Here is a 131,880-nt window from a genome sequence, read left to right on the forward strand (position 1 = left end):
GGAAGGCAGGAGAGCGTGGAAGGAGGCTGAGCCAGGCTTAGTGACAGATGGTTTTGCTTGGGGGACTGGGCATGAGAGAGAGAGGACTGACCTGCCCAGCTGAGAGATGACAGTGCCACCCACCAGGAGGAGAAGGGGCAGGGGCAAGTGACCCATTCTGGTTCCACACAGTTGGCATTCTGCTGGATGCTTGCGTTGCTGTGAGGAGAGTGGTTCCCAGGAGCGTCTGACAGAGCAGAAAATTCTCAGAGGTCGGAGATGATGGCTGCCAGCTCCTGCTCTGTGTGTGGGAGGGCGGTGCATTAATTACAGTGGGGGTGAAAAGGGAACAGGATGGTCACACATTTTCGTTTTTAAGAGAGCTTTTATTTGTCTTCAAGCTAAAACAAAAGGTAACTCATAGTCATTGAAAAACAGGAAATAGATGATGAAAAATATTACAAATATATTTCGTAATCCACCATTTATAATCCATATGTTTCATATTCAGAAAATTGAGATGATATGGCTCATACTTTTTCTTAATGGATTACAAATGATTTTCTAACATCCTTTTACTAACTGCACAGCATACCACTACAGGGATGGGTAAGTTTATCCAACCAATTCTGACCGTGGGAGTATCCCAATTGTTTCTAGGTTGCTAACAATCTTTCAAAGCAGCGATTTGCAACCTTTTCTATCTCATGGCACACAAAAACTAATTACTAAAACTCTACAGCACACCCAAAATTATAGGTTTTTCTGCCAGTCTTACAAAAAAAAAGGTAGAGTTTTGATTCATTCACACTGCGTGGACGTTGTGTTGCCGTGGTGATTTATCTGACAATCTAAGGGAACAGAGGCCAGTGCCCCTCAATAGTCAGGTACTGCATGTTTTAAAAATTCCTGTGGCATGCGGGTTGAAAACCGCTGTCTTAAACAGCCTTGCGCTTTCCTAGGACAAAGCTCTTGAAGTGAGGTTGCCAATGAATACCGAACTCTCTGACGTTCTTGCAAGCACCTGGTTCTATCATTAAAAAGAAAAAAAAAAAAATAGCGCCCTCCACTTCCCTATTGTACGCGCAGATTTTGCGTGTTTTCTCCTGGGGGTTGCATTTCCTTTGGTTGCTTTCGAGAGCTGGTCAGGGGACATTTGAGATTGATGCTCTAGGCATCGCCCGCCCCCCCGCCACGCCCGCCCGCAACGTAGGGGGCGCAGGCTGACTCAGCGGCGATCCAGGCGCCTCCCCTGTACCCGGTCTGTGAGGGCCGCCGGGAGAGCCGTTTTTCGGCAATTTATCCTACTCTACGGACCCAAGACCTTGACCCAGACACGTCAAGGATCCGGCACCGGCTCTAAAGTGCCTTCTGCAGGGGCAGAGGGTGGGCGATTGACGCGCAGACAGGCCGCTACCAGGAGAATGCGACTGCGATCTTCCCACCCTAAAGTCTAACACAGGTTGCAGCCAACCCACTTCCCTGTTTTATTTCTCCATAGCAGGTACTTCTTTTTCTTTTAATTAAAATTTTACTTTTCAACTACAGTTTACATTCAATGAGCCCGTACTACTTCTAACAGACCATCAACTCAGTATTTGTATCTCTTGCTTCCTGCCCATCCCTAGTAACACAAGCTCCACATCACTGGCGCAGTGAGCTTTGTTGATTTTGGTCCCTGAGGTGGCAGGTGTGGAGAACTGCAAGGTGGGCAGACCTAGAGGTGCGGAGTCCGAAGCGGTACAGGACTGTGAGTAAAGGTGGAGAGCAGAGATTTGGAGCTTGGAGAAGCCTAGGTGCGAGAAAGACGTGGAGGATGCGGGGAACAGGGCAGAGCACTGAAAATGTCGAGGGTGGGAAAGGGTGCGGAAGAACGCGGGGAAGAAACAGACTCGGGGATAGAACTCGCGGACGAGGCAGAGAATAAGGAAACCGGGAGCGGGCGGGAGGCCCAGCGGTAGGGCCCTGCGGGATGTGGACATCCACTGCCTGGAGCCAGGGGACGCTACGAGCAGCTGCTTTAGAGCGACGAGGCGGCGGAGGAGGGGAGGGTGGTCTGAACAGCGCAGAGTTCCCTAGAGAGGAATAGCGTCTTTACCCCGCAAACTCCGAGGCCGAGGACGCGCAGCTAGAAGACTGCGGGCTCTGCCTGGCGAAAGAGAGCGAATGGAGGAAGGGGTCCCACGGGGCTGGGGAGGGCCGCGGTGAACGAAGTCCCGGGGCCCGAGCGGGAGGAGAGGCAAGGCGTCCGGGCGACATGCAGGCGCTTCGCGTCTGAGGCCCCCCCATGCTGCCACCAGCCAAGTGTCCAGGAAAGCAGTACTGAGGCCCCTCAGCTTCCCGCGCCAGGTCAGTTCTGGTGCCCACAAAGGTGAACACAAGGTGGGCAGAGAATGACAAGTGTCCAGTGGCTGTGCGAAGGACGACCACTGCACCGATGGACGAGGTCCAGACCAAGGGGCCAAGGCTGGACCGGACCCATGGGCGAGGGAGGGACCCATGTGAAATAGATGCTTTCCTTTCCGGAATATTTTTGTTTGTTTGACGTTTTACTTTGACATAATTTCACACCTACAGAAAAATTTCAAGAAGTGTTCAATGCATTCCCATGTATTCTTCACCCCCAAATGTTAGGAATGATGCCAGCCACAGCAGCAATATTGATAATAGTTAGATTTAGAAATTTCCAAAAGAAAAATAAATTATGTAGGCAACCATATGTAAAATTAGCTTACATATTTTTACTATAAGAAATAACTTTCCCTTCTTCCCCATTTACTTATTTACATCATGCCAACTCATGGATTCTAATTTTATTCAAGGTTATAGACCATTATCACTTATTTTGAATCTCAAATTGGCCCAGGTTGGGGCGGGGTCATTTGAAGGTTTCAATGAGTTGCAAAAGAAATTGCCTTCTGCGCCCGGGTTCCCAATTAAGATCCCCATTCACTAGTGTGGGAGCAACAGTTCAAGAGCCCTGGACAAGACGCAGGTACTGAGGCTCCGCCCAGGAAGCTGCCATCCTATCCTGGGCTTTCTCCACCTCTTTTGCGAGCTCTAGCCCCACCTCCTAGCGCCGATTGGTTGAGCTGCCAGCTCCGCACCGCGCAGCAAAGACCCGGAGAAGCGGATTTCGTTCCTCCAAATGGGCTCTGCTGCGTAAGAAAATCGGTAGCTCGCTTAGGCGTTCCCAGAGGCCGGTTCCCTAGAGGGGTGGCGCGCGCTCCCGGCCACTTGTGCGACGGCGCGCGCGGGCGCGGGGCTCGCTCCGGAGTGTCATGTGGGGGCGGGGATCCGAAGCTCTGGTTGCGGTGGCCTGAGGGGCCTGGGCCGCAAGGTCGACGCCTGTGGCTGCAGTGGCCGAGGCCAAAGGACCTGCCGCAGCTCGGTCGCCGGGGAGGGAGGGCCCCGATGCCGTCGCCTTCTGGCCGGTGCCCGGTGAGGACGGGTCCCAGCGGGTCGGGGAGGGTTCCAGTTACCATGATATGGACGCGACTCTCCTGGCGGTTCCAACGGTTGCTGATGCTGGGAGTAGGGGGGTTCCCAGGCTCTGGGTTGTGGCACTGAGGCCGCCTCCTTGTCCTTCACTCGAGATTCGCCGCCTTTCTCCTCAGCCCTCCTTCCCGCACCCACCCCACCCTGGGACTGAGCCCTGGCACCCAAAATGAGGGAGCCCCACATTCGCCCGTCTTCCCCGGCGGTGACCACTCCACCACATACTGCCTCCACCCTGGCACCCATCTTTGCGGCTCTGGAGGTACCGGTGACCTTGCACTTTTTGCTGTTCTTACATTCCTCATTCCACTTCTGACTATGTAGATTGTCCCCTATGGCTTTCAAACTTTTTTTCAACTTACACTGAGAAATATATTTCACGTGCAAACCCCCTGTGTCTGTACATACAGATTAATGAAAGATAACTTTAAAGGGAGATATTACCCTAACTTCACATTCATATTCTATTCTAGTCTAGCTTAACCTAGCATATTCTATTCTATTCTATTCTATTCTATTCTATTCTATTCTATTCTATTCTATTCTATTCTTTCCATTTCAAAAGACTGTTGCTAAACCATGAAATTGATTTCGGGACCTAATATGTGTGACCTTAGTTTCAAACGCTTGCTCTAACCATCAGTTTTTCACTTCCTTTACTCCTTGCCTTTGGTGGGTGCTGAGCTGCGTAATCAAAGAATAATGTGTAACCTTCAGAAGGGTATATTTTTATTATTTTGACATTTCTGTGTTTCAAGGCCAAGGCCATTTCCAGGACTTGATTTGAATTTTCGGGTTTGATTGAGTCAGGTTTCTCGTGCTTCTCTTCCAAAATCCCATAGTCAGACTGGAGGAAGAGGAACTGTGAGGCCCAAGCTAGATTGTGGAGGGGTGTGTGTGTGTGTGTGTGTGTGTGTGTGTGTGTGTGTGTGTGTTTATGTTTATGTTTATGTGTGTGCGTAGCTTTTATAACAGAGATGGAGATGATTTTTATTGGAGAGAGAAATGATTAAAGTTGAATTTTAGGAAGATTAACCTGTCAGCACTGCACTTGCGTAGGAAGAATTGGAAAGACCGAGCTAGTGGGGAAGGCCATTAAGGACAAGGTGGGGATCGTTGAAGTGCTGAGGTGATGTGCAGTGGAAGGCATGGAAGATGGCCAGATCGGTTGTAAAGAGAATGAGATTTGAGGACACATTAGGCCTGGTGAGGGAGAAGTTAAAAATAGCTAAGATTCTGATGGGGGATTTGGGGGTTAGGGGAGGGGAGTACCCTTGGCTGCAATTTCTCTTTCTATAATGCATCTCAGGGGACATTCACAATGTTGGTTGTCAGGACTTTGGGGGTGCTTCTAGCACCTAGCAGGTAGAGACTGTGAGTGCTGCTCAACGTCCTTCATTGCACAGGACATCCACCACGACAAAGAATTATCTGGCGCAAAGTGCCAGTGGTACTGAGTTTAAGAAGGCCTGCTTTAGAATAGCAGCTCTAAATCTCGATCACTGCCACTTTCAAGCTCCCCCAAGAATAATGCCTGTGTACACACGCAGACTGGTGCATATATAGAAGGGTCCACAGACTGGCCAGTGTGCATCTTTAACCCGCATAGCTCCTTAGTGACGGACGGTGGGGGGACAGGAATTGGACTCATCCAGGAGCTTAAATTTTTTTTTAAATTTCTTTTCTTTTTTATGTATTGATTTTAGAAAGGGAGGAAATGAGAGAGAAAAAAAACATCAGTTTGTTGTTCCACTTACTTATGCATTCATTCGTTGACCTGGGATTAAACCCACCATCTTGGTGTATTGGGAGGGTGCTCTAACCAACTGAGCTGCCTGGCTGGGGCTCATCCTGGAGCTTTTTGGAACATCATGACCTTCTCTCCTCCCCTCATTCTTCAGGCCCACTATTTGGGCCTGGACAAAGAATTCCCTGTTCTTGTGTGGTGATGTACAATTCATAGAAGAATTTCACATACAATATCTCATTTGCCACTTTTCCTGTTTCACAGGTGAAACCAGCTCAGAGAAGTGATGGGATTTGCCCCAGGTCTCCCACCTAGAAAGCCAGAGCTAAGGACCTAGGTCTTGGCACCTGACGATGGGGGTTGTCCCTCTCTTGTGTGAAGGTAATTCTGTTGATCCACCGTCAGTTGCTGAGCCAGGCTCTGCCTTCCAAGGTCTTACTGATTAGGGCTTGGACCCAGGGGTGTCACCTGTATGTTGGGTTTACACTGATCCCTTTGTCACCACCAGAGGACAGCATTATCAGAGCAGGCTATCTGAATACTTCCCTCAGATTGCTCTGTACCATGGTTTTGGGGGAGGGGAGAGAGGGTTGAGAGAGTGACCAACCAAAACTGTGAAGCTCTTGAACTTTCCATTTACATCTACCTGACTTAAAAGCACTCCAGATGCTCAAGAAATCTGTAAAAATTAAGTAAAAATTAAATGCTAAGAAATAAGCACATTAGGGCCCAAGAATTTACCTCAAAACAATGACCATCCAAAGTAAAAAAATTTTAATCCACCTAGAATAAATATATGTATAACAAGAACAGTTTCATATGATAATACTCACTTTTATTACATGCAATGAAGATTGGTATAGCCGAAGTAATTTTTTAAATTGTGACTGGAACCCAAAGGTGATAGAACCAATGACCAGGACAATTTGAAAAGCAGAGCCTTAGACCAAAACAAAGGAAGTAAAACTCATGATTTCATACAGATATAAAATGAACGTGTGTGAAAGCTTTTACTCATTCATGAACCAAAAAACCAGTAAGATCTTACTATCAGTTGGCAAGAGAACCCAAGGAAGATTTTAGAAGACTAGATCAAGAATTTAGAAATGAATGTACAGATGGAAGCAAAACTGGTTTCTTCCCTGGTGGGAAGAATCATCTGTATGTCTATCTTTATTTACATGGATAGAGAGAATTTATTGTCTTTAGACTAAGTTATTTTGCATTGTTATCAGTTCTTCTCTTTCTCTATAATGTAGAGTTTTAAAAATAGCTCAAAGCTATGGAAAGGCTAGATTCATATAACCTGGAAGGGTATGTTCTAGACAATGTGTAGTTTTCCATTGAAGAACAGATTTTCCCTACAGTCTCATAATCTAAATGAAAAGTATTTTATATCATGAAATAAGGCTGGTCTTGTTAGTTTTGGCCTGATTATTTGCCTAGGTGCAACAATTGTGTTCATTCACCTTATAGGCTTTCTTGAGTTTGTTTTGCTGGAAGTCTTCGTAAGGAATCTCAGATTGAATTTTTAAAAGTCTGGTGTTTGTTCTCCTGAGGCATAGAAGCCATGCCCAGGAAGCTCTCTCCACCATATTTTACCTGCACTACTTATAAATTTGCTCAAGTTCCTCTCTTCTTGCTGTGCCCACAACGCTCCAAAGTATCTGAAACTTGTTAAATTGTTAAAAGATCATTTTTAAAAAGATGAAATCATGACTCTCCCATTGCTATAAAATAAACAGATGTTAATGATTTTATTTAACACATTAATGAGGGAACCTGTACAGTGTGACAAATTTAAATGATATAATATATGTAAAACATTTTGTGTAGTTCCTGGCACAAAGAAAACCTCAGATACTTCTTAAGTTGGTCACTTAGCTGCAGACCACCTATTTCTCAAGGGCATTTATTCCACTGTGTCTCAAAGCACAGTTCATGGCTCACTAGTACCAAAGCCTCATGGGGTACTTGTTAAAAACCCAGATTCTTGAATCCCTCTCCAGAATTTTAGGGGTGAAATTCAGGTACCTGCATTTTTATCAGGTACCCTGGGTAATTCTTATGGAGATCAGAATCAAACATACAAATACTTAAAATAAAAACTTAATGAAAACTATACTTAACTTCATTATATGGATGTTCTCTCTATATTCTATTTCATTTTTTAAATTTTTTATTCATAGTTTTTGCAAATTAGATTAAAATTTTTTTTTAGATTTTATTTATTTTTTAAAAGGGGAAGGGAAGGGAAAAGAGAGGGAGAAAAACATCAGTGTGTGCTTGCCTCTTGTGTGCCCCCTACTGGGGACCTGGGCCGCCACCCAGGCATGTACCCTGACTGAGAATCAAACCAGCAACATTTGGATTTGCAGGCTGGCACTCAATCCACTGAGCTACACCAGCCAGGGCCTATTCATTTTTTAACCACTGGTCTTAGGCAGGGTTCCTCAACCTTGGTACTATTGACATTTTAGACCAGATTCTTCTTGGAAGTACGTGGGGTGAGAGGCTGCCCTGGGTACTGTGGGATAAGCAGAAGTAACCTTCCTGGCCCTTACCCACTAGTAGGGCAGTGGTGTGCCCTGCCCCCCCAGTTGTTACAACCAAGGATGTCTCCAGATATTTGCCAAATGTTGCCTGGGGAGCAAATCACCCTGACTGAGAACCACCAGTCTTAACCCACTATACCTATGGCTGGAACTCTTTTAACTTATTTTAAGAGTTTAGGCCCTGAAGGCATACCCAGGAGGTTTGAATGCTCACTCTGGTCTGTCCTTTGCTGACCTGGCCGTTGGTCTCAGGAACCTAAAATCAAGCCTTATGTGCCTACTCTGTAATATCAAAGAACGGTAGAACTCTTAAAAAGATTTCATCCATTTATTTATTTTTAGAGGGAGGGAAGGGAGGGAGAAAGAGAGGGAGAGAAACACTGACATGTGAGAGACCCAGCCCAATACCCAGGTATATGCCCTGACTGGGAATCAAATCAGTGGCCAGCACTCCATCCACTGAGCCACACCAGCTGGGGGAAAGAACAGTAGAATTGAATTGATGAGGCTGTTTGGATGATAATATGAAATAATGCATTGAAAGTCCTTAGCTTAGTGCAGCACATAGCTGCCGTCTGATAAATATTAAATGTTGTGATCATAGTCCTTTAGACTCTTGAAGGATGTATCTGTCAGGATCCAACTAGGAAAACGGAAACTCCTGTAGGATTTCAACAGGGAATTTCATTGCTCTTCCTGGTGGTAGAAGAGCTGAGAAGCCAAACAAGAATGGCGAGCATCCCTGGAGATTAACAGTTGTTAGATGCTGCCACCACAACCAGGCCAGGGATCCAGGGCAGTGGGAGGGCAACCCTGCAAAGCTGGAGCAGACAGCACTGGTGGGGCCATGCCAGGCAGGTGACTGTGGAGACACCCTCCTTGCTCTGCCCTCCAGTCTCCCACAGTACCTCCTGTTGGGCAGATCAGTTGGAAGCCACTATGACAAACCACAAAATAGTTGGTCCGTAGTGATGCATCAGTGCAGCCGACAGCTTACTCTGAAGGTCTGACCTAAGCTCCACGCATGTTTCCTCTGCAACTGGCATTTCTCACTTTAATCCCTGCACCACTGCCCCCCCTGCCCTCACTTAGAAAGTCTCTGAATCACCTATTTTCTCTGTCAAGTTTCATTGTGTCTATAATTTTGAAACTTGGGCTTTCAAAAACCTATTATTTTTAGTTAATTTTAGACTTTTTAAAAATTGCAAAAATAGCACACAAAGAATTCCCATACACCCATCACCCAGTCTCCCTGAATGTCAACATGTTACCTGCCATTGTGCGGTGATCAAATCCAGGAAAACCCCACCAGTGCGATATTACCCTAAACTATTGACCTTACTCAGATTTTACCAGCTTTGCACCTGGCACCCACTTTCTGTTCTGGGCTCCCACATTGCATTTAATTGTCCTGTCTCTTCGGTCTCCTGCAGTCTGGAACAGGTACTTGGCCTCTCCTTGCCCTCAATGACTTTGACAGTTTTGAAGTGTTCTGGCCAGTTGTCTCGTAGACTGTCCTTCCATGTGGCTTCTCTGACTAGAATGGGGGTGCGTGTTTGGGGCAGGAGTATCACAGAGATGCTATGGTATCCTTCTCAGTGCCTTTATCAAGGACGTCATTGAGTTAATTTGTCTTTTTACTGGTGAGGTTGACCTTGCTTACTTAAGGGGATGTCTGGGGGATTTCTTCACTGTCAAATTACTATCTTTCCCTATGTAGTTAATAAATATCTTGTGGGAAATATCTTTGAGGCTATGCAAATCCCAGAACAGGGATTTTAATATACTTGAGTTTTACTCACTTCTCGGTTCTATTGTTTATACTGTTTATTTTCTTGTATGATAGTATGTCGTATAGGAACGTTCCCTGCTTTTTCTGTGAGTTACAGAGTTAAAAAGAAATTACCAAGCAAGAAGATACAGCTTATCTTTAAAGCATTTAATATTTCCCCACTGTAAAAAGAGTTTATGCACATTGTAAACCATTTTGAAAAAAAAAGTTTAAGGAAAAAATAAATTACTATTACTACTTTTAACATTTTGAGATATTTCTTCCTCATTACTTACGGTTTATTTTAAGTCATGAATACATAAAATAAAATTAGTCAGTAAATGAAAAATATGACCAGAATCAAGAAGATTTAGAAGAAAAGGGAATTGGTAATGTCAGTGTCTCAGTGATACTGTGGTCTTTTTTTTTTTTAACTTAGTTTAGAAAAAAATAGACTTTGCTGAATTTGTTAATTGGATTATACTTCTTAACTAATAAGTTTTGTAGATCCAAGCATTTTCAGAGTTCTTAAATTATTTTTGTGACACGTTCAAACTCTGAAATTCTTGTTTCAGAATCGTTCTGTGCATTTAATTTTTACCAAGGATGCGGTAGATTCATTTTTATGGGGCAACATCACCATCTTGTGGCCTTCTAAAGTATTGCTGCTGAGGATTTAGATTTTTGTTGTCATAACTGTTAATGGGCCTATGTTAGATAATGCTGTAGGACTCCACCTCGTCCGTAGGCGGGGGCTCACCACTTTAACATGCAGTAAAATAGCAAACAACATGTTGAACACAATGTGTGTACAACAGGAAATAAGGAGTTGTTAAAGGTACAAATACAAGAATATAAATAGCTGTGCTTTGGAGTGGCAGGGTTATGGGTGAATTACTAGTGTTTTGTTCTTAACATTTAAAAAATGTGTTCTGCATAGTTTTTACCATATAACATTAGCACCTTACAAAATATCTCAATACACAGTTCAGACTACCCCCCTCCTTTGATGAGGAAATCCAGCCCAGGAGTGAGAAGCCTGTTTATAGTGTAGAAAACTGGTTTTTATCCCAGTGACCCTGGGAACCTGAGTCATAACTATAAGGATGTATTTATTTATTTATTTATTTATTTAAGAGAGGAGAAGGGAGAAAGAAGGAAAGAAACAATGTCCGGTTGCTCCTTGTACGCCCCCGACTGAGGATCTGGCCTGCAACCCAGGCATGTGCCCTGACTGGGATCGAACCGTGACCCTTTGATTTGCAGGCTGGCACTCAATCCACTGAGCCACACCAGCTGGAGCTCTATAAGGATTTTTTAAATGGCATTATTGAGATATGATTTATATACCATACAATCCCCCATCTAAGGTGTATATTCCAATGCCTTTAGTGTACTCACGGAGCTGTACAACCATCACCACAACTAACTTTACATTTTCATTATCCCCAAAAGAACCCCGGAGCCCCTTGGCATCACTCCCTGATCTCCCCCACCCCCACAGTTCTATGCAACCACGAATCTGCTTTCTGTCTATGTGGATTTGCCTTTTTTGGCTGTTTCATATGAATGAATCACACAATATGTGATCTCTGTGTCTGGCTTTTTACTACACATCCTGTTTTCAAGGTTCATCCACATTGTAACATGTGTCAGAACTTCATTCCTGTATTCCTAAATAAATGCCGTTGTCCACATAGACCATGTGCAGGCGTGAACAAGGGTTTCAGGGGAGAACGTGGTTATGAACCGATTCTGCATGGAGGCCAAAGAGGAGAGTATCTGCGGATGACCAGGGTGAGAAGGAAGGGTGTGGGCTGTTCTTGCAAAATTACCCCGTTAAGGGAAGAAGGGGTTTTTCTTAGGTTGTGTTTTAGTATACAGGAGACCTAAAAACCTTGATGGTCCAAATGCAAAGAACCAGGAGAGGCACAGAGGTTTGGGGACCAGAGCAGGGCATGAAGGGTAGAGACAGGGCTCCCCTGGGGGGAGGGGAGGCGTGCCAAGGGAAATGGATGAGGCACTTTACTTTCCAAGTCGGGATAAAATGTGTATGCCTTCTTTATCCAGAAAGTGAGGAGTTATAAGAGCTTATGAAGGTGTCTGTCCCAAATGGACAAATTGTGAAACGTGAAATTATAAAATTCCGAATCGTGGAGGGACACCTGTAGTTAATCAGATGTTGGGTGACTGGGGCATTACTGCCTGTGGTTTGTTACAGACTGTTTCTCTGTGTGGTGAAATAGACACAGAAGTTTACAACGCAAGTCATGTTCGAGCACACAGTTCAGTGGCATTAAGCACATTCACAATGTTGTGCCACCATCACCACCATCCATCTTGTCCTTGTCCCAAACTTTACCCTGTACCCATCACACAACTCCCAGTCCCCTCCCCTGCCCATCGACCACCATTCAACTTTCTGTCTCTGAGTCCGATCACTCCAGCCAAACCATATAAGTGGAATCATACAGTATTTATCTTTCTGTGACTAGTTATTTCATGTTATAGGCTTCATTATTATTATTATTATTATTATTATTATTATTATTATTATTATTTTATAGAGAGAGGGGAAGGGAAGGAGAAAGAGGGAAAGAAACACAGATGTGAGAGAGAAACATCTTGTATGCGCCCAGACAGGGGACCGAACCTGCAACCTAGGCATGTGTCCTGATCAGAAATCCGACTGCCGACCTTTCGCTCTGAGGGCCGATGCCCTGACCAACTGAGCCACACAAGTCGGGCCTCACATTACATACTTTTTAATACATAACTCTCATTTGCTCTCCTTTATACTTAATGGTTTTGTTTAAGTGTATTATACTTAATATACTAAGTATTTTGCTTCTTAATATACTTAACACTTTCACAGGCCTTTAAATACAGTCATCTGAGGGATTGAATATTTGTGTAGCATGCCACCTGGATTTCAAAAGCACTTTGATGTTGAATATTGCAGAACCATTAGTGTGATTCCATTCATCAAAAAGCCAAAACCCACAAGGTTCAGTCACTTGCCAAGAACTGTGTAATAAATGTAAATGATCCTTGATCTTAGCGGCTTAAGTGACAGAAGTTTATTACTGATCAGGGTTTTGTGGGGTGGCTGGGCTTTCTCAGGCACCTTCATGTGGCTACATCCACTGGAGGGTCTGCAGGGCCGGACAGTGCAAGATGGGCTTCCTCCACGCCTGCGGTGCTTCTGTCACCGCATGTGGCTTTTCACGCAGCTTCCTTCCCTGCCAGTCTCAGGGCCATGTCCCAGCAGGAAAGGACTACAAACCCCCACGGTATTTCTGCAACACTCAACAAGTCCTACAGCGAGTGACTAATCTGGGCAGGAGGCCAGTCCCGGTTCGAGACCGCAGTGTAAAGGGACCTGCATACTTTACAGAATTTGTGGTCGTTAAACAGTCTCCACTTTAAGGCCCATCAATGGTTGAGAATGGGAACTGTGAATCAAATCCAAACTCTAGACCATGGAGGTACCCAGACCTTTCCCGGTAGTGGTCAGCCACAGTTCAAGGTCTTTTGTTATACAAGGTCTTCTCCAGTACATGGGTCTCGAATTTAAACAGCAATTTCAGTTGAGAGGATTGCAGTATCTCCTGACTTGGGTGCGTACAGTTTCAGGGGAATTTGGGGTCCTTGCCACGCTCCCCCGTGTTGGTCATGGCTGGTCCTGTCGACCCCAGCCAAGCTGGAGGAGGCAGGGCTTCAGCATCCGATATCTGGGGCCCAGGCGGTTGGTGTGTGTAGGGGTGTGGTAAGGGGGAGTCCCTGCAACCTCCAGTCCTGTCCGGCTGCGTGGCAGGGATGGACTGCCTGGTCCGGCGGGTATGTGTGTGCTGGCTGGAGAGGGACCTTACAGCTTTTGGGTGGCCTGAGGGGTCTGAAAGGCCTTCCGTAGAGGGGAAGGCCAGCTTCTCTATGCTTTTTCACCCCGTCGCGGTGGAGGCCACAGGGAATGAAGGAGCATGGGCAGCTCTCTGGGGCACAAGAAGGAGGCAGCATAGGGGGCCACCATTTTCTTTCATCCAGGGACCCCAGAGAGCCTGGGAACCATAAGGTCAGATTGCTGGTGGAGGGACATGCACTGGGGCCAATCAACATGGGAAGCTGGGTGGCCTGTAGGTGGGGCCTCAACTGTAACCCTTTCCTGCCAGAGGGAATCTGCCTGAGGAGGTGTAAGAGGGGTCTGCTTCTGCCAGCATTGTCCCCAGAGTCCCCACCCGCCTCCTGAAGCTGTGGTGGGAAAGGCAGGGTGGAGGACAGCTCGAGGACAAGGGATTAGCTTGTCCTGGAGCTGGACCGGGGTGAGGGGGGCATGACACAGGAGGTCAGGCGGGGACTCCCAACCAGATGTCCCAGTACCTGGAGGATTTATTTCCCTGGCTCACGCCCCACTCAGGACTGGGCTTCACTGCTGTTGGGGGCTGGGTGAGCATGGAATGCAGGGACTTCTGGGGGTGCTGCAGGATATGTGGAGACCCTGGGGCCCAGAGCTTGGGCTGACCAGGCCTTGGAGAGCTAAATGTGGGCACCAGCCCAGGGAACTTCTAAGTGGGTATGGGGAACCAGGAGGAATTGGAACTGCAGAACTTGGGGTATAAGTGACAGGTCACAAAGGAGAAAACAAAATACGAGGGCAGGCAAGCTGTCTTGATTCTGGGCTATTAGTGAAAGATGGGAAAGACCCCACAACCCACCCAGCATCCACTCCCCTGAGAGGACGGAAAGACCATTCCACACTGATGCCCCGGGGCCAAGTCTCGGGTACACCGTGGCCCCCATAGTTCATTCTTCCTGCTTCTCCAGGCCAGGGAAGCCTAGATGACCACAGATTCTTGAACAACTTCACAGCCCTGTCCCCACCCAGCTGAGGCAGTGCCAGCACCAGCTGAAGCACAAGGTCCTTGCATTCATGGCGCCCCGGCACCTCCTGAGCTCCGGGTGGCCCCAGGCCTCCTGCCTGGGGTTGGGACAGGATCTAGTTGTGAGTCCAGGGAGTCCCACCTCCCAGGGCCAGGAACTCTGGTCTGCAGAGTGTCAGGGTGAAGAGGTTCTGGGAATTCTGGGAGGGTCAATGACCTGAGCCCACGGCCCCACTGTCTGCCTCGGATGCCTGGTGCTCAGGAACACCAGGGACTGTTACCCTGGACAAGGTACAGCAGGTGTCGTGTGGGGTTGGGCTCTGGATCTTCCTCAACTAGACTCCCAGCTCTGCTGCTTCATGGCTGTGTTAGCTGCCCTGGCCTGGCTCAGGGTCCTCATCTGCAAACTGGGTCAGTGACAATGGTAAACTTTTATAACACAAAGTGGGCTGAAAGGTTCAGTGGAAAAACCTGTGAAACACTCGGCCCCATCCTCTAGTCACTCAGATATCAGTATCTTAATCCCCCCAGCAGTGCCACCCTCCCCGCCCCACCAAGAGCCCTGTGCTTGGCACATGCTACACAGGGGAAAGTGGCGTTTGGATGGGGAGGTGACATTCTCGCTGCTGCCCAGAGAGGAACTGGCCAAGCAGAAGCAGCCGCCCAGGCTTCTCCAGCTGTGTCCAGGTCCTTGCCCATCCTGGTGCCCCATCTGCCCAGTCTGCACCCGGGGTCTGTTCTCCTGAGCCCCAGGCTTCACTGATGGGGGTTGTATCCTCTCTTAGGACAGAGTCCCTGGACTGCCAGCTCCCTTGCCAGGGAGGAGGAGTAGAAGTCCATCCACTGGGGCCTGAGTGCAGCCTGGGGGACAGGCTGTTGGTCCCAAGATGCCTCTGCCTGAGCCCAGCGAGCAGGAGAGTGAGCGTGTGAAGGCCGGTCAGGAGCTGTCCCCTGAGCCCCCTGGGACCGGCACTGATGTTATTCCTACAGCCCCTGTGAAGCTCCAGGAATTCTCTGATCTGGTTCTGCTAATCGCCTCCACTGAGAACGGGGGTGGGATGGGCTCCCTGCCCAAAGGAGCGCACTGCGTCACATCCCTGGAGATGTCTGGCCCCGACACCATGGCCAGGACCCTCCAGGTCCTGCCAGCAGAGGAGCAGGGAGGGCCAGTCCAGCCAAGCGCCCGGGCCTTCGAGCAGAAATACAACAAGCCAGACACAGGTGAGTTCCAGGCCTGCTACCCCTGGCCCTGCATGCTCAGACTCGGGGCCCCATGAACTTCCCCCTCCCTTTTCAGTGCAGTGACTTGGGATGCCCTCTCTGCTTGCCTCTAATTACAAACCTGCCCCAGGCCGGTGTGATGATCCTCATCCCTGTCCACCACCTCCCCCATCCCTCTGGTCCACATCCCTGGCTTCATGTTTGCTTTGTGTTAGCTAACCCAGCCCTCTCCTTGGTCTCAGCAGACCCCAAGCCCCTGGAGTTCCTGAGGACCCCATTCGGGGGCCGCCTCCTGGTGCTCGAGTCCTTCCTGTACAAGCAGGAGAAGGCTGTGGGGGACAAAGTGTACTGGAAGTGCCGGGAGCACACTGAGCTGGGCTGCCGGGGCCGAGCCATCACCCGAGGTTCCCGGGCCACAGTGATGCGGGGCCACTGCCACTCCCCTGACGAAGAGGGCCTGGAGGCCCGGCGCCGGAAACAGAAGCTGCGCGGTCCAGTCCTGCCAGAAGGCTCCGGGGGTCCTGAGGTCCTCCAAGGCCAGGTGGAGGAGCCACCCAAGGGAGTGGGCCCACCATGGCTGTGCCCCAAGGAGCCAGAGCCTGCCCCTGGGCTGGTGCCAAGCATGCCTGCTCCAGAGAGGAGTGAAGGGCTGCAAGCCCTGTCGATGCTGAGCTTGCCCTTCAAGAAACGCCGAGCAATAAGGATTGGTGAGTGCATTTTGGCTGCGTGCACCCCAGCCGGGGATCAAGCCCATGTCCTAGGCATGTGCTCTGACCAGCCATCAAACCAGCAACCTTTTGGTTACAGGATGACGCTCCAGCTAGCTGAGCCTTGCTGGCCAGGGCTCTTCTAGGATTTTCTGATGCAGTAGGGTCTGGTGTGGGGCCCAGAAACATGAGTTTTAATAGGCTCCATGTAATCTGGCAACCCATGCAGTTTGGGACGGTTGGCCTGGTGGGAGAATTTTGAGCTGTGAGTTCCAGACTGAAGTTCCTATTCCACCTTATGTAGCTGGATAGCCTCAGAGCATTTGCTGAATCACTGCAGTTTTGGGAGCTTTGTCCTAAGAAGGGTGATAGCCTAAGCGTCAGGGAGATTAGATGGTTGGCGTGTGGGAAGTGCTTGGCACCAGCCCAGCGTGTGGTGGTTGCACTGAGTAACTCGTAGATGGAATGTTCATGCAGTTGTTATTACTCGGAACTGGGAGGTGGGCCTGGTCCCAAAGGCAGGTGCCTCCTGACCTGGAAAGGATTTCAGCACTCAAGGATTAAAGGATTAAAGGCAGCTGTCCTGCTGGGTACCTGGGGCAGGATGAGGGAGAAGGATTGGCTTTATCTTCCTACCATTTGTATTTATAAGATGTGCAAGTATCACTCAAAAATTAGATAAAAATTTCAAACAAACCCTAAGAAAAAGTATGGCCTGAAGTGACTGAGCACATAGGCTGTTTTCCTTCCGGGTGTATGACCTTGGACGTGGCCTCCTCTCTGACCACCAGGAGAGGAACTGCAACCCCCACTTGGGTTGCTGGGTTGGGGGACTCAGTGAGGTGCATTTGGACCAAGCCCGCCTGGCCACCCATTCCACTAGCCGCACTGCCCGCTTCCTCCCCTCCCGCCAGTGTGACTGCCAGTTCCTCCTGCAGGCCAGCACCCGCTCTTGGAGTTCCTGAGGACCTGTTATGGGGGCAGCTTCCTGGTGCACAAGTCCTTCCTATACAAGCGCGAGAAGGCTGTGGGGGACAAGGTGTACTGGACGTGCCGGGACCACACGCTGCACGGCTGCCGCAGCCGGGCCATCACCCAGGGCCAGCGAGTGACTGTGATGCGTAACCACTGCCACCCACCAGACATGGAGGCCCTACAGGCCCGGCGGCAGCAGGAGAGGACCATGAAGATGCCGCAGGCCAGGCCAGGTGGCCCTGGGGGCCAAGTGGACAAGCTGCTTCAAGGCGCGGACGGCCTGCTCCACTGCAGGGCACCCGGCACCACGACTCTCACCAGGCCCCGTCCCAGAAAGCCCACAAAGCCCCAGGCCCTGCAGGGATCCCCTACCGAGGACCAGGACAAGGGCCTGGGTGAGTCCTTACCCACTGACCAGAACTGGGGCCTCCTCAAGTCTTACTTCCTGAGGGCCTGGGAGGCAAAAGCTGGGGGGGGGGGGTCAGGCCTGGCCCCGCCTTTTCTGATCACCTACCCCATTTTTCCTAAGGAGGCCCTGAGTTCCTGAGGACCCCTCTGGGGGGCAGCTTCCTGGTGCACGAGTCCTTCCTCTACAGGCGGGAGAAGGCCGCCGGCGAGAAGGTGTACTGGACGTGCCGAGACCAGGCCCGCATGGGCTGCCGCAGCCGGGCCATCACCCAGGGCCAGCGAGTGACTGTGATGCGTAACCACTGCCACCCCCCTGACCTGGTGGGCCTGGATATCCTGAGGCAGCGGGAGAAACGCCCTGGTGCGGCCCAGCGGGGAGTTTCAGGTAATTCATACGACGCAGGCCTGGGAAAAGGCAAGAGGTTCAGTCAGCTAGCCTCTCCCTCCTGACCCTCCGTGCGTCCTAGCAAGCGCCCTCCCTCCCCTTGCTAGGAGCACTCTGGAAGGAGTGACAGCCCTCTCCCTGCTCTTCCCTTTCCTCACCTCCACTCTTTGACCACCACCTCGCTGCATTTCCTGACCAGACCCCACCAGGCTCTGGACGGCTGGGGGTGGTCCCGCTGACTCAGGTGGCAGTCCTCACCCTCCTACTCAGACCAGCCGAGCTGCCCTGAAATCTCTACATGACCAACCCAGGCTCCCTTTTCCTTCTTCCTTTTTCTCCTTAAGAGCTTGTAGGATTTATAAAGGAAGCCGATTGCACACGGCCAGTTCATTTTCACAGTGTGAGTGGGCAATGCAGAGCCTAGTAACAAGCACATCCTGTGGACCTCGTGGTTAAAGACAGAAGGTGATATTTTCATGTAGTTAATCAACTACTTCTCTCTTCCAGCTGTTCTCCATAAATGTCTGTCGTCAGCCCTCAGGGAGCACTGATGAGAGTACACAGCCCCTCTCTTTCCAGCCTTGCCCGCGCGGTCAGCCCCACAAGGCAAGGTGCTTGAGCTCTCACGGTCACAGTGATGTCAGTGTCCCTGTCCTCATCTAGCTAAGAGCAACTTGGGCCCAGTTCTTTATTCACGTCAGAGAGACACCTGCCTCTCCTTCCGGGGTTACCAGTTGTATGATTTTCTGAGTCACCTGTGTCACCTTTGGAGTCTTTTTGGCCCTAAAGTTCTCTGAAGCTTGCAATCTCTGACTATATTTCTTCCTGACTCCCTTTCCCCACCCCCACGCCACCCCCGTTTCCTTGTAACTTCTGTGTCCATGGAGACAGAGCCACAAGGCACACGGCAGCCCTGCCCTGTCCTCACCCCCAATTCCCACCCCAAATAACCACTCTGGGCTCTTTCCCTTGTTTCTTAGAATATCTGTTGCCCTATTTCTTAAAATATGCTTCTCCCACTGTGACTGCTTTTTCAACCTCTTGTCGACTTCCAATGAAAGAAAGTATTGGTTTTAAAAAGAGAGAAAATACGGCTTCCACTGTTACCTACTGCCCGCATCCTTTCAACAAAGTTACTGCAGTTTTGGGGTTTTGCTTATATAAACCTGTTCACACTGAGCTGGGAATGCCCCGCTGTTGTTTCCTCTTCATGCAGGGCTCTGTTTTCCGGGCAGTCCAGCAGTCACTTTATTCGTCGGCCCAGCGTTCTGCATGCCCATCACTTCTCTTCTTCACACACCGCTTCCCTTCCTCATCCAGCAGCAGACAGCTCCAGGTTTTTTGGCTCCCGTCTGACTGGGGCCCTGCCTCACCATCTCCCTGTGGTCCCCTAGCTGGACCCTCATCTCTAGGTCTCTCTTGCTCCTGCTTGGTGTACCCCCTTGTCATTTGAAGTCCCTCCTCTAGTCACTGTAGCCTAGCAAGAGTTCCTGGAGGCTACACTCTTCAGACCATGCATATTCGAAGGCATCTTGATGGAGAGTGTGGCTGTCTGTGGAGCCCCAGGTTACATAAGTCCTTCTGCAATTGTATGGTCTCCGTTCTTGCATGAGGACACAGCTTTCTGAGGACTGATGCTGTGCAAGTAGTAATGCGTCTTGGCCTGGAGCTTTAGGTTGTGTCTCCATCCCTGGGCTGGTCAGTGTCCACAGGAAGAACTTCTACAGTGGTCTATGACTGGCTGCGGGTGTTCTGGGACTCGGGCAGAACTTGGACTTGGAAAATAAGCGAGAAGTGTCACGTTCCAGCTGCAGACTTCCACTTCCTCTTTCCACACCCCAAAGAGTCTTTCTTCCCCAGGCCCAGACACCCTTATGTCATTGCTCTTCATACAAACAACTCGTACCTAGGCCCCCAGTATAGCACTGCCCTAGACCCCACCTTCCAAGGGGCCTCAGACCCCCCAGATTTGCCCACGAGATTCCACTGTTCTCCGTTGCTTCCCCGCCAGGCTGGTTTGCCAAGTCTGTAACCACACCTGCCCCTCCACAGCCCCGCCTCTCCCATTCCATCAGCATCTCTGCTCTAAGGCCCTCTCCCCTCCTCTTCAGATTTCTGCCTCCGTACTCTGAGCCTTCATCATTCCTCAGGGGACATTCCCACTGGTTGTGGTGCCGGAGGAATGCCGGAGGAACCAAAACGGGCCCTGAGGTCAGCCGGCTCATTCCAGATCCAGATCCCCTCACCCTCTCCGGGGCCTTCTCACCATCCCCCTCCCCACGGGCTTCTGCTGTTCTCTGCTGTGGGGAGACAGATTTTCCAGTTTGTCTCCAGCTCCTCTGTGTGTCCCCTGGACGGAGGGAAGGGAGTCCTTTGAGCAGAAGGGTTTGGCCACCTTCCTCTCAACACATTCAAGACCTGGCTCACTCTATTGCTTACCTCCTCCTGCTGCCTTCGGGTCAAATCCCTACCCAGCCTGGCTCCCTGGAGAGTCTACTCTTCTATAACTCAACTCCCTGCTGCAGGAAGGCTGAAGGTGCCACACACAATGCCCATTTCACTGCTGATTACTTGTCCCCCGAAGGAGCTGTCCACTTACTCCTCCAGTGTATCAGGGACCTCACGGCCTGGTGTGCATCCCATCACAGGCACCTAGGATAAGCGAGCGCATGGACTAAAGACGCCCCCTTCCTGTAGGTACCATTAGATGGGGGCACAGCCCTCTGCCTTCAGGAGCCTCCACCTCACGGTCTGCAGTCTCCCCTCCCTGCCAGGCTCCAGAAAGGAGCCCCCAGGACCTGAGGGTAGGGTGGGTTTAATGCTCCTGGTGGGTGGGTGTCTGTGTCCTGGGCTCCAGGGCTCTCCTGCTGTGAGGAAGTGGGAGCAGCATGGGCGGGCTTGTGGAGGTCAACCCACTGCTCTGCTCCAAGGCCCAGGCTCCAGGCTTTCCCTCCCCTGACTGCTCCCCCTTTTTCCCCTCTTTCCCCCCAGGAGGCCCTGAGTTCCTGAGGACCCCTCTGGGGGGCAGCTTCCTGGTGCACGAGTCCTTCCTCTACAGGCGGGAAAAGGCTGCCGGCGAGAAGGTGTACTGGACGTGCCGAGACCAGGCCCGCATGGGCTGCCGCAGCCGGGCCATCACCCAGGGCCAGCGGGTGATGGTAATGCGCAGGCACTGCCACCCACCGGACCTGGGGGGCCTGGAGGCCCTGCGGCAGCGCGAGAATTCCCCCAGCCGAGTCCAGAGGGAAGGTTCAGGTGTGGGTTGGCGCTGGGCTCTGGTCTCCCTGCTGACCTGGCTGGCCCTGGGGCCAGCCTCAAAGCACAGGCTGAAGGCTGCCTGCTAGGACCTTCTATACATGGCCCATGTCCACTGGGGTCCAGCCAGGCACATCAGTCTGTCCATGTGGGCTGTGAGTTCCCCGAGGGCAGAGGCTGCATTTGGGCTCCTCGCTCACAGTGCTGGTCCCAGGCTGAGATGGGCTGTCAGTGGGAAAAACCCACTCAGACCATTGAAGAAAAGGGGGGTGGGCCAGGGTGGCATTATTGGCAGGTACAGGAAGTGCTTGGCACCCATTTATGGGGCAATGTGCCCAGACCTTCGGGGCCCTTTGTCTCCACTGTCTGGGTCTCTCTTAGGCCTGTTTTCCTCCGCCTCCTCTCTCTTCCCCTGCCACCCTCCCTGCATTTGTCTCTGGCCACCCCAACCCCAACATTGCTTGACCTTTCAGTTAAGGTCATGAGAGAGAGAGTTGATTGGTTGCCAGCTGGCCAATGGGAGGGTGGACAGGGAGTTGGGAGGTCCCTGGTGCACATGGTTCAGACCAGCCATGGGCCTCCCTGAATGTTCCAGCTCAGCCCCTGACCTGGGGTGCTTGCCAGGAAGTGTGGGGTTCAAGCCAAGACAGGAGAGGCCAGCAGGAAGCTCCGGGTTTGGGTGGCTGCAGAGCCAACCTCCCCAGGCAGCACTAGCACCCTTAGAGACAGCGTCTCCACTTGTAGGTGTCAGGACTATGGGCCCTGGGCTGGTGACCTGAGCTTTGGTCCCCAGGGCCCTGAGGTACAGACGGGGGTAGTGACCAGAGTGATTACTACAGAGGGTGGGGGTGGGGATGACAGTTTCCTGGTTGGAGCAGACTAGTGGGAAAAAGGCGACAGGCTCCCTCCCCGGCACCTAGGCTCCTGCCCCTGCCCCAAGGTCTGGCCCAGGCACTCCACTCACAGCAGTGTGTTCCTTCCAGGAACCCCCCAGCCTCTGGAGTTCCTGAGGACGTCCCTCGGGGGGAAGTTCCTGGTATATGAGTCCTTCCTCTACAGGAAGGAGAAGGCCGCCGGTGAGAAGATATATTGGATGTGCCGGGACCAGGCCCGGCTGGGCTGTCGCAGCCGGGCCATCACCCAGGGCCAGCAGGTGACCGTGATGCGCAGCCACTGCCACATGCCTGACCTGGTGGGCCTGGAGGCCCTGAGGCAGCGGGAGAAGTTCCCCAGTGCAACCCGGCAGGAAGACCCAGGTACAGACAGGGATGGGGGGCAGAGGAGGGGCACAAAAGCCTGTGAGATCTTGGTTTTCACCAGCCCAAGGTTCAGACACCTCAGGGGACAGGCACTGTCTGGGGAGCTTTGTGCCCTGGCCTTTCTGTCTTTCCAGAATCCTCTGTCTGTCCTCTCTTCTGGCTTCTTCTCCTGAACTGGAAAACATACCTAAATCTGTCACATCTTTAAAAACAAACTACCATTTTCTCTTTTATTTTGAGGTCTTAACTTTTTAATGCTTGTAGTCTCTTTTGAAAATCTGATGAAAAAATATAGACCACCCCAAAGATTGAACTAAGGTATGGCCCACGCACAGGCAAACACTCCTGTAAATTTTGCAAACAATTAACTGTGTTGAACTGAAATGGCTTGTCTTCACATAAACAGAACATAAAATCGGTCTTTAGAAAGCATTGTGTGTCTCACATGAATTCATGTAAATATTAAGGGCCATGTCTTGTAAAATACAGAAATGAATCTAAGTTGTATAAAACAACCAAAAGAAACTGTATTTCTGCTTAAAACATAAGAGAAAATTTCCAGGAGTTTCAATAGGCTGTAGAAGTTGTGGAGTGCCTTCCGCACGGTAAGGGGCAGAGTCTCTTTGACATCGGGTAGATTCCCAATCTTTTTGATGACAACGGCAGCAGACTCTTGGAATCTCCTAGAGCTTATTTTACCAGGCACAGGCGGTTTGGGGCTTCCCAGTGACTCCCCAGATCAGCATCATTCTACTGGTTTTCTTTATCCTTAGGCCTTGAGATCTTCATTACAAGGTATGTGTCATTGGCTCTAGCAGCTTCAATAAGAAAAGAGTTACTAATCCAGGTTTTCAATTTTTTTTTCTTCAGAAAAGATAAAACTCCTGCCTACAGTTCAACTGTGCTTCAAGACTTGTTCTCCTGAAAGCCAGCAGATTAATGGGTAATTGTATTAGTTATCTCATGCTGTGTCACAAATTACCCCAAAGTTTAGTGACTCAAAATGACAAATATTTACTGTCTTACACAGTTTCTATAGGTCAAGATTTCAGGAGTGGTTGGGCCGGGTGCTTTTGGATCAGGGTCTCTCACGAGGTCCAAGAAAAGGTTTCAGCCAGGGCTGCAGTACTCTTAAGGGCTTGAGGAGGGCTGGAAGGAGGAGTTCCCAGGTGGTCCATTCACTTACATGACCGCGAGACTCAGTTTCTCACCATACAGACCCCTCCACAGGGCCGCCTGAGTGCCCTTAAACATGACAGCTACCGTCCCCCCAAATGAGTGGAAGAGCAGAACAAGAAGAAAACCACCAACAATAGCAGAGTCCACATGTTTCTCAAGCACACATAGAACATTCTCCAGAATAGACCATATCTGAGCGATAAAACAAGACTCCATAAATTTAAGGGGATTGAACTCATACTAAGAGTGCTATCTGACCACAGTGGAATGAAACCAGAAATCAGTCACAGAAAAAAATTTGGGAAACTCACAAATATGTGACAATTAAACAACATATTTCTAAATAATCAATGACTCCAAGAAATCACGAGGGAAAGTAAAAAACACTCTGAGATGAACTTTAGAGACACAGCAGACGAAACCACCTGGGGTGCACTGAGCGCACTCAGAGGGCAATTTAAAGCTGTAAATGCTTATGTTAAACAACAAAGATCTCAAATCTACAACCTAAACTTACATATTAAAACACTAGAAAAAGAACAAAGTAAAATAAAGTAGAAGGAAGGAAATGATAAATATAAAAATAGAAATTAATGAAATGAAGAAGAGAAAGTTAATAAAACCAAAAGTTGGTTCTTTGAAAGAATCAACAAATTTGACATTTAGTTAAATTGACCAAAAAATATTTTTTAATTTAGAGAAAACTCAAATTATTAAAATCATGAATGAAGGATGGGATGTTACTCCCTACCTCATAGGAAAGAAAAAGGATTATAAGGGAATACTATGAACGACAGCATGCCAACAAGTTAGATAATTCAGACGAAATGAAAAAAATTCCTAGAAAAACAAGCTCAAGAAGAAATACAGCCCGACTGGTGTGGCTCGGTTTGGTGTTGTCCTGCCAATGCCAAAGGTGGCCAGCTCGATTCCTGGTCAGGGCACACGCCTGGGTTGCAGGCTAAGTCCCCAGTCAGGGCACAAACAAAAGGCTACTGATTAATGTTTCTCTCCCTCTCTTTCTCCCTCCTTTCCCCTCTCTCTAGAAATAAATAAATAAAGTCTTTTTCTCAAATAAGAAGAAATAGAAAATCTGAGTAGACCTATATAACAAGAGATTGAATTAGTAATTTTAAAACTTCCCACAAAGAAAAGCACAGCCCCAGATGAATGCTTTCATTGGCGACTTCTAAAAACATTTAAATAATGAACACCAGTTCTTCACAAATTCTTCCCAAAAACAGAAGAGGAGGGAGAGGACTGTCGGGGTAGTGAAAATGTTCTGCAGGTAATTATGGTAATGAATGCACAACCCTATGAATATACTAAGAGCATCAAATTCAATACTTTAAATGGGTGAACTGTATGGTATGTGAATTACAACTCAATAAAGCTGTTTAGGAAAAAGGGGGGAAAAGCCACGATGGCTTCACTCCTGCTTTACTCTGTTCATTAGAAGCCAAGTTGCCTCACCCAAGGGAGAGGAATCACACTCTTCCACTTGGAATGAGAAATATCAAGGAATTAGCGAACATTTTCTAACCCTATCACAGTAACAGAGGATAATTTTTTTTCTGACAAAGAATCTTGAAAAGGCTTGGCTAGTTCCAGAGCATCACGCGGGACCCCGTAGACACGTTGGCATTTCCTCCCAGGGCGCTGAGATGTAAAGAGTCGGGAATTCCCGAGTTTCGTGGCAATGGTGTGATCTCGGTTCTAAAGAAATTGACATGATGTATGTATATGTGTGTGTGTAAAAATGTTTTGGTTGATGGTTTTCTCTAGGGAAAAAGTATTACAGGAATCCTTAACTTTCTCTTTTCCCTATGTCTGCCATTTTTGGGTTTTTATGATGAATATGTGTTTCTTTGTAATCAGAAAAGTCAAAGATATAAAGCCCAACAGTGATTCTCAGTGAGGCCAGTCTCTTCTCCAACTCAGAGGAACCTCATGTGTCCCCAGCTTCAAGGATGTTCCGCATCTACACGGCACCCCGGCATTTCCCACCTGGTTAGCTTCTGCTGGACAAAAGCCCTTTTCTGCTCTCTGAAAGCATCAGCGGCTTTCACGCTTCGGAGAGGCCACCCAGGAGGAATGCTCTGATGTCATCTTCGTGCAAGCAAACAAAAGTGCCAGAAGCTGGCAGCTTACAGGTGTGGGTGATGTGGGGAAGGCCTGACCTCCAAAAGATCTGAAGAAGCATCTTTTGACAAAATCACTCTTCCCTGTCTGCCACCCAAAGCCACAAATACCCATCTGTTTTCACAGCACAAGACTTTGCCAAGGACTTTCCAGTTGGGTGTGGCCCTGCTTTGGCCAAGGAACATTTGGGGAACTTTCTGCTTTTTGGAGCTGAGCTGCCCTACCTAGCTCCAGCCACTCAGGTGTTTTCTAGACAGGTGCCAGGTGGGCCTTTGTGCCCCTTGGCCACCTGCTGCTGGGGTGCAGTGATCACTGAGAGTAACAGCAGGCCAAACAAGAGGCCCCATCACACACACTGCCCCACTTTCTTTCCCTCAGTTTTCCACCTTAAACCCAGCGATCCCCACAGCAGGTGTTCCTGGCAGTGGAGGCCAGCCTGGATGTTCGCAGAAAGCCAGCATGGGGCAAATTCTACCTGGCTAAGGCCAGCAGTGTCCTGGCACCTGCATTTGTCTGACGCAGGAGGAGAGGCAGATGTGGATGGCAGCCGAAGTGCAGTTCTTTCTCTCTGCAGGTAACACAGCAGAGACCTGCCCTAACAGGTTCAGGGGAAGCAGGCTGATGTCCCCCTGGGAACGCCAGAGGCTTTCATGCTTGCTAACAAGTCTTCATCTTCGACAGTGAGACTCCTTTCCCTCATTCTGTAATTGCAGAGGGAGCGCACATGCAGGCTCTTTCTCTCCTGGCAAGCCGACCATGGAGCCTGCCATCCCACCACGAGACAGTGACATCTCGGAGGCCCCTCACTGCCCCTTTGCTTGTTCCTTTCCCTCAATAAACCTTATTTTATATATCTCACTATGCAGAGCTGGTGTGTATGTTCACATCCCCTTTGCAACAACAGCTGGCCATCACGGAGCCACACACTCCAGACATCTCAGTAGCACATGGTGGGAAAGGTGGACTTTGGCTTAGTTCCCCGAGGATGGGGAACCTCACACGGGCCTGAGGTGCCTGGTGAGAAGCACTGAGCCACACCCGTTGCCACCTGCAGAGCCTGCACTCTCTACCCATTCCGCAGCCTCCCCAGTGGGGCCTTCTGGCCAGTAACTTCCCTGGTCCCAAGTCCCATGGCTGTCACCTTGGCTGGGACAAAGTCCCAGAAGTTGGGGTGCAGTGTGAAAAGAATTTACAGAGGACACAGGACCAGTGCACTTCCTCTTCTCCAAACCTACTTTTACCTTAGAGGACAGATGGATGGTCCATGTTGCTCGGACTGAGGACACCCAGATGGACATAAATTTGGACACTGCCATCACCTTGGGTGGCCCCATGGCCCCTCAGCTGCTGGAAGTGTCGTCCTCCTAAGTCTACTTCCTCTGTGGTTCCAGAGCCACGGAGATGTCCCCTGCTCCATCACTATTACAAAGTGCACGGGGCAGACTGCTCTCTTGGGAGCTGGCCCCTCTGCAGACAGCAATCCCTCAGCGGGGTCGTGCTTTCCTTCCCTGCTCCCACTCTGCTTCTAGTTTCCCCCCAATAAACCCTGTTCTACTACGTCTGCATCCCAGGTGGGTGGTATCTCCATGCTCCTCTGCATGATGGGGCACAACAATGTCTTAACTGGGCAATTAAAAAAGTTCACAAGGGGACTTCTGCCAAGATGGAGGCATAAGTGGATGTGCTGTGCCTTCTCACACAACCAAGTTTAGAGACAACTAAATATTAGCAACAGAAAACACAGCCAGAACACGGAAAATTGAACTTTTCAGAAGTCCATTAACAACAAATTCTTCAGCCTGACCGGTAAGGGGCAAAACCAGCGGCTGGTGAAGTGTGGTTGCGCAGGAGGACTCGGTCAGACGGACTCAGGCGCGCGGAATCCAGATGCGCGGAATCCAGGCACAGGGTTGGACCTAGTGAGCCACCGAGCGAGCAACCAGGCAAGCGACCGCAGGGGAGACAGCGGGGGAGCGGTGCTGCGTGTTGACTGTGGTCGCGCATTTGTGCGCAGGTGGACAGGCAAGGGAGTGGGCGGTTGGAGTGGGCGGTTGGACCGGGCCCAGCGGGTCCCCACAGCAAGCGGCAGTGGAGGGTGCCGCCATTTCCCTGCTCTGACACCACCTCCACATACAGCGTCATAACCCAGCGACTCTGAGTGGCCCCGCCCAGGTGAACCACCTAAGGCACTGCTCCTCACCCAGCGGTGCAAAACAGCAGAGGAGGTCGCCATTTCCCCGCTCTGACCACGCCCCCACATACAGCATCACAACCCAGCGACCTGGGAGTCCAAGGCGCCGCTTCTCACACTTAAAGGGCCAGAACAGACCAAAAATGGCTCAAGAAGATCTCAAAGCCCCAGAGCCCATAGATCTAAGCGATGAAGAAATAGCAAAACTCTCAGACACACAGTTTAAAACACTGGTGATCAGGATCCTCACAGAACTGGTTGATTATAGCCACAAATTAGACAAATATATGAAGGCGAAACTAATTGAAATGAATGGAATTGCACAGGAAACCAATAACAATGAAAAGGAAACTGGGACTGAAATCAATGGAGTGGACCAGAAGAAAGCAAATAATGGCCAAACAGAAAAGAGTCAAGAAGCAAGAATTCAAAGAAATGAGGAGAGTCTTAGGAACCTCCAGGACATCTTTAAACGCTCCAACATCCGAATTATAGGGGTACCAGAAGGGGGGAAGGCACAGCCACCAGTGGAAAACTTATTTGAACAAATAATAAAGGAGAATTTCCCCAATCTGGCAAAGGAAATAGACTTCCAAGAAATCCAGGAAGCTCAGAGAGTACCAAAGAAGTTGGACCCAAGAAGAAACACACCAAGGCACATCATCATTACATTAGCCAAAATTAAAATGAAGGAGAGAATCCTAGAAGCAGCAAGAGCTAAGGGGACAGTCACCTACAAAGGAGTCCCCATCAGACTGTCAGCAGATTTCTCAAAAGAGACCTTACAGGCAAGAAGGGTCTGGAAAGAGGTATTCCAAGTCATGAAATCCAAAGACCTACAACCAAGATTGCTCTATCCAGCAAAACTTTCATTTAGAATGGAAGGACAGATAAGGTGCTTCTCAGATAAAATCAAATTCAAGGAGTTCATCATCACCAAGCCCTTATTATATGAAATGTTAAAGGGACTTATCTAAGAAAAAGAAGTTAAAGAAACATGAACAGTGAAAGGACAACAAACTCACAGTTATTAACAACCACACCTAAAACGAAAGCAAACTAAAAGGACAGCTAGATCAGGAGTGGAAACATAGAAATGAAGATCTCAAGGAGGGTTAGCAACAGGGGAGTGGGAGGGAGGAGAAAGGGGGAGAAGGTACAGAAAATAAGTAGCATAGACAGTAGATAGAAAATAGAAGGGGGGCAAGAATAGCATGGGAAATATAGAATCTAAAGGACTTGAGACACTTGGTCATAAACTAAAGGGGGGTAATAGTGGGGATGGGGGGGTAGGGTGGAGGGGAATGAAAGGGGGAATAGAACAACTGTAATAGCATAATCAATAAAATTTAAAAAATAAAATAAAATAAATTAAAAAAAACAACCACAACTAAAATAAAAGCAAACTAAAAGGACAGCTAGATCAGGAGCAGAACCATTAAAAAAAAAAAAAAGTTCACAAGGGCCCTGGCTGGTGTAGCTCAGTGGATTGAGTGTGGGCCTGTGAAGCAAAGGAACGAGGTTCAATTCCCAGTCGGGACCCATGCCTGGGTTCCAGGCCAGTTCCTGTCAGGGCACACATGAGAGGCAACCTACATTAATATTTCTCCCCCTCTCTCCTTCCCTTCCCCTCTGGAGATAAATAAATAAAATCTAAAAAAATAAAAGAATATGGAAGCTTTAAAAAATAACCTCTGTAGGAAAAGCTTGGGAAAGCTTCTGCAGGGTGGAACTAAGGACCTCCTTTCCACTAAAGTCAGCAGATGATTCTCAGAGCTCACGCTCTGGCACTGACCACCCCCGTATCTGCCTTGATGTGGTCTCTTGAACTGGTTTCTTGGTTCCCCAACCCCTTCCTGCATTCCCTCCAGTCTCAAGGGATGCTCTTCCCCCTCCTGACCCTCCTAACCCCTGACCTGGGGGTTGGTGCCTGGTGGTTGGTACTTTGGAAACTGTACCTCAGCCCTTTTCTGCCCAGCCACTTTCACAGTTCATGGTTTGTTGGTGTGCAGCACCAGCCTAGCCCTCCCCTCTGCAACCAAACCTGTGTATCCAGCTGTCTCAGGGCCCTGGCCCTGGGTGCACCAGAAGGGGGCAGCAAAGAGGAATGTCTACTTGTTCTTGTTCTGGTCTGGTGGCCCCACCACACAAGTAGAGTCATCTTCAACACTGTCCTGCTTGTCCCTACATGTCCCATCAGTCGTCAGTGTCCACCAGTGCCATCCTACCCAGTTTCATTTTTTTTTTGTAGTAAAAGCTTTATTGAGCTCTAGTCCACATATCATACAACTTATCCAATAGGCTGTAGCAAATGTAATTAGTTAAGACGAGGTCATCGTGGAGAAGAGAGACCCTAATCCAACAAGTGCCATCCTTATAAAAAGGGGAAATTTGGACACAGACACGCACACGGGATGAAGATGGAGGCAGAGGTCCTGGTGATTGACACTTCTGCAAGCTAAGGAATGGCAATGATGGCCAACAAACTGCCAAAGCCAGTCCAGAGCCAAGGAACAGATTCTCCCTCACAGCTCCCAGAAGGAACCATCCCTGACTGTGAACAACACATTTTTATTGTTTAATTCCCCAGTCTGTGGATCCCCTCAGCAGGAGGCAAGGGCCCTGGCTTCCTTAGTAGGAGGTTCCATGTGCCACCTAGGACTGGCTCTTGCACTGGGGACACTGCCCTTCCTCTCAGTGCCTGAGTCCTGGAACTGAGCACCCCCCCTTTCAACCAAAACCCCCTTTTCAGGAGACTAAGGTAGTGGGGAGTGGGGAATGCAAGTGCCGTGGACCCGATGGACAGTCCTTTTTGGTCCAAACTCCCTCCAGGGAAGGGGCCAGTTCCTAGTCTATTCCCCCACAACCTCCATTGTGCATGTGGGGTCCTGGTTATCCCTGTCCCTCACCTCACCCTTTCCTTAGCAGCCTGTGACTGAGGGCTGCAAGGGACCCCATGCACCCCCATCGCCCAGATGCTGGCCCAGGCCTGTGGCCCTAGGATACTCTCTGTGATCCCATGGAGCCTCTGCAGCGAGAGTACTCACAGGCAGAAGAGAGAAGGGAACCCAGGCCATGGGTGGCTACCCAGTCACCAGTTGCAACTCCCAGTCAGGTGCTCCACGAGGCCAGGACACTGAGACGTGAGCTTTGGGCCAGCCTGGCCACTGACTGAGCTCCCCAGGAGGCAACTCGAGTGCCAGCCTTGAGTCTCAGCAAGCCCTCCTCCTTCCTACGGTCCCCTGTGTGCCACCCCCATCCACTTACCCAAGAGCCTGTGTGTGAATTACTAACTGTGAGGTCTTCTCTGGAGTCTCAAGACGCCAGAGGCATCTTGGTCTTTCTAGAATCCTCCCTGTAACCCCCATCTTGGGTGGGGGATGTGGTTCAGGGCTGACATGTTGGGGAAAGATCTTCCCAGGCTGGACAGCCTGATTTAGGCCTGGTGAGGAACAAGGCTGGACTGAGGGGCAAGGGATTTGAGCGAAACTGGTCCGTTTTGGACGTCCGGACACCACCCATCTCCTCCCCAGGTCCCCCCCCTCCAACGCACCTGCGCTGGCCTCCCCCCAAACCCTGGGGGCAGCCGGCGGGCTGCTCTGGGAGATCAGAGAACTCAGTGGAGTCGGGCCCAGGGGGAGGGGGCGGGGAATTTCCCCCCACGCCTGCCTAGGCCTGTTAACCTCCCCCTTCTTCGCAGGGGAAAGGGGGGGTACCGCTGGGGGAATTCCATCGCGCTGTGATGGCTCCGGGGAGCCTGGACTAGGGGTCTTAGCGAGCGAAGGGGGAGGAGGAGGGACAGACTGGGACCAGGGGCGCAGCTGCCTTCATCCCCAGACATCAGCTGCCCCTGCCTGTCCGGGACTGAGCGGGCACCATTCCCGCCTGTCTCGAGGGTGCGGGGGCATGGAGTAGCACTTCCTCTGTCAGGCCAGAGGCATCCGGATTTGTGGAGCGAGGGGAATGAGGATCTGCGAGAGAGTATGCGAGCGTCTGACAATGAATGGGCGACTGAGTACAAGTGCCTGCCAAGTGCATTTCATTGAGGAGTGCTTGTGAGTAGTGTTCCGGGGGCGTGTGGCCTCGAGAGAGGGCTCTGTATCTCCCCCATTATGGCCTTCCCCCACACATCCCACTAGAACCTGCACAGACCCTGAGAAGGGGAGGGGGTGGAGAGGCCCCCGCCGGGACGCTGAGGGTCCCGGGGCAAGCAGGAAAGGCGTCTGGACCTGCCGCCTTCGCTCCAGTCTCGGGCGGGGCTTCCCGGCCTCAGGGGTGGGAGATGGGGAGGTAGGGACTCAAGGGGGAGGGACTCAGGGGGAGGGACACCCAGAAGGACGCGAGGGGGGCAGGAGCCCACTCATTAGAAACCTGCAGTAGGGAAACTCAGAGCGAGGCTCAGCGCGAGGGGGCAGGTGTGGAGGCCAAGGCAAGACCCCCGAGCATCGAGAAGCAGAGATGGAGAAGCCCTTGGCCAGAGATCCCCTGGGAGACCTCCAGTAAGGACGGGGCAGAAAAACGCCTTCAGGGCCAGAAACCCCGGGAGGCAAATACCCTGGGGAGATATTTCCCCGCCCCAGACGGAATGTGCTGCTCAGAATGGGACGAGGATTCACAGTCAAAGGACAACCACCCCCCTCCCACTCCCAGGTCTCCTGGAAGACCACGGAGAGACCCCAGGGGTGGAACAGGTCGTGCGCGGTCCAGGGCAACCTCTCCTAGCTTGGGGGAGATGGGGACACGACCCCCTCAGAGTCTCCTTCTTCTCCTCCTCTTCCTCCCGGCGCTGTCGCCACGGGGGGCCTCCGCGGGGAGCCTGCATAGCCCAGGTGAGTCTTGGCTCAGCTACTGGACCTTGGTCCCTATTCCCTCCTCTGCCTTCGCACCTAGGAGCTGGGTTCCGAGCCAGGGGGCCGGGCAAGGCAGGTGGCAGGAGCAACTGAGCAGCCCCCAGGGCCCCGTGGGTACCAGATGCGCCAGCTGGGGGGCCGGTAGGAGTTGTCGTTGGGTGACGGGGTGAGGATATCGAGCCAGGCTCTGAACCTCCCAAGGCTCTGCCGTTGCCGTGCAGGCCTATCCGAGTGCTTCCAGGTGAACGGCGCCGACTACCGTGGCCACCAGAACCGCACGGGCCCTCGCGGGGCGGGCCGCCCTTGCCTCTTCTGGGACCAAACGCAGCAGCACAGCTACAGCAGCGCCAGAGACCCGCAGGGTCGCTGGGGGCTAGGAGCACACAACTTCTGCCGGTGAGGGGCGGGGAAGGGGCGGGCCTCTTGGGGAGGAGCCTTTGGGGCTGGGCCTTGCGGGAGTCGGGGCTGGGTGCACCCTTGGGGGCATGGGCGGGAGGCAGGGGGGGGTAGGTGCAGCAGAAGGCCTGGGGGCAAGCCTTAGCTGCGCTGGGGGTGGGGACGGGCACTCAAAACTGTTTCCGACTTGGGTCGCCCTTAGGTGCCCAACTGCTGTACAATCTCAGGTCAGACCCGGGTGTTCAAAGAGGCCCTTGCGGGCGGGGCCAGAGTGCCATCTCTGGAATGAGGGGCCTGGTTCTTGCCCTACAACTTCTTGAGAGGGGGGCATCCACTAGCGGTGACAGAGGGGTTGGAAGTTTCAAGATACAATTGTTGTATGGAGCTGCAGGGACGAGCTGAGCAGGAGGACACTTCTCTGCTTACAGAAGTCGCCACTTCTGCTTTAAAGCAGGGCTCTGAGGCAAGGCACGAGACCGAGGCCCAGGGCTGAGCGGGCAGCGAACGCTACAGAGAACACTCAAAGTCCTCAGCTGAAACCTAAAACCAGCCCTTAGGCCCCTTTAATGACTTCCCATTGTCCACTCGGAAGTGGACACGCAGAACAGAGAGCTACTGTACCACTTGTGGTGGCCGTTTTGTGGATAGGCCCGGGGCGGTGCCTGGGATTTGCAGGTAGCAGGATTTGGACAACTTCTCCCCATCTGCAGGAACCCAGACGGTGATGTGCAGCCGTGGTGCTACGTGGCCGAGACGGAGGAGGGCATCTATTGGCGCTACTGCGACATTCCCACATGTCACAGTAAGTGGGCCCGGCCGGACAAGGGTGGGAGCACTGAGCTGCTTGAGTGAAGTTCACTTTCCGTGCCACTGGACAGACCCTGACTCCCCTGCCCCCTCAGTGCCCGGGTACCTGGGCTGCTTCGTGGACTCAGGGGCACCCCCCGCCCTCAGCGGCCCCAGTGGCACCTCAACAAAGCTCACGGTCCAGGTGTGCCTTCGCTTCTGCCGCATGAAGGGCTACCAGGTACTGCCCAGAGGCCCAGACCAGTGACCCCTGACCTTGACCGAAATCAGGAGCGAAAACAATTCCCAACTCTGACGCCAAACTTCAGCACTGATTTCTGAACCTCCGGCCCGATTCCCACTCTGAACCCTACCCCTGGTCCCACACCCCACCCTTACCCCAGACCCTGCCCTTGGCGTCACACAGTCTGTGCTCCCAGCTGGCGGGCGTGGAAGCTGGCTACGCCTGCTTCTGCGGCTCTGAGAGCGACCTGGCCTGGGGACGCCCAGCCCCGGCCACCGACTGTGACCAAATCTGCTTCGGCCACCCGGGCCAGCTGTGCGGCGGCGATGGGCGCCTGGGCGTCTACGAAGGTGAGGAGAGGGCGGGAATGAGCTGCCTGGGTGAGGGGCGGGGCCTGGGAAGGGAGGTGGTAGGCCAGGGGCGGGGCCTGGGAAGGGAGGTGGTAGGCCGGGGGCGGGGCCTGGGAAGGGAGGTGGTAGGCCGGGGGCGGGGCCTGGGAAGGGACTGGGTTGAGAGCCAGGGCGGTGGACGGGACTGCGCTGAACTTGGGAGCCAGGGAAGGGGCCTGGCGCAGGGAGCAGGATTTGAGGGAGGGGCCAGAGGAAGCTGTTGGGTCTGCCTGGGTGCGGGCTTAGCTGGAAAGGGGAGGGGCTTCTGGGTGGAGCCCGCAGGTCTGGGCTCTGACCCTCGACCCTGCCCACAGTGTCGGTGGGCTCCTGTCAAGGGAACTGGACCGCACCTCAGGGCGTCATCTACTCCCCGGACTTCCCGGACGAGTACGGGCCAGACCAGAACTGCAGCTGGGCACTTGGTCCGCCGGGCGCCGCGCTGGAACTCACTTTCCGCCTCTTCGAGTTGGCTGACCCGCGAGACCGGTTGGAGCTGCGCGACGCGGCCTCCGGCAGCCTGCTCCGCGCCTTCGACGGCGCCCGCCCGCCGCCACCCGGGACTCTGCGCCTCAGCACCGCGGCGCTGCTGCTCACCTTCCGCAGCGACGCGCGTGGCCATGCGCAGGGCTTCGCGCTCACCTACCGAGGTGAGGCCCGGGACCCATCACCCCTGTGACCGTTCCCCCGCCCTCTGGCTCACATCCCTCTCCACAGGTGTGCAGGACGCGGCGGAAAACCCGTTGCCTCCCAAGGGCTCTGTCCAGACCCCTGCAGCACTCCCCGACGGGACCAATGTGAGCTGCAGCCCCCGGCCTGGGGTTCCGGAGGCCACAATGGGGGGTGAGGTGGGAGCTTAAGGCGGGAGGGGGTTTGGGGAACAGACCCTCTGAAGCCCTGTCCTCACCGCAGCCATCTGCCTACAGCCCGAGTGTTCTCGACAGTGATGGCCATCTCAGTGTTGCTGCTGCTGCTGTTGCTGCTGTCGCTCCTGCGCCAACGGTGCTCGCCCTGGGGTGCCTCATGCCTCGGTACTCAGGAGTGGGGCGGGGCGGGGCGGGGAAGCTGGGGCCCAGGAGGAGAACTCCTAAGTTCTTGAGGGGCACAGCCTTGGGCCCACACAGGGAATCCTGCCTGGGATAGCAGGCAAAGCAGGATGCTGGAGGTGAGACTGGTTGGGTGTTCGGCTGACGTCTGCTCCCTCTCTAGGAGTTGTCTGCTGGTTCCAGGAAAAGGGCCCCCAGCGCTGAGGCTTTCCCAGGGCTCTGGGAGAAGCTGGGCTGTGTGGTACCGCCGTCCTGGAGGGGTGGCACTGCCCCGACCCCCTGGCGACTCCCAGGTGGAGGGTCTAGCCTCGAATTACCGCCCGCTGAGCACCTCCAGCCAGAGTTCCCTGCGTTCGCTCATCTCTGCTCTCTGACTCAAGATCCCCAGGGTCCACTGGATCCTCTGACAGTGGGATGTACACCCGAGACTCTTATGCTGCACTCTGCCTTGGCCTCCCACTTTTTAAAGGGCAGCTCTGCCGCTGGTCATCTCTCAGAGACCAGGCATCTGACAGGAAGCATCTGGTACTGTTATTGGGAACTTGACCTGACTCTAGGTGCCCAGATGGTTGAGGCCAAATGGCAAGAGGAATCAGCTGCCCTCCGCATAGATTATGATACGGAGATCTGATTTCAGGGGTCTTTGGGCCCTTATTTGGGTGGTCCTGGACTCTTGCCCTAACTCAAATATGAGAGGTCAAGAAAAGTGAGCAAAAGGCCAGTTGGACTTTAAATAAAGGAGCTATTTTGGAATAGAGCTCTTCAAATTCTTAAGTGGTGGGAAGTTATGTTGATAACACTGGAGCCAAGGGTTTGGATATGTCCATGCATATTAAGGGTGTTACACACAGTTTCAGGAGCCGCCTGAAGTACAGAGGACTGAGGAATTGCACAGGCGGACGACTGGGGCCCTCGGGATCTGGGGGAAGGGGAGAAAAAGGCCAGGTTAAGCGGTAGAAGGGACGCTCTCCTGGGCCCGCCTCAGTACGAACCCAGGCAGGAACTGACCTTTCTTCCCTATTTGCCCTCTCTCTTCCCCTCCATTTCCTGGCTGTCCTGGGTGGAGCTGAAGATACACTTTGTGGGAGATAACAGGGGAAGAGTCTGGTCAAACTCAAGCTCAAAGAAGCCTGACCCAAGGGCTCCAGACATTCAAGCACCCCCTTAGGAGCCTGGACATCTCAGAGCGCTTTGCTGCGCTCCAGCGGAGTTTGGCTTGTGGAGAGATTATCCATGGAGTGGGGGTGCTCCAGCTCTAGACCTGACCTGTCCGAGAACATCCTGGGCTGACAGCACCTCGGACAGAGCCCGGGCCGCAGGGGGTGGTGCTGGGTGGTGAGGTGCAGGGGAGGGTGAGTGCCCAAGGGTGCATTGACTGGGGGAGGGGGGGTCGTGCGTGACGCTGGGGCACACATTGCGGGGGACGGGGGGACGCAAGGTGACAGGTTTACTCCGGCAAAGCCACCAGAACCCAAAATGTCAGGTCCTAAGTGAACAGTCACTCCACGCAAATGAGACTGGCACTGCAGATATCACGCTAAAAGGGTGAAGGCCTGGGTGGCCTCGGGGCGGGGCCTCCCCACCAGCCCGTAACTATTGGCCCTTGCAGCGTCTACGCTGGTGGGATGGCGGGGGTGGCCAGCTGGGGCGGAGTCTTCTGTCCCCTCCCTCGTCCAGCCGCACCCGTCCTCAGTGCTTCAGAGAGACCACTGGCCTGCTGCCGCCTCCTTGAACTGCCCCTACGGTGCGCCTGCCCAGGCGGAGACCGGAGACCGGTGCACTGCGGCCGGGCGGGCTGACGCAGGGGCGCCGGACCCGCGCTTGCGCAGCGGAGGAGCAAGAGAGCAAGGACCCCCGGGCCGGCGCGTGCGCGAGCTGGGCATGGCCCGTGGGCAGGCGCTGGGATGACCCTCCCGCCGCTGCTGCCCCACTGAGGAGACCGGGTGGGGTATAAGAGGGCGGCCCCCTCGCACCCCGGCCAGGCCATGGCGTTCCTGGCCGGGCCGCGCCTGCTGGATTGGGCCAGTTCTCCGCCACACCTGCAGTTCAACAAGTTCGTGTTGACCGGCTACCGTCCAGCCAGCAGCGGCTCGGGCTGCCTGCGCAGCCTCTTCTACCTACACAACGAGCTGGGCAATATCTACACACACGGTGAGCTGCGCCCCACATCCCATACCCGCGACAGCCTTGCCTGTGCTGGGCTGGGGGCCCGCAGGCCAAGGAGCAGGCCAAGGAGCGACCAGGTTCTGGGCTACCCCTGTCCTGGCACAGCCAAGAGCCACGGTGACAAAGCTGCTATTGTCCGGGACAGCACTGACTGCTTCCGCTACCCCGGCAGGGCCCCCAGGGCAGGCAAGGGGAAGCAGAGTGGGGGACCAAGTCTGCTTAATCCCTCTGAGCCCCAGGGAGAAGCAGCCTGATACCCAGCCCCTCCGTAATCCCAGCCCCTTGTGCACCTTCCCCACCAGCACCCGTCCCAGACTTGGGTGTTGATTCAGGGAGAAGGGGTCCAGGAGCAAAAGTTGGGCACCCGCCCCTCCGCACCTCCCCGCGCAGCCGCCCTGCCAACCCTTCCCGGAACAATCCAGTCTTGGGACTCCGCCTGGTGGTGACATCTCCGCTGCCCCACCACCACCTCCGTAAGCGCGGGGCCCTTCCTGTGAGGCCCAGCAGAGCTGTGCTGACCAAGAGAGGGGGCCGTGAGCAGGATGGGCCCAGCCTTGGTACCTCCTCCACTGGGGGACTGTGGCTTGGCCAGACCCTGCCAATAATGGGTAGCCAGAGGCCCCAGTCTGCTGTGCCCACATTTAACCCCTGTGAGGGCAATGGCAGAGTGCCAGCAGGGAGAGTAGAACGCCTAAGATGGGGGGAATGGAGCTCCCAGAGGAGGTGCCTGGGTTGAAGATGGAACAAGCTCTTTTCCACCCCCCTTTCCTGCCTGGCCTAGCCCCTTTTGGAAGACAGATTACAAAGCCTTCATTTGTCTAGTTACTTATGAAGAGGAGACATGGGGTTGGGAGGAATAAGCTAAATGGTCCTGGGATCTGGTATCATTGCCCCCATGTCCTTTTCAGAGCTCAGCTCTAGTCACATTGCATTCTGGTTTCTGCTGACACAGGAGGCCACGTTGGGGTTTGAGGTCCCTTGCTTTCAGGGAGGTGATATAGCTGCAAGGGTGAGAGCAGCTTGGGAGTTAAGACTGCCTGGGCTCTCTTCTACTTGCCGGAGACACCTGGGGCAGGTTACTCAGTGTCCTCACCTGTGAAGTGGGGATAACAATCTCTTCTACTTCCAGAAGTATTGTGAGCTCTGCTGAGTAACTTCCTGAAAGCCCAGGGCCTGCGTCTGTCCCAGGTCTGGCAACAGTTGTCTATCACCGTTGTCAAGACTTGTCTTGCTCTCATTCCTCTCATGTTGTCTCTAGACTGGACTCCTGAGGACATGACCTGTCCTCCGTGCTGAAGTTGTGTGATGGATAACTGTCTCCCTCCCCCAGGGCTGGCCCTGCTGGGCTTCCTGGTGCTGCTGCCAATGACCATACCCTGGGGTCAGCTGGGCAAGGATAGCTGGCTGGGGGGCACACATTGTGTGGCCTGCCTGGCACCACCCGCAGGCTCTGTGCTCTACCATCTCTTCATGTGCCACCAAGGGGGCAGCCCTGTGTACACTCGGCTCCTTGCCCTGGATATGTGTGGGGTCTGCCTTGTCAACACCCTCGGTGAGCCAAAGGATGGGGGGAGGGGCTAGAAGAATGAAAGCTGTGGGGCAAGTGGGGAGGGGGCAGTAGGGGACACTCATATGAATCCTGGGTAGAAAGGGCAGACAGACCCCCAGACTGATATGCCCTCTCCTGCTCTCTCCTCTGCAGGAGCCCTGCCCATCATCCACTGCACACTGGCCTGCAGGCCCTGGCTTCGCCCAGCTGCCCTGGTGGGCTACACCATGCTGTCAGGGGTGGCTGGCTGGAGGGCCCTTACCGCCCCCTCCACCAGTGCCCGACTCCGAGCTTTTGGTTGGCAGGCTGGTGCCCGCCTCCTGGTGTTTGGGGCTCGGGGAGTGGGACTGGGCTCCGGAGCTCCAGGCTCCCTGCCCTGCTACCTGCGCATGGATGCCCTAGCACTGCTTGGGGGGCTAGTGAACGTGGCCCGTCTGCCAGAACGTTGGGGACCAGGTCGCTTCGACTACTGGGGGAACTCACACCAGATCATGCACCTGCTCAGTGTGGGCTCCATCCTTCAGCTGCACGCTGGCGTCGTGCCTGACCTGCTCTGGGCCGCCCACCACGCCTGCCCCCCAGACTGAACCACCACCACCTACACAACATGCCAGCCTGCCCAGTTTTCTAGGGCTAACATCACCAGGCTCCCCTCCTTCTGCTGGTCTGCAAGGGGCTGGCTCCCTGGCCGCTTCCCAGCCCTTGTCTGTTCTCCCCTTCTTCCCTGTGGAGCTTCCCCCTATCCACACCTTCAAGCTCCAACATCCTTTCCTGCCTTCTTCCAGGGTACTGTCTTCCTCTGAAGGCTGGAAGGAAACCAATCCTCCTCAGGGCCTCAGCTTACCCTCTGTGACCTATGAGTTGGGCTAGAGGGGCTCTGGGGTCAAGTCTCGCTTGCTCTGACAGCCGGAGTCCTGCCAGCCCGAGTCCTGCCAGCCCAGAGCCATAACCCCACCTTGCCCCTCCTCAGACCCTCACATTAAGGTACCACATGGGTGGCTGGCCGGGCCACCAGCCCATGATTCCTGACCTCTGACTTTCAACCCTGCACATCAGCCCTCCTGGCAACCTGTGACTTGTCTACCCTTTCTTCCTTCTGTCCATACTGTGGAGTAGGGAGTTTGGGCAGCAGGACTATCCCCTCACCCCAGGAATAAGGGGCAGGAGGACCGCTGCTACTTTTTCCAGGCAACTGGCCCAGATGTAAAGAGCTGAGTGGCTCTGGACCTGGGCCCCACGTGGCTGCGGGCCCACTCTCCACATTGAATGCCATGCTGTAATAGCTCAACCTGCCCACCAGGGACATACCTGCTCAGGAAATTTGTTCCACACAGCATGGGGCTCCCAGCTGCAATCTGCTGGCCTGAGGCCCTGCTTCAAGGCTCAGCCTCAGCCCATCCCAGAGCCCTCAGACCCTGGGTGATGTCAATAAAATGGGCAGAAAGCCCTGTGTTGCCATGCAAGCAAGTTTGGGCGCTCCCAAGATTCAAATATGTTTTATTAGACATGGCTAGGCAGAAGGGACTACTGGAGTTCCCAGAGGGACCCCAGCCTCCAAGAGGATGCGGGAAGGAATTAAAAGGTTAAAAGCACCAGGGCTGTCTGGGCTCAGGTTGGGCCCAGTGAGTCCTCAAACAGGCTGAGGAGGTTCCGAGGCTCAAAGGAGGGGAAGGATCCCTGAGGGGCCTCAGAGTCAATGTCACTTAGGTCCAGGGCATCCCTGGGGGGAAGAAAGAGAAATGACACTTAAGATTCAAAAGACCCTCCTCCCTACCTCTGACCCTGAGCCCACTCACCTCAGTGTGTGCCTGCTCTGGGGGGTGGAGGTGCTCCTGGCAGCCCTGGCCAGGATGGCCTCTGGAGAGAGCAAGGGCCTACATGGGGTGGGTGAGACAAGCAGGGTGTCAGGCAGTGGGGAGTCCATGGGGAGGAGGCCCTGGGAAGAGCAAAATCAACCCTGTCCCTGTGCAGGCTCCTGCTGAACACACAGGGGCCACAGCTGGGGACAGTGAAAGTATAGTGCCCTTTCAAAGAATAATTTCCACAACTTTTAAAGTCTACCTGATCACACTCAAAGGCCACCTCTGTCCCTTTTCAGAACACAAGGACTTCAAATGAACTGACTTTGAAGAGAGCCTGTGATAAATGAAGCTTATCTGGTACTTCATGTCAGTTATAAAGTGTCCCTATGACAATGGGGTGACCTTTTCATAAGGGGTTAACGGTATGATTCCTTCTGAGAACTGTCTGCCCTGAGCATGTGGTTTTCCCCCCAGGATAGGAGCTTGCCAGGCTCTGGGAACTTTGTCCCGTGAAAAAGAGAATGCCTTGTCTTTGGGCACTGGCAGCCTCTACTGAGCTTGGTGCCACACTGCCTACCTTTCCCACTGGGTGCTGTGGCCCTCCAGCTGCTCCCTCACTTGGCAGTGCCTTAAGTGTGAAGTTGCCAGTTCTGCAGTGGCCATTCCACTCACTAAGCTTAGAAGAAACAGTTGCATTCAAACCAGGACAGGCTGCACTCCCGTCAGCCTCAGTGCCCTTCCCAGGGTATGATGGCGCCAGGTTTGCAGGAGGGATCCCTGTTCACCACTAGTCCCAATGGAGCCTGGCCTCTATACGGAGTTTGACCATGGTGGCAGCCCAGGTCTCCACCTCTACCCATCAGCCCGGAGCTCTCACCTACCCTATGCTGTCGTCATCCCAGTTGCTGGAGTGGCTGCTGTCCAGGAGGAAGCTGCAGGGTGGTGAGCCAGGTGGGGTGGCTGGAGGGCCCGGGGACTGCAGCCACTTAGCTGGGTGAACCAGCCCATGCCAGAGCCAGCACAACAGGGCAAGCAGGGCCTGTGAGGACAGGGAGCTGAGGGAGGCTGGGCAGACCCCAGGGCCAAGGATCAGGGTAGGAAACCCTGTCACTTTCACCAGGCTTACCTGCCACAGGGCCCACCCTCGACTCAGGGCTTCAGCAGCCATGTACCACAGGACACTCCAGGGCCGTGGCTGCCTGAGCATAGGCAGGGCCAGCAGGGCCTCAGCTGTAGGCCGAAGCTTGGGATCAGGCTCCAGCATCATGACGAGGACAGACCGCAGCTCAGAAGACAGGCCTGTCCATGGAGCAGGGCCATGTCAAGGGTGACTGGGCCTGGAGCCCAGCAGTCCCCCACAGCCTGCCATTCTCTTCCACTTGAGTCTCCCCTCCCTGTGGCACAATGTCCCCTCCCATCCTTGCCCCCTACTCACCGGCAGTGAACTCTGGGGGCAGGTAGCCCTGGCGCAGCTGTTGCCAGCCCTCTCCACCATGTGGTAGCTCCATGTTGCATGCAACTTCCAGGATGGTGAGACCCAGACTGGGGGGCAGGTGGTGGGGACAGAGACAGGGACAGAAGATAGGCAAGGTTGGCCTTGAGCCACAGATCCCAGAGTCCCAGGATGCCCCTAAGAAGGTGGAGAATGGCTGCTGTCTTCCACCATGAGCCAGGGAGATGGAGAAGGAGAGGCTGTGGGTTCTGAGAAGACCTCAGCAGGACCAATGATGGGAACACGTCATAAAGCGTGGATCCAGTGCCCAGCATGACCCACACACGACTGGTGAGTCCTCCTGCACCTCCACCTGACAGGCACTATGGTTATTAGTGTTATTGTCAGGGTCCTGTGGATATGGCTGGATAGACTGTTAGAGGCAGAGCAATGGTCACTGGCATGGACCATGGAACCCAGAGCCTGATCCAGTCCAAGCTTCATCACCTGCTAACTGGATTTTGAGCAAGTTTTTTTACGCCCCTTGTACCCATTCCCTTGCGAGTAATTGTCCCTCCATGGAGTTGTGGTACAGAGATGGGTAAATCTAGTGGGGCAGCTCCAGATGGTTCACTGTCTAGCCTGACTCTGTAGAACCCCCTCAACCAGAGGGTGGGGCCTTCGCCCTCTTAGGGCGCTGTCTCCTGGCTAGAGGCCACATCTTCTTGACTTTGAGCCAGGATGGCATTTCCCTCCCTCTGCTACTGTACCCCAGCCAGTAAGGACCTTCCACAGCCCAGCCTTTACCTGAACACATCGGCTGCTGTCCCGTAGGAGCCCTGCAGCAGCTCAGGGGCCATGTAGCGAGGATCTCCCTCCTGGGCCTCACCAGCTCCAGATGCATTTAGCTCCACCAGCAGCCCAAAGTCACCCAGTTTGCAGCGGCCCCGAGGCCCCAGGAAGATGTTGGCAGGCTTGATGTCAAGGTGGACCAGGCCTTGGCCATGCAGGTGAGCCAGAGCAAGGAGGGTATCCCGCAAGTAGCCCCAGACCTGAGCCTCAGGCAGGCTAGTGCCCCAGGCCTCACAGTGCTGCTGTAGGCTGGGACCACACAATTCTGTCTGCAGGTACAGGATGCCACCCTCCTCCCAAGCTCGCTCCAGTCGCACACAGCGTGGGTGCTGCCCCACCTTCTCATGGCCGCTGACCTCAGCCAGCTTTCGGGCCCGATCCTTGGGTCCCCGGAATGGCGACATAGAACGCTTTATTGCATAGAGCCGGCCGTCTTCCTTGGAGCGCACCTGGAAGATAACGCCCGAAGGTGGGGTGGGAGGTGGCCCGACCATTTAGCAGCACAATCTAGCAGATTCTATTAAAATTTCACATATGTGGAAGGTGTAATATGGCATTTACCTTAGAAAGACCCCTGCACATGCAATAGCAAGACCAGATGCTGGTTCCCTGGAGGCCCAACAAGGGAGAGACAGGGCAGACATCTAAGTACTAACACAGAGGGTGTCCCAGACTATTGTGAAGTGAAAAAAGCTGGCTACAGAACAACACAGGCAGTGTGATCCACTGTGTAGAATATTAATGGGTTTATATCTATATGGTCAATTTTAGAGGTGTAGAGAAAGTTCTGGAAGGAAGGATGCCCACCTGAGAAGCTCGGTGGTTTCCTCTGGGAAGAATTAATCTAGGGTGGAGGGGGCTGCATTTTAAGGGGGATAAATAGTAATGTAAAAAAAAATACAATTAGAAAAAAAGAAGTGCCCTGGCTAGTGTAGCGTAGTGGATTGAGTGTAGGCCTGCGAACCAAAAGATCACGGTTTGATTCCCAGTCAGGACACATGCCTGGGCTGCAGGCCAGTTCCCAGCAGGGGACCCACGAGAGGCAACCATACATTGATATTTCTCTCTCTCTCTCCTTCCCTTCTCCTCTAAAGATCAATAAAATCTTTTTAAAAAATAAAAAGAAGGAAGTAATCTAGGGGCCCATATTGTTTGTAGTACTTCTGTAAGGAAAACTACCATTTAAAAGGAAATAGAAATTATTAGAAAATATATGTTTAAAAAAGGTGGCATACAAGGCGTAGCCTAAGTGTTTGCGACCTAGGTCGGGGTGCGGAGGGCAGGGCAGAGCTCACCAAAAACCCCAGAGTGGCTGGCTCCAGGCTGGGAGAAGACAGTAGCCGGGAGCCACTACCAGGCATGCCAGGCTCTGGAAAAGGCAGTGTGCACCGAAGGGGCTGTCAAAGGGGCCTGTGTGGGGGTTATAAGAAAGTGGCCAAACCAAACACTGAGGACGGCCACCTGTCAGCCCACGAGAGGCAAAGGGGAGAGAGCTGCCCAGAATATTATCCTATCCAGGCACCTCCAGGCAGGCCCATAGAGTTGTTACTCCACTTACCTTGAAGACCTCTCCATAAGAGCCATGACCCAGGCGGCCAAGCCTCTGGAAACTCTGCTGGAAAAAGGACTCCGGCCGGCTTGGATCATACCCGGGGCTCTGCAGGGTCTCAGAGGCTTTGCCTTGAAATGACACGCTCCGAGGCTGGGGCTGGTGCCAGCCAGGGGTCCGAGGAGGAAAGAGACGACTAATGGGGATGCTGCCCTTGGCAGGGGGCCGGGGCGGAAGGGTCCGGCTAAGCCCCCTGGGCCTCTTGAGGGAAAAACCAGGTTCTGCGTGGCGAAAATAGGCTGGGACTGGGATGGGGGTGCCACTCAATGGCGGTGGGGTGCCTTCTGTGGGCACAGGCATGGCCAGCACAGGAGGCCCTGAGAGGTAGACTACAGAACAGTGTGTCCACTCAGATGGGTTCTTGTCCTGTGGCCCCAGAGAGGCTGTGGAAGAAGGCCGCGGCTACTCTGCACACATGTTCTGCTTTAAACATGGAGGCTGTGGGGACACGAGCACCTGCCAAGAAAAGGCAGAGGACAAATTATACAAACTTGCATACAGCTGTTTGTACCTGGAGGTCACAGAAACAACTGCATGGGACTGTGGCCCAGAGCCTCCCACAGTCCAGCAGAGGTCAAAACAAGGCAGGTTTGGGAGCCATACAGCATGTGCCTACAATCCCTGCCTTGTCACAACTGTTATTTGACATTAACATACACAATCTCTTCTAAGACGGTAAGGAGAAAATATTCACACAGACCTACCCTTCCTTATCTCCAATTCCAAAGTGGAAAAAAAGAAGGTCTGATTCCAAGTTTCTTGCCTTCTTTTTTATAGTTGTGATGCTAAAACTCATGTAGTAGTTTTACTTTCAACTCTTATGTTGCAGAGGCTAAATTGCAGCTGAATGTAGCAGAGAGGGCTCCCTCCTTCCACCAGCCCCTACTAACAAGGTGGAAACTCTCTCTCTTAGGTCTAGTAGGCTAGGAATACTGCAGCCCAATCACTCAAACCCCAGCGCATTCCTACAAAGGCGGTTCTACACTGGGAGAGGCAAGCTGAAAAGGCCAGAGGCTGTTGCCTTCAGTCTAAGGCAACAGTATCACTCGGGGAGATGGACATAACTGTCCCTGTCCCCAGCTCCAGAGCTGCAGCTTAGAGATTTTGCCTAGGGAGAGAAAGGTTATAAAACAGAGAGCTCTGGTCCTAGTGGGTTAGCTTATTTGGTATAGGGGTATCACCCTATACACCAAGGTTGTGGGTTTGATCCCTGGTCAGGGCACATACAAGAATCAACAAATGAATGCATAAAAAAGTGAACAACAAATTAGCCCTGGCTGGTGTGGCTCAGTGGATTGAGTGCTGGCCTATGAATAAAAGAGTCACTGGTTCAATTCCCAGTCAGGGCACATGCCTGGGTTGTGGGCCTGGTGCCTGGTTGGTGGCATGCAAGAGGCAACTACACATTGATGTTTATCTCCCTTTTTTTCTCCCTCCTTTCCCCTCTCTTTAAAAAGTAAGTAAATAGCCCTGGCAGGTGTAGCTCAGTGGACTGAGTGTGGGCCTGCGAACCAAAAGATCGAAGTTTGATTCCCAGTCAGGGCACGTGTCTGGGCTGCAGGCCAGTTCCCAGCAGGGGACCCACAAGATGCAACCATACATTGATATTTCTCTTCCTTTCTCCTTCCCTTCCCCTCTAAAGATAAATAAATAAAATCTTGCCCTGGCTGGTGTGGCTCAGTGGATTGAGCATGGGCTAGGAACCCAGGGGTCACCAGTTCCATTCCCAGTCAGGGCACATGCCTGGGTTGCACACCAGATCCCCAGTAAGGGGCGCATGAGAGGCAACCACACATTGATGTTTCTCTCCCTCTTTCTCCTTCTCTTCCCCTCTCTCTAAAAATAAATAAACAAAATCTTTAATAAATAAATAAATAAATAAAATCTTTAAAAAATGTTTTTAAAGTAAGTAAATAAAATCTTAAGGAACAAAAAAAGAATCAATTGGGATTTAGGCTCTGGCTGGGGTAGCTCAGGTAGTTAGTGTCATCCCCATACACCAAGGTTGCAGGTTTGATCCCCAGTCATGGCACGTGCAAGAATCAACCAATGGCGGTAAAGGGGGAAAAATTGGGACAACTGTTAATATCATAAACAATAAAAATTTAAAAAATTTAAACAATCAATCAATGAATGCTTAAATAAGTGAAACAACACATTGATGTTTCTCTCTCTCCTCCCTTCCTCTCTCTCTAAAATCAAATAAATACAAATTAAAAAAAAAATCAGTGCTGGGTGTTAAGCAAGTAGAAGGTGGCTGGTGATTCCACTATTACAAAAAGCTAACCTGTGGGCCAGCTAGTTTAGCAGCGAGAATCAGGGAAAGAGCCAGCTAGGAAGAGCCTTCTTGGTTTCAGAACACAGCTCAAGCACTGAATTAAAAACCCTGTTAAAAGGAGCCAAAATTTAATTAGATCAGTCTATAGAGCAATTGATACTGCAGGACAAAAGCAATAGAGAAGACAGACAGAAATTGGGATAGCCTGACAGGTGGATATGATCAGGGGAAGCACAGAGAGTCCCCCCAGATTCTCAGTGTCATGGGTTGACTGTGTACGTGTCCCAGCTGGACCCTGTAAGGAACAATGTTAGAGACTTCATACTGCAGAAAGAGATGTCACTACAATGGTCTAACCAGTCACTAAACAAACAGATAAGCAAACACACGCAAACACACACACACAGAGCCCTGGCTGGGTGGTTCAGTTGGTTGGAGTGTCATCCGGATGTGCTGGTGCTGCAGGTTTGATCCCCAGTTGGGGCACCTGTGGGAGTCAACCAATGCATGCACAAGTGGGTAGAATGGCAAATAGATATGTCTCTCTCTCTCTCTCTCTCTCTCACCTTTCCTCTCTTTAAAATTCAATTTAAAGGGGTTTTTTTTTGTTTTTTTTTTTAATCACAAGCCCTAGACGGGGTGGTGAGGAAGCAGTATGCACAGTGGCTAAAATGTAGTATCTAAAACGTCCATGACCTGAAGGCCCTGGCTGGCCTTCAGTTGGTTAGAGTCATCCAATATGCGAAGGTTACTGGTTTGATCTCTGGTCAGGGCACATAGAAGAAGCAACCCAGGAGTACATAAATAAGTGGAACAAGGCATTGTTTCTCTCTCGTTCTCTCTCCCCCTTCCTCTGTCTCAAATCAATTTTTAAAAATGTCCAGTTTTCAACAAAAAAATTGCAAGTTGTGCAAAGACATGGGGAAAAAGGCAACAGAAACTGCCTATAAAAGAGACCAGATGTCAGATGTAACAGACTAAGACTTCAAAGTAGCCACTGTAAATATGTTCAATGAACAAAAGAAAACCATGCTTAAAGGAAGCATGCTGACATCTCACCAAATAGGAAATATTAATAATAAGATAGGAATTATTAAAAGAATCAAATGGAAATTGTGGAGTTGAAAAGTACAAAAACTGAAATGAAAATTCACTGAAGGGGTTAAACATTAGATTTGAACTGGCAGAACAAATAATTAGCAAAGTTGAAGATAGATAGAAATTATACAATCTGAAGAACAGAGAGAAGAAAGAATGACAGAACAGAGCCTGAGAGAAATGTATCACACCATTAAATGTACCAACATAAGCATGAGGGCACCAGAAGAGAAGGAGCAGGAAAAATATTCTAAGAAGTAATGGATAAAAACTTCCCAAATGTAACTTAGAAAAACACGTAGCAAAGAAGTTCAATAAACTTCAAGTAGGATAAAAGCACAGATTCACAAACACATTATACTAAAAGTGCTGAAAACCAAACAGGGAGAAAATCTTGAGAGCAGCAAGAGAAAAATGATCCATCACTTAAAAGCCTCCCCATAAGATTAACTGCTGACTTCTTATCAGAAACAATGTAGGTCACAAGGAAACAGGAACCCTGGCTGGTGTGGCTCAGTGGATTGGACCCAGGCCTTCAAACCAAAGGGTCGCTGGTTCAGTTCCTGTTCAGGGTACATGCCTGGGTTGTGGGCCAGGTCCCCAGTGGGGGGTGTGCAAGAGGCAACCACACACTGATGTTTCTTTCCCTCTCTTTCTCCCTCCCTTACCCTCTGTCTATAAAAATAGATAAATTAAAAAAAAGAAAAAAAGACAACAGGAGCCCCGGCTGGTGTAGCTCAGTGGATTGAGCTCAGGCCTGCGAACCACACGATCGCAGTTCGATTCCCAGTCAGGGCACATGCTTGGGTTGCAGGCCAGTTCCCAACAGGGGACACACAAAACGCAACCATACATTGATGTTCCTCTCCCTCTCCCCTTCCCCCCTTCCCCTCTAAAGATAAATAAATAAAATCTTAAAAAAAAAAAAAGACAACAGGATAAGGTGTTCAAAGTGCTAGAAGAGAATTTGTCAACCAAGAATTCTGTATCTAACAAATTATTTTTCAAAAATAAAAGCAAAATACATTCCCAGATAAACAAAAACAGAAAGAATTCATTGCCAAAAGACCCGCTTTACAAGAAAAACTAAAGGAAATTCTTCAGGCTAAAAGCATGTAATCCCAAACTGTAATTCTAACCTACATGAAAAAACAAAAAACACTAGTAAAGGTAATCATGTAATATAAAAGAAGTATAAATGCATGTTTCTTCTCCTTTCTTCTCTTAACTAATTTAAAAAGCAACTGTATAAAACAATATGTAATTGCACTGTTGGGCATATAACACAAAGAAGTGTGAGAGAATAATACTATTGGACTAGAAAATGATACCCAATAGTAACTCAAACCCACAGGAACAAATGAAAAGAACCAGATGTGGTAAATAAAGTCACTGTAACAAACATTATGCATATATACTTTCTTTCCTTTCTTCCCTCAGCCTTTTTTTTTAAGATTTTATTTATTTATTTTTAGAGAGCAGAAGGAAAGGAGAGAGGGAAAACATTAATGTGTGGTTGCCTCTCACGTGCCTCCTACCAGGGAGCTGGCCTGCAACCCAGGCATGTGCCCTGACTGGGAATCGAACTCGCAGCCCTTTGGTTCGCAGTCTGGTGCTCAGTCTACTCAGCCACACCTGCCAAGGCACCTCAGCTTTTAAAAAAATTATAATTTATTGATTATGCTATTACAGTTGTCTCAATTTTTCCCCCCTTTGCCCCCTTCCACCTAGCAACCCCCACTACCTCAGGCAATCCCCACACATGGCTCATGTCCATGGGTCAGGCGTGTAAGTCCTTTGGTACTCCATTTCCTATACTGTACTTTACATCCCCATGGCTATTCTGTAACTACCTATTTGTACTTCTTAATCCCCTCACCTCTTCACCTATTCCCCTACACCCTTTTCCATCTGGAAACCATCAAAACACTCTCCATGTCCATGATTCCATCTCTGTTCTTGTCTACTTTGTTTTTTTAGATTCAACTGTTGATTGACATGTATTTATTGCCATTTTATTGTTCCTAGTTTTAATCTTCTTTTTCTTAAGCAAGTCCCTTTAACATTTCATATAATAATAGTTTGCTGATGATGAACTCCTTTAATTTTTTCTCATCTGGGAAGCTCTTTATCTGTCCTTCGAGTCTAAATGGGTTTTTTTTTTTTATCTTTTTACCTTTTAGAGGGGAAGGGAGGGAGAAAAAGAGGGAAAGAAACATCAATGTGAGAAACATCAATTCTTTGCCTTCTGCACATGCCCTGACTCAGGACAAAACCCATAACCCAGGCACATGCTCCACCTGGAAATCGAACTGGTGACCTTTTGCTTTGTGGGACAACACCCAACCAAATGAGCCCCACAGGCCAGGGTTCCCTCAGCTTCTTTAGGAAATTAAAGACAACCTAAATAAGTGATGGAGAAAAAGTAGGTTTACAGTTGTGAGTATGAGAAACAGAGTTTATTCTTGTATTACTTATTAATTACTGTATTGTTTTCCATACAAACAAATGTAAACCTGCTTTTGCCCTATCCCATTAATGGAAAGATATTACATGTTCATAGATCCAAAGATTTAATATGGAAAAAATGATAATACTCTCCAAATTAACCTACAGATTCAGCACAATTGCTATTAGAATCTCAGCTGGATTTTTTTTTGCAGAAATTAACAAGCTGATCCTAAAATTCATATGGAAAATCACCAGACCCAGAATAGCCAAAAACAACCAAAATGAAATTGGAGAACTCATACTTTCTGATTTCAAAACTTACTACACAAAGAAACAATAATCAAAATAGTGTGGTATTCACATAAGAATAGATATATAGATCAATCAAATAGAGAATTCAGAAATAAACCCTCACATTTACAGTCAATTGATTTCGACAAGGGTGCCAAAACAATTCAGAAGGAAAGAACAGTCTTCTCAACAAATGAAGACAACTAGCTACCTACATGTAAAACTTATTTGGCAGAAAAATCTGGTCTGACCTTTTTTCCCCTCTAAGTATGAATGTTCATGTATTTCTCGACAGAAATATTAATATGTTTCATTATTGGATGATGTCCCAAACCCATGGGTGGTATTACATATAAATGTCATATGCATCCTATTAGCTTTCTAAAATCTGACACCTTTTGAATTCTGAAACACACCTGGCTAATTCAGAGGTTTGCAGACCTGTAAATTAAGACCCGGCCCAGTGTCTAGCATGCAGATTCAATAAGTGCTGTTAAAGGACACACAAAATTACAGAGGCCCCATGTGTACAAGTGGCTTTGTGTGTTGGAGCATAGAGAGCTTTTTGTGTTGCTATAATGTTGTAATTAGAACAAAAATAAGAAAACAAAAGGGGGGAGTTTAATTTTGAGAGGAAGCCACAGTGTATCAAAAGATGCAACCCCAACAAGAGGTGAGCCAGTAACTGAAACAAGGGGGACAGTCATCTGAAGTGTGCCCTCCAGTCCCTGGGAGAGTAAGGACTGAGGGAGGGACCCCCATGGGTGCCTGCCTGGAAGACTCACCCTACATATTGTGAGGACCCTTCCTCTGCCTCTTTTACCTCAGGAATCCCATTCCCGGGTTTCTCAAAGTGAAGAACCGGGATGTCAGGATTCTCCAGGACACTGGTTAGAAGTACAGCCTCCCAGTCCTGTCACATTTGGAGACGCTGGCCACCTTCATCTTAAACCAGTTCTCAGACCATCCCAAAGTCACATTTTAGTACCACTGGCCTAGCCAAACAGCTTTGTGGGTGAGGCGGGGTAGGTAGAAGGAGCAAGGCGAATCCAGGGTGGCCCTCAGCAGAGGCAGGGCCAGAGTGACCTCTACAGCTTCTACAAGCCTCATCCTCTCTTTGGGCAGGGCACACCTGCTGACCTTGGTTTACCGCGCTAGATTGTGAATTCCTCCGGGCAGGGCAACAAGAGACTCACCTCCTCGGAGATAAGGAAACCAAACCTGGGCGAAAAGAGTTGATAGACAAGCTGTCCCGCGGGAGGGGCTGTGGATGGAATGTGGGTGGGGCTTTTCCTGGGGAAAGGCAAGTAACGGGGGCGGGGGCAGTCGCTAGGGTTCCCAAATAAAAGAGGAGAAGGAGGATGTAGAAGGACGGTGTGCAGCAGGGCCCATCACCCCCAGCAGCTAGAGGGAAAGTGGGCGGGGCCGCCGGGGGCAGGGCTAGCCCAAAGAAAGGTTAACAGAGGGACAAGGCAAGACCCAGCCCTACAGGGAGGGAGGACGTCCAAGGGATATAAGGGAGGGGGATGAGGGTGAGCAGGGGAGGAGCTCTCGGAGAGCAAGGGGTGCCAGGAACGAGGGGAAGAAGGAAAGAAGAGGGGAGGGAGGTCCGACCGGAGGACCCTCAGGGCTGGCTCCGGGCTCACCTGGAGCGGGTAGGCGGGGCGCAGCTCCGCGAGGTCCCAGATTTCGGGTCAGCAGAACCCGCAGGGACCTGTCGGGGGGTCGGAAGGGCCAGGGTCTGCCGTCGACAGCTCTCTGCGCCCAGGCTAGAGGAGCCTCTGGAAGAGGAACGGCCCGTGAACGCGCGCGGACCCAACTCGCGCCAAAAATTCCAAACCGGACTCGAGTCCCCGCCCAAGAACGCCTCTTGCTCCGCCCCCTCCCCGATTCAGCCCATCAAAAAGCTCATTCTTCCTGAGCTCTGCCCCTCACGTCCCTGCGTGCCCGTCGCCAGCCCCGGCCCTCAAGTTCGCGCTGCTGAGCGTTCTTATAGCGCAGGCGCAAAGCGTTTGCGGTGCCGGCCGGGGGAGGGGCAGAAACGGATACGCCTGGCGGTCCTGTAGCTGCGGCGTTGCAACGGGTGTGAACGTTATCTTGGGTCCCTTCCGCCTCTCTTCCGGGACTCCGACCGACCTCCAGACCCCGGTCTCGTCACCATGATTCTCTCTGGCTTAGGTTTCTCTTCTATGAAAGGAGCAGTCACCGCGTTTTGCCCCGGAGGTGTAGTCCCAGGAGGCGGTCACCTCAGAGCAAGACAGGAAGTCCCTGCGTCCTCTAGGATCCCGGCGGGGTGGAGTTCCCTGAGCTCTCTGGTTACCCTCACCCTCCGGGCTCCAACACACCCACACACCCACCACCACCACCACCACCGTCACTGTGAATGCGGTGGGGATGTCAGACAGACATTCCTTAGACCCGTGGAACGAGCGGTTTTGGCTTTGGGAACCAGAAAATGCTAACCCAGGAAGCCTTCCAGACAGCTAGGCTGGGGCCTCTCTGCTTCCAGGCTTCAGCCACCTGGGCAGCACCTCCCTCAGCTCCTTCTGGGCTGAATGACCTTGAAAACGCACCTGGGCCTCTCTGAGCTTTGGATTAGTCTCCTCTCAAAAAATTGAGCTGAGGAAGCTTTCCTCAAGGAGCTAGAGGTTCAAGTGGAATGATCCCCTTAAAGTGCTTAGCAGGAGGCTGGCGCAGAGCAAGTGCTGATTCATAACATTAGTGCAGCTAAGGGTACTCCTTCACTGAATGGACCTTTATTTCACTCAACGGGGCGGAGGGGAGTCTCTCTTCCAGGCCACCCTCCCTAGAGTGCTCTACATCTCATCGCAAACCCTTTCCCACTTCATTTTCTTGGTATTGCAACTCTATATGAGATTCTATCCTACTTACTGGTTTACTTGTTGACCATTCGACCTTTCTGAAAGGTCATGGACTCCAGGGCTCCCAACCCACTGCAGTGCCTGGCCTTCGATAAACATTCTCCAGTGCACAGATCAGCCTGGCATCCCAGGTTAGGTTCAGAACTCAGGGGGACTCAGCCCCCTCCCCTTTCCTTGCACCCTTCCTTTGCATTAGCATCTCTGGCAGCCACAGTCCCTGTGACTCACCCTGGATCCTCATTAAAGACCCCAGCCTGGTCCCCAGGAGGCCTTGGGAGCAGGCATGTCCCTCTCCAGCTGCCATCTACCCTGCCAACCTCATCTTCCAGAGTCCTGGACTCAGGCCTCTTTCCAACTGCCCATTCCTGAAAGTCTAACTCACAATGACTTAAAAAGATTTTTGAATTAAAAGATATGCTTCCAATGGACATTTTATTGTGTAGAAGGGCTATAATGTAAAGTTAAGTACAGCTAGCAGGTAAGAGCATGGGCCATAGAATCAGGGAAACTGGGGCTCCTTTTCTGCCACACAGAAGCTATGCAATCATGGGCAAGTTGCTTTATGTCTCTGGGCCTGTTTCCACATTTGTAAAATGGAGATAATAATAGTTTCTACCTCCTTGGGGAATAGCATTAAATGAGAAAATGCATGTGAAGTGCACAGTATAGGGGCTAGAACACAGTAAGAGTTTACTCATTGTTTAATAGCAGTAACACTCCCTTATTTGCACAGTGTTTTGCAGTTTTCAAAGCAACCCCCTAGGCCAAAAGGAGGAATTCAGAGAGAGGGGTCAGGACTCCCACACCCACCCCAGGGTCACAGGGGTAGAGGCATGGGCCTGCAGGGTTTGACACCACAGTGCTTGGCTGGGGCTCTGTCCAGGAGAAAGCCCCCACCCACTGCCCAGGAGTGTGATTCCTGGCTATACATCCACATGAGAGCCAGCTGGAGCCACACAGGTCTCCGTGTGTCCGCATCACCACAACAGCACCTGTCCCTCTCAGACTGTCTCCAGGAAGTCCTTAGATGTGGCCACAAAACAGGATAAGGTGGACTAAGAAAGGCAAGTAAAAGGCCACAAATACAAAGACGGCTACCTCAAAGGAAAGGGGAGGTTGTGGTGGGTGCTTTTGCAGAGCCAGCTGTGTTCTATTTCTTGACCTCTGTGACAGCTGCACGGGTGTTTGCGTTATAGATATTTATTATATTGTACGTTTCCATCTTATGCACACTTCCGAATGTACACTGTATTTCACACTGGTATACAATATAAGCCAAGTCCTTTCTACTCTCTGCCTCTGTTTCCTCATCTGCAAAATGGAATATCAGGTAGCTCCCCCAAAAGCCCTGACACCGTGGTACTATTTGTATCATCAGTTTAGAGGACAGTGAACAGACTCAGGGAGGTCAGATGCCTGCTCAAGCTCCCCAGCCAGATAGAGCAGGCACTTAACCCAGAATGTATGCCGTATTTCATATGGTTTTAATAAACTGACAGTTTATTAAACTGGTGTGTGGGGGGAGGGAGTTAACGCAGGTCAGCTTTACATAGTGCAAATGCCAGGGGATGCCAGGGGAGGTGTCCCAGAGGCTCCGGTTCAGAGGTGGGGCTGAAGAGCTGCCACATAGAGAGTCAACAGGGTCACCTGGGGGGCCTTTAGCACAGCTACAGGTTCAGAAGGTGTCTTTCCTGTTAGGCTTCTGGCAGCCCTTCTGGCTATTCTCCCTAATTCCCCTCCTGGTAGGTAGATGGTGCTGCTGAGAGCAGACGGCTGGGAGTCTATTGACACAGGCTGTCATTTTATTTATTTATTTATTTATTTAATATTTATCTTGTTTAATCTTCACCCAAGGATACGTTTACTGATTTGAGCGAGAGAAAGCGAATAAAGAACATCCATGTGAGAGACGAACATCAATCAGTTGCCTCCCCTATGTGCCTTGACTGGGGATCAAACCCACAACCTAGGTATGTGCCCTGCCTGACCAGGAATCAAACCCACGGCCTTTTGGTGCATAGGATGATGCGCCAACCAACTGAGCCACCTTGCCAGGGTGGCTGTGTCATTTTAGGTGACTGACTTCTTGGGCCTCTGTCTTCCACTTAAATTTTTTTTTTAATTTATTGATTTTAGAGAGAGAGGTGACAGAAGAAACAAAAACACTGATTTGTTGTTCCACTTATTTATGCATTCATTGGTTGATTCTTGTATGTGCCCTCACTGGGGATCAAACCCACAACCTTGGCTTATTGGGAAGATGTTCTAACCAACTAACTGAGCTACCAGGCCAGAGCTGTCTTCCACTGTTAACACCCCAGCTGTCACCTTGTCCTAGGCTTCTAGCTCTGGCCCTCAAAGTTGCTCCTCTATGCGGAGGCTGGGCCATGTCCACTCAAGCCTGGAGCAAAGGGTAGCCTAGTCCTGGCTCCACCAGGAGGAGCTCTGTCAGCCCCGAAGTGATCCATGTGCTCTCAGGCCTGCCCTGCTTGTTTGGGGCTGGGGGTGAGCTGAGGGGACAGCTATGCTGGGGGTTGGGGTGGTGGCAGTGCAGGGTCTGCGGGTGCCCAACTGGGCCCAATCCTCGTCCTGAGCAGTGTTAAGCTGGCCCAAGGTCCCTGGCTGACTGACATTTCCCACAGGCCCATGCCAGCACCCAGGCAGCTTGGCAGTGGTGGTGGGCACCGGCATTCCCTCTGGAAGTGGCCAAGCAGGCACCCAGCCTTTACCTCCCACACAGCTCTTCCTGGTCTCCCCGCCTGCCTCCTCCTGAGCCAAGCTTCTCTGGCACCCTGTGGGGGTGGGCTGAGTGTCTGTATGACTGGGTCTGCGTAGGGGGCCCTCAAGTCTAAAGCAGACACCTTGGGCCCAGACCGGTGTAGGGCAGGCAAAGAGCAATGCAGTGTCTGAGGTCACTAGGCCTGTTGCTGCCAGAAGTGTGTGGAGTAGCAGAGAGAGGACTGTGGAGTGGGGCTGTGGCTGGAGACTACCTGGCTTCAAATTTCAGCCCTGCTACTTAGGAGGTGTACAATCTAAGCCAAGTCCCTTCTACTCTCTGCCTCTGTCTCCCCATCTGCAAAATGGAGTATCAGGTAGCTCCCCCCAAAGCCCTGGCACCGTGGTACTATTCGTATCATCAATTTAGAGGACAGTGAACAGACTCAGGGAGGTCAGATGCCTGCCCAAGCTCCCCAGCTTGATAGAGCAGATACTTAACCCAGTCTGAATCTGAGCCCAGCACCCAGCCTGGTAACCATGAGGCCATGAGCTTCCCTCCATGAAGACCAGTGCTGGTTGCCACAGGGAAGAGCAAGTGGCAGGCAGGAAATCCTTCCCTGGGGAGCCTGAGTGAACCATCCCAGCTGCCCCCAGGCTGTCGGGTGGCTGGGGCCAGGAGCCACACCTGAGCCATTCCCAGCAGCCAGTGGAAGGTCCAGTGTCCTCCAGGACTCCAGGTTACAGCCTATGCCAGGCAGGGCAGGAGGCGGCATGTAGAGTGCTGTGTTAGGGCATTGGACTGACGGGACCCAGCAGGAACCTTGTGCAAAGATGGGTCTGTCGGAGGAGCTGGGTGCTGGGGGGCATAGTTTTGAATGTGTGTGTGCGCACAGACGTGCATGCGCTCAGGTAAGCATAATTCCTGAGTGGGGGTCCTTTTGTGTGGGGAGAGAGAGCAGCAAGAGTGTAGCCCGAAGGCGGGTGGGAGGAAAGGTGCAGGCACAGCTCAGTTCTGGGGGGACTACAGGTGAGGGGGCACCTGGAAAAAGACCTGCATTCCACAGGTGGCTGGAGCTGTCCCCATAGCTATTGGGGGCTCCGAGGCCTCATGTAAGAAGCAAAACCCACCACCTGCTGCCCACTCCTCACTGTGGCCCCTCTCCAGGCCCCCACCCTGACAGACATTTGGCAGGCTGGACTCCTTAGCCACAGGTGCCAGGAGCGGTTGACCAGGCAGGGAGCAGGCCAGCAGACAGACAGGGTGTGGGGCCTTGTGGACTAGGGTCCAGGGGGTCTGAGTCACTGCTATCCCCAGCCAGCCCAGTGGGGCCCACAGACTCACTGGAGGAGGTAGGGGCTGGTGTCCAGACTCTCAACTCCTGGCATTTCCCAGGCCTGCCTCTCCTGTCCTCTCATGCTCCCACCAAGCCCCCTTCACCTGGCTCGACTCCATCTGCCCTCCCCCTAGGAATGGAGAGTGGTTACTAGCCCCACCCAGGTACCTTTCTTGGAATCCTAAGCCTGCAATCCTGCCCCTACCACAGCCTGAGCAGCGCCCCCCCAATACTCTGTCCCCCAAGACTAGAGTCAGTGCTGCTTATTTTAGCAAGAGATAGAGGTGAAGCTGGGAGGGCCTCCTGCAATGGGTGGGCTCTAGCAGAGCCTTCAAGAAACGGTGAGGACCCTTGGGCAGGATGACCTTGGGGTGACCCGTCCCTGTGGTCATCATCCCTTATCAAGGGAGGCTCAGGCCCACTCTTGCAAGTCCAGACTCAGTTACAAACGGCCATCTCCCAGGGTTGGATGGGATAATACTGTCTGTCTTCTTGTGGGCAAGTCTACTTGTCACATACAGTGCGCTACATTGTTTCCTGGCCACGGGCCTTGTAACACCCTGTGGCCTCTGCCTCCTTCTGCTCTCTCTCTCCATGTAACACAGTAACTCATTCTGAGTCTCCCCTGTCAGCCACACCCACATTTTTTAACCTGGCCCCTCCCTCTCCCCAGCTGTGTTAGGGCTGGGGTGCCCCCAGTGCCTGCCTGCCCCTCATCAACCGTTGGGTTAACATCTGAGCTGTTAGGCTTGGTGCCAGGACCACAGCCCCTAACAGGGGTGGAGGAGGCTTGGGGGCCAGGTGGGGGCCTTTCCCAGCTGTCAGCGCCCATGATGGATGAGGGGTGGGGCAGGGAGAAGGCCAGGAGCTGGACTCCTGCTGCTGAGGGAGGTGGGGGCTGGCGCCCTGGGCCTGCCAACAAAGCCTCTGTCACTCACAGCAGGGAGGCCTGGGTAAGTAACCCCACCCAGCAGAGGTGTTTAAAGGCTCAAAGTGTACGTGCCTTCCCACTCTGCCAGGCATCATGGGCACCTGGGCTTTCCCTGCAGCCCTCTTCCTACTCTGCCTGACTTCTGAAAGCCTACAAGGCGGTGAGGGCAGGTGGCAGGCAGCTGCGGGGTCTGGGCAGCTGGGGGTGGGGCTGGGAGTATAGGCAGAGCACTGGGTCAGAGGCTGGAGCTCCAGAGAGAGGGGATGGTTCGGTATCTGAAATCTAGGCTGGGTAGAATTTTAGGGGGCCGGGGTATAGATACCTTTGTCCTGCCCCTCTCTGTCTCTGTGCCCCACCCTGAGTTATTTCCCCCTGTTCCCCAGGGCTGCCTTCATTGTCTCCTGGCCTAGGGAAAGGTAAGTGGACCCTCCTGGCACTAGGGTCCAGAAAGAGGACCTAGTTTCTTCTCCTAGGGGCCTGGGAGCTCTCTGGGGGGCAGCCCCAAATATTCCCCAGCTCTGAGGTTCAGGTGTATGGCCCAGGAGAGCCCTGAGTCCCTCTGTCTTCCTAGCAACCAGTCTTGTCCATGGTCAGCTCAAGTGTGGGGGGCCCAGACCCACACCCTTGGAACAGAATGAAATGGGGCAGAATCGCAACTCTGGGCATGAGAATATCGGGCCCATATTCTCATGCTCAAAGGAGGAGGGGCCTGGAGCTGAGTCTTGTGGGGCAGAAGATGGGGTTGTGACAGGAAAGGGGAAGTACATCTCTAGAAGCAAGAGGATCAAAGGCCTGGAGGTGGGACAGGATGGGAGGGGAGAAGGCTGGAGCAAGGGGAAGGGAGGAGGAGGCACAGTGTCCCACGAGGGTCTTCAGGCCAGCGATCTGTGCCATCCTAAGGGTAGAAGAGGGGGCTCCCTCCAGAGACCTGATGCATCTAAGCTGCTGGAGAGAAAGATTGGGGGTCGGGGTGAGGAAGATGAAGTCTCGGGAAAGGAAGGGTCCAAAACACTCCCGTAGGAATGGAGGGGAAAGGTACACCCATCCCTGAGGAAGAGCGAGCAGACCCGCCCCAGGGACACAGCCCGCCGCCACCCCCTGTAGCCTCCTCCGGCCTGCTTACCTCCTTCTGTCCTTGCCCCTCCTGTGAACAGAGAGAAAACTGAGTTCTGGGGTGGGGTGGGGTGCACGCTTGCTCTGCAGAGTGGGAGGGAGAGCATCCAGATTGGGCCATCTTTGCCCCTCCTTAAGTTACCCCCTTCTCCCTGACCCCACAGGCTTAGGGAGCCTGAATGGCTACAGAAGAGGTAAAGTTGGCTGAGGAGTGGGGGCAGCTCCGTGTCCTCTATATGAGGGCAGAGCACCCTGGCTCCTGGCCCCTCCTGCCTCCCTTAGGCTCAAAATATCATTCCCCCCTCAGGTTATGGCCCCCCCAGCGGCCTGGGAGCAGGTAAGGGGTGGGCAAATGACAGTTGTGGTGGCGGACAGCCATCTCAGAAATACCCGGGGTCAGTGCTAACGCCCCTGAGGCAGAGAGGCCCACCTGAGACCCCTTCCTACAGACCTCCGCTTTTCCCTCCTGTACATGCTTCCCCCCACCCTCTGCCCCCAAAGAATCCATCGAGACTGTTCCGGTACCATCTCACCCATACACCCTGCCCCTCACTGCATGGCCCCTAGGCCAGTTGGGAGCAGGCTTTGTGCAGAGGTGGGTGGGTCCTGGGTCCCTCACATGCTCCCTGGGCCTCCCCAGGCTTCCAAGCCGGTGTTAAACTTCAGGAGCCAGAGTCTTGCCCAGCCCCAGCGCAGTCTGTCTGTCTGTCTGTTTCTCCGTCTTTCTCTCACACTCCTCACCTCTATCTATCCTGCCAGGATTTGGAAAGAGAAATGGCCTGGGAGTCCAGCCAGGTAAGAATGGGGTCTGGGGGTGGTCCTCTTCCTGCTCCCTCCAGGCCTTAGGGGCAAGAGGCAGGGTTGGTGCATGACTCTGGAGGGAGGGGGTGAATTGGCAGCCTTCAGGTTTGCTGCTTCTGGCTGGGTCCAAGGGTCCTGCACACCCACACCAGCTAGGACCCCAAACCTCCCCAGTGCGTTCCTCCCTCTCACCATGGGCCCTCCAGCTCAGAATGGCTACAGAACAGATAGAGGTGGGCTCAGAGTAGGGGCTCACCTTGCAGTGATGGGATCGGGGCCAGTACTCTAGGGGCATCCCTGAAACGGGGCCTCCTGAAACCCTCACTTGACCCATTTCCTTCTCAGGCATTGGAGGGGGTGTAAAACCCCACAAGCCAGGTGAGGCCCCACCCTGCCTGTCTGCCCTCATCATGCCACGACCCTCCCATTACTGTCTGCTCCTCCCTGATCCCCTTTTGCCTGCTCTCCCTAGGATTTGGGAATGGGAATGGGCCAGGAGCAGGGGCCTTCCCAGGTGTCTCAGCCCAGACAGGTGAGGGGGAGGAAGAGGGAGGGTAGGGCATGCTGGGGCCAGGGCTGGGGCAGCACTGGGAGGAGCTTCTCCCAGATTCCCCCAGGGCAGAACTGGTAACTCACTGGAAGCAGGGGGAAGGACCACACTTGGGTTCCTATTGTCCGGTTTCAGAACATCACCCCTCCCCCCATCTCAGCAGGGATTCCAAATACCCTCTGCCCCACCCCTCAGCTTAGCATGACTTTGGAGCCCTGGAAAGCAACTGGGTCCCTGGGGTCCCCTCATCTACTTTATCTCTCCCTCCAGGCTTTGGAGGGGGCGTGAAACCCCAGAAGCCAGGTAACACCCTGCTGTCCATGCCCACTTCTCTGTCAGCCTCAACATCTGCCTGCCTCCCTTCGAAGCCCAGACCCCTCCTTCCCCTTATTCTTCCCTCTGCTTCTGTCTGCCCAGGATATGGAAATGGGCTGGGAGCTGGCGCCTTCCCAGGGCTGGGAGCCCAGCCAGGTGAGGACACCTGGGGCACCACCCTAGGGTTCAGGGAGGGAGAAGGTTGAGGGCTGGAATCAGGGGGCCAGTGGGGGAGAGAGCTGGGTTCTTGAGGGAGGGCAGGAGGCTCAGTCTCTCTGTCCCTCCTCAGGCCCGGGAGGGGAAATGAAACCTTCGAAGCCAGGCAAGTAGAGAGCGTGCCCCCATTCTCGCACATTCCTTGCTTATTTCCATCCCAGTTCCTCTGCGTGCCAAAAACCTGGGCTTACAGCCCCCACCCCTGTATCCCCAGGATTTGGGAGCAGAAATGGCTTAGGAGTCAGCACTTTTCCAGGGGCGGGAGCACTGCCAGGTGAGGGTGCTTAGGGCAGTGGCTGCAGGCAAGGGGGAGGGGGTTTCGGGGTCAGGATCTGCGTTCTGGGGGAGGGGAGCTGGTGGGAGTCAGTGCCAACCTCCTTCCCTGTCTCTCTCCAGGCCTGGGAGTGGGAATGAGACCCCAGAAGCCAGGTGAGTGGAGAGACTCACCCTCTCACCCTGTGGCACCATGGCTCTTAGGGACTGCTCCCTTTGTTGGGCTGCCGTGGCCACTGCTAGGCTCCAGCCGTGGTCTTGGGGAGGGTCTTCCAAACTTCCAGGCCCTTCTCTTAACTTGCTCCCTGAGAAGGGCTGTTGGGGAGGGTGGGGCACAGAGGTCCGGGGATGAGGACAGCGTGGAAGGAAGGTGCGAAGCCCACACTGGCCCGGCTCCAGCCTCTGCCCTCCCTCTCTCCACAGGCCCTGCACATCAGAATGGTGGCCAGGGACCAGGTAGGGGAGGATGGTGAGAACTGGGGCATGTGCTAGCGTCTGGGGGTATAGGAGAGCTCCAGGCTCTTTTACCTGGTCCCTGTCTCTTACTCAGGAATTGGAGGGGGTGTGAAACCCCAGAAGCCAGGTGAGCTCCACCCTGCCCCTGTGTCCCTGGTTCCTCTTTTCCATCCATCCCCATCCACCCCTGTGCTGCACGGCCTCCCCTTAACTCCTTCTTGCCCGCTCTCCGCAGGATTTGTCCGTGGGAATGGGATGGGAGCCAGGGCTTTCCCAGGAGGCGAAGCGCAGCCAGGTGAGGATACCTGGACCAAACTGGGGTTCAAGGAAGGAAAAAGAAGGAGGAGCTGAGTGATGGGGGGCAGAAAATGGATTCCTGTGGAGCAGGGTCCACTGACAGCTCAGTGGCACTTGGTCTTTCCCCAGGCTTGGGAGGGGACATGAAACTGCAGAAACCAGGTGAGCGAAGACCTGTCCTCCTGCCCCGCTTTTTTGACTCTGTCCCTCCCTACCCATTCCTCACACTGCTGCTCCTTTCCAGTGTATGGCATTGGCAATGGCCTGGGGCCCACTGGCAAAGCAGCAGGGAGAGGGGCTCAGAAAAAGAGGCCAGGGCCCTGTGCACCCCTCCCCAACCCTGGTTCCCAGCAGAGGGGCTCATTCACTTCTCCTGCCCTGAGTCGGTCTCGGCTGGGTACAGCAGGCATCGTGCTGGTCAACACGGACTGGGCCAAAGTCCCGAGGCTCAGCCCACAAGCCCAGAACCACACAAGCCCAATGCCATCTCGAGGACTGTGGTCAGGACTGTTGCTGGAGGGGGGGGGGGGCATGGGACATGGAAAGTGAGAGGGTGGGTCTGAGGCTGGGAGGGGGCTGGAGGCCTGGGGATTTAAGCAGAAAGTGAAAACCCTGGCTCTGGAAGCTGATGTTTATAGGGCTGGACTTCCTCGACTTCCTGGACTCACAGGAAGAAGCAGAGGGAGTTAGACTACCTGGGAGTCTCCGGGGCCAGGAACAGAGGGCAACTGTGAGGGGGGGTCGGGGCTCTAGTTCCGCACTGCCTCAGTCTCCCCGGTCCCCTTCCTGTCATAGGTCCCCTGTTACCTGTCCCCCTTTGTGAATCTAGCCAGGATAAATGGAGGGGTGGGGGAGGCCAGGAGCCATTTCCACCCCAGCAGCTCCCAGCTTTCCCAACAGGTCCCGCAGCACCGAATGGCTTTGGACCAGGTAAAGAAGGGACAGCTGGCGTATGTGGGTAGAAGCCAAGTTCCTGGGGCAGGATGGGGATTCTGGGTCCCTCACATGCTCCTCTCTTCCCAGGCTACGGCGGGGATGGAAAACCCCAGAAGCCAGGTGAGCCCACTCTGTCCCACATCTCCTTACCTGTCTGTTTTCCCCAAGTCCCAGATTGTTCCTTACTCCCTCCTGCTCTGTCTCCCCAGGATTTGGGAATGGGGCCTTCGTGGGAGCAGGCGCACAGCCAGGCAAGGCCCAGGAACTCGGGAGTATGAGTATCACTGCGGGGTTAGCTGATGTGGGTGCGTGACCTCAGTTCTAAAAGAAGAAAAGGAATGAGGTGGACTCATGGGCCGCACATTCTCTTTTCCAGGTCTCGGAGGACTAAAACCTCAGAAGCCAGGTGAGACCCACCTCTTCATCTTCCACTTGGTGTCCCGCAAAAAACAGTCATTCAGCAAACCTCCAGGGGCCTGCCAAGTACTGGAGACAGTCCCTCCCAGAGCCTGGGGCAGGGTCAGGCAGACAAGACAGGAGTATGAACGCAGCAGGGATCCAGACTGCCCACTAGAGGGCGTGGCCCACTGAAAACAAAATGATGGGGCGGCCATGGGGCTGGAGCTAATGAAGATACCATGGGGCTGGTAAGGGGAAGGAGGCATCAGGGAATTCACCTTCTTGGCTAGTTGACATGGCTGATGACAGTGACACTCAACTAGGTGGACACAGGCAATAAGATGTGCCATTCAGGCCCTAGAGGGAGGCTGGACAGCAGGGGGAGGTCCAGGACCCAGGTAGGTAGGTAGGTCAAGGTCTGGGGTGTGTGCTAAAGGGGCAAGCTTAGGGTCGAGCCTCAGAGAGAGACCAGCACTCAGCGCCCCCTTTCTCCTTCTACCAGGCCCTGCAGCTCAAAATGGCTATGGACCAGGTAGGGGCATCCTGGGATTCTGGGGAGGCACAGGGCCGGGGCTCAGGTTCCTCACCTGCTCCCTGCCTCTCCACCAGGCTTTGGAGCGCATGTGAAACCCCAGAAGCCAGGTGAGCCTCACCTCAGCCTGTTTCTCTCAGCCTCTCCCAAACCCTGAGCTCCCCTCCCCTTATTCACACCCCCACCTGGACCTGGACCCCCAGGATTGGGGAATGAGAATGGGTACAGGCTTGGAGCCCAGCCAGGTGAAGCTAGGCAGTGGGGTCTGTGTCTGGGTGTCTTCTCCTGCCCCCCTCCCAGGCCTTGGAGGGGCAGAATTGGGGAATAATTGAGCGGGTCCTGGGAGGAAGCGTCTCGGATGCCAGCTTTCTGGCTTGGTCCAAGAGGAGGGAACTTTACCTCCACTTCTGCCAGAACCCCAGTCCCTTCCGTTCATCCTCCCTTTCCCTTAGGCCCAGCAACCCCGAATGGATATGGAGCAGGTAGGAGTGGGGCAGGGAGGAATCTGGGGAGGCCCTGATAGGGGGCTCCCAAATCCCTCACCTGCTCCCAAATCATCTTCAGGCTTTGGGGCAGGCATGAAGCCCCAGAAGCCAGGTGAGTCCTTGTAGTCTTGCCTCTGAACCATAGTACTTCCTACTCACACTTCCCTATTTCTCTAGGATCTGCAAACAGCTGGGCCTTCCCTGGGGCAGGAGCCCAGGCTTCTTAGAGGGAAGCGGGGAGGGTGAGGAACTGGGGCAGGGGGCCTGGCCTGGGCCAGGGAGCTAGGTGCCCAGTAGTGAGGAATTGGATGGTGGGCCCGTGCCCCGGGAGGGGGAGTGAAACCTCAGTGTGGTAATAGCAGGGGGAGGGTGTGGGTAGAAGTGCAAGAGTGTAGAGGGGATAAATAATGATGGAAAAAAGGAAAAGAAAAGAGAAAAAAAATCTCAGAAACCAGGTTCTGGTGGGCCCTGGCCATGTAGCTCAGTTGGTCTGAGCGTCATTCTGATACACCAAGGTTGCAGGTTTGGACCCTGGTCAGGGCACGTAGAAAAAGCAAGCGATGAATGCAAAAATAAATAGAACAACATTCTCTCTCCTCCTTCCCCTCTCTAAAAAAAAAAAAACACACTAAGTAAAAATTAAAAAAAGAAAAAGAACCAGTTAAGCGGAGAGACCACCTGGTACCCCACCTCAGCTCTGAGGCTTCCGGCCTCTGTACTGCCTCTACACACTGCCCCTCATGCCCACCCTGTTTTGCCTCCCTAGGACGTGGTAATGGAAATGGCCTGGGAACCCGGCTAGGTGAGTGCAGCTGGGCCTGGGTCTTAAGGGATTGGGAGAGAGGCACAGGCACTCAGGCCCACAGAGGCTCCTTGCCTGGGGGCGGGGGTGGTGGGAGAAGCCCGGTGGAGTCTGTGTTAGCCTCTCCGTGCTCCCAGGCCTAGAAAGGGGTATGAAACCCCTTGGCCACGGTGAGAGGACAACTGTCCTGCCCCTCCTCATTTCTCTCAGGCCTCTCTCTTTCACCACCTCCCTCGACACTAAGAGCATTGCGTGGGGATCTGTGCATCACTCTGAGAAGAGGGGCACTACCTGCCTCCGGGGTGAAGGGGGTCAGGGGTACCGAGGACCATGGGGAGAGGAGTGGGAGGCAAAACCAAGGGACCCCCAGTGCTGGCCCCAGTCCCTCAGCCCTGAAGCCAGCTTTATCATTCCCCCACCTTATCCCTACAGGCCCTGCGACTCAAAATGGCTATGGACCAGATAGGAGTGGGCCAGGGTTCTGGTTGGGGGGGCGCAGGGATGGGGTGAGGATCCCTCAGCTGCTGTCTGTGTCTCCGCCAGGCTTTGGAGCAGGTGTGAAACCCCAGAAGCCAGGTGAGCCTCATCCCTGCCTGTCTCTCTCCACCTCTCCGAAACCCAGAGCTCCCCACACCCCACTCACACCCTACCGCTACCTGTTCCTGCAGGATTTTGGACCAGAAATGGGCAGGGAGCCCAGCCAGGTGAGACTGGTGGGGTCTGGGTGCAGGTTTGCATCTGGGTGCCCCCTCCCACTTCCCTCCAGGCTTGTGAGGTGCAGGATTGTTGAATGATTCAAAGAGGCTGGGGAAAGCCTCCACCATCACTGGTTCTAGCTCAGCTTTGAAGGAACACATTCCGGCCCCTCAAAGGGACCCCACCTTAGCTGGGGTCCCAAACCTCCTATTCTTCCTTCCCACCCCTACTGGCCCCCAGCTCAGAATGGCTACAGAGCAGGTAGGTACCGAGGGGTTGAGAGAAGCTGGAAAGGAGGCCATAGGGGGGGCCCTTGGGGAGGGGTAGTCTTCCCCCAGACCCTGTTCTGATGGTCCCCTCGTGGGCTCCTGCCACACTTGGAGAACTTAGAGTTGCCACAGGGCAGAGGAGGCCGCAGGGCAGCTAGTGGCTAAAACGGGAGAAAAGGAAGCCCAGCATCCAATCTCCGGCTGCCTTACCCTCTCCTGTCCCCATAGACCTTGCAGTTCCCATTGGCCGAGGACCAGGTAGTAGAGTGGGCAGGTAGTGGACTGAGCCTCCGGGGGCAAGATGCCAGGTTCTGGAGGAGAGCCCAGTGGGCGGGTAGCGGGTGCCTCACCGGCTTCCATCTCTCCTCTAGGCATTGGTGAGGGCATGAAACCTCAGAAGCCAGGTAAACCCTTTCTCTCTACCTCCACTGTGATATTGTGATTTATAATAAGAAGTATATATATTTGGTCTTCCTCCCATTCCTGGTACAGAGCTGGCTCCTAAAAGCTTTGGAATTTCCTAAATGCTGAGAGATAAATGTTTATTTGTTGTATTAATGAGGTGACTTTTGGAAAGCCCCTAAGTCACCTAAGGGTGGGGGCTGGTTGCCACTGGAACCCATGTTATGATTGGAGGGTTGCAGCCTCTGGGAGGAGGTGATGCTGGAGGAGTTCAATCACCAGTGGCCAGTGACGTAATCAGTCTTGCTTGTGTAATGAAGCCTCCATAAATACCCAAAGGACAGGGTTGGGACAGCTTCCTCCGAGGCTGGTGAAGGGTGGCGGGCGTGCAGGGAGAGTGGTGGGCGGGAGCATGGGAGCCCCGAGCGCCTTCCCACATACCTCATCCCATGCATGTTGGTCGTCGGGCTGTTTCTGAGTTGTATCTTTTATAATAAACCTGTGACCTAATAAGTGAACTGTTCTGAATTCTGGGAGCCACTCTAGACAATTAATTGAACCCAAAGAGGGGTTCTCGGGAAACTCTGATTTATATTGATGGTTGCTCAGAAGCACAGGTGACAGCCTGGCCTGGCAACTGGCACCCGAAGAGGGAGCAGGGCACAGTATTATGGGACTGAGCCCTTAACCTGTGGAATCTGATGCTACAGTGTAGCCAGGTAGCTAGTGTCAGGATTGAATTAAGTGGTAGGACACCCAGCTGGTATCCGAACATCGCTTGGTGGTGCTGGAAAACCCCCAGAACTGAAATTGGTACCAGAATCAGACCTGCTGCCACTCCTCTGTACCCCTAGGAACTTTCTACTCTCCGCCTCTTTCCCTCTCACAGCCCCCAGTCTGTCTCCCCAGTTTACAGGAATGGGCTGGGAGCCAGAGCCTTCTTCAGTGAAGGGACCCGGCCAGGTTGAGGGAGGCAGGGCAGGCCTGGCGTTCTGGGAGGTCGGGGAGGGTCTCACGGGGCAAAGAGTCGGGTCCCGAGGAAGAGAAGGGGCAGATGGCGTCCACCTGCCAGTCAGCCTCCGTCCGTCTCTCCCCAGGACTAGGAGGGGGCGTGAGCCCTCCAAAGCCAGGTGAGCCCATCCCTGCCTATCGCCCACCTGCACCTGAAGTCTCCCCAACCCCAACCCCCATCCTCATTCCTGCTCTTGCTCCCAGGATACACACCAGGGAGTGGGCTCGTACCAGGTGAGCACAGTAAGGGTGTCAGTAACTGAGAGAGAGGGCTCATGCCTAGGGTGGGGCTGGTCCCTTCTGAAGCCGTCTCTTTGTGTCTCCTACAGGTTTGGGAGGGGACGTGAGACCTCAGAAGCCAGGCAAGTGAGGGGACCCACTATTTCTGTATCTTCTTCTGCCTCTATTTCTGGGACCCCCACAACCCCCAAATACTATCACTCACGTCCCTGCTTTTTTTCTCCAGGATATGGCAATGGAAATGGGCTGGGGGCCCAGCCAGGTAAGGTGGCGCTGGAGTGCGGGCAGGAGGGAGGCGGGAGGGATGTCGCCGGAAGGCTGCGGGACTGGGTGGGCAAATAGCGGGAGCCATGGCAGAGGTAGGTCATCTGGTAGCCAGAGCAGGTTGTGACCCACAAAACCTGGTTTTTTCCTGACCTGGCCAGTGTCCACTCTTGGAAGCTCTGCCCTAGAAGCCACTGCAGGCTGGTACATTGGCCAGGCCAAGGTCAGGAGGGCAGCTGGGGTAGGCACCGGTCTGGGTTCACTGCCCCCTCTCCCTTCTTCTCCAATCCAGGTCCCTGCAGTGGGAAGGTCCCACCACTGCTTCTCCCCGGGCTTCCCACTCCGGGAGGCCCTTCTGAGAAAGCAGGTGGCTGGGGCCTGAAATCCCAGCCCCCTCCTCCAGTGCAGAATGGCAAGTTCCCAGGTCAGTGTGGAGGGTGGGGCAATTTGGGGGGGGTGTACCTGGTCCCAGGAGGGGCTGGGCCCGGCTGGGCTGCTCAGGAGCTCCCATGCCCTGTCTTCAGCTGCAACTGAGGCTCGTTGTGAGCCAGCTGAAGAAAAGCCTGAACTCTGGCTCTGAACCCCACGTGACCCCCAGTATGGCAGTTCCCCCAAGCCCCTACCCTGTGTCAGTCTGTGGCAATCTATGGCAGTCCCAACCCCGGCCCTGGGTTCACTCCTGTCCCCTGGCTTTCTTCCTAGCACCAACCCTAGCCGTCCGGTGGGGACCGAAACCCCAGAAAGCAGGTGTCAGTCTGTCTGTCTCTGTCCCCACACCAGACCGGGGTCAGTCCCCCATCACCCTTATTCCCAGGTGGCTTCAACTGTTCAGGCCTGGAAAGTTCCTCCCAAACCTGCCCTCCCTCTCTCTTGCTGCTCTCTAAACTCATTTCTTCTGATTCCTTTCCCCGTGGGTAGGGAGAACCCCTTCTTCTTCCTCAGAGTCCTTAAGACCCTGCTTGGGAAAGTCTGGGTCCTCCCCCACCAATTCCTGTTCCCCTCACAGGGCACCATCCTTTGAATGGCTACCGACCAGGAGCAGCACTGGGTGAGGAGGCCCTTTGTCTGAGTTCTTCTTCCTCCAGCCCCATCTTCCCCACTGTGACCATTTCTGATCCCCACCACCACCCCTCAACCCCTTTTTCCTTTGCCACAGGCTTTGGTGATGGCCTCAAACCTCAGAAAGTTGGTGAGTGGTGAGCCCCCAAGGCCCTCATCTCGAGCATGAGCTCACACCTCCCTCATGGCAAGCCCTCCTTGTCGCTGTCTTTTCGCGTCTTTGTCTCTTCCTTTATTCACCTAGTGCAGATTTACTATGCACTGGGCTATAATGGTGGCCATTATCTCAGGGGAGGGTAGAGTAACAGACTGAGGCCAGTTGGAAAAGGAAGCCACCCAGAGAGAAGTCAGGGAAGGTTTCCAGACGGTTGTGCAGGCTTAGCTTGCGGAGCGGGGGGGGGGGGGGGGAGGATGTGAGCATCCCTCTCTGGATGGTGTCTGAGTCAGTCTGTTTATCTGTCCATGAGCCGGTCACCCTGGCCTCCCCAGTGCTGTCTACCCTGCCCTACCCCAGCCCTTCTCCAATCTCTCTCCTGCAGGTTTTAGTTACAGGAACTCTGGTCTGGGAGCTGGGGTTTTCCCTGAGGTCCTCCTGCAGCCAGGTGCCGGGGGTTGGGGTTGGGGAGGCTTGGGGGGCTCCAGGCTCCGAGGCTGTTCAGGCCCGACCTCTTTCCTCTTCCAGGGTTCCCTGGGGCCAATGGTTTTAGGAACGGTGAGTTGGACCCAGGGGACATAATACAGGGGCTGAGGGGAAGGGACATCCAGGAGCTGGGCAGGAATGAAGCACATGGATCTCTTGCAGGGTATAGCGAGGAAGCCCTGGTGTACCCCAATGCTGCAGCTCCAGCCTCTGAAGGAAATGGTAAGAAATGAGAGCTCAGGGAGCAGAGTGAACCCTGGCAAGGGCTGTTGGGACCAGGTCAAGTGGATGGGGGTGGGGCTCTGAGGCCCTGAGAGGACTGGAGGTGTCCTGAATGTCCAGGGACTCCCATGCCAGCTGTCCCTCTGCAGATCAGACTGAGGCTCTGAGGGACTCTCCTTGGCCCTCCCTCCAGCCCTGGGCCAGGAGTGGGGAGGGGGGCGGGCGGGGGGGGTGCATCTTGAAGCCTGATATGGGGCCAGAGGCACATATATAGGGGTTTCAAGCCAGCCAGTTAATGGGGCATACGTAGAACAACATGGAGGGGGTGAGGGGTGGCTTTAGGGACATGGGTCCTAGGCCCAGGACCACCCCACAACCCTGCAGAGATGGAAGGAACATTCATGGTGGAGGGAATGTGAGGGGGACAGGAATGGATGGGGTTGGAGGAGAGACAGGTTGAGCAGTAGGCCCTGAGCACAGCCTGGTACCTACTCTAAAGAGAGGGAGCCGACAGATAAGAACAAGGGCCATCGGGGTCTCTGTGCTCCCACCTTCTGTCCTTTCCCCAGGGCCCTATGAGCAGCTGAGGCCAGAGCTGGGCCCCAGGCCTTTTGGTAAGTGGGGGTCTCCCAAGGCCCAGGGCGAAGCTGGGGGTAACAGGAGCACTCAGAAGTTCTGTGACCTGGGTCCCCTGGCTTGTCTGTCTGTACCTTAGGGGGCCCTGAGGTGAAGTGAGGCAGCAGTGGCTTGCTGGAAAATAGCTATGGAGGTGAGAGGGAGCACACTGGCCCTGTCCCCCACTCTACCAGTGCCACCGCCATGGTCACCTCTTCAGGCTGCACTTGGGGATGTCCCCAGTCCTTGGGAGGAATGGCAGGCTCTCAGACCACATGTAGGTTTCTGAGTGATGGGCCTCAGAGATAAGAGGAGGGAGAGGGCTGAGTCTCCCCCAGGAGGTGAGGAGGGGGTACCTCAACAGGTCCCTGCTCTGCCTCTCCCCAGGCCTTTGTCCTCTCGGGAAATGCTGAGCACCCGAGCTGATCCACCGCCCATCCTGAGCACCTCTGTGCCAGAGCCTCGTCTGCTTGGCAAGCACAGCCAGACGACTCCTGGGATTGGTCTCTGGCCTGGGGTCTCGGGGGGCTGAAAGTATTAATAAAGGCAATGTGCTTCTGTTTGCCTCTGTGTGCTGTGGTAGAGTTGGGGTAGGGGATGGGCATTGGCTGCCTGAGGTTAGGGCCACATGGGCCTACAGCCTCTACCCTGCACCTCATTCATTCACACTACAAATAGTGTGGCTGTGTGCCAGGGGCTTTGCTCTGATGTGAGAGACCATGAAAACAGAACAGATTCAGCTCTGCCCCTGGAGAGGGGGCATCCTGCCACGTCCACAGTTGGATCCCTTCCTTGACAGAGTCAGGAGGGGAGGTCCAAGACTTCAAAGAAGCATTTTCCAACCTGGTGGACGTGGCATGGAGGGCCCTGCTATACCCATTGTGATTGTTCTTGTTTTGGGGATTTTGACCTCTTCCGCCCTGATTATTTTGAATACCACTGCTGTGATCCAAATAGCACAAGCAGATCTTTCCCTGTTCACTGAACAAAGTAATAATATTTCAGAAAGTACATCGACCCTGTTCACTAAACAAAGCAATAATACTTTAGAAAGTACATTGAGTGATGTGACTCCAGATGATTTAGAGAGTTCTTGGAACAAAGAAAGTAACCATAGTAACACACCAGAAGAAATCAGGAAGCAAAATATGAGTATTGGAGAATTAATAGAAAAGTTAGAAAAGATCACCCTTGAAAGCCCCCTACTACGACAGGATAGCCCCATGAGACAAAGGATTCTCCCGGAACCTACAAAAACACTGAGAAAAATCCCACCTACTATTAAAACTCCATGGGGACCTGCATATTTTATTAAGGCCAGACCTTGGTATCCCCCTAAGGGACAGCGAAGTCTCTAGCCTGTCCCAACGCCACCTAAACCTACACTTCCTTATCATAGAGTCTGGGATGAGGACGGAGTTAAATGGGTTTCTAAAAACAGTAATAATATAACGACAAGAAGCCTACCCTTCTTAGAGAGACTTGCAAGAAGTGATAGCACACCACAAAAATGCATGACAGCACAAAGAAAACTAGAAGTTAGAAAAAGCCTCATAAGATATTTTTCCGGGCCATGGTACCTTACATACTGGCCTGAGAAGAGAGAACAAATATTAAAAGAAATAAAAGAATTAGAACCCCTAACAAAAGAGGAAATAAGGAAGGGCATAGACAAGTACACAAGTCAACCAGGAGGGCATGTTTACCCCCCCGAGTCAATTTTAGACATACCTAATACGCAGAATAAGAATAGGCCCCCTGCCACAGCCTAACCAAGGCAGACAGCCAAGTTCCTGTTCAGACCAAGAAGCATAAGCAACAGTAACTGCAAAAGCCAACGAATCTGAAATCGCTTGCCAGCTAGAATAGTACAAAAGCTTCAGCCTTACTTTCAATAAAGGTCTTCAGAGCATCACCTGCCTTGAACTGCGTAGTTGCCTGATTTCCGCGCCGACTCCTACCTTCACCTCGAGGGGACCCTTAGACCCGCTGCGGCTGGACCGCGGCAGCATCCCTTGGTAACAATCTTGTTGGGGAATACCTCCAAGTTAGGGGACTTGTGTATTATTTGTGTATTAGTTTCTTAAGCCTTTACATTTACTTCTGGACATTATTGTACTGATTAATCTTATACTTTGAATGTAAAACTTGCTTTCACATTCTTTGATTAATGTTCAATTAGATTATAAATTTGACAGATTGATGCCCCCTTAAATCTTTTACATTCCTTACAAGCCTGATTCTAATTCAATTCCCTTAGCATTTCAAACAATTACATACATAAGCTACTTGATCTCATCTTCCTAAGCACTGTTGGAAAGGAATAAATCAGACATTTGATATCTCAGATTAATGAATATTTACAACACCATTAAAACAGAGGGGAAGGGAAGAAAAAGGGGAAGAAACCCCCCCCCCCAGCCAGGAAACATCTTAAAGAGCTAGTTACTAATCTACTACCAGTACCAGTGCTACAGCATCACTTTATTTTCTTATCTCATGATAAAAAATTTACTCACCCAGAAATGCAGAAGCCAATTACTCTCCAGGCTGGGCCTGGAATGGAGGTTGCACAATTGGGGATTGATCTGCTATTCTGAACTTTGACCTAGAGCCTGGCCAGTCCCAGGATCGGTCTCTACGAGTCTCTGTGTTCTGAGTTTTCCCAAATCCACACCTCTTGTGATCTGGTGAGTTGTTTTGTTTTTAAATCCTCACCCAAAGACATTTTTTTAATTGCTTTTAGAGAGAGAGGAAGGGAAAGAGAAACACAGATGCAAGAGAGAAGCATCTACTGGTTGCGTCCCGTCAAGTGCCCAGACCTAGGATGTATATACCCAGACAAGGGACCAAACCCACAACCTAGAAAGGGTTAGGAACCAACATCTGGGCACAGGGGCCACTGAGCAGACTGTCTCAGTGAGGGTAGTGAATGGTACCTTCCTAACACACCTAGAAATGTTCTAATATTATAATAAAGGTTTCTAAATAAAGGTTTCTAAATTCCTATATTAAATAGAATGAACATATTTGAAATGATTTTACCTATCATAGCACCATTAACATTTGCTACATGTCGAGCTCTGCTTTTGAATTAATATCGTTTTATCTTTTCTGTAAGATAACTGAGTGCACATCTGCCTAGATCTTGACCCACATGCAGGCATTTCAGTCCGGAATCACTAAAAGGGGAGAGCCACAGTTTCATTATTGGCCACTGAGGGAGGCGGGGCAGGGTACCAGAGGGAGTAGCCCCAGCTCCGTGGACCCTCCTGCCAGGAGGGGGCGCCCACCAAATGCAGCGCTTGGTCTCAGGGATAGTAAGCTGTGGAAGACACAGCCTCCGGTGAACACAGTGATTGGCTGTAACATAAGATAGAAAGCGCTATTGCCTCTGATTGGCTGCCAGGGGTATCTAGTGCCAGCCAACGCGTGAGACAGTAGATCATTAGCGCATTTGCTCTTGATTGGCTGGAACCCCGAAGGATGCGGTTCTGATTGGCCTGTCCGAAGTCTGCCAGCGTGGCCTCCGGCGGGAGGGATGAGGCCACGACTGACGGTGCCCGGGCAAGTGCAGTGACGGCAGCGACTACAACAACCAAGCTGGCAGCGCGGCTCCCCCGCTCCCGCTCGCACCCGCGGCTTGTCCGCACCCGCGCCCACTCGCGGCTGGGCCGGGCCCGTGCGTCACTATCACTGACCCAGCCGCCCACACCGACCCTGCCGCACCCACCGCTACCCGGCTTGCCTCCGGGTCTGAGACCCGAGCCCCCACCGTCCTCGGCGCTAGCCCTGGCCGAGCTGCCTCCGCTGCCTGCACTCCCGTTACGGCCTGAGCCGCTGGCACCTTGGGGCCCCGGAGCCTACCTCGCACTGCCCGAGCTACCGCCCGAGGCTTGCGCGCCCGAGCCGCCCGCTGCGGCTCTCGCCCTGCAGGACCTCCCACGCCTGCCTGCGCCCGCGCCGCCGCCCGCACACTTGCCGCTGCCGCCGCTGCCGGAGACCGCAATCGTCGCCACTCCCGGGCCTGTGGGCGCGCGTGGCCATCCGCCACTGGTAGCCGAGACGCCCCCACAACCGCTGCCGCCGCTGCCCGCACGGCCCTCATCTTTCAGCCTACTGGCGCCGCCTGTGCCCTGCGACCCCTGGCCACTGCCCCCTTTCTCACCTCCCCTGCCGCCAGCACTGCCACCACCTCACTTCTTCTATCGCCGCCCTGTTGACAGTCCAGCTCTCCAGTGGACGAGTGGGTAGGCAGCCCACCCTGGACACGGGGCTTTGCCTCTCACCGCCTTCCCCACGGACAGATCTAGAAGGCGTGGAGCAGAGCCTGGCCTGGGGAAGAGGGGTCTGCCAGGGGAGGAGCCCGGTTTGGGGGGAGGAAGCAGTAAGTCTGAAAATAAACTCATTTATTCCATTTTCTTCTGCCCTACAGCAAGCCTCTTGTCTCGTTATTTGAGAATGTAACTCATCCCCTGTGCTGATAAGCTGGGTGGTGATCCGGGCGGGTGGGGCTCCAGGGCACAGCATGAGGTTTGAGGAAATGAAAACAAAAGTTTAAAATATTTTAACTAAAGTTAAATATTTCACTCTCTCTTTTTCACTCTCTTGTGAAATATTTCATTTTCACTCTCTCTCTTTTTTCTTTTTGCTACTATTGTTTCCATTTGGTCCAATGCATGAAAGAGGTTTCTAGGGTGGTTAAAAGGATGGATGCCTAATGGTTTCAGGGAGAGGCTCAGGCAAAAGCCAGACACAGGAGAATGCCGAGGGGCTCCTCAAAGACGTCTTGGCTCCAGAGGCTCCTAGGTGGTTGAGAGTGAGCCAGAGATCCTCGCCCAGCCCAGCTTGGGGGCTGGATAGCCTGTGGAGGTTAGTCAGGTGGTCGCCCATCTTGATGGTTTTAGCTTCTCATCCAAGAAGTGGTTCTCCAGAAAGCGACAGAGATGACACTCTGTGTCGGTAGAACCCAGGGCAGGCAAATCCAAAAGCTCTTGGTTCAGGTCCTTCTTCATGATCGCAGCATCTTGAGTTTTACCCCAGTCCTCTTGGGAAGGCTTTAGCATGTCCTGGAAGAGTACTCAGCCACTGCGCTGGGTTTGCATCTTTAATAGAAATTTGGTGTCCTCAAGCTTCTCCTCAGCCAACTTGTGGAAGAAGTGGCCCATGCCCTCCAGAGCCATATCAAGGTCAAAACAGAAGCCCAGAGAGAGGTAGCTGTAGGAGGCCTACCGATGCACCTTCACCAAGTGGTTCACAGCATTCTCCACCTGGGTGGAATAATTCTGATGAATTTGGGAGCTCATGGTTGTTTGGCAATAAGAAGTTAAGGTAAACAAACAAACAAACAAACAACTGTGTTGGCTGTTCCAGGAAGCTGAGGAAGGCCGAGGTGGTTCTGAGGTGGTGATTGGCAAAGAGGTTGGAGGGGCTGTGGCCGGGTGGCTTAGTTGGTTAGAGCATCATCCTGATATGCCAAGGTTGTGGGCTTGAGTCTCCATCATGGCACATATAAGAATCAGACAGTGAATGCATGAATAAGTAGAACAACACACTGATGTTTCTCTCCTTCCTCTCTCTAAAATCTATTTTTAACAATTTGGAGAAAAAAAGAATAAACAGGTTGGATGGAGAGTGATTGGAGGCTGGAAGAAGGGGAGTCCCTGGGTCTGTTTCATCCAAACACTATGAAGCAAGAGACAGATCCAGGGGACCAACAGAGGGCAGGTACTGCCTCCTTTTCTCTTATAAAATAGAGAGTTTGGATGCCATCGCGGAGGCCCTCCTCCTCCGCTTAGGTTTGCATGGCTTCTTGGAAACTCAATCCTGCCTTCTAAGTCTTAAGTCATACTTTCAACTGAAATAGATTCGGGGTCCTGAGGGCCTGGGTGCACTGGGAGTAGTGTTGAACAATCGATACTGGGCCCTGGAATGAGGGCTGTGAGGTCATGCCCACGGGACAGGAAAGCTCCCACGGTGAGTCATGAGAGGAAGCCCCTGTTCTTTCCCCATCTTCACCTGCCCTCCCAGTCTCTCTCCAGCATGTACAATTCAGAATAAAGTTCTCTTTGTTACTCAGGTGGCTTGGGCTCAGGTAACCAGGCAGACGCCCTATCTCAATGGGCTCTTCTGTAGCAACAGTATCAGGAAGCCAACTTGACCTTGAGGGACCTCTGAGATCCTGGGACCTATCAGCAAGAAGGGAAATATATGGGTTTCCTGTGACTACTGTAGCAAATCACCACAGCTGGGTGGCTTAAACTAACAGAAATTTATTCTTTCCTAGCTCTGGTAGCCAGAAGTCCAAAATCAAGGCATCACAGGGCTGTCCCTACCAAGGCTCTAGGGGAGGATTTTTCCTTGCCTCATCCAGCCTCAGGTGGCTCCTGGTGTTCCTTGGCTTGTGGCCAAATCACTGCAGGCTCCGCCTCCACCTTCTCATGGCTTTCTCCTGTGCCTGTATTCCAGCTCTCCCCCCGCCTTTTCTCCTGATTCACCTGTCATGGGATATAGGGGCCACCGCAAATCCAAAAAGATCTCATCTTGAGTTTTTAACCTAATTACACCTGCAAAGACCCTTTTTTTTTTTTTTTACAAATAAGGCCACACTCACAGGTTCCAGGGCCAACCCAGCATTGGGGGCCACCCAGCACTGGGGGCCGCCACCCAATCCATATAGGTAGTACCCTTCCCTTTTGGGGCTAGCCCACAGCCTGAGCTGTCTTCCCAGCTTCCCTTACCGTGTCCCTCGCTGACCTGGAGCCCTGGGTGTGCTTGGGGTCCCCAGACAGGAGCCTAAGGCACTAGTACCTTGATAAAGCTTCCACTGGTACAGGAATTAAAAAAAGAGAGTGATAGTCTTTTCCTCTTGGTTGAATTATGGCCAAATTCTCATTCCTGCTGGCCTGTTGCTTTCTCTATCCTCTTTAGGTCCTGTAGCCCTCCTCTCTTCTCAGCTAAGGATCAGACAGTAAACAGGAAGGGCAAAACAATGTGAATCTTTCAAGGAGAGGATGTTGAGCCCTGGCCAGTGTGGCTCAGTTGATTGAAGCCCCACCTGTATACTGTTCTGTATACCAAAGGGTTGAGGGTTCAGTCCCCACTTGGGGCACATATGGGAGACAACCAATTGATGTTTCTCTCTCTCTCCCTTCCTTTCTCTCTAAAATCAATAAACATATATTTTAAAAAGCAAACAGTAAAGGACAGCATTGAGAGAGCAACCCCACTCTCAAAACTCTACCTGGATAACTACCGCTGGTTTAAAGCTGACAATTACAACTGTTAATAAAGTTCATTGCTACCCAATCGATGGAGTCTGCCCACGCTTATAAGTGAAACTGCCATTGTCCTCTTGACAAAACAGCTTGTCAATACCTATATTGACCCCCAAGGTATATGAGGGACTGGCTGCCTGGGAAAATGCCTTTGGTGATTAGAGATGAGCAGGGCAGGCTTCTCCCTTATTTTACAGCCAGGAGGCACCTGCGATCAGGGCAGCTGTGACTTGCTCAGTGTGGCCCTGGGGTGGGCTTGGCACCAGGTCTGACCCAGGGTCCAGGAAGCTGCACGCTGCAGGCGGTGAGCAAACACCAGCGCTCTCTGCGTTGGGGACACAGACATGGTGAAAGCGAGCCAGGGTGGAGAGTGGTTTCTTGTGGAATCGGTCCCAGACGTGGCTCTCTGCAGAGACTTCCCAGCCCAAGGAGCCTCTAGAAGTGGGGGGAAGAAGGGGGCAGCTGGCTCTGGGGCAGGGGGTGCAGGTGGGATGGCAGTATGAGGCTCAGCCATTGGGCTGCACTGCTGTGCTGCCTTCAGAGAAAGGCACCCGAAGGCCCAGCTTACCGAGCTCCCCCACAGGCTGGGCGAGGAGCCGGCTTTGAAGTCAGGGTCTGGAGTGGCATCAGGTGGCCCCACTTCGTGCATGTACATGTAGGGCCACATTTCCCTCATGTGTTTCCATGTCTGTAAAGTGGGGGCTGTACAACCAGTGAGATTCTTGTGGGATCTCAAGGTTTGATCCACACCTTTAGGTTTAGGAACCTGGACAGGCTTTTGTGCCTATAACACTGGGGCCTCGGGCACCTCCCCAGTAAGCGATATACCCTTGGGTTTTGTAGCCCCCAAGCCCACTTCCAGGCCCATTCCTTGAAGGGGCTGGTGGAGACCAAGGCTGACCCGGGCCCTGGTTTCCTCCCTAGGCCACTGGGTGGGGAATGCTTTCTTGTCCCACCTCTTTGTGGGCAGAGGCAGATGCGGGTAGGGATTCCAAATGAGGTGTTCAAGTGCCCTTGAGTCGCTAAGCTGACCTCGTAGGGATCTCAACCCTCCATATCAATGGCATTCCTGCCCCATCACAGTCTCAGCTTCAGGCTTCAACTGTAACCCTTGGTTTTCCAGATGCAGTTGAATCCAGGTGTACCAGGGGAACTCAGAGAGGGCTTGGGGCCTCCTGGCCTCTTTCCAAGAAGGGCTGAGGGCAGGAAGTCCACTCTTGCCCAGGTGCCCCAGGAATCCGTCCCCTGCCTATGAATCTCCCTCTCCCCCCACCCGCAGTGGGCAGCTCCTCCAACCACCCCTTCTGGCCTCTCTGTTTCCCAACAAATTGCCCCACTTCTACTCTCCCTCTAGCCAGCACCTTATCAAGGAGGGAGAAGAGTGGGCGTCAAGTAGGAGGAAGCTGAAGCCACCAGACCACCCTGGAGGCACCTCTGGGGGACCGGTCTCTGGAGGTGGGGGGGTGGGAAAGGGAGGATGTCTTCATCCTTTGGACACCCATCTCCCACGTGGCTGGCCAGCTCCTAGCAATGTGGGGTCTCCCCCTTCTTGAGTGTAGATATTTGGGGACAAAGAACTGAGATCTGAATAATACTAGGGTCCCCTTAGTGCCTTCTTGGGATGCTAGGGTTACTCGTGTATGTGTAGCGCAGACAAGGCCCCATGACAACACAGGGGTCAGTGCCGCAGAGCTGCCTGTGGAACTGGCGGGCCCTGAAAGTGAGGCCTGACTGCGGGCTGACCAACTGTCCGATTCCCCAGGATGCAAGACTCAGTCCTCAAACCAGAGTGTCCCAGGCAGATCGGGACCAGTGGGTCACCTTATGGCCAAGACGGGAGGCAGACTGCGCTGGGCCTGGGGGCCACCAAAGGCCCCGGGCTGGGGCTGCCCAGGATGGGAGGCCTTGTGGGCGGGTCGGTGGGCCCTTCCAGAGACCCAGACTAGCTGACTGCGCCTGACATCTGCCCAAACCTGTGCAGCTGGATTCCTGGCCGCCCTGCCGACCATAGAGGAGCTTATTGAAGGCTTGCTTCTATTTGCCCTTCTGCTCAGCCACCCTTCCTCCCCATGCAACTGAGGCCTCAGGGGCTGGAGGAACTGGGCAAACCCTGCCCAAGATATTCCATGCCCATCACCGCCTGTTGTCATCAGCACTCCCCTCACAGTCCCCAGATGTCCAAAGGCCACCAGGTCAGCCCCTCACATTGGACAGCACTGCCCCATGGCCCTGTGGGGAGGCACCAGGTATAGAGGAGGTCCCCATCACAGGGGCCCACTTGCAGACCCATGGATTACCTCTGGCCTCAGTCTTCCCATTTTAGGGGGATGGGTTCTCAAACTTTCAGGGTCAACCACCCCTTTGGACTGTGGATGTCCTTTGCAAATCTGCAGAAAATATAAACCCCTCTTACAAAAATATCCTAAAACTCACTCCCAGAGCAATGCACCAACCTGAAGTTGGAATCACTTATGAATGAAACCCCACTGTGGCAGGTGGGGACACACCTAACACCCTCCCCTCCGCTAGGGTTGTAGGTGGTGCAGTGACCAGGTGGGGGTGGGGGTCTTCCCAGCCCTCCAGGACACCTCCTCCGCAGGGCAGTCAGGCCTCTGCTCTCGCTCAGGAGGGTGGAGTTGAGAGGGTGTCCCAGGCGAGGGCTGTCTTTGAGAGTCCTCCCAACCACCCCGAAAAGTGGAATTTTCATCAGTCTCCTCCCTTTTCGTACAATTCTCAGTTCTTCGCACCCAGGGAGGGGCTTGAGGGAGTTCATAACCCATCCCTTAAAATGAGGGGCTCACGTTTGTGGGTCTCAGGAGGTTTCTCAAAGAGGTCTTTGACCCAAGGAGGTTAAGGAACTTGACCTTTTTTTATCTACCCCAGGCGAGAGGGGCAGGGTTTCAGCTCTGGTCTACGTGCCTCCCTTCCCCGCTGCCTCCCACAGCGGGAATCATGGAGCTCTGCTCGGTCTTGAGGTCAGGGTCTTTCCTGAGGATTCTGAGGCAGGGCTCAGAGAGACCAGAGTCCCCTGGGCCTAACTCCTGCTGCCTTCCTCTGTGGCGTCTCACCCAGAGCGGTCACTCACTCCCCACGGGCAAGAGGCGCTCCTGCCCCTGGGGCTCTTCCCCTTTCACCCATGCCCCGAGTGCCCCTCCCCCTCTCCCACAACAGGCTCTTTATCCTCTGGCCTCTAGAGACTTCACAGCAACTCACCGTGGCCCCCAGTTTCAGTGGAGGGGGTGGAAAGGGCATACCTGAGCTGAGGTATAACTGAGGGGGTGGTTTTCTAGGCCGTTGCCTGGACGATGCCACCTGAGCTGGGCCCCCGACTCCTGTCGCCTAGGGAACGGTGCGGGCGGGGCCCTTCCCTCGGGAGCCGCTAGGGCCTCTGGGCTGAGACTGGAGACAGATCGAATTCCGGAGAGTCCTAGCTGCGAGGTATGGGCGGGTGGGGGTGCGCGATACTGGGGAAGCTGGGGTACGTTTGCAACATCAAGAAAAGAACCAGCCCGGGAGAGCACGGGCGGCGGGGGAGGGGCGGAGGAGTCTCAGGAAGGGGAGCTGAGCCCCTCAACTGCCCCACTTCTTTGTCTCGAGCCAGTTACATTTCTTCTCCCAAAGCCGATCCTCAGTCTCACCATTCCTTTTTTCCCTGGGTTCCCACAGGTGTAGATGTTCTTCTCTCCTCCCCTGTCCCCTCCTGGTGACGGTATACCCTCCCCGCCAAGTCTGAGTCCCCCTCCCCTCCCAGCCCCGCCTCCTCCCCGTGGCACTGCCCCCCCCCCCCCCCCCCCCAGTCTTGGCCTGGCTGCTCCTCCCCTGCCTCCGCCTTAAAACCCCGTGCTTGCTGCCAGGAGCCGGCAGTCCCCAGGCGGCATCTCCTAAGGGTATACTGCTCAGCGTGAACCTGCGCCGGCCGGAGGGGACGAGGCGCTCTCCAGCCTGAAGGTGGGTTGGAGGGTAGGTTCTCTGTAGCCGGTCAGACAGGCAGCGGTTGGGGCGTGACTGCAGGGTGGCAGAAGAAGCAGCCACTGGGCAACTGATGGGCGACGGGCGTCTCGAGGGGATACCAGCCACTCAGCTGAGCAGGACTGTGAGATTTTGTGTTTGTCGGGGGCCAGAGACACACTTGTGTCGGGCACAGAGAGAGGAGGTGCCTTGCAAGAGGGCCACAAATGCGAGAACCGTCCTGGCCTGAGGACACCCTCCGTTCCTGGCTGGCAGCGAGACCCCTACTTGGCAGCATCTGACGACTCACTCTTCGGTTTACCAGACCACCAAGAGTTGAGAAGACCTAACCGAAGGGGCAGATGGCTTCAGCTGGCCTAGAACTCCTGGGCTTGACCCTGGCCGTGCTGGGCTGGCTGGGGACCCTAGTGTCCTGCACCCTGCCCCTGTGGAAAGTGACCGCCTTCATCGGCAACAGCATCGTGGTGGCCCAGGTGGTGTGGGAGGGACTGTGGATGTCCTGCGTGGTGCAGAGCACGGGCCAGATGCAGTGCAAGGTGTACGACTCGATTCTGGCGCTGCCCCAGGACCTGCAGGCTGCCCGAGCCCTCTGTGTGGTTGCCCTCCTGCTGGCCCTGCTCGGCCTGCTGGTGGCCATTACGGGAGCCCAGTGCACCACCTGTGTGGAGGACGAAGGTGCCAAAGCCCGCATCGTGCTCACCGGGGGGGTCATCCTTCTCCTCTCAGGCATCCTGGTTCTCATCCCCATCTGCTGGACAGCCCACGCTATCATCCAGGACTTCTACAACCCCCTGGTGGCTGAGGCCCTCAAACGGGAGCTGGGGGCCTCCCTCTACCTGGGCTGGGCAGCAGCTGCCCTGCTCATGCTGGGGGGGGGCCTTCTCTGCTGCACATGCCCCCCACCCGAGATCGAACGACCCCGAGGACCCAGGCTGGGCTACTCCATCCCATCCCGCTCAGGAACCTCTGGGATGGACAAGAGGGACTATGTGTGAAGTCTCCGGAAGCCTGTGGCCCAGAGCCTGGACTTTCTACTGGATGCCTTCTCTAACCCCTGCCTTCTACCATCAACCCCTTCCCCACATGACACCCACTTCCCAGGAGCTCCAGCCAGGCTTGGCTTCTGGGCTTGTCTCAGGTGGCCTGGCTGAGCCCATATCCTCCTCAAGGGGGTCCCTACCTCCTGGCTTGCCTTGCAAAATCAGTTGCCTTTTTTCTGCGGCCCAAGTCCTGGGTTGGCCCTCCTCCCCTGCCCCTGGAACCTGGGCCTCACCCAAAGGGCAGCAGCTCCTTGGCTCAAACAAGCAGAGGATCATGCTCTGCCCGCCCTGGAGCTGGTCCACTCCAGCCTGGCCACCCACCTGCATTCGGAGACCCTGGCCAGGCCCTCTGGGAGAAGCCAGACTCCTCCAGGCCAGAAGGTCCACCCTACTCCCCTGCCCCAAATGGAGTTCCCAGAATAAAGATCATTTGTACCTCTGGCTGCCTTGATCTGTGATTGAGCAGGGAAGCCCAGGTGACCTCCCCCGGGCCTTCAGGCCAGTATGCTCCATGTCCTGTCCTGTGGTTAACCTTACTCAGCTCCATGCTAGGCAGGGAGCAACTAAGGAGGCCAGTCACTCACGTTCACTGCACACCAGGCTGGAACCCAACAGCTTTCCAGCAACACCAATGGCAAGTAACAAACCGAAACAAAACACACTTTATTTAGTAAAAATTGCTGAGTGTGGGTGTGGCATAGCAGAAGTGTACAGAGCCCAGAGAGGAGAGGGCCAGAGTCCCACAGTATGGCTGAGACGCAGCTCTGGGCCGAGGATGAAAGGGCCAGAGGTCAGAATCTCTGGAGGTAGGAGTTCTCTGGTAACTTATCACCTGCTCTTCTCAAGGCCTGACCAGCAAGGTGGAGCTCATCCCTGCAAATCCAGGGTGGCCCTGCCCCAAGAGCAGCAGGGACTCTTGGGGACAGACCATCAAAGCATCTCGTCACAAAGCACCTGGCCAGCCCGGACTCCCAGATGGGAATGTCCAAGGTGAAGAAAGATCCAGAAACTCTTCCGTGTTGCCTCCTTGGTTCGCTCACCCAAAGACAGGCCAGCAGCAGAGCCCAGGTGGGAGTCTGTTTCTTCTTGGTTCAGTGTTTATCAAATGGATTAAAAGGAAACCCCCACTCCCCCAATAAAAAGGAAAAAACGAAAGCAATCAGGAAACTGTTGTGCATTTTGATGACTCCAGCTCAGGGGTAGGCTCCATTGTCAAGGGAGCCCGCACTCTCCTACCCACATCAGACGTAATTCTTGGTGGGGTATTCAGAGGGCCCCTGAGAGTTGGCGCGTGGCGCGGATGTTGAGTACCGGGCCAGGTAATGGCTGGAGCCCCGAGACCCCCCAGAAGGGCAGGTGTAGCACAGCAGCCCCCCACCCAGCAACAAAAGGCCAGATGCCGCCCAGCCCAGGTAGAGGGAGGCCCCCAGCTCCCGCTTTTGGGCCTCTGCCACCAGGGGGTTGTAGAAGTCCTGAATGATGGCGTGGGCTGTCCAGCAGACGGGGATGAGGGTCAGGACCCCTGAGATGACAAAGATGACCCCAGAGGTGAGCACCAGATGGGCCTTGGAGTCCTTGTCCTCCACGCAGGTGGTGCACTTGGCCCCACCAAGGTAGATCAGCAGACCCACCAGGGCAACGAGGAGGGTGATGACACAGAGGGCTCGGGCAGCCTGCAGGTCCTGGGGCAGCGCCAGCATCGAGTCGTACACCTTGCACTGCATCTGGCCTGTGCTCTGCACCACGCAGGACATCCACAGTCCCTCCCACAGCACCTGGGCCACCACAATGCTGTTGCCGATGAAGGCGGTCACCTTCCACAGGGGCAGGGCACAGGACACCAGGGCGTTCACCCAGCCAAGCAGTGTCAGGACAATCCCCAGTATTTGCAGACCAGCAGAGGCCATGATGAGGGTGAGGTTGAAAGCTGTGCTGAGGGACAGAAAAGAGTAATGTTTAAGACCAGATGGTCCAGATCCCTCATTCCTAACGACTGCTAACCCCGATGCCAGGTGCCATGGCCACACAGAATACCAAGGGTATGACCCCTGGAAGTTGGGATGCCATGTCCTGTCCCTGAGCCTCTTTTCTCATGGGCAAAATGAGCATCAATGCTTTACCATTTATTTTTTTTCTTCCCTAGTTATGTGACAGGCCCTGTCTTACAACAGTGAATAAATAAGCCACCTGGTCCTGGCTGTTTTGAGTACAAATGAAAGATAATATAAAGCCTAAGCAAGTGTTAGTTCCTGGCTTTAGCCACTATGGGTACATTTTATCAAGCAGCAAAGTAACAAAAAGGGGATGAAGTGACAGTGGAATCTTTAGGTATCTTCCACAGGGTGTATAGACAGAAGGTTGGCATGAGCTATTGAGTTTCAATCTCAAAACCACCAAGATTAGAGACCCAAGCTTTCTCCCACCACCCAATAGGAGTGTCCAAACCCCTCCCCCCAACATGGTTCCATACCTCAGCCAGGTGGTTTCCAGTTTGATCTTCAAGATCTTTGTGTTCTGGGAGGCTCACCAGTCCCCACTTCACCTGCCCTAGCCCAGCCCACCCAGCCCAGCCCCAGCCCACAATCCCTGAAGAGGCAGGAGAGATGAAGGGGGAAAAAAGCTTCTCACCCAAAAGCACTTCCTTCCCTCTGGTCACTGGCTGCCTCTCTGGATCCCACTCTTCTGCTCTCCCTTTGGGGCCACAAAACATACCCCCAAGATCAGGGACATTTTTCTTGTGTATTTTTGCCCCAAATGCCATCCTCTCAGGATACAACTTCCCTAAAAGGAGCTAAAATCCTTGGGGTCTATCTAGCGAACCTGTTAGCTCTTCTACAGCAGCCTCCCCGCACCTGTCTCCCTTCCCATCTCAGCGTTGGTCTCCACCCGATCAGTTCTGTTCGGGTTCTTGTTGTGGCTCTCGATTGCCTTAAGTTCCCGCGCACCACTGGGACCGGCCAGAGGGCAGGTTCTCCTTTCACCTTTTCCACTGAGCCTGAGTTGAAGATCTCGGGGGAGATCAGACGAGGTGGGCCACCCCTCGCTGGTCCCAGTGCCCTGTCTACACCTCCAGGCGTCCGGCAGAGTTAAAGCCGAGGCCGGCCAGCCTAGGCAGCTCGCACCTCGTCTGCCCTCGACCCATTCCCCTTCCACACACTGTGGGCCCGACTCCGAGGGTGCTCCTTCCCGCTCCCGATTCCTACTTCCCTTGGGAGTCCGGCCCGAAGGTGGGTGTCCTCAGCTCCCCGACAGCCTGGAAGCCACTGGACAGGTAAAGTTTAATGGCGGCGCCCGCCTGGGGTCCGCTCCCGCAGGGGAGGGGGAGGGGCGACGGATCCAGGAGCAGCGCAGGTGGGGGAGGGGCGCCCGGGTTTCGGTGCCTTTGTCCCAGGGGAGGAGAGGAGGGGGGCGGTTAACCCCTTCCGAGCAGCCGAAGGACCCGATCTGTCCCTCGCTGGGGACGCCCCGACCCTGGGGGCCGCCGCCAGATCAGTCCAGGTTGTCCACGCTGCCCGTCCCCTGCACCCCGTTCCTCTAGGTGTCCACCTCTCCCTCCCCAGGACGCACACTGCCCCGAGGCTCACCTGAGGAGGAAGGAGCCCGCGGAGATTCCTAGGAGCCGCGAGTGTGAGGATGGGGCGGAGGCGGGAACTTAAAGAGGCGGTGACGTCACTGGACCACCGCCCCGGGGAGGGGCAGAGACCCCGGTGCAGACCCCCGCGGGCGCGCGGAGCGCGGCCTCGGCGCCGCGGCTCCCAGACTGGGCGCGGACGTGCGGCCACCGCAGCCGACGGCGGGCCCGCAGCGGGGCGGCGCGCAGGGCTGGGAGCTCAACGGACTTGGGTCTCGGCTCCGCCACTTTCCCGAGCCTTAGTTTCATCCTCGGAAAATGGAGACAAGTACCCATTTTACTAGGTAACTATGTCCTAAGGTGGAAATGAAAGGACACATCACTATTTTTACATGGTGCCCCCGGGGTCCTTAATAAGGAGGCAGTGATGCTGCCTTCGGGGGTCTCGCGTCTGACCCCGCCCACGCACACCTCCCGCACCCGCGCGCCGAGCTGGCAGCTCGGCTGCGTCCCGCGGGGGCACGCGGCCGCGGTTTGCAAAGCTACCGACTGAATTTAGCGGGCCCGGCGGGGCGGGGCGGGGCGTCGGGGGGCCGGCCGCGGCTAGCGGCCCGCCCCGGAAGGCGGGGGCGGGGACCCGGCTGAGGCCGTCTGTCCCCTCGACTCGCGGCGGTCTCAGATGGCAGCGGCCGCGGGACGCGCACCATGTCTCTCGGTCTGCTGTGCCCGCTGCTGCGGCTCCTTGTACTGGGGCTCGGGCTGCCGCTGCTGTGCGCCGCGGCTGGGGAGCCGGTGTCAGGTACGCCGGGCGCCGGGCCGGGGCTGGGCGGGAGGGTGTGAGGGCCGGTGGCCCTCGGTGGGGGACCGGGGCCAGTTTTGGGGACCTAGAGGAGGGGACAGAACTGGGGTTGCATGGAATCGGGGGGCCGGTAGTTTATAAACACCGTGCTCCCTGGCCAGGGGCAGTCCCATCTCGCTCCGAGCTTCGTCCCCAGTCCCGGCCTCAGTTTCCCGCCTGTCCAACTCGGACTCGGAAGTGGAGAAAGTTTGGAGGCCGGATGTCTGGTCCGGTGATGGGGGCATGCCCCCAGCTTGGTCAATATTGGGTCTGCCCAGTCCCAGTGACCCGAGTCGGGGGACGGTGTCTACAGAGGCACGGGGGTCTGCGCCCCATACCATGTGTGGTGCCCCCTTCCATCCGGTGACTTCAGTGCCCAGCTATGCGGGGGGGAGGGGAGAGGACCGGGGTCGGGCCCAGTGCCCAGGAATGAGTCACCCGGCGGCGGGGGGGGGGGGCCCACGGGTGTTGTGGGGAGGTCACCCCTCCCCCAGCCTCCCGCGCTATGCCCCTTTTCACCCCTCGCTGCCACGTCCTGGTCAGGCCCCGAGGGTCACCTGTGAGGAATGCGGAGAGCGCCGGTGACTCACGTTATACGATCCGGCGGACCCTGACTTCAGGCCCCAGAATAGCCGCGTCCCAACCCCAGCCTCTGACCCATGGCCCCTTCCTCAGGCACCACTCCGTGCTCTCGTGGCAGCTCTTGGAGCGCGGACCTCGACAAGTGCATGGACTGCGCGTCTTGTCCAGCGCGACCGCACAGCGACTTCTGCCTGGGCTGTGAGTGGAGGGCGGGGCCAGAGGCGAGTGGACACCGGACCGGGAGACAGTTGCTGGGGTCGAGGAGGGAGCAGGTGGTTTCAGATCTGGGGAATTAGGTGGGAAGCAGAAGCGGGCAAGGGCTCCCACTGGGGTAGAGGCCACAGTAGGGGAAAGACTTGAGGGTCAGATCTAGGGGGTGGGACTGGCCCAGAGAGGGTCGAGGTCTGACTTCGAGTCCTGCCCCCAGGCGCAGGGGCCCCTTCAGCCTCCTTCGGGCTGCTGTGGCCCATCTTGGGGGGCGCCATGAGCCTGGCCCTCCTGCTGGGGCTACTTTCCGGCTTCCTGGTCTGGAGACAGTGCCGCAGGAGAGAAAAGTTTACCAGTAAGTATGCTCTGGTCCGTCTGACCCCCCCCATAACTCCTTAATATTTCCCCAGCTCATGACGACCCCTCTTCTTATCTTGCAGCTCCCATCGAGGAGACCGGTGGGGAGGGCTGTCCCGGTGTGGCACTGATCCAGTGACAATGAGTGTCCCAGTCAGCAGGAGGCGGTGCCCACTCTTCATTCATTCATTCATTCATTCATTCATAGCCAGCCCCTGCCTCCCAGACACAGCCAGAGCCAGGCTGCTCTGGTCATGGGGGTGTGCAGGGATGGGGGACAGGTGAATCACTTCTCTGAGGCCTGGATCCAGAGTTCTGGCTCTATGACAGAAGAGGAGACCCAGGCCTGCTCACACCAGATCACTGACATGAAGAAGTGCAACGTTTGCAGAAGGGTCCCCTACCCCCATGGTCTGGGGGTCAGGCTGAAGTGAGGGGCAGAGAGAACACCATGCCCCATCCACTCAGATGTGCTGAAATTTCAGCACTGGGGTCTCAGCCTGGGGGGGCAAGTTAGGGATCTGTTCCTAACCCTAGGGGGCTGGCCCTCTAGGGGGGCTGGCCCTGAGACACTGCACCCTCAACTTTCAAAGAGGGGAGAGATATTTATTTGGGGGAGAAAGTTTGGAGGGATAGGAGAATTTATTAATAAAAGAATCTTTAACTTTAAATGGATTGGAGAGTGGCATGATTCCCCAGTCTGAACTTCCCAGAGCTAGAGGGAGGAGTGAGTCAGCCGCGGGGGCGGGGGTGAGGCTCTGACTCACACATTCTCAATGCTTGAGCCCAGTCTGCCAGGACCTGGGCAGGCCCTGACCGTTTTTTTTTTCAGGGAAGATCTTAAGGAGAAACCCCAGCATTTGGTGCCCCAACCCTGCCCTGTCTTCCCAGGTTCCAGACTGAAGTCATCATCTATCTGTTCAGCATTCTTTATTCAATTCTTCTTGGCAGAAGGGAGGAGACTGCTTCCCTTTCCATGTGGCTGTCCCTCCTGTCCCTCCTACCCCAGGCTCACTGTCCTCTGTTGCCCATATGCCTGGAGGAAAAGCAGGGCACCTGGTCCCTTCATGGTGGTGGTCTTCTCTGTTGTGGAAGAGAAGAAGGGTGGGCAGGTGCACTGCCTGCCAGCACTCAGAGCTCCATTATTTCCCCAGCTGGGGTTGCAGGGTAGCGGGAGGCAGGGGTGTCCCCCAACCTCAGCAGCCGGAGGGCCTCAGGGATCAAGTTTCCAGGGTAGCGCCAGAGAAGCAGCTCAGAGCAAGGGCTCCTAGAAGAGGAAATGACAGGACACAGGGATAAGGCTGGTCTGGCAGAGCCACCTCCCACCAGGTTCAGGTCCCTAGGGGCTTCTGGGCTGCCTCCACCTTCTAAGGAGCCAAGAGGCGAAACAACAGTGGTTGGCTAGAAGTTAAAAATAGCAGGATGAGGCAGGGCCTGGAGGTTGGCTCCCAGACAGGGTGTGATCCTCCACAAGGCGCAGTCAGTGGATAGTGAATGGTGCCTACCTGAGTGGGGGCAGAGCGGGGGAGAAAGCCAGTGGGGTGCTGCAGTAAGGGTGGTCATTATGTAGACTGAGTCGAGAGAAGTGGGTGGCCATATTCTCTTCAGACAGGAACTGCTTTCGAAGGGGCTCCCTGGGGAGAGACCAGGAGGCAGGCAGGCTGGGATTTTCAGCAGGGAGGCAGGGTGATGGGGACCTAAGGTGACAGAGATCTTGTTGGGAGTCCCTCCCTGCCCCCAAACTCACTGCTCCTCCTCCAGGCGCCGCTTGGTGCTCATGGGCACAGCTCCTCGGAGAGGGGAGCTGAGAAGAAAAGAGAGCTAGGTGCACCCTACCCTCTTGGCCAAGAACTGCCAGCGTGAACATGGAGAGTCAGCCAGGAACCCCCCAGTCCATCTCAGCTGACTCCTAAGTCACCCCCACTATCCCGGGCCATCCAGCAGCCTGCCTGGGAAGTCTCCAAACCTGTCTCAGCTCATGCCCAAACCCTGCTGATTCGCCGCACCGTGTTATTCTGCAGACAACCCCTAAGCCCCCAATCAAAACTCCTTTGGCTCTGGGTGGCTCCTGCCACCGCACACACACACCTCGCGTCCAAGCCTCGAGGCGTCCCTAAGGCAGCTCGCGGGTCACCCTGGGCCCCACTCGGTGGGTCTCGCTCCAGGGCCTGCTGAAGGATCATTTGAGGTTCGGGGTCCCGCGGACAGAGGGTTGGGATCCACAGGCACAAGCGGAGCTCCGAGGGCGTGGCCAACTGCGAGAGGTGTGGTTTCAGGCGCGCGCAGCGCGACTAGATCCCGCGCAGGCGTGATAGAAGGGCGGGAGCTACCGGAAAGCGGGTCCGCGCTGCGGGTGTGGGGTAGGGGTCCGGCGTAGCGGGTTTGCAGTGGGCGCTACTTTGTGTCGAGCCGGGGGGGGGAGGGTCTTCGCGACATTCACCTCGGCTCCTGGGTTCTGGTGGTACGTCTGGTGGACCGCCTTCCAGCCGAGCCAGCTGGCAGTATTGAATCGGTGGGACGCTGCGAAGGTGAGCGACCGAGGGGCACGTCCGGACTCGTGAGGCTGCGTCGCGCGCGGAGCACTCTGGGACTTGTAGTTGTCGAGATGGAGCGATCAGTGCCGTACACGGTGCCTTTGGGTCAGGTGAGGCGGGCGTGGTTCGCGGTGTCTTCTGGGGTTTGTAGTCCATGCCCGGTTCGGAAGGGGCAGGCAAGGAGTCGTGACTTGAATACTATTTTGCGTGGGCTGTGGGTAGGATTCGAACTCTGACCCCGAGCGGAATAGTAACCCAGAACTACTTCATGGGTCTAACATGAAAGTCAGAGGGTAGAGATTAGAAGGTAGTATGTTTTTCTTCATTGGGGTGTCAGAGCCACGTTTTATGAGCTTTCAACGAGGCATCCCTGTGCGAAGCTCTTTATGTACAGTAGTTCATACATTGGTAACAGGATCTCCCGTGAGCTCCATTCAACAGTTGAGGAAACTTGGAGGAGAGGCTGGGTGCATGCTCAAGGTCCTACTTGAGGATGCAAATAGGACCTTGAGCACCCTGCATCAAGCACCCCAATCCTGTCCTCACCCTCTTCTTGGAGCAAAGTCCAGGACTCTATGGGCAGATGCCCACTTGGTGGGTCTCAAAGGTCTGAGAAGTATGGGCAGTGGCTGAACTGGCTAGGGAACCGGGAAGGAGGCTGTGGATTAGGGTTCCCAGACTTCATACAGCCTCTCCCCACAGAGGGAAGTGTTTCAGGCGCTGCAGCGGCTGCACATGACCATATTCTCCCAGAGTGTCTCACCCTGCGGGAAGTTCCTGGCATCTGGCAACAATTATGGGCAAATAGCCATCTTCAGGTACCCTTGTCTCCGCTCCCCAACACCCACTGGCTCTGGCATTTGGCCTTCATAGGATTCATGTCCCTGCTTCTGACCCACACATCCTCTCCCCTTTCCCCTTCAGCTTGTCTGCTGCTTTGAGCTCAGAGGCTAAAGAAGAAAGTAAGAAACCCATAGTGATCTTCCAAGGTGGGTACAGCCATTGAGTTTGGCTTAGGGGATTGCAGGCTAGAGGAGGGGAGCAGCACAGGTCACTCAGGTTCTGCATTTCCATTTAGCCCATGATGGGCCCGTCTACAGCATGGTCTCCACCGATCGACATCTGTTCAGTGCTGGAGATGGCGAGGTGAAGGCCTGGCTTTGGGTGGAGATCCTCAAGAAGGTAAGGAGTGCGGAGCTTGGGGTGGGGGGCACTGGGGTGCTAAGCCCCATAGAGAGCCTTTGAGGTCACCCAGTGTTCCCCTCCACGAAGGGCTGTAAGGAGCTATGGCGTCGTCAGCCCCCATACAGGTAAGCCAGGGCCACATGGGCAGAGGGCACATGGGGGTGCAAGTGCTGCCTCACCAGAGATGACCCTGCTTTCCCTCCCCCAGGACCAGCTTGGAAGTGCCTGAGATCAATGCTTTGCTTCTCGTCCCCAAGGTCTGAGCCCTTTGTGACTGGGGTTCTACCCTACCCTGTTTTGGGCCCAAACTGATCCTTGCCCCCCTGTGCCTGTCCTGATTGACATTGACTGCCGACCTCACCCTGCCTTTCTCTGCAGGAGAATTCCCTCATTTTGGCAGGGGGAGACTGCCAGTTGCATACGATGGACCTAGAGACGGGGACCTTCACGGTGAGAGGGCCCTGGAGCTGGATGGTGCGGGGGGGGGGGGGGGGCATTCTTCTAAGGTCTCATTCTGATACTTCCCCTCTCCTTGCAGCAGGCACTCCGGGGCCACACAGACTACATTCACTGCCTGGCATTGCGGGAGCGGAACCCTGAGGTGCTGTCAGGCGGTGAAGATGGGTCTGTGCGGCTTTGGGGTAAGGGAGTATCTGGTTGGAAAGAAAGATGGTGGTAAGGGAGGCTCGGGTGAGTAGGGTACCTGTCATGGTTCTTCCCCCACAGACCTCCGCATGGCCAAGGAGGTCCAGACAATCGAGGTATACAAGCACGAGGTGAGGGCATGCCCCACACCCTGTCTTCCCCTCTCCCTGAGCATCTCCTGAGTCTTCATCTCCTCTCTTCCTGTCCTCCCTCCCAGGAGTGCTCAAGGCCCCACAACGGGCGTTGGATCGGATGTTTGGCAACTGACTCAGACTGGATGGTGAGCCAGATAAAGTGCAGGATGGGGTGGCAGCTCCAGGCCCTATTAGCTGAGGGCCTGTAGCTTTATGGTGGCTGGGGCCCCCCACCTTTCTGCCTAGGTCTGCGGAGGAGGCCCAGCACTCACCCTCTGGCACCTCCGATCCTCCACGCCTACCACCATCTTCCCCATGTGGGCACCACAAAAGCATGTCACTTTCTACCAGGACCTGGTGAGGCTCTCTGTCTTCATTTTGCTACCCCTGCCTGGTTCTTGTCTCCAGCCATGACCCCTAAATCCCCTCCCTGCTCTACAGATTCTGTCAGCTGGCCAGGGCCCTTGTGTCAATCAGTGGCAGCTGAGTGGGGAGCTTAAGGCTCAGGTGCCTAGCTCTTCCCCAGGACTGCTCAGCCTCAGCCTCAACCAACAGCCAGCAGCACCAGAGTGTAAGGTGGGTCTTGCAAAGAGCTGTGGCGGTCCTGGAAAGCCGAGAGTGTGGGCAGGTCCATCACTCTTCTCTTGCCTCCAGGTGCTGACAGCTGCAGGTAGCAGCTGCCGGGTGGATGTGTTCACCAATCTGGGCTACCGCGCCTTCTCCCTGTCTTTCTGACCTCCGGCAACTCCCTCCCCCCACCACTGCAGGGGTCTGGACTGGTTTGTTTTTTTTTTACAAATAAAATTTCAGGCTTTTCTTTCATGTGCTTTATTCCCAAGAAGGGAGACTAAGTAGGTGTAATGTTTATATATTACTCTGATCTTGATACATAAATAACCATCCCTTCCCTTTCCCTGGAGCATACCAGGGCCAGGGGGTCTAGTGCTTAGAAAAGACCTATATAGATTCAAAAAATAGATAGCTCAGCCCCATCTGCTCCCACCACCAACCTGGGGCCTCCTGACTCCCAAAGTTGGGGCTTGCTCCCAGTAAGTCCCTGCTCAGCCACCTGGGGCATGGGAGGGCACCAACCCCCTTTGGAAGACAGTTAGGGCCCTGTGCTCCGTTGGCTGGAAGAGGAAAGTAAGCCAGAGAGGGCAAGTGTGGGTCCCATCGCTAGGCCCTCAGGTCTTTCGGAAGAGGTTGCTGAAGAATCCGCCGGCAGGCCCAGGGCTCCTGCTCAGTGAGAAGTGGGACGTGGGGCGATGCCGAGCAGATTCAGCGTCACTCAGCTCTTTCTGGCGTTGGGAGCGCAGCTGCTCTCCAATTACCACTTGCATGTCGTCCTGCGTGCAGGTCAGCAGGACGGGAGGAGCGGGTCAGTCCAATGGTTCCATCCCCTCTGGCCCCGCCCCCCACTTTCGGTCCCTCACCTGCCAAGCCTCCAGCTCTTGCGTCAGCGCCACCTTCTGACTGATGGTGCGAAACAGCTCTTGGGAGAGGGAATCCCGCTCCAGAGAGACGCGACTGAGCTCCAGGGACAGTTCCAGGGCCCTGCAAGCGACAGGGGCAGAGAGCTGGTTAGAGGGCGCTGGTACCTGAGCGAGCAGGGGGACGGGCGGGAGTGGGACTGCTAACACCAAAACCAAGATGGTCAGAGGGTCCCTGGGTCAGAGTTGGGATGCTTATAACCCTTACCACCCCCGGGGGATCTTTAGCCCTGCTGTGGAGGTAGTGGATAGTGGCAGAGGCAGGCTCACTTGTTCACAGCCTCCTCTCTGTCAGAGAGGGCACATCTTAAGGCCTCCTTGGGGTCCTCCAGCTCCTGCAGCTCCTTCTGCCTTTGTAGCTCCTCCCGCAAGAACTGTATCTCTGCCCGCTGCAGCTCGACCTGTGGGCGGGGTAGGGGGCAGAGAGGCAAGTAGGCTTCTGGGTCACTAAGCCCTTGCTCTTCCTGGAAGCTTGGGCTTCAGCTCTCTGACCACCCTTTCCTTGACTGCTTCACAAACACTCCAGGCAGCTGTGGCCCTGTGCAGGAGTGGAATCTTCTGAGCTCCCAGCCTGGTACAGGGCTAGTTTGGTGATATAAACCTGCAGGAAGGGTGCATGGAGAAGCATTGGGAGGGGGGATTTAGGGGGAAATGCAGTCCATGAAGTCTTCCTGGAGGAGGTGACACATAGACTGGCTCTTGTTGGAATAAAGGATGATCCAGCTAGAGGGAGATTAGTGGAAAAAGGCTCAGAGTTGTAGGTGGAAAGGAGAAACATTGAAAAGGGCTCTGCATCCAGCCCTATGGTCCTATTCCCCACCTGGTCCTGCAGCTGGGCCACTTCCAACTCCTTTTCCAGTATCTTCCCTGGGCTCAGGGATGCTCTCTTCTTGGGAGGCTCTGACCTCTCCTCCTGGGGCAAAGGCAGGTGACTGGATAACTCTGGGGCCTCCGGGGACAGAATGGTCTGTTCATCAAGGGAATTGGTCAGTGAGGTGTTGAACTTTGGAAAAAGGAAAAGGAGTGTAGTCTGCAGCCCTCCTGGATGGCCGTTAGGCCTTGAGCTCACCAGAGTGTCTCCGTGGCCATCTGCATTCTGGTTCTGGTGGCTGTCAAGGCTATGGGCAAGTTCGGACTGCAGGGAGGCCCCTGATGCGTTAGCTTCTCGTAGGCACGACTCTTCCTCCAGCTCTGAGACTCGCTGCTGCAGCCTCCGCAGTGTGCTCAGTGCCTCCCTGGCCTCGGAGCGTGCACATTCCAGCTGTGCTAGCGCCCATAGACAGGTCAGGGCAGACAGACAGACAAGCGGGTGCAGTCAGCCAGGTGAGCCTGCTTCTGGCATCCCCGCTGCTGGCTGGCCCACAGGGGGCGATGGTACGCCACAGAGAGCCAGGCAGTTCACCAGCCTTCACACCCCAGCTTGTAGCTGCTCCCCCAGTCCCAGACTTCATGGACTGCATTTCCCCCTAAATCCCCCCTCCCAATGCTTCTCCATGCACCCTTCCTGGGTGGCCTTGGGCTGGGCACTTCCCTTAGCCTACACCAATTTCTTTGCCTATAAAGCAGGGTGTGAGTGGGTGACCCGGCTTCAAAGTCTTCCATCACCCTCCCTCCAGCCACACCATGTCAGGTAACTTCTCACAAAGCCTGGCCTGGACCCCACAAGTCAACCTTCTAACTCTTTCACTAATTGCTACCATCCAGCATTTATTGAGCCTTCCTTATAACCCAGCGCTGTGCTCAGTGCCTCACACCCTCACCAACGCTCTATACCATTACCATACCAACTCACTAGTGGGGAGACAGGCTGGGCATTCCACAATAAAAGAAAGGGTGCTGGAGCAAGAACTCAAGAAATTTGATCCCAAAGTGCTGACTCTTCATTCCTTTTTCTCCATCTCTACTGCTTCAGACCTGGTCCAGGTCCCCATCATCTCTGGCCTGAGCTCTAGCCTCAGCCCCTTTCTGACCACCCAGCTGGTTGGTTCTGATGCATTCTGAGAATATACCACCCCTGCTTAATACCCTTCCATGGCTCCCACTTGCGTTTGGGCTAGTGCCTATGCTCTTGTGGCTCCCAGTAACGAAGCTCTGGCTTCATCTCCCAGGAAGACCTGAGGCAGTGGCTAAGGCCCCAGCTGGATGCACCCATGCACCCCAACCCCGATGGTCACCTCCAAGCTGTATTCCCGCCTCTCACGCCGCAGTAGCAACAGCTCCTCATGGGTTGCCTGTAGCCTGCCCTGGCCTTTCTCCACCTCCTCACGCAGGTCTCGGATCTGGGCTTCCAGGTCCTGCCGGCGACTCTGCAGCATCTGGTTCTGGGGAAAGGTCTCGGAGCTGGAGGGGAGGTGCTGCACCAGCTCCAGATAGTGCCCAGCAGAGCCTTCCTGGCTCAACAGGCCCCCAGCCCCAGGCAGCACTCACCTCCCCCTGCAGGCTCTCTAGGCGTGTCCTCAGCTCTGCCCTGGCCAGGGCCTGGATGTGGCACTGCCCACGAAGGCCATCTACTTCCCTCTGAAGCTCCTGCTCAGTCTGAGAGGCCTGGAGATAGGTGGGGTTGGGAGGGCAGTGGAGAGGGGGAAGGCAGTGGGGTCCTCAGCTGGCCTAAAACTCAACACCAAGCCCAGAGCATCCCCCTAACTGGGACCCAGGATTGTGGGTAGGTAAAGGCTTTCCCACCTGGGCCAGTTGCTGGCTGAGCCGTAGGTTCTGCTCGCTGAGTTCGCCGAGGGCCTGTGCACGCTCTCGCCCGCTGTCCTGCTGCTCTGAGCGCTGTTCCCCCAGCTGGGCCCGCAGAGCCTCCATGTCCCCCTCCAGCTCCACAGCCCTGGCCTCCCACTCAGCTCCCCGTGCTGCCAGGCTCTGGCGGAGCTCATGGTTCTCCTGCTGCAGTCGCTGTGGTGGCCAGGATAGATTGGAGGGTTAGAGACGAGAGGGAGAGATGAGACTGGAACAGAGACAGAGACCTAAAGAGAGTTTGGTGGAGTCTGAGACAGGCATGAAAGAGAGACAAGGGAGGAAGCAGGCAGAGAGAGCAAGATGCAGAGACTCAGAGAAAAGGAGAACTGGGGGGCACAGAAGAGGGAAGTTTCCAGGCCCGCCAGGAGGGTCTGAGCCCCGCTGGCCATGGGGTGGGCTCCCTCATACCCACTCACCTCTTGCTGCTGCTTGGGCTTCTGGACCCGAGGTTGCAGGCGTCGTTTCTGGTACCTTAGTCTGGCAGAATTTAAGCCCCGACCCATGGCCTTACACAACTAGGGTCTGGAGGTTCAGCTTCTGCCCAGCCCTGCTCAGTCCCTCTCCCCCAGCTCCTCCCAGCCAGCTCCCTTTAATTAACCCCGGCCAGCCCCACCTGGGCCCCATGCCTTTGCCTTCCGTCCCCAAAACCTGTCCAACTTGTATGAAGACAAGGCTGGCACACCCAAGCGTCCAGCTTGGGGAAGCAGGCAAGTTGGGGGGCCAGCCTCTGGCCCTTACTCTCCTTAGTTTCTCAAAGCAGGAAGGTAATGCTAACCATACTTGCTAGTTATTGGCAGTACTCCTGCCAGGTCCTGTGCTAGCGCTTTATCCGTACCATTTCATTTAACCCACTCGAGTTAGAATCATGAATGTCCTCATTTTACAGATGAAGAAATGGGCTCAGGGAAGTGAAATGCTTTGCCCAAGGACACACAGTGAATTAATGGAGCAGGGATTCCAGCCCAGGCAGCCAAGCTCTTAACCAAATACTGTGAGGGCAACACATCTTTAGGGTTAAGCCCACAGGATTGGGATGCAATTGTCCTGGCTACTGCCCAGCTCTGCTGCTGCTGCTTTGTGGTCAGACAAGTCACTTAATATTGCCATGGCCAGCCCATCCATCCATCTATCCATCCGTCCAATATTTCCTGAGCTCCTTCTCTTCTGAGGTCTGGATGTCAGCAGTCAGTGAGACCACCAAGTTCCCTGCCTAAAACAGCTTAGAGTCCAGAGGTCTTAGGCAAATAGATACATGCTTGAACTAGGTAGTTTGGGGAAGACAGGGCTGTAAAAAAGCCCCTGGAAAGTGATGGAGAGGGGGTGGGGTGGAGGCTCCCTAAGGAGGAAGTGAGGTCTGAACTGACTCCTGCAGGGCAAAAAGCGGGGGGGGGGGGGGGGTTAAATGCAAGGAAGAGTAAGTGCAAGGCCCAGAGGGAACAAATTTAGTTGCTCAAAGAACTGAAAAGAGGGCCTTCCCCTTACAGGAAGGGGGGTAAGGTGGGCTGAGGTCAGGGACTTTTAGGCTCTGGTAAGAAGCTTGAGTTTCATTCTAAATGTGATAAAGAGCCATTGGGAGATCATGAGCAAGGTCTGAAATAATCTGATTTGCCATTTTGGAAGATCCCTTTGGCTGCCCCATAGACAATGGGCTCCAGGGAGCAAGGGTAGAAACTGGGGACCAGTGAGGAGGGCACTGAAGTGTCTGGGGCAGAGATAAGAGAGGCTGCGGCCAGACTGGAGGCTACTGGAATAGTGAGCGGGTAGCTTCAGAATCCGGTGAAGAATCAGGTGTGGGAGAAGAGGTCATGGCAATGCTTAGGGTCTGGTCCTGAGCTGAGAAACTGAGATGGATACAGTGCATGGCAGGGCCATAACGAAGAGTGCCACTGATGTGGAGATGCCCATTCAATGGCCTGTTGGAGAGCTACAGGGTGGTCAGCTACCCAGGCTAGGCTATCCCTGGATCCAGGACTTAGTGGTGTCCAGGGTGTTTAGGGGCCAGATGTGACCCCTGTGTGGCTGACAACAGAACATGGGGAGACGGAAGAATTGTTCCTACCTCAAAGGCTGGGTGAGAATTGACCGAGATGATGCATGGAAAGTACTTAGTCCAGAGCCAGGTGGGGAGGGGGTGCCCAGTAATGTTGGCTGGGGTCGCATTATACTTCTGAGGAGGTGGACCCAAGACTCAGAGAGGGCTAGCAGCTTGCCCAAGGCCACACAGCCAGGCAGCAGTCTGAATCCAGGTCTTATCCTCAGAGCCCATGTTCTTAACCACTAACAACATTGCCAGGGAAACTAGGCCCAGGCCTAAACTATTCCAGAAATATCCCCATTTGGTTTTCTGCTCCCTGCTCACCTGTCCGCCATCTGCCCACCCCTGCGCCCTGCCCGCCACCCCTGCTGCCAACTCACTTCCTCACGTTCAGAGTGCTGGGTGCTCAGCATCTCCAGCTGCTGTTGCAGCTCCTCGTTGCGCTCCAGAAGCATCTTGCCAAGCTCTGCGGCCAACAGCAAGTCTTTCTCCTTCTGCTGCAGCTGCAGGGCCAGGTCCTCGTGCTCCTGGGGCCCTGGGCCCCCTCCCAGGAATGACTCCCGCCGCTCCAGGACGAAAGGAAAGAAGCCCTCATCGCAGCTTGGGGAGGTGCCGCCTGAGAGCAGCCCTGATTGGAAGCTTGGCCCTTCCGGGGAGCTCATGGTTCTTGCAGCGTCTGTGGGGACAGGTAAGTCTGTGGGACAGGTAGCTGCAGGATATTTTACTCTGCAGCCTGGGGTCTGACCTGTCCATCCTGTAATTCTTCACCTGCCCACTGGCCCTCCCAGTCCTTCAGCCAAGGCCTCCCTGGGCCATGAAGGGTTAATAATCTGTGTCTTGGCCATTTAGCTCCGTTAATGTCCCCAGGGTAAACTGAGGCAGGGAGAAGCAGGAAATGGGCTTCCCTGCCTTCTGCCTCTGGCAGACATTCTCTGCCCCCAGAGAACCTAGTCCCAGTGCTCTGGGACACAGGCCACTCTGCTGACAGTCCCTGCCTCCCTCTTTCTATTGTAGAATCTAGCTCTAAGCCCCTTACCAGCTATGAAACTCCCTAGAACCCAGATGCTGAGGCGCTAAGGATTCAGGGACAAGACCAGACCCTTCTCCTTCCAAGAATATAGGGGGCCTTGGGAACTTAGGTACCCTGACCCCTTAGCTCCCAGCTCTCCAGCCCCCTTCTCCAAGTCCCCATCTCCTCAGGACTCAGCTACCCTCCCAGGTATCCTGGTCCTGTTCTCCTATTTTCTCAAGACCCAGGTGTTTTGTCCCCCACTTGTCAGAACTCAGGTGCCCAGACACTTAGCTGTCACCTCTGGAGTTTCCCAGGGCCCAAGCAGGGCGAGGTAACAGGTTGTGCCAGCCACTGCTGCCCTGCCAATCCAGGTTCCTGTTTACTCCCTGGCCCGCCCCTGGTGACAGGAGCCTGGTGGCACTCCCCTAGGATCTCCCAGGGCCTGGCAGTTCAGGGACTCCAGACAGAGGGGACACATGGGGCTTCCCTGGCACACTCCTGCTCTCCTGGTCCTCTGGGGTACCCCCCGCCCCGTACTCTGGGTACCTCCCAACACATACACTTGTCCCTCTTTTCTCCCCTCACCAGGTGTCCAAGCCCAGCCTTACCAGTAAGACCCAGGTGTCCCAGCAGTCCAAGCCCATCTGCCCTCAGGCTGCACCCCTCCTTGACATGGTCCCTGGGGCCCGACCCCCGCTCTGGAGACCCAGGGGTGTCCCCTCCTTCCCCCTCCCCACACCGAGTTGCCATTTAGTGCCACCGCCTTCCTTCCTGCTGGTATTCTGTGCTTTTGGGCCCCAGGAGTCCAGCCCGGAGCCTACATCCCCCAGCCAACAGCACCAACACCCCCCCAGGCCCCCGTCGTTGTCCCTCCTGTAGCTTGTAGGGTCCTGGTCCTCAGCGCCCTCTAGGTTCTCACCCCCGGATGGCGGGCTCCTGCCGCGATCCCTCCGGTCTCCGATCCCTTCTTCCGGAGGTGGTGCCAGGTACACCTTCTACAGGTGAGGGGGCGGTGCTGTGGGCGGGGCTGTGTCGCCCCCTGGTGACCGGAATGGGAAGGACAGTCACCTCAACCCAGGTCAGAGGCACTGACCCATTTAGCTGCGGTCAGAAACTGGGTGCATTAACTGAGCACCTACTGTGTGCAGACTCTGAGCTGAGCATTGATGTCAGCTCCTTCCCCCTCACAACTGTCCTATGGGATAGAAAATTATTTTCATTTGTTTATATATTTTCCTTTATTTTTCAATTACAGTTGACATATACTGTTAGAAGGGGGACCCTCTTAAAATTGAAATTATCTTCTGGAGGGTGGGCGCCTTGTAGTACAGGCTTCCTTGGCTAGGTGAGTGTTCTAGGACCCCATCTGTATCAGTGTGCCAGTTGGTGCTGTTGTGAGAGGGGGTGTTTGGCTTCAGTGAATTGTTTTTGAAGACTGTTACAACACATTTGCCCATTTCATGATGGCTGATTTACAGGCACACCTGCCCACACTGTGCTGAGTGTTCAGCAGTTTTCGACCAAAAATGGCATGACCCTTATGCCCCACCTTCTCTGTTCACCCGATCTCATCCTGAGCAACTTTTTTGTTTCCCTGGTTGACAGAAGTCCTCAAAGGAAACATTTTGCTGATGTGGAAGAAGTGAAACAAAAAATGGTAGAAGCACTAAAAGGCATCAAAATCGATGGTTCAAAAACTGTTCTGAGCAGTGGGAAAAAGTCTCAATAGGTGTATTGCACCAGTTGGGAGTACTTTAAAGATGACTGAAGTTTAAATATGTAAGAGTAAGCACACAATGTTTTATGAATAAATTCTGGGTTTCTTGGGTCCTTCCTCATCTGTTAGTATCAGGTGTACAACATAGTGGTTAGACATTTGTGTGCCTTATGAAGCGTTCAGCACAAGTGTAGTGCCCACCCGGCACCACTCATTGAAATTACAACATTATTGACTGTGTTCTCTCTGCTGTGCTTTACATCCCCATGACTGTTTTTATAGCTGGCAATTTGTACTTAATCTCTTTCACCTTTTTCTCCAATCCCTCTCCCATCTGGCAACCATCAGTTTGTTCTCTGTGTCTATGAATGTGTTCCTTTTTTTGTTTGTTCATTTATTTTGTCTTTTAGATTCTACATATAAGTGAAATCATATGGTATTTATCTTTCTCTGACTGACTTATTTCACTTAGCATAATACCCTCTAGGTCATTCATGTTGTTGCAAATGGTTTAAGATTTCATTTTTTTAAGTGGCTGAATAGTATTACACTGTATGTAAATACCACCAATTCCTTATTCATTTGCCTATTGATGGACATTTAGGTTGTTTTCATATCTTGCCTATTGTAAATAATGCTGCAGTGAACATATAGGAATGTATTTTTTCAAATTAGTGTTTTGGATTTCTTTAGATAGGTACCCAGAAGTAGAGTTGCTGGGTCATATGGCAGTTCTATTCTTAAGTTTTTGAGGAACCTCTATCCTGTTTTCCGCAGTGGCTGCACCGATTTGCAATTCCGCCAACAGTGCACAAGGGTTCCCTTTGCTCCACATCCTCACCAACAGTTGTTCTTTGTTGTTTGATTGATGATGGCCATTCTGAAAGGTGCGAGGTGACATCTCATTGTGGCTTGGGATAGAAAATGTTAACAATGGCAGTAACAACAAATCTAACACATACTAAGCGCTCTGCTAAGCCAGCTCTTCTCTAGGTACAACTTGTTGACATCCTAATGAAACAAACTATTATCTCCATCTTACACAGGAGGATGCTGAGGCTCAGGCAGGGTCTAACTTGCTTGGGTCACATGGACCAAGCTTGAATGTGACCTTTGAATGCACGCTCTTATACTGATTCCCATGCCACGGAAGAGGACAGCTAAAGTGACGTGCCCATGTGGTTCCCAGCATGGGGCTGTGCAGAGCTGGGTGCCGTGCTCCAGCTGGGGACAGAAGTCTTGGAATGGAGACTGGAGGACCCAGGGCTGGTTCCAGGGTCCAGCCCCATGCAGCCTGGGCATGCGGGCATTGCCCCAAGTATGGCCTGTGGCTTGTCACAAGTCTCCTCAGGCTTCCAGATCTCCTGGGTCCTGGTGAGCAGGGACAAATGGAAAGCTGGAAGCAGTGGTGTGCTGGTAACTATTTAACAACAGGCTGTCTGGGTGGGGGGGACCTGGATTTGTTGCATTTGCCAGTTTCTGTGGTGTAAGTATTCCCTCCACGGCTGAGTTCAGGCTAAGCTGCTGACATGACGTGGTTGAAGGTGAAGATGGGCAGAAGTGTGCCTAACCAGCTTTTCCAGCCGGTACCAGTGGATCCTGTACCCCTCTAGCTGGGGGTCAGGGTGCTTGAGTCAGGAGGAACAAGGACCTATTTGGCAGGATCTTAGAAAAATGGGAGGAAGACAGGATCTGGGACTACTGATTTGTGGGGAGATGTGTGCAAGGACTCCTTGTGTTACAGAACAGACACAGGCGGGGGAACGATATACTGTCACTGAAAGGAGTCCCCACTAGTTTCGCTGTGCCTGCCACCAGAGGAAAGACGTCTCTCAATGCCAGAGATTTGTGAAAAGGAAAGGAAATATTTATTTAAAGCTTATACAGACTTAGAGTAATGACTTCATGTCTTCATTAAAATACTAAAGTCCTTTAGGATACCCACAGACACACACAGTCCTTCCTTCTCCCTCTGCCCTCGTCTGGGGTACCGTATCTCAGGAAAAGAAGCATACATCCGTGCTTTGGGTCCCGGCACCGTCAGCTGCGTCACCACCAAATCTCCAGTTAATACAAAGCCATGTGGCACCTTCTCGTGGCCCACCAGCAAGAGTCCTTTCACCTTTTTTTCTCCAGGCAAAGTCTTTTCTGCTTCCTAAGCCACATGGCGAAAGGGAGCACCCCAAAGCCACGTGGTCCTCATTCTTACCAAAGCTGCAGGGGCCCCCACTCTGCCAAAGCAGCTTGGTTCTCTCCTCAGTGGCTGCTGTGTCTTGGTTTAAATCCCAGCACCAGTCTTCCTCTGCAGTCCCATTTCCGACTCCTCCCACAATCGGCTACACCTGCCAGGACTCTAATATCCTTCCAGCTTTTCTGGGCTGCCATAGTGAGTCCGGACAGGCGTAGCCCCATGGCATGGAGCCAACCTTCTCCAAGCTCTCATGCAGGCACTGTAACCAGGGGGAGCTGCCCGCCAGTTACATCTTGGGTGGAAGTCACTTCTATTCTTCTGGCTCAAAGCATAGCCACAGCCATTTAATATATCCATGAAATCAGTTAAGGGTTGCAGATATGTTAAATGACCATGCCAGAGGTTGGCTGCAAAGCTGTTACTGTACAAAATAGCTCTGCATGTTCCTGCTCCATGTGTCCCTTCCCCTGACTCAGTCCTGTGGTGGAGAGTGGTGAGGACATTGTATATGTTTTTCTAATATTTCCTGGACCCCATTCCAAATCCCTATTTGGGCCCCCCCCCCTCTTGGCTGCACCCTGTTACACTTGGAGAGGTGTTTTAGGGGCTGGCGTTCCTGAGTTCTGGGGCTGAGCCCAGTTTCCTGCCCCGACAGAGTAGAAGGGCCAATTCCTTTGCAAAAGGGTCTGAGGGGACGACCTTGCCTAGCAAGGCCTCCGTCTTCTCCCATGGCATCTGTGGGGACAGTTCGGTGGACTTTGCAGGGCTAGAATCACCCCACCCTCCCTTTGGTGCTGCCCCCTGACCCACTCCAAATGCCAGGGCCACCTTGGGCCCCACCCACACTCATGCACACTCAACCCTGAGCCCTCCTGCTGTCCAGCAGGCGGCTGGGCTCATCTGGAGATGAAGTGGTCAAGGCCTGGCTCCCAAGAGGTTCACAGTCCACCCAGGAGCTGGGTTGGGTGTCAGCCCATAAACCATAAATGAACCAATAAAGTAGAATAGCAAAGGAGCCTGGCTTGTGGGCACGACATCTTATAGCCTCAGTCCGGGTCCCAGTTTGGCCACTTATCAGCTATGCGTGCCTGTGTAGTTCAGTTGATTAACCTCTGCGGCCTTGTTTCCTCATCTATAAAATGGGGGTAACAGCTCTTAGGGGGTAACACCTCACAATCGTAGGATTGTGAGGATTAAATGAGGGTGGAGGACAAACATTTAGGCCATGCTAATGATTCTCAGCTTGGCCACAAGAGGTGTCTCACCACCCCATGATATGATGCATTTTACCCTCAAAGCCATTTGATGAGATCATCCATTCAAACAGGAAACCAGCTCAGGGAGGTGATGTGATTGGCTTGTGCCTACGTGGCAGACCCTTGCTCCCAGCCCTAGTCACACTTTGGGCCTTTGCATCTGGCCCTCAGCCTCCCTGCTGATCCCAGGAGGAAGGTGGATAGGAAGAGACAGAGTGGCCCCAGAGAAGCCCTGGGGAGGCTGGGGTATGTCTAGGTAAGGGAGGTGATGTCGACCCAGCCGGCACATGCTCTCCAGCTGGCACCCAGACAAGCTGGCTTCCTGGAGCCTCTAGGCCCATACTGAGCATGGAATGCTCTCCTCACCTTCCCAGCCCCTGCTGGGCCTCTAGTGTTCCAAGCCTCAGCTTGTGGTCTCCTCCTTGGGGAAGCTTTCCGAGACCTCACCGGCCGTGGGCAGTCTACGTGGGGTATCCAGAGGCCAGCAGAATGCTCCACTGCCTGCCCTGCCCCCACTATCAAGGGGACCCAATGGGAATGGCACAGTTCCAGACTGAGATGCCCTCAGCTTTTACGACGTATGCAAAGTCTGTGAATCATAAGTTATATTGTTGGAAGCATTTAGAAGTTTTATATAATATATTTCACAATGAGCCCTGGCTGGTGTGGCTCAATTGGTCAGGCATGGTCCCGCAGACCAAAAGGTCTCTGGTTCGATTCCCGGTCACAGCACAACTGGGGCTCAGTCCCTGGTTGGGGTGTGTTTTGGAGGGGACAGAAAGGTAAGCAATCAATGTTTCTCTCTTGCATCGATGTTTCTCTCCCTCTCTTTCTCCCTCCCTTCCTCTCTCTCTAAAAAGCAATGGAAAAATGTCCTAATTTTTTCATTGCTGGATGAGGATAAAAATAAAATAAAATAAAAATTTCACACTGCATGCATGTTTTATTCATGTAACCTGATGTTTGCAAGTTTTTTCTCAACTTAAAAAAAACAGCTTTATTGAGGTATTTGCTTTCTAGAGCTGCTATAACAGATTAATAAACCACAAAAAATTTGTGTCACAGTTTGGAGGCCAGAAATCCAAAATTAAGGTGTGGGCAGGGTTGGTCCCTTATAGATGCTCCTGGGATGAAATCTATTCCATGCGTCTCTCCCGAGTCTGGTGCAGCGAGCGGTCCCTGACGTCTCCTGGTCTGCAGACACATCACTCCCATCTGTGCCTCCGTTTTCACGAGCCCTCCCCTCTGGGTCTTTTCCGTGTCCCTTCGTCTCCTACTGCTCTCCGCTCTCTCTTCTGAGGAGGCAAGTGATAACATTTAAGTCCCATCCTACATGCAGGATGATGGCATCTTGAGACCTTACATCTGCAAAGACCCTATTTTTAAATAATGTCACTTTCTCGGGGACTGGAAGTTAGGGCTTGGATTTAACTTTTTTGGAGACACAATCCTACCCACTACAAGGAATAATTTTTATATAATAAAGTTCATCAATTTGAAGTGTTTCATTTGGTGAGCTTTGGAGAAGTACATGCAGTAGCCTAACTGCCACCACTATCAGGATGTAGAACACATTTTTTTTTGAAGATTTTATTTTTTTATCCTTAGAGGGGAAGGAAAGGAGAGAGGAAGAGAAACATCAATGTGTGGTTGCTTCTCATGTGTCCTCTGCTGGGAACTGGCCTGCAACCCAGGCTTGTGCTCTGACTGGGAATTGAACCACAATCCTTTGGTTCTCAGGCCCAGGCTCAATCCACCGAGCTATGCCAGCCAGGGCACACATTTTTTTTTTTAAAGCCACTGATAGTTTATTAAAAAGATGGATTTAAACACCTGCAATGGGGACTTTAACCTTGACTCCTAGCTCAGCATTGGTAGAAATGAGCTGCTTGCCAATGTCAGAAGGGCTGTGCCAGTCAGTGGGCAGCCCATGGCTCCTCATCTGAAAATTCTCCCAAGTCTTAGAACCCTCCCCAAAGGGAGTTTTTCCTGTAGTGATTCTCATTCAGTCTTGCTGGCATCCCAACTGGTTCTTTCACTTTGAGATTCTTTTCCTTTGAGCCTCTGATCAAATCAGCACACATCTTCTCCAAAGATTTTGACATTGCAGCTGGTGAGAGTAATTCAGTGAATCACCACCTGCGGTTCCATGGGTGTCTTTCTAGTGTCTTTGAAAGCCATGGCTGCTGTGTGGCTTCCTGACCCACTTGTGCCGTTGTGAGAGGAACAGTGGTGAGTCAGGAACAGGAGTGGGCGGAATGGAACTCACTGCAGCTGCAACTCCCCCAAGGAGACAGAACACTGTCATCACTACGAAAGTTCTATCTCTGCAGTGAGTCTCTCTCCCCACCCCCAGCCTCTGGCAATCACTGATCTGCTTTCTGTTACTTATCATATTGTCTTTACCACAATGCTTTCTCTAAATGGACTCATATATAGTATGTGGTTTTTGTGCCTAGCTTCTTTGGTAAACTTATCATAATGCTTCTGAGATACATCTATGTTATATGTATCAGTGGAATGCGTCGGTTTGAAAAACTTCAAAGGTAAAGAAAAGTGGCAGGAATATCCCCAGCTGATGTGCCTCAGTGGATTGAGTGCTGGCCTGGGAACTAAAGGGTCATTGGTTCGATTCCCAATCAGGGCACAGGCCTGGGTTGTGGGCCTGGTCCCCGTTGGGGGCGTGCAAGAGGCAACCACACATTGATGTTTCTATCCCTCTCTTTCTCCTTCTCCTCTCTAAAAGTAAATAAATAAAATATTTGTTAAAAAGAAAGAAAAATTGCAGGAATAATATAAATGAATAGTGTCCCCATAGGCTCACAATTGTGAACATTCTGCCACATTTGCTTTCTTTCTGTTACGCTACACACACCAGCACACGTTTTGCTAAATCATAGGCTACTTCTTACTCAGCATCTCCTAAGGACACATGTATTTTCCTACATAAGCATGTACCATTATCACATGTGATAAATCGAACATGGATAAAACATGATAGATACAATAATCTTTTATTACAGTAATGACCTTTTAAAATTATTATTTTTTAATCCAGGATCCCATCAGGAATCACATGTTGCATAGCTGTATTTCTCTTTAATCTCTTCATCTAAAATAGTCCCTGTATCTTCTTTTCTTTTTCAGTATATTTTATTGATTATGTATGCTATACAGTTGTCCCAATTTTTTTCCCTTTCTCCCCTCCACCTGGTACCCTGTTTTCTCCAGCAGTCACCCTTTAGTTCATGTCCATGGGTCAAACATATAAGTTCTTTGGCTTCTCCATTTCCTATACTATTATTAACCTCCCCTGTCTATTTTGTACCTACCATTTATGCTACTTATTCCCTGCACCCTTCTGACCTCCATTCTCCTCCTTCCCTCTCCCCACTGATAACCCTCCAATTCATCTCCATTCTATGATTCTGTTCCTTTTCTAGTTGTTTGCTTAGTTCTTGTTTTGATTGTTTTTAAGGTTAAGTTGTTGATAGTTGTGAGTTTGTTGTCATTTTAATGTTCATAGTTTTGATCTTCTTTTTCTTAGATAAGTCCCTTTAACATTTCATATAATAATGGCTTGGTGATGATGAACTCCTTTAGCTTGACCTTATCTGGGAAACATTTTATCTGTCCTTCCATTCTAAATGATAGCTTTGCTGGATAGAATAATCTAGGCTGTAGGTCCTTGCTTTTCATGACTTTGAATACTTTTTTCCAGTCCCTTCTTGCCTGCAAGGTTTCTTTAGAGATCAGCTGATAGTTTTATGGGAACTACTTTGTAGGTAACTCTCTGCATTTCTCTTGCAGCTTTCAAGATTCTCTCCTTATCTTTAACCTTGAATAATTTAATTATGATGTCTCTTGGTGTGTTTCTTCTTTGACCCAACTTGTTTGGAACTCTCTGAGCTTCCTGGACTTCCTGGAGGTCTATTTTCTTTGCCATATTAGGGGAGTTCTCCTTCATTATGTTTTCAAATAAGTTTTGAATTTCTTGTTCTTCTCCTTCTGGAACCCCTATGATCTGGATGTCGTAACGTTTAATGTTGTCCCAGAGGTTCCTAAGCCTTTCCTTGTTGTTGTTGTTTAAATTCTTATTTCTTCTTTCTGTTCTGGTTGAATGTTTATTTCTTCCTTTTGTTCCAAATCATTGATGTGAACCCCAATTTCTCTCCCATCACTGTTGGTTCCCTGTACATTTATCTTTATAACTTAGTGTATCCTTCATTTCTTTATTTTGTGGCCATACTCAGTGAGTTCTCTGAGCATCCTGATCACCAGTGGTTTGAACTCTGAATCTGATAGATTGGCTATCTCCATTTCCTTTAGTTCTTTTTCTGGGGGTTTGTTCTGTTATTTCATTTAGGCCATATTTCTTCTCCTTCTCAGTTTAGTGGCCTTCCTGTGTTTGTTTCTGTGTTAGGTAGTGTGGGGAGCTTTGCCTGCAGAGCCCCCCATCTGCCATGGATAAGAAATGTTGGGAACTGCTCTGCCTGGTTTCAGGAATTGTAACTACCCCCCATGGCTAAGGATGAGCAAGTGACCTCCAGAAAACCAGCCACAGGAGACAAAGCGTGTCTCTGGTGGTGAATGCTGCCCCAGTTTCCTCCTCTTGCCCCCAAAGCATGGTCAATATTGATGACTGGTAAGACTCCTCACAGCGAGGGGCAACCTAAGCCAGACACGATCACTTGGGAGGCAATAATGGAAGGACTCAGAGGGCCTGCAACAAAGAGGGAGCAATGGGCCCTTGCCCCCTGGATATGTGAAATAGCCCGAGTCTCCAGGTCCTCTGGGAGAAGCACTTCCTGGCTCTAGTCCACTTAAGCCTGAAAACCTGATGGGGAGGGGTGCAGCTCCTGGCCTTGCTAGAGCGGTATCTGGGGAGAAATCTGGCATAAGAAAGAATTCCTAAAAATCCTGTGAAACCTGCTTTGCTAAGAGTGCTTTCATTCATATGTTAAGGATCTGAGCAAGAAATGAGTATGTCTTCCAAAGTTTCTGCAAACCCCCTTTCCTGACAGACACTGACTCAGACTAAGCCCTCAGAATTCTTTGAAATGTTATCTACTGTTTGATCTTTGATGCTCTGTATTCCTGTGTATTACAACCCAATAAAAGCCCTTGGAGGAAGGGGCTCCTGGCCTTGTTCCTCTGAGAAACTGGCCACTTCTCCTCCCCAAGCAGATCATGTCTTGGTAATGTTTACTTTCATCCGTGGTGGATGGGGGGACTTGAGGTCAAAGTTGCCCCCACAAAGAATAAGTCTACTGAGACATGATCTGCTTGGGGAGGAAAGGTGGCCGATCTCTCAAAGGAGAAGGGCCAGGAGCCTGTTCCTCAATGGGCTTTTATTGGGTATATAGGTAATACAGGTAATACTCATCAATACAGGAATATAGGTATTCAGGTAAAGCTCATCAGTCATTGTCGGGCAGTAAGGATCAAACAATAGATAACACACAAAGAACTATGAGGACTTATTCTGAGTCAGGGCTAGTTAGATAAAGGGCTACAAAACTTTGGGAAACAAACTCCTTTCATGCTTGGACACTTATCAGAAAACTGATGACATGCTTAGCAAAGCAAGTTTCACAGGATTCTATACATTCTTTCTTAGGCCTGATTGCCCCAGGGAACTGCCTGCTCCTGCCCAGGGCTGCACTGCCCTCCGGCATTGTTTCAGGCTTAAGTCAGGCAGGAGAAGTAAGGCAGCCAAGAGATTAGGAGACTTCTTGCTGACAGAATGAGGACTCAGGCTATGTCAAAGCCAAAGTGTGAGGGTCCATCACCCCCTTTTGCTATAGTCCCCCAAGTCCTTCCCTGAGAGCTCCTTCATGACCATGCCTGTCTTAGGTCATCCCTCCCTAGAGGAATCTTACCCTCTTACCTCCCATTGGCTAATTTGTCGTCCACTCTGGGCCAAGCAGAGCCAAGTAAAGGGGGCAGAGGCAGTGCCCCTGCCAGGAAGATAAGCTTTGTCTCCTTAGTGGCTTATGGTTCCAAGGTCTCTCACTCAGCCTTAGCCATGGGGGATTACAGCTTCTGAAACCAGGCAGGGTGGTTCCCAACAAGTTAGAGCTGCTTTTGCTCCCTGTCTTAGTAGCATAGCCTATGTAGAAAAGGCACTTATAAATTGTGTGGGGTGGCATAATTGCCAGGACCAGGATGGGGCAACCTGCTTGACTCCTTCACGGCTCTGTGTGTATGTCTGGCTGGGGCTTGGAGAGGGGACAATCCCACTGCCTGGCTTCTGGAGGCTTGCCCAGCCCCCTTCCTGCTTCCAGTCACCTCACCTACTTCCTGTATGCAATTGGTGCCCTTCCAGCTGCTGCAGTAGGGTTAGCCTTTGTTCTCAGCCCAGCAGGCCCTTTAAGTGGAAAAAATCCAGCAGTTTCTCCTGCTGTCCCAATCCCCACTGGTTTTTACAGCCAGAGGTAATGGGGGTTTATCTTCTCTGTGCTGGAACCCTGGGCTGTGCAGTCTGGCCTGGGACTGGGATTGCTTGCTCCCAAGGTATCCTTCCTATTTTTATCCATCACATGTGAACGCGGGACCGACAGTTACACTACCACAGCCCCAGCTGCCTCTCTGTGGCATACTGCCTTCTGCCCCTCTTACCCATCTGGGTGAATGTGGCTTCTACAAATCCTTGCTTGTTGGACCTTCATACAGCTCGATTTTTTGATAGTTCTAAGTGTTACATGTTTTTGAGATCTGGGTGTAATTCTATGGTTGCGCAAGGAGGATAAGCGTGTTTACCTATGCCTCCATCTTGGTAAGAAGTCCTTAGAGTCATCCCTGTGCCTTCTTCCATATGAATTCCATATGAATTTTATTTTACTTTATTTTTATTTATTTAATTAGCTTTTTTTTTTAGAGAGAAGGGAAGAGGGGGAGAAAGAAAGGGAGAGAAACATTGATGTCAGGGAGAAACATCAGTTGTTTGTGGAGGACAAACAACTGGGGACTGAACCCTAACTGGGGACTGAACCTGAAACTCAGACATGTGCCCTGACTGGGAATTGAACCTGCAACCTCTTAATTTGTGGGATGATGCCCAAACAACTGAGCCACACCAGCCAGGACCCATACGAATTTTAGCATGTTTTTTTTATTCTGAAAAAAAAATCATTGGGGTTTATTTTATCTATTTATTTTCCTCACCTGAGGAGATATGTACCACTACTTTTTAGAGAGAGAGGAAGGGAGAGAGAGAAACGTGGACATGAGAGAGAAGCATCACTTGGTCTCCTCCCATATGGGCCCTCATCAGGAATTGAAGGTGCAATGCTTCTGCTACAGACAACTCTCCATGCAACTGAGCTGCACCAGCCAGAGCCATCACTGGGATTTTAACAGGGATTGCCCAGAATTTGCAGATTGCTTTGGGTAGTACTGACATTTTAACAAGCTCCCGAAAGCTGTGTGCCAGCTATTCCGGTTAATACACACAGCTGCCTGCCACATGGCTGGGGGTGTGGATTAAGTAGCTGCTACCGTGCTAAGATCTACCATAATTTACTGTCCAAGTCTTCCCCTGGCAGTTGTATTCCTCCAGAATTCCATTGGATAGATTCTGCCAGTGTAATTATTGTCCATGGGGAGAGACAGATTCCTGATGCTTTCTACTTCACTATCTTCCCAGAATCCTCTCCAATGCAAGGCCTTTTGCATAATTGTGGGTAAAATGGTCAGGTAGTGAAGAAGAAAAGTTCCCAGGGCTCCTTGATTCAGGAGCCCCATGCACTATGGTACCAAAACCTATTGGTGAAGCCCTGACTGGAGCTACAATTAGATTGAGAGAACATAAAAATATGAGTCAATAAGATTATAAAAGTCGGAATACTTAAACAGGCTTTCTTTAAAGAAGTTATGTCTCACCCTGGCTGGTGTGGCTCTGTGGACTGCATGCTGGCCTGCAAACCAAAGCTTCACTGGTTTGAGTTCCCAGTCAGGGCACATGCCTGGGTTGTGAGCCAGGTCCCCAGTAGGGGGCGTGTGACAGGCAAGCACAAGTTGATGTCTCTCTCCCTCTCTTTCTCCCTTCTTCCCCCTCTCTCTAAAAATACATAAATAAATAAAGTCTTTTTTCTTCTCTGTCTCTCTTTTTTATTCCACCCACCCCTTTTATTTCCGTATCATCTTTCCTTTCCCTTAAGACCTGACTCTTTCGACAGCACCATACCCAAGAGAGCTACCCTTTCCTTTTCACCTCAAGGGGCTTGTCGGTGGTTGCCAAGTGTGTTTTACTGGTTGTCCTGAAGATGAACTTTTTATTTTCTTGACATGGCTCCGAAGTACACAAGAGGAATAGGATCAATCCCTCTGACTCAGGAGAAGGCAGAGGCAAGGAAATAAAGGTTAGTTTGATTTCATGTTTTGGACAAGTCACATAACTGCCTGGTAACTGCCCACCTTTCACATGGCTGGAGCCAATAAATGAAATCTTCTTAAAAAAGAAGTTATGTCTTCTTTACTTAATGTTTTATGGGGATTAGTATTATGTCCTACTGGGGAACACTTCCTCCACCTAGTATTGTAGAACTAGGACCCATTGATGAAGTCCTAATAGGGGTTACAGTTAGAAATGGAAGGGTTGATGGAATTCAGGTAAGAGATAGAATTAGTACATTTGAGCAGGCTCTATGTGAAGTGGTCATGGATCTTCTACCTGATCATGTTATGGGGGTGGACATTATACCTCACTGGGGAACATTTTCCTACCTGGTCTTATAAAACAGGCATGTAAGTCTGCCCTTCAAGCCACATTAATCAGACATGCTAAATGGGAACCCGTGCAAGTGTCTGAGCCCATGCAGCGTGGAACAGAAGCTGGAAGAGATTCTCTGTGTGATAGCCCATGTGGAGTGTGGACTGGGGCTAATGGCAACACCCCGTGAACACCTCCTTCTGCTGACTTCTGGGACATTGGGCAAGAGAATTTTCATTTATGGGGCATTTACTATCTTGCTATCAGACATAAATTAAAGTTACTCCTATGACCGAAGGACATAAAATACTCTTGAAACCTGAAGTACTCACAGTGTCTCGGGTGATGTTAGAGAGATGCTCTAATAGGTATTGCGGGGCCCAGAAGAGTTTGATAATGAAATGGAAATGGCTTATACAGGATCATGCTGCTGGAAGCGCAAAGAGATACTCACCAGCAGGAAGCCTTTTTTACCACCTAGGATTAGCTTCTGAACAGTGTGAGGAGCTCCAGGCTTCTATTGTCACTTAGAACAGTGCCCTATAAATACCTCTTGACAGACCAACAAAGAGCTGCTTGGTTTGTAGACGGCAGTTCCATGGTGAATGGAGAACATCCTGTTTGGAAGGCTACAGCTCTGATCAGAGAAGGTAAAAACAGATCAGCTTAGTGGGCTGAACTGCATGCTGTCTTCCCAGCAGTGATAGATGGCTTGAAAAGTGGTAAAATTCCCTACGTTTTGTTTTCTATCAGCTCATGGGCAGTAGCCAATGGCCTGGCCATCTGAGCAGGCAGGAGGGCAGTGGAAACTTGGTCCCTGTGGAGAGTGTCAGGATGGGTGGGGCAGGACAAAATGGCGGCTGAACTACAATTCAAAATGGCGGCTGAACTACAACCTGGAAAAGACAGCTGACTTCAAATCAGAGAGCCAAAAGGGTGGGCTTTGTCAAAACGGATATCCGCATAGCAACCCGAGCCTGAGGAAGCCACCAATGATATATTGCCGCTTTGTTCAAAGGGGACCAATCCCCAGCTCCCACAAAGAAGCCAACCAAAATAAAACCCCGCCATATTCCCTGCTTGGGGTTGACTTCCCCGGCCCCGCTCTAGGGACTGGAGAACCTTGCCCGGGTGCTCAAACCCCAGTAAAGCTCTATACTGCCTAGCTTTGTGGCTGATTGGCATTTCTTCCTTGGTGGAGCCTAAAAAAACCTTTCAGAGCTCCCTGTGGGAATTTGAGGGGTGAAAAAAGTAGGACATGTTGATGCCCATTTGAAGAACCCCCTTCCAGATTTAGAATCAGCAAGCAGACATCTCTGTGTGCTTGCTTGAGGTGGCCACCTGGGCCCATAACATAAGTGTACGTGAAGACTTTGGGTGGTTATGTGGCAATTTCCCGGGGGGAAGGCCCTGATCACAGACTGGTCATGGGGTTAGAACTGGGTTTTGATGAGAACAGATACTGACTTTGGACTGGGCTTTGCTTACCCAAGGGTACATGCAAATGTTCAGATGCTATTTAAAAAAGAAACAGAGCAGAAGATAGGGCACCAATTATTATGGCCAATCATTTCTTCAGTCCAAGGACCACACTTTATAACCCATTATGTCTAATGTGCAGAGGGATGTCCTCAGAGTTTTATTTGATAGAGAATTGGAATGGGCAAGAAAAACATTGGTTGTGTAAAATGAAAGGAGATAAAGGCTTGAAGAGCTGGTTTACACACCTCCATAAGTGTGCGCTCATACTCAACACAAACACGAGTGGGACTTAAGGATTTTCCCCACTAGATAGATTTCTGTTTTTCTGGTGGATCTGGAGAAAAGGGAGCGGGGAATTATGCTGGTTGAACACTGCAATTCTTTCCAAAGGGAAAGGATGCTGGTATAACAACTCAATTTTTTTCTTTTTTTTTTTTTCCTGCACTGCCTTAGTTTTTTTCATAAATGATCCAGTGGTCATATAAACAGGGCTGCAAATGCAAGTGCCTGAAACAGCAATGATTTCTAAATAAGAGGTTGCAACACACAGCATCCGGCAGAAGTAAGGCCTGCTTAAGGGTGGTTGGTAGGGTAACAATATGGGTGTAATAATTTATAGTTTTAATTTGAACACATCACCTAAAATGTCATATGGTGTACTTGAGTGTGATATTGTTATGTTACAGAATTACGTGCTTATGATTTTGTAATAAAAGATTTTGTAGCCCTGGCTGGTGTGGCTCAGTGGATTGAGTGCAGGCCTGAGAACCAAAGGGTTACCAGTTGGATTCCTAGTGTAGGGCATTCGCCTGGGTTGCAGGCCAGGTGCCCAGCAGGGGGTGCACAAGAGGCAACCACTCTGATATTTTTCTACCTCTTTCCTCCCCCCTTTAAAAATTAACACATAAAGATCTTTTAAAAAATTGTAATAAGAAGGCACATTATTTGTGCTGGACCCTGTATTTTAAATCCTTATGTTGGAATTCCTAAGGGCCTGATGGAGCAGGATGTGCCTTCACCACATCTGCCAAAACTGGTGTTAACAGTGAATGTGGCTGTATGCCTGGTGGTAAAAGCTCACAGGCTCTGCATCTGTGTAACCTTGTGTGAACAGGACTGGACTGAGGGGGAGGCACTTGCTAGGTTGCTGTTGCTGCCTGCACTCTAGACCAGCAGTGCTACAGCCAAACCTAACATCTCTTCCAATGTTGTAAGAGTTTGGGTATAAGCAGAGAGGAGGAATAGCAGCTAAGGGAAAAGTTATGCATAATTGTCTTATGTAATGAGGGAAGTCTAATATTACATTAACACCTTGAGAGTGGCTCAGAGCAAAAGATATTGTCTCTCAGCACAATTATGTCAGATGCCTGAAAAGGTGCACCCGTGTTTGCTGAGACCACTTGTGCTTTTCGAACCCGACAAGATTGAACAGAAGTCCTCAAACCTGAGTGGCCTCATTCTGGCCACATTTTCACATGATATAATGATGGACTGAAATGAATATGAGTGTGTGGGGTTCTAGTAATGTGTATCTTTTGAGTCGTATATAATTTTGCTGTAAATGTTCTGTGGGGGTGGGCTGTGAAATAATAGAAAATATATGTATTGGCCTTTGGTTCCTGGCACAGAGCTCCTAAAACCCCTGTAATTCCCTAATTGCTTAGAACACTGAGAGCATCTTTTGTTCTAATGTTTGGTCTGTACCCCCAGTTCCTGACACAGTGCTCCTAAATCCCTCGTAATTTTCTGGTCAATAGAGGAGAGTCTTTTGTTCTAATGAGGTGACCCTGAGTGGACTCCTGATATCTCCTGGATGGGGCTGGTCACCCAAAAGACCATGATTGGGGTTCAGAGAGCTTCAAGGTTGCTGAACACATTTACATGTTGGGAGGGTGGTGAGCACCAACTCTACATGGAAGAAGCTCCTGCTAGGGGCCCTTCCGGACTTCACTCGATGTATCTGGCTGTTTACCTGTATCATCTTTTATATTTCCCTGAGTTTTATGAGCTGTTCTAGCAAATAATGAATGTCATGAGAACTACAATTTGTAGTCAAGTCAGCAGAAGTTGTGGGTACCATGGGACCCACTATCTGCAATTGGCATTGGACGTTGGTTGGTCTTCTGGACTGAGACCTTGTCGGTCTGTGCTAACTCTGGTTGGTGTCAGAAATGAACTGTAGGACACCCAGCTGGTGTCCCAGAGAATTACTTGGTGAGGGAAGAAACTCCACACATCTGCTGTCATAAGTGTTTTAAGTGTGACAATAGTGAGAAGAGAGAGGGGAAACACGCAGGAGTGTGGGATCTGTAACAGGCTGAATTGTGCCCCCCACCCCAGGACCTCAGAATGTGACTGCATCTGAAGACAGGGCCTTTACAGAGGTGAGAGGGGGAGGGAGGGAGAGAAACATCACAAGGATTGGCTGCCTCTCACCTGTCCCCAACAGGACACCCAGGCATGTTCCTTTACCCGTATCTAACCGGCCACCCTTCAGTCCTCAGTCTATTGCTGAACCCACTGAGCCACACAGGTCAGGGATTAACTAGTGTCTGTTAAAGAAGAGAACATGTGGACACACAGAGGCACCGGAGCTGCATGGGCACAGAGGAAATACCATGTGAAGACACGGAGAAGGCAGCCACCTGCAAGCTGAGAGAGAGGTCTTGAAATGGCAGGAGAATCCAACTTTACATGCTGCTTGATCTTGGACTTTCCAGCTTCCAGAACTGTGAGAAAGTAATTTCTGTTGTTTGTGTCACCCAGTCTGTGGTAGTTTGTTATGGCAGCGCAGAGGACTAATGCATGATCTCAAGTGTTTTAGTTTGCATCTCTAGCTCACTATCTGCTTGCTTTTTATTTTGTCTGAAACACCTGGGGTCCCCGGGCTGTCCTGCTGCAGAGACAGCCCTGTACCACTCCCACCGGTCACTCGCCAGGAAGCTCCCTTTTGATTTCTCCTGTTACTTCTCTAACTGCCCAGCCTCCTAGCCCTGCAGGCAGGGAGGCGCGGCTCTCAGGGTCCTTAAATCTCTGCCTCTGAACAAGAAGCAGGTACTGAGTTCTTTCACGGATGTTACTGCAACAGGGTGCAGCCCAGGAGGGGGGCCCAAATAGGAATTTTTAATGGAGTCCGGAACTCAGGGTGTCCAGGACACTAGGAGCAGGGCTGTTGAGAGCTATTTTGCATAGCAACAGTTTTGCAGCTAACCTCTGGCATGGTCATTTAACATATCTATAACGTTTAACTGGTTTCATGGATATGTTAAATGGCTGTGGCCCTGCTTTGGGGCGGGGGTTGTTGGGGGTGGGGGGTGGGGGATGGAAGTGACTTCCACCCAAGATGAAACTGGGAGGCAACGGGAGGCAAGGCCCCCTGGTTACAGCGCCTGTTTGAGAGCTTGGTTAGAAGATTGGCTCCACTCCAGAGGGCCACGCCTGCCCAGACTCACTGTGGCAGCCCAGTAAAGCTGGAAGGATAGGGTATGCAGGCAAGTGTAACTTTGTGGGAGGAGTCGGAAATGGGGCTGCAGAGGAAGATTGGCGCTGGGATTTAAACCCAGGCGTGGCAGCTATGCCAGGAGGGTGAAGTATGCGGCTTAGGAAGCAGGAGAGACTTTGTCTGGGGGAAAAGGGGTGAAAGGACTCTTGCTGGTGGGCCCTGAGAAGGTACCACGTGGCTCTGGATTAACTGGAGATCCTGGTGCGACCCAGCTGACGGTGCCGGGAGCCTGAATCATGGACTTCTGCTTCTTTTCCTGAGATACGGTACCCAGATGAGGGCAGAGGGGGAAGGAAGGACTGTGTGTGTCTGTGGGTATCCTAAAGGACTTTGGTATTTTAATGAAGACACGAAGTCATTACTCTAAGTCCATATAACTCTTGAATAAATATTTCCTTTTCACCAGTCTCTGGCATTGAGAGACGTCTTTCCTCTGGATGTGGGCGACGCGAGCACAGTAGGTGGGGGAGAACCCGCGAGGGAAAGGGGGTCCTTTTAGTAACAGTGCACCGTTCCCGCCCCGCTCCGTTCTGAACGCACTGGATTGCAGACGCCTGGCCTCCCGCCTGCGGAGAAGCAGCGCTAGGGGCTGGGGGACGCACTGGGGCACCGCCCCGGACGCGCTCCGGGCACCGGCAGCGACCCTGGGGGGCACCCGGGATTCAGACGGGGGGGGGCGGGGGTGCAGCCGTCCGGACCCTGGAGCATCCCCCGGGCTTCGCCGGCCTCCCTGCGTTGGGTCTCCGGGGACAGCGGGCGGGGCGGGCGGAAGACCCGGAGCCGCGCCTGCCCCCGCAGGGCTGCACAGCCCGAGAAAGCAGAATCGAACCTCGCCCCCGGAGCTGCGCCGGAGCTGGGATCTGGGAAGAGAAACTTGCGACGGCGGCTGGGGCTCTGCGCCCCCCCCCCCCGCCCCGGCCCCGCCCCGAGCTCGGAGCGAGGTCGCTGGGTCCGCACCGGGACGGGGCCACCGCCTGGCCCGCTCGCACCTTCTCCCCGGACACCCGAAGGCTGAGCCATTTCAGAGCCCTGCGGTCGCTGCGTGCCGGGTGCTCAGGGACGGGACCAGCCCGGGACCTGGAGGGGCTGTCGCCGCGGAGCGGGAGTTCGGACCTCACCCCTCCCGCGTTCTCTCGACGCTCCGCAGACCCCGGCCACCCCGGACCCTCCCCGGGCTCCGCACCGCCGCTCCGAGCTTCCTGCCCCCCCACCTGTCCTGCCCCGGGTGGATAGTCCCCACCCTGGTTCTCCGGGCTCCTCCCCCTGGTCCCCAGGGCGGCTCTGGCCAGGCCCGCTCGAGCCCCGGGGCTGCCCAGGCAGGAGCGAGCCATGCTCCGGCTCTTGGCGCTGCTGCTCCAGCTGCTGCCGCTGCCTGCGCTCGCCCAGCAGCCCGCGGCGCAGGACGTGAGTCTGGGCGTGGTGAGTGCGGGGTCTCCGGGCTCCTGGGATTGTAGGGGGGCGGGGAGAGGGAAGCCGATTCAAATGTCCGAAGAGTGAGTGGCTGGGGATGGGGTCAGGGGACCAGGATTCTTGCATTCGTCCGGTTTGGGGCCTGGATTTAAAGATCTGGAATGGGACTAGGGTGGGGGCGTGAGGACTAGATGAAGACTGGCAAACCCGGGGATGGAGGGCCAGGACCTCGAGAGGAAACCAGGCGAGCACCTGGGGCTGGAAGCCCTGGGTTCCCAACTGGTGAGAGGTGAGGCTTCCAGGATGGCGAGGGAAAGCAGGACCCCATCCCTTCCTGCCCTCCCTGACTCACCTGTTCACTTCTGTGGTCCAGGACTGGCTGACACGCTATGGCTACTTGCCGCCACCCCACCCAGCCCAGGCCCAGCTGCAGAACCCTGCAAAGCTTCGGGATGCCATCAAGGTGATGCAGAGGTTTGCAGGGCTGCCTGAGACTGGCATCCTCGGTAGGTGGCCCCCAACCCCTTCCCAGCCCTGTCTCTGCACCCATCGTGACCATTATCCAGCTGTTCTTAAACCTCAGCATGCACCTGAATCATGGGAGCTATGAAAATGCTGATCTCAGTTCATAACCCAAGAGGTTCTCAAGCATAGCTCTTTCAATAAATATTTGTGGAGAATCTCTTACAGGAGAGGCCATTTCAACCTCCACCGGTGCAGCAGTGAACAAAGTAGATAAGGTCCCTGCTCTCGTGGATCTGACATTCTAGAGAGAGACAAATAGATTCTAGAGATCAGGAACAGAGACATGCAAGATAATTGAAGATAGTAATAAAAAGTTTTTTTTCTAAAATCCTCACCCCAAGGATAAGTTCATTGATTTTTAAAGAGAGGAAAGGGGAAGGAGAGAGAAACAGAAAGGGAAACATTCCGTGTGTGAGAGAAATATCGATTGGCTGCCTCCTGTACACGCCCTGACCGGGGCTCAGAACATAACTAGGTATGTGCCCGGATCGGGGATTGAACCTGCAACCTTTCGGTGTACAAGATGATGCTCCAACCAACTGAGCCACCCGGCCAGAGCAAATAGTGGTGTTTGGAAGAAGATAAAATGTTAATGGTATTGAGGGGCTGTTCTAGTCAGATCAGGGTCCTCTGAATGCAGTCATGAGTCAAGAGGAGCTCCTCTAACACCAGTAACTCAGGACACAAAGAGGAGCCAGACATGGGAAGACGTGGAAGAAGAGTGTACCAGGCCAGTGCAAAGGCCCTGTGGCTCAGGCACAGGCTGTGCACCTGTGATGAGAGAGGACCGAGGAGCTAAGCAAATGCCTGATGGGCATTTTGGGCAAGGAAGCTCGAAAGGTGTTTGGGTTTGATTCCAAAGCATAGTAAGAAACCATGGGTGGGTTTGAAGGAAGGAGGCAACTTGATGTTTTGCAGTTTTACATTTCCTCTGTTTGCTGATGGAGAATGGAGGGTGGGGAACACAGAGGCCGGGAAGGAGGTATTCCATGTCCAGGCAAGGGTTGGTGATGGCCTGGACTGGGGTGGAAGGCGTGATGAGAAGTGGTTGATTCCAGGGATGCGCAGTTTGGAGGCAGGGCTGAGAGGCTCCTCTGTTGGGTTGAATGGGGAAGAAGAGAGGGATCCTGGTGGGATCCTGGCTAGCTGTGAGGGAAGGCAGGGTCTCTGTCCTGTCCCCTGCCCAGCAGTGTTTGGCATCTACCTGTGCTCCGTTATCCTTTGTGACCTCAACCAATGAGATGAGGTTTGATGTTCCTTCGAAGATGAAGAGACTTCTGTGAATTGAGCCCAGCTGGAAAAAGGGGGTTCCAGGCACCCTCCAATCCAGGAGGATGTGGCCAGCTGGCATGGGCACCTCAGACGTCATCTAGATGTGATGGGGTCTTGGGAGTTACCGTGTAGGTTGCAGGTAACCTAACCTCCCAGGGGTTTCTATTCTAGCCTTAGAGAAAGGAGTTTTCACGGCACGCCCAGGTCTCCTTTCTTGAGTCCGACTTCCAGGGTTCAGGGAGGCAGGACCCTAAGATCCCTGCCTGAAGCTCTGAGCCCCACCTGGAGGCAGCCAGTCCCTCCAGGGCCAGGTGCAGAAGGTGACACCGCCCAGAAAGACAGTGTCATGATTTGGCCTGACTGGCTTCCAGAATCAGACTGCCTGGATTCAAATCCAAGTGGGGCAAGTTTCTTAACCTCTCCGAACTTCAGTTTCCCCATGTAGGAAGTTAGCTGGTACCACGATTAGGGCACGTTGTCCTGCTGATCCCGCATCCCCAACGTTTCCCACAGACCCAGTGACAATGGCCACCATGCATAAGCCCCGCTGCTCCCTGCCCGATGTGCTGGGGGTGGCGGGGCTGGTCAGGCGCCGCCGCTATGCTCTGAGTAGCAGTGTTTGGAAGAAGCGAACTCTGACATGGAGGTAGGTCTTGCTGCCCGCCCCACCCTGGGCCTGCCTGCTGGACCCTGGTCTCTGCCTCCCTGGCCATCCTCATTCCCGCTCCTCTTTCCCCAGGGTGCAGTCCTTCCCCCAGAGCTCTGCGCTGAGCCAGCAGACTGTGAGGAGTCTCATGCACCATGCCTTGACCGCGTGGGGTATTGAGTCAGGCCTCAAATTCCAGGAGATGGATTCTCAGAGCCCAGCAGAGCCTGACATCCTTATTGACTTTGCCCGGGCCTACCACCAGGACAGTTACCCCTTTGACGGGCAAGGGGGGACCCTAGCCCATGCCTTCTTCCCCGGGGAGCATTCTATCTCTGGGGACACTCACTTCGACGATGAGGAAATCTGGACTTTTGGGTCAAAAGGTACAATATTCTGTTTTTTCTGAGAGGTCCTCTTCCCAGACCTCTGAGAAGTCTGTCCGTCCTTAAGAATTAGGTTTAAATTACATTTCTCAATGGGGGCTGTATCAGTTGGGTTTCTCCAGGGAAACAGAACCAACCAATAGGGTGTGTGTGTGTGTGTGTGTGTGTATGTGTGTAAAGTAATTAATTTTAAGGAGCTGGCTCACAGAATCGTGGGACTGGGAAGTCTAAAGTCTGTCAGGCAGGTCCACAGGCTGGAAGTTCAGATGAGAACCGATGTTGCGATCTTGAGTCCAAAATTTATAGGGCAAGCCAGCTGGCTGGAAACCCAGGCAGGATTTCTCTGTTGCAGTCTTGGAGCAGGAATTCTTTCTCTGGGAAATCTTTTTTGTGATTAAGCCTTTCAACTGATTAGACGAGACCCACCCCCCAGTAGGGAGAGTAATCTGCTTTACTTACAATCAGCTGATTGTAGATGTTAATCACACCTACAAAATCACCTCCAAAGCAACATCTAGGCTGGTGTTCGACCAGGCAACTGGGCACCATAGTCTGGCTAAGTTGACATAAAAAATTACCCATCACAGAGGCCTGTCAGGTACTCAACTCTGAGCTGGGGCTGAGGACTTAAAGAGGCACAACAGCCCTGACTGGTGTGGTTCAGCTGGGCACCCTCTCGCAAAGGGAAAGGTTGCCAGTTTGATTCCTGGTTAGGACACATGCCTGGGTTTCGGGTTTGGCCCCTTTTCTGGGCATGTGTACAGGAGGCAACTGATCGATGTTCCTCTCTCACATCGATATTTCTCCCCCTCTTTCTCCCTTCCTTCTCCACTCTCTAAAGACAGACAAACAGCCCTGGGTGGTATGGCTCAGTGCATTGAGTGCTGGCCTGCGAACCAAAGGATCGCGGTTCGATTCCCAGTCAGGGCACAAGTCTGGGTTGTGGGCCAGGTCCCCAGTAGAGGGTGCGCAAGAGGCAGCCACACATTGATGTTTCACTCCCTCTCTTTCTCCCTCCCTCCCCCTCTGTCCAAAAATAAAAAAGATAAACAGTCAAAATCTTCAAAATCTTGGGGGGCAGGGGGAAGAGTCCAGCAGCTGAGTCAGAAGAGAAACTGTCTTACCGGCAGTCGGTACATGCTACACGCGATGACACAACTGCAGGAAATCAACAGGGAAGTCTGCGGGTATTCGGAGGAAAGGCGGGGTCGGCTTCTGGCTAAAGGAGGCTTCCTGGGAGCAGTGACTTTGTTCATTACACGCGCACGCTGTGAGTGCTCGCTGACATACAAAACCACACTCTCCTGGGGTGCAATGTGGAAGGGCCAGCCAGTGAGCAACTGGACTCCAGAGTAGTCAGGAGTGGTCAGGGATGGGAGCGCTGGACTGAGAAATGGCCTGGGACGTTTGGGCTGGAAGGCGAAAAGTCCAGCGTTGGGAGGGAAACCGCGGAGGATGGATGGGAGGTGTCGCACCACGAAGGGCCTCGGAGAGCGCAGGGAGGGGTCTGGATTGTAGGACTCTGAAGGCAGTAGGTGTGTGAGGTTTTGCCTTCTAGAAAGACCACTGGCTACTGTGCAGGACAAGATAGGAGCAGGGAGGCAGGGAGCTGCCACAGGGTCAAGGTGAGAGATGGTGGGGGATGATGGGAAGTGGTGAACAGGGGCAGTGGGTAACTCTGAGGGAAGTTTAGTCGGGCCGGGCAAGACTGGGGTCTGTTGGGTCCTAGGGGGAAAGGGTGTAGGAGGGTGGGGCGCTGGCCCCTGCAGGACCAAGCCCTGTTAATGCAGATGGGAATGTGGGAGGGGGAAGCCCAGGCTGGGGGAAGGTAGGAGCAAGTTCAGATTGGGGGCGTGTTTGTGGTGTTTATGGGCAACCAGTGCAGCTGGTGCCGCAGTGGTTCGGTATGTTGTTCTAGAGCTTGAACTCCTTCGACTTAGGTTGGGTTCCCCAGAAGCAAAGCTCCGGATGGAAATCCCTGTGCAAGCAGTTTCTCAGGGGCACGTCCTTGAGGGGAAAGGGAAACAGAAGAGGCTGGGGAAAGAAGCTGGGCGAGGATGTGGCCTCAGCCCCAGAGGAGCCCGACCCCCTGGAAGGGCTGCAGCCCGAATGGTGCCGCAGGGTGGGCGGCGGGTGGGGCTCCCAGCTCTCCTAGTCCCAAATCGGCCGTTAGCTGCCACCCGCTGGGCAGAGGTAGCCTGGGAGGGAGAGCCATTTTCTGGGGAAGGGGACAAGCAGAGGATGGGCACGCAGGCTCAGAGATTTGGACAAGGTGCAGCTAGCATCCGCAGTAGTGAGATTGTGTAACACAGCATTTAAGAACATGACCTTAGCCCTGGCTGGTGTGACTCAGTGGAGTGAGCGCTGGCCTGTGAACTAAAAGGTCTCAGGTCTGATTCTCAGGGCACACGCCTGGGTTGGGGGCCAGGTCCCCAGTTGGGGGTGTGTGAGAGGCAGCAGATTGATGTATCTCTCACACATTGATGTTTCTCTCCCTCTCTTTCTCCCTTCCTTCCTCTCTCTCTAAAGGTAAATAAAATCTTTAAAACACACACACACAGAAGTAGAACCCAAGGCTGGGATCCTCTGCTGGCTCTGTGTAGAAGTTACTTGACTTCAGCGTGCTCAGTTTTGGCATCTGAGAAACTGGCATAATAATAGCACCTGGTAGTGTGGACCTGTGGATTCAATGAGCAGTTCACCTCCAGCTCTCTCTCTGCACAGGGCCTGACGCAGCAGAGCTCCATTCACTGCCAGCTGCTGTCAGAGCTGGGCCTGGAGGCAGGTTTGAGAGTAAGGTATGGGGTAAGGAGGAGAGTGGAATGTGAAAGTCAAGTACACAGCTATGGAGAGCCCCACAGTAAAGGGGAAAGCATCAGGGGAAAGTAAATGAAAGAAATAGAGAAAGAACCATCTGAAAGGCGGAACAGGAAGTAGTTAGCAGAGGCAGTGTTACATGGGCTTGGATTTGGTCACCTTAGTGCCCGGAAGTGTGGTGGGTGGGGAAATGACCCAGACCACAGTGGGGTTGGGAGTAAGAGGGGTTGAGGAGGTGGAATGAATTTAGGTCACTGACCAAATAATTGGCCAGGGAAGGGGAGGGGTGTGGGGCAGGCAGGCCCAGGGGGTATTTTAGGGTGAGGGAATCTTGAGCGTTCAGGGACGCCGGATGAGTTAATAGAGTTTGGGGATGGATGGGCGGCCACATGGATGGATGCAGAAATGGACTGATGAATGGGGCATTTTTCTTGTCATAGAGAAGGTGAGGCAGGGCCCTTGAATCGAGCAGGGCAAAAGGCAGGAGGTGAGCGTGGGGGAGAGGAAGCTGCCTGTTCTGGGTGCACAGGAAATTACAGATCACCGTATTTTTCAGACCACAGGACACTTAAGTTTTAGAGGAGGAAAATAGGAAAAAAAATTGAGCAAAAATGTAAAATATTTAATAACAAATATTTCACTAATGTAAATATAAAGCTACATTCGGATTATAAGACACCCCCCCCCCGTTCTCCTCCCCATTTGGGGGTGGAGTGTGTCTTATAGTCTGAAGATACGGTGCATAGGATGACCTGTCTTATTATCTAAGAATTAGGGGCGGGGCGGAGTCCAGAGAGCAAAGGAGCTTCCTGCTAAGGCCCCAAATTTCCTGCAGCGCACATAGCACGAGAAGGGTACAAGGAAGGGTTGTGGCCAAAGGAGAACCAACGCAGGCAGGGCCGTGGGGGTGAGGTATGGGAGATGTACCTGATTAAGACACCAAACTGCCTCCGGTTTCTCAGAAAAAGGACTCAGAGCAATGAGAAAACCCAGTCAACAAACAGAAATTCATCAGTACGTTTGAGTGTGACCAAGACCACCTGAAGTCACCGCCAAAAGCAGGGCGCACTGTGGGAGTGCTCAGCCTTAGTTTCAGCTCCGTCGTTTAACTTGAACTCTCTGCACTTTGGTTTCCTGGCCTGTAAAATGGTGTAGGAGGTAGAGGTTTTGTGAGAAGTTAATGAGGACAAGGGTTTGCTGCTCCTCTTAGACACACATTTTATTCTTAGACACTCATCCAGTGGCCTTTAGTGGCTGAAAGGAAGTTGCTTCTCAGTACACCAAGTCATTTCCAATAAACCCACTTTCAACAGTGTTGACCCTAATTAGAGGGTTCCATGAAATAGATCAACATCTGGGGAAATCGATACCTCCCAGGTGCTGTCCCCCCCCCCCCCCCGCTGTCTCTGTCTCCTGTGGCCCTGTCATCCACTAAACGAGCCAGCAGGCAGCTCGTGGGTGAATGAGGAGCTGGTATTTGGCCAGAAATGGGGAGTGTGAAGACGCTGGCGCCTGGGCTAGGTCCCCAAGGAAGAGGCCTCTGTGTTCAGAGAGGCTGAGAGTGAGGCTGGCCGCCCAGGCCAGCAGACTGTGGTCAGAGAGTGCATGCTGAAACTTTGGGTTCTGAGAAGATGGATGAAGGCCGCAGTGGTGGGGAGGAGAGGCCAGGACCCCAGGGAGGTGGGAGGGGCGGAGGCTTTGGGAGGGAGAGATGGGGGAGAAAATAGGTATAGAGAGGATGTGGGCACTCCAGGGATGCAGATGGGGGAGGGGGGAGGAAGGAAGGACAGCGGGCTTCTGGAGGTCTTGGGAACAGAGGCCAAGGGTCCTCAGCAACATTCCTAGTGGGTGGGTGGGGGCAGGGGGGTGGGAACCTTTGACCACAGCCTGAAGGTGGGAGTGGGGGGAACTCCAGGGGCTGGGGCTTCCTCTAGAGAGCTATATGCATCCTCAGGCTTTTCCTTCCCCTCCCCCAAGGTTTTTTTAAAAATATGTTTTATTGATTATGCCATTACAGTTGTTCTATTGCCCCCCTTCATTCCCCTCCACCCTGCACACCCCCTCCCCACCATTCCCCCCTTTAGGTTATGACCACGTGTCTCAAGTTCTTTAGATTCTATATTTCCCCTACTATTCTTGCCCTCCCCCCTCTCTTCCTGTAGGCAGGCCTACGTCACTCTAGGCTTGCCCTTTCTCTCTCCAGACTGTCTCCTCCTACACTTTCCCTGACCTGTTTTATGGATCACTTTAGCCCGGTATCCCAGTGTCTAATAAATAAAAATATTTGCTGTGTAAGTGAATTCATACAAGAAGGAAGGAATGACTCAGGGAGGCTGCGGCCATCTCCGGAGGGTCTCCTGGCTGTTCTTGTCTGCCAGCAGGCCCCGCTCCCGGGGGCTTCCTTGCTGCCCCTTACCTGGCTGCCACAGCTCCAGCCCACTCTCCCTTCCTCCGCAGATGGTGAGGGGACTGACCTGTTTGCTGTGGCTGTTCATGAGTTCGGCCATGCCCTGGGCCTGGGCCACTCCTCTGCGCCCGACTCTATCATGAGGCCCTTTTACCAGGGCCCTGTGGGCCATCCCACGGAGTACCGCCTGTCCCAGGACGACCGGGAAGGCCTGCAGCAGCTCTACGGTACCAGGGGTCGGGGCATGAGTGGCTCTCGTCGTGCGGCCTCTGCTGCAGGGTCAGGCAGCCCACACCTTTCCGACTTTCTTTACAGGGAAAGCGCCCCAAACCCCATATGATGAGCCCACAAGGAAACCCCTGGCTCCTCCTCCCTTGCCCCCTGCCCTGCCCCCAGACAGGTGAGTCCCCCTCCAGCTTTGTGACCTTGTGCCAGCTCCCCCTGGTTGGTGTCCTCCGTGAGATGGTCGTGGTGAGAGTCCCTGCCCCACAGCACTGGCACCAAGGCCAAGTACAGGAAGGAGCCCTGACCCCTTTCTTCTGATCGTTCCTTTCCTCCTCAGACCCTCCTTGCCTGTCCCTGATCGCTGTGATGGCAATTTTGATGCCATAGCCAACATCCGTGGAGAAACCTTCTTCTTTAAAGGTGAGTCACTTCGGATCTTCCCTGGCCCCGCAGAGTTGGCTTCCTACCCACTTAGCATGAGCCCACAGGGCCTGTGGGGTTTCCCAGGATGAGGGACTTTCAAATTGGGGGGCGGGGTGGCTCTCTCTGTTGAGCACCTGGCACATTCCTTTCCTCACTCCCTTTCATTCCCCAGTACCTGCTCTCCCTCTGAAGCCCCATAGAACCTTCCCCTTCCTCAGGAAGCCAGTATCTTTGCCTTCTTTCTCCTAAGTTCCAAGGACCCTTTTTTTTTTGCCTCTGTAACTTGCCTCCTGAGCCCAAGCAGCGCAGCTGGCTTGCTTCTTCCAGAGCTCACTTCTATCTGTGTGACTTTCTAAATAAACGTCTGCTTGTATTTAGCGGGGGAAAAACCCAGAGGATGGGGGGTGGGGGTGGTGGTAGAGAGTAACCCCCGGGCCAGCCGGTCACCCTAGAACCACTGTACCCTTGATTTCCAAAATGAACCTATTGCCCAGTACGAAGTTCCAGCAACACACTCAGCGGGGCCGGGGGCAAGACCTTTGCCATCTCATGCCCCATGCCCATCCCTTCTTCCACAGGCCCCTGGTTCTGGCGCCTACAACCCTCAGGACAGCTGGTGTCCCCCCGACCTGCCCGGCTCCATCGCTTCTGGGAGGGGCTGCCTGCCCAGGTGAAGGTTATCCAGGCTGCCTACGCCCGGCACCGAGATGGCCGAATCCTCCTCTTCAGCGGTGAGTGGGGCGCAGGCGAGCGCAGGCGGTACGGGTGGGGCACCGGAGCAGTTGCTCAACAAACCACTTGCCTGCAGGCTCCGAGTTTTGGGTGTTCCAGGACCGGCGCCTAGAGGGCGCTGCGCGGCCGCTGGCAGAGCTGGGGCTGCCCCCAGGGGAGAAGGTGGACGCTGTGTTCTCGTGGCCGCTGAACGGGAAGACCTACCTGGTCCAGGGCCAGCGCTACTGGCGGTACGACGAGGCGGCCGCACGTCCAGACCCTGGCTACCCGCGCGACCTGAGTCTGTGGGAGGGGGCGCCTCATACCCCCGACGATGTCACCGTCAGCAACACAGGTAGGAGGGCCAGCGGGGAGGGTCTGAGGCCCTGGGACTGCAAGCTACTGGCCCTTGGGGTTGGGGTTTGAGGTCATCCTGGGGGATTCTGGGGAACCCTCGAGAGGGGTGGGGCTTGGGGCAACTTGAACCAGCCCTGCAGCGCTTCTGCCCACTCCGCAGGTGACACCTACTTCTTCAAGGGCGTCTACTACTGGCGCTTTCCCAAGGGCAGCGTCAAGGCCGAGCCGGACTCCCCCAAACCCATGGGTCCCCAATGGCTGGACTGCCCGGCCCCAAGCGCTGACCCTCACTCCCCCAGGCCGCCCAAAGCGACTCTCAAGCCAGGACCCTGCAATTGTCAGTGTGAGATCAACCAGGCGTCGGGGCTGCGGTCGATGC

The 131,880-nt window shown here is 53.2% G+C and overlaps 12 protein-coding genes and 2 pseudogenes across 43 annotated transcripts in view; 8 read left to right on the forward strand and 6 right to left on the reverse strand.

The window, feature by feature from the left end:
• The first annotated feature begins 3,065 nt into the window (after nt 1-3,065).
• Nucleotides 3,066-26,816, forward strand: FLYWCH1 (FLYWCH-type zinc finger 1). Of its 10 annotated transcripts, XM_037157380.2 has the most exons (11): nt 3,164-3,420; nt 3,597-3,739; nt 5,489-5,605; nt 15,213-15,648; nt 15,891-16,355; nt 17,294-17,725; nt 17,860-18,123; nt 21,115-21,378; nt 22,362-22,634; nt 23,508-23,580; nt 25,695-26,816. In XM_037157380.2, exons 4-11 carry the CDS (start codon nt 15,315-15,317, stop codon nt 25,732-25,734), a joined length of 2,145 nt encoding a protein of 714 aa, XP_037013275.2. In that variant the 5' UTR covers nt 3,164-3,420; nt 3,597-3,739; nt 5,489-5,605; nt 15,213-15,314; the 3' UTR covers nt 25,735-26,816. The 10 variants fall into 10 exon arrangements, with proteins under 10 accessions (XP_037013294.2, XP_037013298.2, XP_037013336.2 ...); XM_037157439.2 differs by lacking the exon at nt 3,597-3,739 and having other exon boundaries at nt 3,163-3,420; nt 26,533-26,816; XM_037157371.2 differs by lacking the exon at nt 3,597-3,739.
• A 6,050-nt stretch (nt 26,817-32,866) lies between these two features.
• KREMEN2 (kringle containing transmembrane protein 2) lies at nt 32,867-37,216 on the forward strand. Of its 2 annotated transcripts, none has more exons than XM_037157447.2 (9): nt 32,867-32,978; nt 33,221-33,395; nt 34,106-34,197; nt 34,298-34,422; nt 34,622-34,775; nt 35,129-35,461; nt 35,529-35,654; nt 35,738-35,813; nt 36,021-37,216. In XM_037157447.2, the coding sequence occupies exons 1-9, from the start codon at nt 32,882-32,884 to the stop codon at nt 36,229-36,231; spliced, it is 1,389 nt and encodes a 462-aa protein (XP_037013342.1). In that variant the 5' UTR covers nt 32,867-32,881; the 3' UTR covers nt 36,232-37,216. The 2 variants fall into 2 exon arrangements, with proteins under 2 accessions (XP_037013342.1, XP_037013349.1); XM_037157454.2 differs by having other exon boundaries at nt 32,882-32,978; nt 34,739-34,775.
• Nucleotides 37,217-37,327: 111 nt separating this feature from the next.
• On the forward strand, nt 37,328-41,035 carry PAQR4 (progestin and adipoQ receptor family member 4). Of its 5 annotated transcripts, XM_053671657.1 has the most exons (4): nt 37,328-38,008; nt 38,326-38,496; nt 39,354-39,575; nt 39,726-41,035. In XM_053671657.1, the coding sequence occupies exons 1-4, from the start codon at nt 37,843-37,845 to the stop codon at nt 40,157-40,159; spliced, it is 993 nt and encodes a 330-aa protein (XP_053527632.1). In that variant the 5' UTR covers nt 37,328-37,842; the 3' UTR covers nt 40,160-41,035. The 5 variants fall into 5 exon arrangements, with proteins under 5 accessions (XP_053527632.1, XP_053527633.1, XP_037013363.1 ...); XM_037157468.2 differs by lacking the exon at nt 38,326-38,496 and having other exon boundaries at nt 37,336-38,008; XM_037157477.2 differs by lacking the exon at nt 38,326-38,496 and having other exon boundaries at nt 37,918-38,008; nt 39,282-39,575.
• Nucleotides 41,036-41,052: 17 nt separating this feature from the next.
• On the reverse strand, nt 41,053-53,911 carry PKMYT1 (protein kinase, membrane associated tyrosine/threonine 1). 7 transcript variants are annotated; one of them, XM_053671650.1, is made up of 8 exons: nt 53,849-53,911; nt 53,032-53,166; nt 45,217-45,723; nt 43,614-44,107; nt 42,810-42,916; nt 42,256-42,673; nt 41,369-41,446; nt 41,053-41,292 (listed from the first exon to the last, which is right to left on the reverse strand). In XM_053671650.1, exons 3-8 carry the CDS (start codon nt 45,565-45,567, stop codon nt 41,181-41,183), a joined length of 1,560 nt encoding a protein of 519 aa, XP_053527625.1. In that variant the 5' UTR covers nt 45,568-45,723; nt 53,032-53,166; nt 53,849-53,911; the 3' UTR covers nt 41,053-41,180. The 7 variants fall into 7 exon arrangements, with proteins under 7 accessions (XP_053527625.1, XP_053527629.1, XP_053527624.1 ...); XM_053671654.1 differs by lacking the exon at nt 53,849-53,911 and having other exon boundaries at nt 42,256-42,413; nt 42,501-42,673; nt 53,032-53,602; XM_053671649.1 differs by lacking the exon at nt 53,849-53,911 and having other exon boundaries at nt 53,032-53,602.
• Nucleotides 53,912-59,341: 5,430 nt separating this feature from the next.
• Nucleotides 59,342-72,383, forward strand: GREP1 (glycine rich extracellular protein 1). The gene is made up of 37 exons (XM_053671739.1): nt 59,342-59,410; nt 59,634-59,666; nt 60,671-60,700; nt 61,123-61,158; nt 61,510-61,542; nt 61,637-61,696; nt 61,985-62,017; nt 62,132-62,185; nt 62,642-62,674; nt 62,942-62,974; nt 63,069-63,101; nt 63,210-63,269; nt 63,401-63,433; nt 64,172-64,201; nt 64,295-64,327; nt 64,417-64,458; nt 64,584-64,613; nt 65,109-65,138; nt 65,216-65,248; nt 65,591-65,620; nt 65,703-65,735; nt 66,390-66,425; nt 66,969-67,129; nt 67,619-67,664; nt 67,762-67,794; nt 68,890-68,922; nt 69,008-69,037; nt 69,133-69,165; nt 69,270-69,305; nt 69,600-69,731; nt 70,314-70,355; nt 70,464-70,496; nt 70,906-70,968; nt 71,049-71,078; nt 71,169-71,228; nt 71,798-71,842; nt 72,231-72,383. Exons 1-37 carry the CDS (start codon nt 59,344-59,346, stop codon nt 72,254-72,256), a joined length of 1,638 nt encoding a protein of 545 aa, XP_053527714.1. The 5' UTR covers nt 59,342-59,343; the 3' UTR covers nt 72,257-72,383.
• A 4,161-nt stretch (nt 72,384-76,544) lies between these two features.
• LOC119056261 (ferritin light chain-like) lies at nt 76,545-77,149 on the reverse strand (annotated as a pseudogene).
• A 6,281-nt stretch (nt 77,150-83,430) lies between these two features.
• On the forward strand, nt 83,431-84,084 carry CLDN9 (claudin 9). Its single transcript, XM_037154684.2, has one exon. It carries the CDS (start codon nt 83,431-83,433, stop codon nt 84,082-84,084), a length of 654 nt encoding a protein of 217 aa, XP_037010579.1.
• Nucleotides 84,085-84,805: 721 nt separating this feature from the next.
• CLDN6 (claudin 6) lies at nt 84,806-87,869 on the reverse strand. Of its 3 annotated transcripts, XM_037154643.2 has the most exons (3): nt 87,714-87,869; nt 86,758-86,820; nt 84,806-86,061 (listed from the first exon to the last, which is right to left on the reverse strand). In XM_037154643.2, exon 3 carries the CDS (start codon nt 86,034-86,036, stop codon nt 85,371-85,373), a length of 666 nt encoding a protein of 221 aa, XP_037010538.2. In that variant the 5' UTR covers nt 86,037-86,061; nt 86,758-86,820; nt 87,714-87,869; the 3' UTR covers nt 84,806-85,370. The 3 variants fall into 3 exon arrangements, with proteins under 3 accessions (XP_037010538.2, XP_053527647.1, XP_037010540.2); XM_053671672.1 differs by lacking the exon at nt 86,758-86,820 and having other exon boundaries at nt 84,806-86,056; XM_037154645.2 differs by lacking the exon at nt 86,758-86,820.
• Nucleotides 87,870-88,337: 468 nt separating this feature from the next.
• TNFRSF12A (TNF receptor superfamily member 12A) lies at nt 88,338-90,693 on the forward strand. Its single transcript, XM_037154637.2, has 4 exons — nt 88,338-88,499; nt 89,214-89,318; nt 89,548-89,682; nt 89,768-90,693. Exons 1-4 carry the CDS (start codon nt 88,406-88,408, stop codon nt 89,821-89,823), a joined length of 390 nt encoding a protein of 129 aa, XP_037010532.1. The 5' UTR covers nt 88,338-88,405; the 3' UTR covers nt 89,824-90,693.
• Nucleotides 90,694-90,712: 19 nt separating this feature from the next.
• Nucleotides 90,713-91,867, reverse strand: HCFC1R1 (host cell factor C1 regulator 1). 3 transcript variants are annotated; one of them, XM_037154635.2, is made up of 4 exons: nt 91,773-91,867; nt 91,432-91,488; nt 91,190-91,318; nt 90,713-90,951 (listed from the first exon to the last, which is right to left on the reverse strand). In XM_037154635.2, exons 1-4 carry the CDS (start codon nt 91,865-91,867, stop codon nt 90,816-90,818), a joined length of 417 nt encoding a protein of 138 aa, XP_037010530.2. In that variant the 3' UTR covers nt 90,713-90,815. The 3 variants fall into 3 exon arrangements, with proteins under 3 accessions (XP_037010530.2, XP_037010531.2, XP_037010529.2); XM_037154636.2 differs by lacking the exon at nt 91,432-91,488; XM_037154634.2 differs by lacking the exon at nt 91,432-91,488 and having other exon boundaries at nt 91,190-91,381.
• Nucleotides 91,868-92,127: 260 nt separating this feature from the next.
• On the forward strand, nt 92,128-94,999 carry THOC6 (THO complex subunit 6). 5 transcript variants are annotated; one of them, XM_037154632.2, is made up of 13 exons: nt 92,128-92,212; nt 92,921-93,036; nt 93,143-93,207; nt 93,297-93,400; nt 93,491-93,528; nt 93,612-93,660; nt 93,782-93,853; nt 93,942-94,044; nt 94,130-94,179; nt 94,266-94,328; nt 94,429-94,539; nt 94,624-94,758; nt 94,837-94,999. In XM_037154632.2, the coding sequence occupies exons 2-13, from the start codon at nt 92,954-92,956 to the stop codon at nt 94,915-94,917; spliced, it is 954 nt and encodes a 317-aa protein (XP_037010527.2). In that variant the 5' UTR covers nt 92,128-92,212; nt 92,921-92,953; the 3' UTR covers nt 94,918-94,999. The 5 variants fall into 5 exon arrangements, with proteins under 5 accessions (XP_037010527.2, XP_037010523.2, XP_037010526.2 ...); XM_037154628.2 differs by lacking the exon at nt 92,128-92,212 and adding an exon at nt 92,245-92,328; XM_037154631.2 differs by lacking the exon at nt 92,128-92,212 and adding an exon at nt 92,245-92,328 and having other exon boundaries at nt 94,130-94,164.
• Nucleotides 95,000-95,011: 12 nt separating this feature from the next.
• BICDL2 (BICD family like cargo adaptor 2) lies at nt 95,012-102,456 on the reverse strand. 3 transcript variants are annotated; one of them, XM_037154624.2, is made up of 10 exons: nt 102,381-102,456; nt 100,830-101,125; nt 98,355-98,570; nt 98,100-98,216; nt 97,847-97,993; nt 96,742-96,933; nt 96,493-96,639; nt 95,943-96,073; nt 95,616-95,736; nt 95,012-95,528 (listed from the first exon to the last, which is right to left on the reverse strand). In XM_037154624.2, the coding sequence occupies exons 2-10, from the start codon at nt 101,109-101,111 to the stop codon at nt 95,367-95,369; spliced, it is 1,515 nt and encodes a 504-aa protein (XP_037010519.2). In that variant the 5' UTR covers nt 101,112-101,125; nt 102,381-102,456; the 3' UTR covers nt 95,012-95,366. The 3 variants fall into 3 exon arrangements, with proteins under 3 accessions (XP_037010519.2, XP_037010520.2, XP_037010521.2); XM_037154625.2 differs by lacking the exon at nt 102,381-102,456 and adding an exon at nt 102,070-102,132; XM_037154626.2 differs by lacking the exon at nt 96,493-96,639.
• Nucleotides 102,457-108,450: 5,994 nt separating this feature from the next.
• LOC128628351 (40S ribosomal protein S20-like) lies at nt 108,451-108,806 on the reverse strand (annotated as a pseudogene).
• An 11,589-nt stretch (nt 108,807-120,395) lies between these two features.
• MMP25 (matrix metallopeptidase 25) overlaps nt 120,396-131,880 on the forward strand; it is a 15,157-nt gene continuing 3,672 nt past the window's right edge. Inside the window, exons 1-11 of one of the 2 annotated variants that reach the window (XM_037154672.2) lie at nt 120,396-120,588; nt 120,729-121,741; nt 122,106-122,238; nt 124,043-124,175; nt 124,269-124,561; nt 129,836-130,012; nt 130,101-130,185; nt 130,348-130,430; nt 131,012-131,164; nt 131,242-131,499; nt 131,662-131,880. The exon at nt 131,662-131,880 is cut by the window's right edge and continues 3,672 nt beyond it. In XM_037154672.2, coding sequence (XP_037010567.1) covers nt 121,652-121,741; nt 122,106-122,238; nt 124,043-124,175; nt 124,269-124,561; nt 129,836-130,012; nt 130,101-130,185; nt 130,348-130,430; nt 131,012-131,164; nt 131,242-131,499; nt 131,662-131,880 — 1,624 coding nt within the window. In that variant the 5' untranslated portion in view covers nt 120,396-120,588; nt 120,729-121,651. The remainder of the gene's footprint in view (nt 120,589-120,728; nt 121,742-122,105; nt 122,239-124,042; nt 124,176-124,268; nt 124,562-129,835; nt 130,013-130,100; nt 130,186-130,347; nt 130,431-131,011; nt 131,165-131,241; nt 131,500-131,661) is intronic. The other variant, XM_053671740.1, reaches the window with a different exon arrangement.

This window comes from Artibeus jamaicensis, unplaced genomic scaffold (assembly GCF_021234435.1).
Source record: "Artibeus jamaicensis isolate MK-2021 breed Jamaican fruit bat unplaced genomic scaffold, CSHL_Jam_final contig_700, whole genome shotgun sequence".
Lineage (NCBI taxonomy): Eukaryota > Metazoa > Chordata > Mammalia > Chiroptera > Phyllostomidae > Artibeus > Artibeus jamaicensis.

What these genes read in the sequence shown, in the direction of transcription:
- PAQR4 (XM_053671657.1), top strand. Translation starts at nt 37,843, where the DNA reads ATGGCGTTCCTGGCCGGGCCGCGCCTGCTGGATTGGGCCAGTTCTCCG. An exon ending in GGGCAATATCTACACACACG is followed by an intron (nt 38,009 to 38,325) that starts GTGAGCTGCGCC and finishes CTTCCCCACCAG; the next exon opens with CACCCGTCCCAGACTTGGGT. An exon ending in GCTGCCCCACCACCACCTCC is followed by an intron (nt 38,497 to 39,353) that starts GTAAGCGCGGGG and finishes TCCCTCCCCCAG; the next exon opens with GGCTGGCCCTGCTGGGCTTC.
- KREMEN2 (XM_037157447.2), top strand. Translation starts at nt 32,882, where the DNA reads ATGGGGACACGACCCCCTCAGAGTCTCCTTCTTCTCCTCCTCTTCCTC. An exon ending in GCCGCATGAAGGGCTACCAG is followed by an intron (nt 34,423 to 34,621) that starts GTACTGCCCAGA and finishes CTGTGCTCCCAG; the next exon opens with CTGGCGGGCGTGGAAGCTGG. An exon ending in TCCGGAGGCCACAATGGGGG is followed by an intron (nt 35,655 to 35,737) that starts GTGAGGTGGGAG and finishes ATCTGCCTACAG; the next exon opens with CCCGAGTGTTCTCGACAGTG.
- CLDN6 (XM_053671672.1), bottom strand. Translation starts at nt 86,036, where the DNA reads ATGGCCTCTGCTGGTCTGCAAATACTGGGGATTGTCCTGACACTGCTT.
- HCFC1R1 (XM_037154634.2), bottom strand. Translation starts at nt 91,867, where the DNA reads ATGATCCTTCAGCAGGCCCTGGAGCGAGACCCACCGAGTGGGGCCCAG. An exon ending in CCTCGAGGCTTGGACGCGAG is followed by an intron (nt 91,382 to 91,772) that starts GTGTGTGTGTGC and finishes CTGTCACCTTAG; the next exon opens with GTCCCCATCACCCTGCCTCC. An exon ending in CCCGCTCTGCCCCCACTCAG is followed by an intron (nt 90,952 to 91,189) that starts GTAGGCACCATT and finishes TTCCTCTTCTAG; the next exon opens with GAGCCCTTGCTCTGAGCTGC.
- THOC6 (XM_037154627.2), top strand. Translation starts at nt 92,290, where the DNA reads ATGGAGCGATCAGTGCCGTACACGGTGCCTTTGGGTCAG. An exon ending in CTTTGCTTCTCGTCCCCAAG is followed by an intron (nt 93,661 to 93,781) that starts GTCTGAGCCCTT and finishes CTTTCTCTGCAG; the next exon opens with GAGAATTCCCTCATTTTGGC. An exon ending in TAGAGACGGGGACCTTCACG is followed by an intron (nt 93,854 to 93,941) that starts GTGAGAGGGCCC and finishes CTCTCCTTGCAG; the next exon opens with CAGGCACTCCGGGGCCACAC.
- GREP1 (XM_053671739.1), top strand. Translation starts at nt 59,344, where the DNA reads ATGGGCACCTGGGCTTTCCCTGCAGCCCTCTTCCTACTCTGCCTGACT. An exon ending in GTCTCCTGGCCTAGGGAAAG is followed by an intron (nt 59,667 to 60,670) that starts GTAAGTGGACCC and finishes TTCCCCCCTCAG; the next exon opens with GTTATGGCCCCCCCAGCGGC. An exon ending in AGGGAGTGGGCTCGTACCAG is followed by an intron (nt 69,038 to 69,132) that starts GTGAGCACAGTA and finishes TGTCTCCTACAG; the next exon opens with GTTTGGGAGGGGACGTGAGA.
- PKMYT1 (XM_053671650.1), bottom strand. Translation starts at nt 45,567, where the DNA reads ATGCCTGTGCCCACAGAAGGCACCCCACCGCCATTGAGTGGCACCCCC. An exon ending in ACAGCAGCCGATGTGTTCAG is followed by an intron (nt 42,917 to 43,613) that starts GTAAAGGCTGGG and finishes CCTGCCCCCCAG; the next exon opens with TCTGGGTCTCACCATCCTGG. An exon ending in GCCCCCAGAGTTCACTGCCG is followed by an intron (nt 42,674 to 42,809) that starts GTGAGTAGGGGG and finishes CTCCATGGACAG; the next exon opens with GCCTGTCTTCTGAGCTGCGG.
- CLDN9 (XM_037154684.2), top strand. Translation starts at nt 83,431, where the DNA reads ATGGCTTCAGCTGGCCTAGAACTCCTGGGCTTGACCCTGGCCGTGCTG.
- TNFRSF12A (XM_037154637.2), top strand. Translation starts at nt 88,406, where the DNA reads ATGTCTCTCGGTCTGCTGTGCCCGCTGCTGCGGCTCCTTGTACTGGGG. An exon ending in GGCTGGGGAGCCGGTGTCAG is followed by an intron (nt 88,500 to 89,213) that starts GTACGCCGGGCG and finishes CCCCTTCCTCAG; the next exon opens with GCACCACTCCGTGCTCTCGT. An exon ending in CAGCGACTTCTGCCTGGGCT is followed by an intron (nt 89,319 to 89,547) that starts GTGAGTGGAGGG and finishes TCCTGCCCCCAG; the next exon opens with GCGCAGGGGCCCCTTCAGCC.
- BICDL2 (XM_037154624.2), bottom strand. Translation starts at nt 101,111, where the DNA reads ATGAGCTCCCCGGAAGGGCCAAGCTTCCAATCAGGGCTGCTCTCAGGC. An exon ending in TAGAGAGCCTGCAGGGGGAG is followed by an intron (nt 97,994 to 98,099) that starts GTGAGTGCTGCC and finishes ACCTTTCCCCAG; the next exon opens with AACCAGATGCTGCAGAGTCG. An exon ending in AGAGAGGAGGCTGTGAACAA is followed by an intron (nt 95,737 to 95,942) that starts GTGAGCCTGCCT and finishes TGTCGCTTGCAG; the next exon opens with GGCCCTGGAACTGTCCCTGG.
- FLYWCH1 (XM_037157399.2), top strand. Translation starts at nt 15,315, where the DNA reads ATGCCTCTGCCTGAGCCCAGCGAGCAGGAGAGTGAGCGTGTGAAGGCC. An exon ending in ACGCCGAGCAATAAGGATTG is followed by an intron (nt 16,356 to 17,293) that starts GTGAGTGCATTT and finishes TTCCTCCTGCAG; the next exon opens with GCCAGCACCCGCTCTTGGAG. An exon ending in GGACCAGGACAAGGGCCTGG is followed by an intron (nt 17,726 to 17,859) that starts GTGAGTCCTTAC and finishes ATTTTTCCTAAG; the next exon opens with GAGGCCCTGAGTTCCTGAGG.